Source organism: Hakea prostrata, chromosome 2 (genome assembly GCF_041222555.1).
Source record: "Hakea prostrata isolate BN-2017 chromosome 2, UWA_Hpros_2, whole genome shotgun sequence".
Classification (NCBI taxonomy): Eukaryota; Viridiplantae; Streptophyta; class Magnoliopsida; order Proteales; family Proteaceae; genus Hakea; species Hakea prostrata.
The window spans coordinates 7,898,355-8,021,236 of NC_142601.1; the positions used below are offsets into that span (position 1 = coordinate 7,898,355).

Here is a 122,882-nt window from a genome sequence, read left to right on the forward strand (position 1 = left end):
ACTTTGAGTATTACACGCAAAACCTACCGGAAAATTTGCTTAAACATGTTGGCTCAGATCTTAAATTGCTTAGGTGCTGCGCATTAAATGCAAAGTATCGCGTAGCGTACGGTTGAGATTGAAACGAGGGTCGAGATTGAAATCATGATCATTCATTTTTGCAAAAGTTGTTTTACACTAGTGGGAAACGAGCGGCCGATATCAAAACCTCAACCAACACAGGTAAAAAAATTCAATCGCTGGATCAATTAGATGCACGACGGTACAGGATTAATTACACGGCACCCAAACAATACCCCCATCATCTCCAGAATCCGGACTATCAAATGAAAAAAGTTTTCCCCTCTCTTTTGTTTTTAGTTTGACAAAAATAAAACACATGTGCAGCGCAATTCAATCTATAGAGGGTGCGACTGCTCAAGCGCGCCCGCGCAATTTGCCCGCCACTTTTCCAAGGACAGAATTGGAATTTCGCTATTACTATGTAAAGCCAAAAATCAAAGTAAATAAATTGGAATTTCATCACTTTCTCAAAAACCAAACGCAGAAATTGGCCAACATAAACGTAACGGATCGCTTGCTGTAGAGACATGCCCCTAAGATTCGTGCCACATCCGCCCTAATTTCGTTGCATGCGCTTGTCCCACAACACCGAATATCCGTACGTGTTACTACTCAAAACTAATAAAAACGCACGTGCGAGCTGCAAGTGTTGACGATGACGTAATCCTTGGTCCTTGGTTGAACAACGCCAAAAAAAAAAAAAAAAAAAAAAAGAAAAAAAGAAAAGATGACGACTTCACCAATTTTTTACCCTTAATCTCTCCCTTAAATTACATGCTCATTGCGAGTCGCGACACCAAAAAAGTCCGGTAGAAGAACTGAAGAAGTGCGTATATATACAAATAAGAAACAGCAAAACATGTTTCCCATTCTAAGGGCTATAATTTCGCAAATGCCCTGTTTCACTACTGGTGAAGCCAGTGTCAAAAGTCAACTCTTGTGCTGCCTCGGAGGGCAAAGTGGTCTTTCTCTTAACAAGACTCGTGGGAGCCTAGGGAGTCAGGAACTGGAACGCACGTTTCAACGTTCATGGCTGCCATTCTCGCGCGAGGGTAAAATTGCATTTCAGGAAACAGGTGAAGGGTATTATAGGAACATCACAAATACATCTTTTTTTTCCTCGGGTAGGGAAAAGAAAAACGTAAATAAAGGAAACGTGGAGTGGGCTCCGGGTAGTGGGGTAGAGAGGGTTAAAATTAAAGGAAAGGAAAACAGTGAATATATATATATATGTATATATAATAAATAAACAATAAACAAAAGAATAAAAGAAAAAGAAATATGGCGGACCTGAAAGTGGATTTAATTTCGATTAATTGCATCGTTAAGATGCCTTCTCTCTGCCTTTCTCTCTTTCTCTATCTTTTGAATCCAGGCTGGTTGTCTCTTATCGGCTTACGTTCGGCGCCTCCCCCAGAGACGGTGAGAGAGATTGACGGAAGGCGAAGATTGCGAAGAAACGCGGAGAATTTGTTTCCAAATCGGGGAGATCAACTATAGGTAGCAGCTCAATAATTTTTTCTTTGGATCTGTTACTGGAAACCCTAGAAAGAGAGGTTCTTCAGCTTTGGTTGTGGAAACTGCTGTGTTGTGGCTTCGAAGGTGTTGAAGGGGCGGGCAGAGGCAGCTGCGGTGTTCTGCATAATTTATTCTGGTTGCCGATGCTATTGGCGGTTTTCTCATGCCGCCGGAGCCATCTCACTGGGATCGGAAGGATCTCTTGAAGGAAAAGAAGCTTGAGAAGTCGGATACCATAAGTTCTGTTGGAAGATGGAGGGATTTTCATCACGGATCCCGCGACTTAGGTCGTTTTGGTTCCAACGACTTCCGCCGCCTACAAGGTTCGTTTTCTCCATCTCCACTCTTTTTAACAAAAACAAGCAGCTGTGTCTGTAGCAACACTTTTTCTATGAACTTATAGTTTCTCTCTGCAAGAGTAACCATCGTTGTCTCTGTCCATCGACTCAATCGATAGATGTGCTGCACAAGTTGGCAAGGCAATGGTTTTGAGCAAGACGAATGAAAAATTTCCCTCTTCCTAAAATGTTTCTCTCCTAAGTCTTTTAATTTCTCTTTTTTAACAACCTCGTCTCTTTCGAATCGTCTGCTACGTTTTTTTTCTGGTTTTGTTGGGGGAGGATCTATGTTCTCCACAACCACGGCTAAGGAATTCTCTCTTGCGACTTTGATGTCCAATTTCCTTAAAAAATTAGGATTTTTTTCCCCGGCTTCTGCGAGGTCTCGTTTGGTGCTTGATTTGATTTTGTTTGTAATTCATCCTTTTTTTTTTGTAAAATTATCTTCTGAAGGTCATGGTAAGCAGGGTGGTTACCAGCTCTCATCCGAAGATTCTGGTTATGGATGTACGATTTCACGGTCTAGTGAGAGAATGGTGGATGATGATGTTTGCCGGCCTTCTGCTTCCCTTGTAGATGTAAAGTATGGGCGGAGCAGTCGGGAAAGTAAAGGATTCTGCAGCCAGAAGGATTGGAAAGGAACGCACCTGTGGGAGGAGAGGGAGACGGATGCATCTTTTAGCTCCTTAGGCAGGCAGCATGAAATGAAATCTCAGAGGTCAGCCGATGATCTGCTAACATACTCATCTAGCCTTCCGTTAGACGTTGAAAACTCTTTAGGCGATCAAAATGATACTAGTGGTGTTACCAATGGCCTCGGTAGTGGCCACAAATATGAGAAAGATCACTTGCTTGAATCAATAACCTGGAAGCCCCTAAAGTGGACCCGATCTAGTAGCTTGTCATCACGTGGCTCTGGTTTCAGCCATTCCGGTAGCTACCGGAGCATCAAATCCGATTCCGATGTGACAAAGCCTGAGTTACAGCATGGGAAAGTGCCTCCATCCCGGATAGTGTCTTGCGATGCTTCTGCTGCTGTAGACTCAGCTGTTTCTTTTGAAGATTCATGCTCTAGAAAGAAGCAGCGACTTGGATGGGGCCAGGGGCTGGCAAAGTATGAGAAGCAGAAGGTGGAAATCCCCGATGAAACTGTTGGCAAGAGCGGATTGGTTTTGTGTTCAAACTACAGTCATAATGGTCCTCTTCCAAGCCTATCCGATAGAAGTCCTAGAATCACAGGTCTATCGGAGTGTGCCTCTCCTGCAACTCCCTCTTCTGTTGCATGGAGTTCATCACCAGGTATGGCCTAGAATTCTTGAAGTTTTCTGTTAAAAGATTCAATGTTGTACATCTACTGATGGAATTAGTGCTGTTAATTGGTGAAAGGAATTTTACCTTCTTTTAGAGTTTGGGAATGTTTTATCAGGATTGTTTGTTACAGCCAGATTTCTCTGCTCTTTCTGCATGTTGTAATTCCTTTTGGGTCCTATGGTTAGTAATATTTATGTTGTACAACTCTGCACAGGTTTTTGGACAATTTTCCTGTTCCATGTGCCTTTGAATCATCATAGGATAGACACATGCTGCTAAGTTTCCTGGTAGCAGGTCAACTTTTTCACGTTGTCATTCTGATGGTAATATACAAGATTAATCTTTTTGTTATTGAAATCCCCTCAAAATTTTTATGCCATTCGACTAATTTATTTGTCCATGCTTAGGAAATCCACTTTTTCATAATATATAGTTTAATTTCTATTATAATCCCATTTTGAGGCTAAAGTGTTTCCCTTGAAGAATCGTCTCCCCTCCCCCCCCCTCCCCCCCCGCCGGGGCGGGGGGCGGCTGGGAGAGGGTTTTGATTTTTTGAAAATAGTGAAATTATCTTGTATGGGCATTGAATCAAATCGCATTTTTTATGTCTAGGATAGGATAGGATAGTTATTATTAAGTAGTCCAAATGAAGCTCCATATGTGTGTGTGTGTGTGTTATCTATTTTTATTACAGAATTAATTATTTCCACTCAGTTTTTGATTTATTCATTATTATTATGAACTTTCTACATAGTATATCTGTTTTATACCTGTTTAAGTCATTGATGCATATCTTCTTTCATAGGGAGCATGTTGTCCTTCAAATTTTTTTTTTAAAAACGTTTATCCACTAGTTCAGTGTTGTATATTTGAGTTCTGGCATGTTTCTTGCACCTCTTGTTTTCGTGGCATCGTTCTTCTAAAAAGTTTGATTTTTTTTTCCAATTATAGGCACTAGTAAGCTATTTGTCTACAGTGGACAATTTGTTCAAATGTTCATGCTTCTGCATAAAGATCTCCTGCTTTTTATGCTTCAGAAATGGCAAATCTCTGTGCAGTTGGTTACACGATCTTCTCTAATTTCTTCCCGGTTTATTGAGATTTCTTCATATGGGCATTTCTTTTTTGCCTTTTCAGGTGTTTAAGTTATTCTTGACATTAGTTACTGATGCTTGTGACATGTTTGTATCACATGGTTCTGTCTTTCAGGTCATTTACTCATTGTACTGTTTTGTTGCTGTAGGTGCTGATGAAAAATCATATGCTAAGGGGGCAAATATTGATAATGATATGAGTAATTTAAGCGATTCACCAGCTCAAGGATTTCAGAATTGCCTTGAGGAGTTCTCTCTTAGCCTGGAGAATTTGGAGATCAATCCCAGGAATAATTTAAGCTCCCTACTTGCTGACTTGCTGCAAGCTGAGGATGCAAGCTCTGGTGACTCTTGTTTTGTGAGATCTACTGGGACAAATAAGTTGCTGTTATTAAAAAGTGATATTCTGAAGGCAGTGGAGAAGACTGAATTTGAAATTGATTTATTTGAGACGGAACTCAAATCATTGAATTCTGAACTAGAAATTGGTGGTTCTTGTTTAAGATTAAGAGGGTTGGATTCATTGCAAGTGAAACCTAAAGATTCTGATGAAGTATGTGATGCATCTAATGTGTTGCCAAATTCAGCTCCCTTGCAGGTAGCTTCTTTTGGTGATATTGTTGAGGAGAAGCCAGTGCTTCATAATGATACATTTGAAGAAGTAAGCGCTGGAGTTGGGGATGATGATGTCAACAGTCCAGGAACTGCCATGTCGAAGTGTGTGGAACCGCAGTTGATGGAAAATCCTGACACCTCAGCAGCGGTGTTCAAGCATGAAGAATCTTCTGTAGATATTGTGGCAGCTAGATCAACAACAGAGGGTGTACAATGTCTATTCCCCACGGATGAGAAGAATTCAGTGGATGCAGTGGACGCAAATCACCTTTTTGACATCGGTATCACTGCACAGATGTCCAGTGACTCGAGTTCACAGGATGGTATAACTTGTCATTTTCATGCTCCAATATTTGCTGCCAATAAAGATACTGCAAGAAAAGCGTCTGAATTATTTAGCAAACGGTTGCCCTCTGAACATCATCAAGTTGATATTTTGGGTGTTAGTGGTGCCTTGTGCCTACAGAACAGGGCACTTGTCAAAGAGAAGCTTGTGACAAGGAAACGTTTCTTAAGGTTCAAGGAGCGAGTTCTCACTCTGAAGTTTAGGGCATTTCAACACTTGTGGAAGGAAGACATGCGCTTGCTTTCAATAAGGAAGAGCCGGCCTAAGTCTCAGAAGCGGTTTGAATTGAGCTCCCGATCTTTGCATGCTGGGCACCAGAAAAGTCGATCATCTATCCGCTCTCGGTTCTCTTCTCCTGGTAAGATTCTCCATATATTCTGAATGAATTAGATTAGCATCAACTTTAAGGTATTGCTGAAACTTTTGAAGCTTTCAAAACAATATAACAATAGTTTACTTCTCTGTGCATTATCAGTTATTTAATTTTGATTTTCCTGGAATTAATTACCTTCGATGTTGAATGCTCTTCGTTTCTTGAAACGGGTTAGTATTTAGTATATCAGTATGCGTTTTCTCTCTCTTGGAGATTTTCTTTATTTCAAGTGTAGGGTATGAGTTTTTTTTGGGGGGGGGGGTTGGGGGATGGAATAGGTAAATGGTATTTATTACCTCTAGAGTATCCTCTGGTTTCTGTCGTCTTTGTCGTTGCCTTGTCATTTAGAAATTTAGCATATTTAGCATACCAAAAATTAATTGAGAGCGTTGAACAGATTTGTTGACATATCTTGTTAGATACCTAAACAGATGCTTTGTGTCTGTTTGACGTAGAACCACTACACGTCGTCTATTCCAAAAAAGTAATTATATTGCATTATTATTTCAACATGGGTGGATATCAGGAATCGAAGTATCGAACCCTTGTCTTTTCCTTGGCAAAGATAAATTTCACCATTTGACCATATCCGCAATTTTTTCGTTTCTGATACGCGCGTGTACGTCCATACATATATGTATGATATATTATATCATGTCTGGATCCTATTTGTGCAGGGTCCAGCCAGATACCACCTTCAGGACGATCCCGAACCAAATTATTCGAATTATTCTTTTTTTCTTTCTTTTAAATAAGGTTAAGGTTATGGTTGAAAGTAAGGCTAAAAGGCATGCTTGTTGGCTTGTTATGACGATTCCCATGGAACTTGCATCTGTCTCATCTCTTGATTTATGCACTCGTTTCCGTGTGCTGAATCCTTGATTAATGACTATGGATGTGCAACTGTTCAGCCATGATGAACTTCTTAAATTGGTCAGTCACTGTGCAATGTCAAAACTAGGATCATATTAGCCCAAATAAAGAATTTAGGTTCTGAGCCAATCTGACACTTAGAAGTATAATCAGAGTGGTTTATAATGAACATTGTATACTGGTTAACAACTGCTGCAAGTTTCACAATATTCAAATGGACCTTAATCACTAAACTAGAAGCTGACTGTTAGAAAAGTAGGAACAACATAAAAGTAGTATCTAAATAAGATATTTAGATCAAAATCACAAGATCTGGTCCTGGCCCCACAAATTCTTCGATTAACATTCCTCCACGGCAGAAAGAGGGCTGTGACACTGTTCACAATAACATCGTTTGGCCTTTTCTGGTCCCTTGTGCACAATCAGCTGAGCCTGATTACCTTGGTCCTCTTGGTCCAATTGAATCTTGTTTGGAGCCGCCCAGCTTCTACATCACTTATTCAGGAAAAACCAATCAGACCTGGTATCACTGATTGGTCTGCAAGCAATGGCTGCAACAATGGGATAGGGTATATCAACTTGATGACTAGATATGGGCCATATCTGGTCTCAAAATATGTTCGGACTTTCCATTTGGTGACTATCACAATTCAAGTACATTTTTAAGATATATGAAAACATACTTACATTAGCTCAAATAATTGCAGTCAATTTTGTGCAATGGAGTGGAGTGGGATGCAGTTACTGAGGTTAGATTTAAATAAGTTTACAGTGGAAGAAACGAAGACGGGAATTGATGGGACAACTTTGCCCCCTATGGAGGGGGAAATATATTCCATTTGAAATGAAGAAACAGAATCCCCTTAAAATGAGGGCCTTAAACTGAACAAATTAATGGAGAGATGAGTAAATATGTTACTTGTGAAGCAGGAGAGAGCAAAGATAAGATGAAAGTCAAGGAGAATTCTTACCTTGGAGATGAGAGAGGGAGGAATGAAAAAGAAAAGAGAAACTAGGTATAAAGAAGGCAGAGAAAGTACTTCACTAGAGAGAGGGGAGGGAGGGAGAAAAATTTAGGCCATCGCTAATGAGTGATGACAAACCAAATCAATGCATTTAATTAATCAGTACATTCTTTATTTTATAAACTTTTATAATGTATCCTGGATTGACTCATCTTACTGAAAATTTCATGATTAGACAACTAAAAGTCACTCAGCATATATGTCGGAAGCTATTCTGGAGAAGAATGATATGCCTGAATTTATGAGTTTGGTAGATACACATGGTAGCATAGTTATCAAAGTGTCACCACTAGACTCATCTTAGCATAGTTTTTAAAGCGTCACCAAGGCGGCGTTTTATGGTTACCTAGGCGATGGTCTGTATTTTGTACATGGCATGCTTTGTTCTCTAGGCGATGCCTTGTATGCTATATTAATGCCTTATGAGGTGAGTGGTCTTGTTTGACATTTTGTACTTCTTTCTTTCTTTTTTTTTTTTTTCTTTCCTCTCTCTCTCTCTCTCTGGTTTTGGTTTTTGGTTTTCTAAATAATCAAAATTTATTCCATGACATCCTATGTTGTTGGTTGTATGCTTTGTTGACATCTAATGAAACATGGGATCTTTTTAAGCTTAAAGTATTATTAAAAAAGAAATGAAAACCTAATCTGGTTGGGATTTATTAATATTCAGAGTATCAATTATTGATGCAAAACGTTTGAATGTGGTGAAGATACCGTTATCTGGAGGGTGTCAGGAGGGATTAAATCATATGAAAAGTTGTTTTTTCTGTGGGGTTTGGGAAGGTAAATCATATAAAAAGTTGTTATTCTTAGAGTAGCAGTGTCACCTGGTCCTTATAATGGTTTACTATAATTATCTTGATATTGTGTGCTCTTCCCAAAAAAATAAAGGGAAATTTTAAAGGGAATGCGTTTTTTGTTTACAAACCTTGCTCAGCTGCTCTATTTATCATTTGCTAGGATCTGAAAATGGAGATGATGAAAACATGGATGTGAGACTTGAAAATTTGGTTTTCTGATGTGTCTAATATTGAGCCTGTGGGTTTTCCCAAGCCCCCGCCTCCTTCCTATTCTTATAGGTTTATAGCTCCTTTTTTTTTAAATTAAAACTAATGAGTTTCCACGTCAATGTTGTGATTGATAGGTTTTGATATTTGTGTTAGTTCTTTTCTTCGGGACGTCAGATTGCTACTTGTTCACCTCGTTGGGGGTAATACTGAATTTGTGTTTTTTTTTGGAAAATATTCATCTTTTTACAAAATTCAACTGTTGCAAAAGAAATATGCACCTCCAACAATTTTTTAGTATTCTAGTATCATGCAAAAAATATTAAAGGGGAAGAAGAGGTCTTAGACCTGAGGTTGCCTACCTGAGACTTTCCTTTGGAGCTTTGCTTGGCGAACAGTGGAGCTGGCCATGCAGCTTTGACAGCCCCAGACCTGATTTATAATGGAGCCCAACTCCAGCCTTGCTGCTTCAACAACTCAAAAAATAATAAAAAAGTAATTTTACATGGTTTTAATCTATGATTATTTTCCTTATGGGGCCTGAAGTAATATCCATAGAATGGAGAGTCCTTTGACTGAAAATAGAATTAAAAAAATCCTCAACTAAGTATTAGATAATAGTGTGCCTAATCCTTACTAACAGCCCACCTTTTTCAAGGGATTTCATTTCAAATAATAACCACCAGCTTGTGCAATTCAGATTGTTCAACTGTGTCATTTTAACTTTAGGATACCTTTTTTTTGGGCTCATGGGTGGGTTCTATAGACTTTAGGCTTCTTATTTTTCTCTTTATTGATGTAATGGCTTTATTTTATAAGCCCATGATATGGGGCAGTGCTAGCACACAGGATTAGTAGTTGAATTCAATATGGAAGTCTGTGTCTGAATTACATTTGGTTAATGACTATATAGAATTTTATTGAGTCTTTTAGAGTGATTAGGAGTTATTTTATTAGTCAAATTAGAATATTGAAGGTTTATAGATATGTAGTGCAACCCCCACCAATTTAAGATGAATTGATATAATCTTTTGGACAAGTTTTGTGCTGTTTGGTAGTGCATATGGGATTGCTAGCCTAATTTTGATTTCTTCTCCTTCCCCAGATCTCCTGTGATAATTTAGTGCAAATCTTTCTTCTGCTTCTTCTATTTGAATTGAGTTCTTGGGAGATTGTCCTCTAAATGATCTTGTTCAATTCAGGGCTACATCTAGTGGTATTAGAGCTTGATTGGGGAAGATTCTTTCTCTTCCCCCCCCCCCCCCTCTTTTTTTAATTATGTAGCAATATCCTTTCTGGAGGTCACATCACCAATATTGATGTACATGGTTTAAGTAATTGGTTAAGACTCAAAAGGAGAATGATGCAAGGTTCAGGGAAGTGATTGAGAAGAGTGAAGCAAAATGTGATAAATTCATCATAGAGCTTGGTCACAACTTTGTTGGACTTCTTGGAATCAAGAAGAGAATCATTGCACAAACCACAATAGGGGATTCTAACTTGTTCAAATTTTGTGTGTCGAACTCCTCAAGAAATCATTGGTGTGCAAGATGCTATTTTTGAGAGATTTAGTTTGTGTTTCAACTCTTTGAATATCAGGTTACTTTCATGGAGGACTCTATGAATATGCCGCTCATTGTATGAAAACTCACAAGATATCGGCGGGATCTTGTCTGAGATCTTGTTTTTTCACCAGGATCTTGGTCGAGTTTACCCCCTTACTCCCTAGTCTTAGTCGACTCGAAATGAGATAGGAATCTCTTTTTACCTAGTCTCGTTTGAGTCAGTTTGACCAGGGATCTTGGTGCTCAGTCTCCTTTCTCAGTCATCACTTTTTTCCGGGGTTTTGGCCAGAATCTTGCTAGATTTTCACCTGCAGAACTTATAAGGAGGCCTTAGTTCACATACATTAAACATCAATCAAGGGTATTTGAAGGTGTTGTTAAAACAAGGTGAAAATTTTCCTCAAATTTGATTGTTTCTAAATACTATATTCTAGAGTAGGTGTTTGGATGTGGATTGAATACTTTGTTCTGGGGTATTTGAAGGTGTTCGGGCCTTAATTGATTTCATTTCACCTTGTTCTTATGAAGTTATGATGCTTGCACTGTATTCTTGAGATTGGTGATGTTGTATTGTTCTATTGAGTAGTGAATTACCGATATGGATGGAATTCTGAAACGTTATGTTTTCACTTGGTTTTTATTTATATCATTTAGGGGTTCTGTATTTCATATTTATAAGACCGCATGTTCATTTCTTCAGCATCGAGTTGGAACCCATACTTAGGATTGTTTTTTTTTCACAAATCTAGGGCTACCTGTGTGTTTCAAATGCCTAAAGTAGGCTAAATGACAAGTTTTATCCCAACCTGATCCTTAAAACCCCTTGGGATGGGATCTCAAGTTCACTCTAGTTGGGCCCAAAATTTACCATATCTTGGCGGAATTTTGTTTTTCTGGCACTGAGATTGGCCTCGAGACCGAGATTTCTTACCATGATACCACTCATAGTTGATACTGATCCAAAGATCAAGCACATGGAGTTGGCTATTCCACCTGAATCTTTTGAAGAAAAAGCTCGTTGCCTAGAAGATTACATTCTAAATACTTGTGAGATGCTGGAGTATTGTTTGGAGTTGAAACTGGGTGTGCATCACATCAAGCTCATATATTTTGTGAAACTCGTGGTAGAATTTTTCTCAACACTGGGAGAGTTGATGCAGTTAAGAATGTCCAAATGGGTAATTTTGGCTTTAGAATGCTTTCTTTTGCCCTGTGGGTGGGTTCTGGAGGTATTATGTTTCTTTCTTTTTTTCCTTCTTTTTCCTGGGTTTATTTTCTGTAATGGACCTACTAATTTATAAGCCTATAAAGTGAAGGCATTGGTATACATGGGGATTAGTAGTAATTTCAGTATTGAAGCCAGTGTATGAGTTTGATTACGATACCTAATAATTATATAGAATTCTAGTTTGAGTTATATTCAACTTGTGGAGTCTTTTGGAGTAATTCTTAGCCAGTGTATGAGTTTGATTAGGATACCTAATAATTATATAGAATTCTAGTTTGAGTTTATTCAACTTGTGGAGTCTTTTGGAGTAATTCTTAGTCTTTTTATGTGTCAAATTAGGAATTTTAATTGGTGTATATATATGTAGTGCATCCCCCACCTATTAGAGACGATTTTTTTAATCTTTTTATATAATTTCAGAGTTTTGGTGCTGGTTAGTAATGCATTTGGGATTGCTGTCCTAATCTGGTTTCTTCTCTTTTCATTCTCAAGATCTCCTTTTAATCTTTTGACCGACCCAAATCTTTTTTCTTCTAAACTTTTGAATGAGAATCCAGCACCAAACAAGGTTCTTTCTCTTAGAAATCATTCATAATTCATAAACTGATGCTTGGGTTGTAACTGTTATTAGTAAGCTTATCCAATATATTGTTTAAGAAAATAGGCTGCCAGGTTTTTGGAAATTTCTTTTGGTTTGGGGAGAACAAAGGAATGCTAGGACTGAGATTGACTCTTCTGGTTAAAGGATGTCTTGCATTAGATTTCTCTAGTTGTACATGTTAATGTGTCAGCTGAAATTAATTGTGATTTCCATTTCTTCTGTGGAAAATGAGCAAGGTATGAACTACACCTGCTTAGGGCATGCAGGCATGCTGTATATTTTCTGCAAAATCTTCCCCTTTCAACACTACAACTAGTATGGCAAATTTGTCAAGGTTGAAATCTGTTTAGACTTTCTGAGCTCACTTGCTTCACCTTTTTGGTAGTGTACCTACCAACAAAATTGTTTCAAAAACATTTTTCATGGGTTTGAAGTTTTCCTCATTTTTAGGATTTGTTGTTGGGAAGCTTCTTTCAAGTAAGTATTGCATTGTTTTCTTTTACTGCGAGCGAGCTTTTTCATTTTGCTATAAGCTCTGAATCTGACTAGTGTTGTCAAAATCTTACCTGTTATTTTAATAATATTTTGATTTTTTGGATTACTTATAAATGTTTCTGCTTATTTTGTTGTTGATGTATTTCTTCAAGATTTTTTTTTGGTTGTGCTTCTTATCTTTCCGCATTTGATATGCTGCAGCAGGTAATTTGACGCTGGTCCCTACGTCGGAGATCATAGATTTTGCCAGCAAGCTACTGTCAAATTCGCAAATCAAGCTTTGCAGGAATAGCCTGAAAATGCCTGCTTTAATCTTGGATGAGAAGGAGAGGAATTTTTCAAGGTTCATCTCAGCAAATGGATTAGTTGAGGATCCCTGTGCTGTTGAGAAGGAAAGGTCAATGGTCAATCCATGGACTTCTAAGGAGAAGGAAATTTTTATGGAGATGCTTGCAACATTTGGGAAGGACTTCAGAAAAATTGCATCTTTTCTTGATCACAAAACAGTTGCTGATTGCATTGTGTTCTACTACAAAAATCAGAAATCAGTTAGTTTTGAGAAAATAAAGAAGAGATTACAACTGAAGAAACAACAAAAGATATGTCCTACAAACACTTACATGGTGACATCAGGAAAGAAGTGGAATCGAGAGGCTAATGCTGCTTCCCTTGATATATTAGGAGCAGCTTCTGTGATTGCTGCGCAAGCTGATGAAAGCATGAAAACTCGTTCTGGGGAAAGTTATTTTTCAGGTGGTTTTAATGGCTTTAAAACGTCTCGTGGTGATGCTGGTTTAGAAGGGTGGAGTAGTGTTGGTATCCTTGCAAATGAGAAAGAAGCTGCAGCTGCTGATGCGTTGGCTGGAATATGTGGTGCTTTATCATCTGAAGCAATGAGCTCTTGTGTAACAAGTTCTGTTGACCCAGGGGAGGGTTTTCAGGAGTGGAAAAGTCACGAGAAAAACTACAGATCCAGCAGACCTTTGACACCTGAGGTTTCACAGCATGTTGATGATGAGGAAACTTGCTCGGATGATAGTTGTGGAGAGTTGGATTTGATGGATTGGACTGATGATGAGAAGTCCATTTTCATCCAGGCAGTGAGAATTTATGGCAAGGATTTTGTGAAAATCTCTCGTTATGTTGGGACCAGGTCAAGAGACCAATGCAGAATCTTCTTCAGTAAGTCACAAAAGTGTCTTGGCCTGTATGTGATGCCGCCTGGGCCAAACAACAGTGGAATGCCAGTGAGCGACTCCAATGGAAGGCAGGGTGATACTGAAGATGCTTGTTTTGTGGAGATGGAGTCTGCTATTTGCAGTACTCAGTCATCCTCCAAGATGGATGTGGACATGGATGCAGCTGGAAATGCAGGGGCCACTAACTTGGAGGCTGACATGGATAGATCTATTGAGGAAAAACAAAGTGGGCAATCAGAACAAGTAATTTCTGAGAAGGTGTTGGGAACTGTTGTTGCTGAGGATGATCAGGCTGTGCGTGAGAGAGGTTTTGATGGTGACATCAAGTCAATGGAACTGAAGGGTAGTGAGGTTTGTGCGGCTCAAGATGTTATATTGAGATCTGAGCAGAATCTAGATGTCCAAGAAAGTCCTGCTTTGACTGCTGAAAAGAATTGTGGTAGGCAATCCATGCAAACAAGCGTTTCTCCTGTGGATGAAGCTGTAAGTTCTGGAGGAACAAATGGTACTGAAGCATTGAAATTCAATTCTTCAGTTGATCTCCAAGCTGAGCCAGGTGCTGCTTGTGAGCATAACATGCGTTCAGAGGGATCACAATCTGCAGCTTTTGAAAATGGCCTAGTTGATACAAGCCATCCAAAAGTTAGTCCAGATACAAAGAACAGTGTCAGTACTTCATGGTGTGATCCATCAAATTCTGCCATGAGCAGTGGTTCTAGCATTGTGGAAGATGGAAGCATTCATGCTGGTTTCTGTTCGACTTCTAGTATACATAATAAGGTCCCTTTAGAGCTTTCCTCTGTTCATGAGCCTCAGATTATTTCATGCTCCCAGAAGAACTGTCCCATTTCGGCTAGATTAGAATTACATGATTCTTCTGTTCATGTTGAGAGCCATATTTGCCAGCCAATGTCATCATTACCAACTCCAAAAATTGAGGAGATGGGGAGCATGCCGTGGCAGGCATCTGAAACACATGTATACCATAAATATCTTTTGAGACATTCGAATCAGAGTGACACATCACAGGTGCTCAGAGGCTATCCTCTTCGTTTGCTGAACAAGAAAGAGGATAATTTGTTGAAGGCAAGCAGAGATCAAAATTTGCAGCAGTATTTAGTGCAGGACCTATGTCATGAGAAGTGCAATGGTTCATTGCTTCCCCATGTAGTGTCTGAGCTCCCTTTTCTGCACACAACTCAGGAACAACCAACAAGTGATCATCCTAGAACGCATTCTTTGAGTGGCTCAGATATGATAGAACGCTCATCCAGGACTGGTGATGTTAAGTTGTTTGGTCAAATTCTGAGTCATCCCTTGCCGTTGCAGAAGTCAGATACCAGCTGTCACAGGGGTGATGATAAGAGATCATCTTCTGAAACTAATGGCATGCCATTCAAGTTGCAAGCCCCTATTGATAAAGGGGTTGATCATGCGCTACATTCGTCGAAGGTTGATCGTAGCAGGTATTCCGGCTTGGATGATATCCCCTTGAGGAGGAGTTATGGTTTTTGGGATGGGAACCGGATACAAACTGGGCTTCCAACGTTGCCAGATTCTGCCATCTTGCTGGCAAAATATCCCGCTACATTTGGGGATTTTGCAACATCCTCATGCATGGTTGAGGAGCGGCCAGTGTCACCCGTTGTGAAGAAGAATGATTCTGTGTCTGTTTTCCAGAGTAAGGATGGTGGTTGTGGTGGTGGGCCACTGCCAGATATTGCAGCATACAGGAGCTTCGATGGAACAAAAGTGCAACCATTCACAGTTGATGTGAGACGCCATGATGTGCTCTTGGAGATGCAGAAACGGAATGGGTATGAGGGTATGCTGAGCTTTCAGCAGCAAGGAAGAGTTGTGGGGATGAATGTTGTAGGGGGAGGCATCCATGTTGGAGGAAATTGTGCAGGGGTTTCTGATCCAGTTGCTGCCATGCAAATGCATTATGCATCGGTTGAACGGTATGGTGGGCAGGCTGGAAGCTTGAGAGAAGAGGCTTGGAGACGTGGAGACTTGGGCAGGTAGAGTAGTAGAAAATACAGCAGCAGCAGCAGCAGCAGATGATAGCCAGATCGTCAGTTGGTGGTAGGTGGTCAACAGGGGGGCCAATTCCTATGGTCTTTAGTGGCGCTGAAGAAGATAATCCTGTTTTAGGTCAAAATTTGTACAATATTTTTGTAAAACCTCAGATTTGAATGGAACCAAAGGAAGGAACGGGTATTTCTCTGCCCATCATCCCATTATGCTCAGGAGCTTTCTTATTAAGCCCTCAATTGTATTTTTTTTTGTTGTATTCCATGGAAAGATGCAAAAAATAATCTGGAAAATTTAGGGAGATGAGCTTACCTTGGTCCCTGGCATTCTTTTGCCTTACTTTTGGGATCTCGCAGCTTTCGTGCCAGCAATTCTTGCAGCAGTAATGAGAGCCCAGGAACTTTGTATATATATTTTCATAGTCATTTATCCTTTTCAAGAGTCTATCCTAAAGTCATTTTCTATAATTTTCAATTGCTTACATGATTTGTACAAATCTATTCTGCCTACCTAATTTGTTTTCTGCTCCAACCGTTCTGTAGAAGATTGAGAATTGTTGCCCAGAGAAGCTGAGAACGCTGGCGAGTATTATCATGGAGTTGTAGAACTGGTGTTTCCAGACCCTGTGGCTTCTCTTATCACTGTCTCCTTTGTACGTTTCACGAGTTACTGTGGCTGTATCGTCGGGCATTAATTCCAGAAAAGTTGAACAAGTGATGTTAAGCACCCTTACGCATGGATAAGTTTCCTACTAAGCAGTTAGCCGTTAGATGTTTTTTATTTCAAAGTTAAAAGCAGTATATAGTTGAACCAAATTCCGAAGCAGAATTAAATCAGTTTTGTCTGGTTCACTTTCGATTTTATAGCACACACAACCATAACGATACACTGAAACATTTATAAAAAATAGGATGAAACAGAAAGACGGTGCATAACGCCAAAAGACTTCACATGTTTGTTTCCTTGTTCTGTAATTCCATGGTTCTTCAGAAATTGTTAATTCTTGTCACTCAGTTTCAAGGGTCTGATTAATGTCCCCAACTGCATTCAATGAATTTATTCACATGGATCCTCGAACAAGTGAAAAACAAGAAGTGAATTAACAAGTCTTCTCTCTAATTGATGGATCAGAATGTAAGCTTAAAACAAGTACCAAGACATCAGCTCATCTTTAACTAAAATACAAAAGATCAAGTTCATGGATATTGTAATTAAAAGTACCATGGCAGTTGCTATAATCCTTTCAATGAGATTCTTTATTGTTACCAAAAAAGGAGAGACTCTTTATTATACTAACCCTAATTTTAATAATGTGTTCTCATATGAATGATACTGATTTCTTTACATCTCTTGGAGTAATAGACAATTGCTTTATTTTTTTTTTTTGGAATCAAACACACATATGTTTTGTACCCAAGGGGTATGGCATGGCCAGTCAATTCTGCCTATTGCCTTCTCTACCTATCGAGCCAAAGATTGTGCAACAACATTGATAAACAATTATATCTATCATCTTTAAAATTTCAAGCACTTGGAGACTAACATCATCAATTTTAGAAGTTATGCATGGTGGGTGACGAATTTGGTTCGCCTCCCTTTTAAGTATTGTGTATAGTATTATTTTCAATTTTCTTCACCACATAATAAGATGGAAGTCTTGAAACTGATAAGATGACGCTCTTCTTAGACTATACCATTTGGGGAAGGTGAGAGCGATTGTCCCCCAAATTTTGTGCATAGAAATTCAAGTCTTGGACATTGGATTCATCTTTTTCATGATACACAAATTTAAGAGGACGGATCTTCAATTCGTCAGAGTTGAAGATCTTGTTCTCTCATGTCTTTTCTCCATATAATAAAGGTGTGGCCTATATGTTTTCCATTGAAGGTCTCATCTCTAATTCATTTAACAATTTTCATAGATAGATTTAACCGTTATTATATGGTAAATAAATGTGAAGATAACACTAACTTTTACCCTAAAGATAAATCCAAATTCCAAATTTAATACCCTAGTGATATGATTTCTACCCATAAGAGATGATTTTAGCTGTTAGTGCTTACATGGGCACAGCAAATCGAAGTGCAAGTAAAGAGCATGATTCATGAGGGGGATCATGGTATGGGCTAGAGAAGAAGGGGATGCGTAGGGTGCACTCTGCGTATTCTACAAGCACCAACCATTATAAAACACTAATTATTATGTGGAAAATGGAGGACTGTGTAGCTCAATTGTCAAATCCTTCTTGTAATTGCTGACGAACTCACGTGCTTTGTCCTAATCGCCCTCTATTGATTTAACATTCATTAATCCTTAAAACCCAACTCAGAGAATCTCTTCGTTCAGTGTGTTCAGTCTCTGTTTCAGTAGTTTTTTTTCTTGGTACACGTCTTTGTTTCAGTAGTTAAGGAAAGTAATGGAGAATTATTAGAAATTGAAGATTTTATATATATTATCCATCTCTTTCTTTCTTTCTCCAAATACCCAAAATTTAACCGTTGGAGATGGACACTTGTCTCCATATCACACAGCTGTCCTAGTTTTCCTTAAGATTCTCGCCCTTCAAAGCAAACGATGCACTAAATCTGTTCTCTCTCTCTCTCTCTCTCTCTCCGCTCTCCATTGAGGCGGCTGTGGTTTGTGGGTGACAGTGAATAATCTGCACAGTGCAATCCTGGAATCTCACCGTACCAGAAAATCCAATTAAAATTCTGTTCTGTAATGGGTTGCCGGCGACATTAGCTATGTTGATTTGCTTGTTTCATCTTCTGTGCCTGATTCTCTCACTTGGATTTTCCGCCATTGGAGTCGAAACAGCGAGTGAAACGACTGAATTCGACTTCAACACGTTACCTCTAAGCAATCTGAAACTACTGGGAGATGCCCATTTGAAGAATGGCACCATTCGTCTCACTCGTGATGTAGGAGTTCCTTATTCCGGCGCCGGAAAGGTCTTGTACAACAAACCCATCAGATTTCGCCAGATGGGTACTGGATTACCTGCTTCGTTCTCCACCTTCTTTACCTTATCTGTTAGCAATCTCAACCCATCTTCGATCGGTGGAGGCCTAACCTTCCTTCTCTCACCAGACGATGACACGATCGGCGAGGCCGGGGGGTTTCTGGGTTTGGGGAATAGTACGGGTTCTCTCTCTGGTTATGTTGCCGTTGAATTTGATACATTGATGGACGTAGAGTTCAATGACATTAACGGAAATCATGTGGGTTTCGATTTAAACAGTATGATTTCTACTCAGGTTGGTGATTTGGACGCCGTCGAAGTCGATCTTAAGAGCGGAGATCTCGTCAATGCTTGGATTGATTACGATGGCTCCACCCATCTCTTCAACATCTCTGTCTCTTACTCGAATATCCGACCGGCAGATCCACTTTTATCGTTCATTATCGATTTGGATCGGTTCGTCAAGGATTTCATGTTCGTGGGTTTCTCTGCTTCGACTCAGGGGAGTACAGAGATCCACAATGTGGAATGGTGGAGCTTTTCTTCTTCATTTGGTAGTTCTTCTGCGTCTTCTCCTCCTGTGTCGTCTTACTCTCCACAAACAACTCCTATTCCTTTTACTCCAATGGTTAATTCTTCCAAATTCCCACCTCCAACGCCTTCTCCTTCTGGTTCAGTTCCAAAGTCTTCGGGACCAGTAAAGACCAGTAAGTCCTCTTCATGTCATCTCTGCAAGCAACGGCCTGGGGCGGTGGCAGGGGTGGTAACTGCCGGAGCTTTTGTTCTTGCCATTTTTGCTGGTGTTTTCATCTGGGTTTTCTCTAAAAGGGTCAAATCTCCCAGAACAAGGGAGTCTTTTTTGGCACTGGATATTGTCCAAACTCCAAAACAATTCAGCTACAAAGAACTGAGATTGGCAACAAGGGGCTTCGATCCAGACAGAATTATTGGCTATGGCGCATTTGGGACTGTGTTCAAAGGTATCATACCAGACACTGGAGCTATGATCGCAGTGAAAAGATGTAGTCATGGTGGAGATCAGGGGAAGGCAGAGTTCTTATCTGAGCTTTCGATTAATTGGGAGTTTGAGGCATCGTAACCTCGTACAGCTCCAAGGCTGGTGTCAGGAAAAAGGTGAAATTCTTCTTGTCTATGATTTCATGCCCAATGGAAGCCTTGATAAGGCTTTGTTTGAATCCAATTACTTACTCCCATGGCACCACCGGCGAAAGATATTGATGGGAGTGGCTTCTGCAATTGCATACCTACACCAGGAGTGTGAGACCCAGGTGATTCACAGAGATGTCAAGGCCAGCAACATAATGCTTGATGAGGGCTTCAATGGCCGATTAGGGGATTTTGGTTTGGCAAGACAAGTTGAGCATGATAAGTCACCTGATGCCACTGTAACAGCAGGAACAATGGGTTACTTGGCCCCTGAGTACCTGCTCACAGGTAGAGCAACGGAGAAGACTGATGTGTTCAGCTTTGGAGCTGTAGTACTTGAAGTGGCCAGTGGAAGGAGACCCATTGAGAAAGAGACAACTGGGGTAGGGAAAGTTGGGATGAGCAGTAATTTGGTTGAGTGGGTTTGGAGTCTGCACAGAGAAGGAAGGCTTCTGAGTGCAGCTGATGGCAGACTTGGTGGTCAATTTGATGAAGGAGAGATGCTAAGAGTACTCATGGTGGGGTTGATTTGCTCTCACCCTGACCCATTAGCTAGACCTACAATGAGAGCTGTGGTTCAGATGTTAGTGGGTGAAACTGAAGTGCCTATGGTTCCAAGATCAAAACCAACCATGAGTTTCAACACTACTAGTCTGTTGCTGAGCTTGCAGGATAGTGTTTCTGATATTAATGGAATGCTGATAACCCTCTCCACCTCCTCTTCCTCCTCTGGCCACAGCTTCATAGGTAGAGAACTGGTCTAATTGCAATTAACCCTGGTTTTTCCTTTTCTTTTTTTTTCTTTTTTACTGCCATGATATTTATAAAACTGTAACAATTGTTTGTTTTTGTATTTATTGACACAATAACCTGTAGAGCTTGTTGAAGTATTGTAAGAATATAGTATCTATCAGATTGAAGAATTGTGAGTCAGTCATCCAGGTTCAGAGACTAATGATTTATTAGAAACAATGAAATTCATTCATTCATTCATTTTTCACTGGATCATCAGTGAGGGGAGTGGAGGAGACAATGTATGCTGTAGCATTGAAAGCTAAAGAAAAAAAGTTTAAATGTGGAAGTCAATTTCCATGTCTTCTTTTGATGGAGTGAGTTTGTTGTATGTGGGACTGTGGGGCTGTGGGAATTGGGGAAGGAGAGGTGGAGAGTGAAGGAGAGAGAGAGAGAAAAAAGGTAGTAGAAGGTTGCTTTCACAAGTTATCCTGATCTAAAAGAAATACCAATTGGGTTTGAGTATATTAGTTGGTAAGCAAGTAAAGTAAAACCAGAAAGGTTTTGGCTTTCTATATTCTTAGTTTTTTCAACATTTTTGACTATATCTTATTTCTTGAAGAATCCAGTAAAATGAAGTGAAGGGAAGGGAAAGAAAAGAGAACACTAGAAAGAAAAGGGGTTAATTTCCACTTTACCGTTGCATGTGAGTGTGATTATCTTCTTCTGTTTACTTTTCTCTCCTTTTTAGCATGAATGGCTTATCTTCTCTTTGACAACTCTCACTCTCTCTCTTCTAGATCTTTGATCTTGCTGCCTTGCTGCCTTGCTGGAACCAACTCTTGTCCAAGAAAAATGATTTCTCTCTTTCTTTTCTTTCCATACCCACTGTTTTGTGGATCATTGTGGACAGGGAAATCTCCTTTTTGGGGAAAGGAAGCATGCGTCGTCTCTGTGGAGATTCCAATCTGCTCTCACATTTGACCCCACCAAAACAAAAAAAACTGCTCTTGCTCTCACATGATAAATAGTTGCGGCTCATCATCATGTACATAGAGCCGTAAATTTTGCTTTACTGAATAAAATCTGTTTACTGTTAACTAAAACAAAAAAAACCAAAAAAAATGTCAAAAGTAATAAAGAAAACAACTTTGCTGTGCACAAGTCTTGCTATGAACAGTAGTAAATGATTGGGTGAGAAAATAAAGTAAATACAAGATTATTAAGAATTTTAAAATTTTAAAATTAACCTTTTAATCTCAACCAATCATTTGGTATAAAAATACAGTGTTGTGTACAGCAGAGAGATGTTTACAACAGATGATTTTTTTCCCCATAGACTTGATGCCTTACAGTGGTTTGAGTGTATTTTAGTATTTCTTTTTCGGATCAAATCTTATATGAAGAATCCCTACTTATTTGTGGTGGAAAGACATACGCTACTAAGCTACCTAGGCTACTATCATTTACCAATTTGAGCTTCAACCCATCCTTTCTAGTCTCCATGCTGATAGGGTTTTGCCACTTTGTCATTTTCTTCACTAAAATAGGGTTTCTTTCACTCAATTGCAGCATGGATCAAGACTGTAATATCAATAAGGCCAATGCTTGCATTGGTAGTTCATAGAGTTAATGTTTGCATAGGTCGAACTCGAAAATCTGAATATTGCATGGCAGGAGGTGCTAAATTGCTATTACTACATCCCTCTTAATTTAGCCCAAAAAAATAAAAATAAAAAATTGTAATATCAACATTCAAATTTTTATTGATATACTATTACTATTATTTTCTGGAGGGAATTTTTTTTTCATCTATTGAGGGATCATTTGGGCTTGCTTACGTGCATCTCGATTCCATCCTTATGGTAGCTTTTACGTAATTAATATAGGCGGTGCTTCACCCCTAGTCCTAAAGGAGTTCGAACTCTAACTTCCTATGGAAAGAACTCATTGTATAGATTGGTTGTCAATTCTTTGCATTCTTAGACTAATTAATTTTTTCTTTGCCTAATAGTTAAGTGTATTTATATTTGTAATCGTTTGTTCTAACACTAAAAATTAATTACATACTTTTGTAAAATAACAAAAAAAAAAAAAAAGAAAAAAGAATAATTATTGGTGTTGAATTTTGTGGGTGAGCATAGACACCCAAACATAGGAGACAAAATGACTATTTCATTGGTCCGAGAAAGAAAACTATTCTTGAAAATAAAATACAATCCAAATGGGCAACAATAAAATCTTTTATGAAAACAACCAGATTCGTATCATTGTAAAACATCTGTGAAAATATATGATATGATTCTTGAATATAATGCCCATCAAATGACCAGCCTAATTACAACCACTTATTTTCATTAAATATTAAATTTTATAATAATAATGATGAAAGAAAAAAAACCATTTTTGGGTTGTGGAATCATTCGAGTAAAAGTCTTTGAATAATGAATACTAGCCGTTAGAGGAAAGATTTACCGATGATAGTGGTGGTTCCTTTCTATAACGGAAAAGGTGATTCCAATTTTTCAGCAACGCGACAATGCACTTCTGCAATTCAAAAAGTAGCATTACAATTCAAATACACCAACTACCACACAATACAAAAACCATCATTTTTATGTTGTAACAACACCATCAAGACCTAAAAAATTTCTTTGATCTGCACAACAATGCATTGTTATCCTAAATAGAAGGATGTGATTAAATATTTAATTTTAAATTAATTTTTTTTAATATTCTTTTAATTTTTAAGTTTTATTAGCTATTTAACTACTTGTTTGACATATAAGTGCACTGTTGTGCACATTTACTGTGCACAACATATAATGTTTTTTCCATCAAAATCATTACACAAAGTATGTATCAGTGTTCCTTTCTCTGGCTTCAGTATTTCTTTTTGTATCGTCAAACCAGTCGTAGGCCTATAGCTTAGGGGTGTTTACTCGTAGACTGGATCATTAAAACTAAATTGAACCAGACTGTTATAGCACCTAAATAGAAGCTTAATTGGGGGGGGGGGGTACGGGCTGAGGGGTAAAAAATCGAAAGCGTTTAGAATGGTACTGGCCAACCTATATGTGACCCATTAGCCCAAACCAAATGCACCAAGACCCAACTATACTGAATTCTCAACCCATTATAATCCATTATAAACTCATTTAAAAAAAAAAGAGAGAAACAAAAGCTTTTATTCCTATGTATGCCATAAGGTTTATCTACTCAAACTTGTTATCCATTATCATATTTACTAAAAGGCTAATTAAAATAGTAAACATGATCAAAAGAAGTGGGTAGCAAAACATGATTGCCTATTTCCATTTCTGCAATTCACATATACTCTTTGTATTTTTAGATTGGCTACTCGACAATTTAAGGTTGTCCCCAAGTAGAGACATTCCTTACACAAGTAAGCAAACATTTAACTAAGTGAGATATGCTAGTATAACGTATATAACTATGACGGATTAGGGTTATGTTACCTACTTTTATTAATGCTAATTTTTGTTCTCATAAAAAGTCTCTGCTTGAATAGTAAAACCTAAGAGGTAATATCTTAGGTTCATATGAATTTTAATTTGAAATGGGCTATAACGGTTTGATAACATGTTGGTAACGGTCTCAAAACTGCCAAATCTGAAACTAAACCGTTAGTCAACCCGGATCCAAACCACACCAAATCGAAACTGAAACAAAATCTTTATTTTGCAAATGGTTCATGTTTAGGCTTGTCCTTTTTAGCTTGAAACTGTTAAGCATAAACTGAAACCATCCCAAACTGAACCATTTACACTACTTTATGGCCAGGGAATCGGAGGAAGGGGAGGAAAAATATATGGAGGGACAAATGTTTGAATCTAAGACCTCTTTTACTTTGAAGTCATCCAAAACATACCTTAGGAAGGATGTTGATAGTTGGATTGAGTTCCTTCGGACAGTGCGTAATGTCAATTTGGGTGTTTTAAGAAATCTCTATTACAATGTTTTCTTTTTTAATTTTTTTTATGTATGGTGAAAATTCATCAGCTTCACTAGTAAAATGTAGCACATCATATTGATCTGTAGATTATGTTAAATTTTCGTGTTATTCGGATTTGTTTATGTTTTTATTCACCATTAGGTTCTAGGAATTTGTAAGAGAACACAATTTGATTGTAAATGACAACAATGCAGCTCTAGTAAAACCCGAATGTTATCACCAAACGGGTGGCTTAGTTGGTGGTGACTATTGACTAGTAACTCATAATGAAGGGTTTAGGACTCAACTCTCCTTGGTGATATATGTAATAGCTTCCATTAGGGCACCTCAAATATATATAAAATCATTAGTTCCTAAAAAACCAGAAAAAAAATAAACAGAGATATCTCATCTTGGGCCTTGACCAACTTATCACAGTTGGGTTGGGCTTTGTAGCATAGCTTAATTGGGCCCTTTTTTGATGTAATTTATAAATGAATTTCAACCATTTAATGTGATGTTGGGACACATGTCATATATCGACAATTAGAAATGGATTAGATAAATTTTTGATGAAGTTGGGTCAAAATGAGGACCAAATCGATCAAATCATAATAAGGTAACTGAATCAAAATCAGATTAAACCGAACCCAAACTCGATCGAACCGGATATAAAAACGGTCACAACCTATTATATAAGAGAAAAAAATTAAATTCAAGCCAAGCTTCTTCTCGATCCGATTCAAACATTTTGCAGAATCAAGATACAGCTACGAAAGGTTTCTTGGAAAGACGGCTATGGCGCCCAAAATCAATCCTTCTCTCTTCGTTAATCTACTTCCGCTGTAGGTATCTTCAAACGGAGCAGAAGCCAGGACTCGACTTGAGAAGCTTTTGTCCATGGCGGATATAGCTGTTTGCTCCAGCTGATCAAGATTCGAAGAAACCCTACCTCAGGTGAGTTTCATCATGGAAGGAGGAGGACGAACGAAGAGCTCCCCACTTTCAAAAGCTCCTAAGTTCTCTGTCTATCAAAACCCAACTCTTTCAGCTGCACTAACTGCCAACAGTGTCCGCCCTGCTAAATATAGCTTTCTCTGCATCTTCCTTGTCTCTACTGTATCGGCATTCTCTCTTCTTGGCTTCATTTCCAGGTACGATCACTATATTCTGTCCTCTTTTTGTTGTTTGGGGTGCCATGTTCAACTTTCTCTGTTAGAGTTAGGGTTTAAGGAGGGTTCTAACATTTACCTGTATGTGTTATAGAGAAGATGGCTTCATCAACAATTTGGTTATGGGGCACATTTCCCGCACTAGTGCTTGTATTCTCTCTCTCTTTTTCACGGTACTGCTTGTTTATTTCACCATTACCGCTTTCTGAATTGTTCTAATTGTAATGTGATGCTGTTTACAGATTTGCTTACCAAAGCAATCCAGGTATTTGTGGGGTTGGTGTTCCTAGTAACGCTTTCTGCCCTTATCAGAGCCTTTTCGTTGTGGAGTGCGAGGAATATTGCTAATGTCTCTGTTTCTTCTCCTTCTAAAGGAGCAAAGGAGCAGAAAAATCTCACAGAGCGTCAACTAGCGCTTTTGGGAAAAAGGCCAAAACCAGGAGCTGACACTAACTCTCCCAAGAAGCCTCCCAAGTCTAAACCACAGCCATCAACCTCTCCTTTTCATTCCCTTGTCCCGCTTCATCAGTCAGTCTCAAATTCAAACAGATCACCCCTTCCTGGGGTTGAGAAGTTAAATGGTGGCAGTGGCAGTAGAATGGGTGCGTATTATACCTCAACAAAATCGCCAGTGTCGTCGCCTTCATCTCTGTATCTAGTCCCTTCAACTCCTTTGCAGGGGCCATCTGTTCAGACGTCACCAGCTCCGGATCGACAGGTCTCAAGTCCTTGGTCAAAGCAGAATACCCCAACTGCAATGAAGATTACCACTGAAGAAATGCTTGAGCAGTTTTTGGCAGATGTAGATGAGAAACTCACAGAATCAGCAGCAAAACTGGCTACTCCTCCTGCTACCATCAATAGTTTCGGCATAGCTAGCCCTAGCAATGTTGCAAATTCGACTACAACTTCAGGAACTACAAGAAGCACACCATTAAGACCTGTGAGGATGTCCCCAGGTTCTCAGAAGTTTAGTACTCCCTCAAAGAAAGGAGAAGGCGACCTTCCTGCACCTAGGTCAATGGAAGAGTCAATTGAAGCTTTTCAGAATTTGGGCATATACCCTCATATTGAGCAGTGGCGGGATCGCCTTAGACAATGGTTTTCTTCAGTTCTGCTCAATCCGTTACTTAACAAGATTGAAACCAGTCATACTCAGGTTTGATATTGTCGTTGGTTTTGATGCTTAACGTTAGGTGATCTTTTAGTTTTTATTGCTTCTTGCATAGTTATGGAGGTGAGGCCAGCCACTGGAAAGCCCAACCAAAAGGATCCACATGAGGAAATTCAATTGAAAAGGATAATGTTTTGATACTGTCTCATATTGCATCCACTCTCATATTTGCAGGTAATGCAAGCAGCTGCTAGACTTGGTATTACAATAACTGTCAATCAAATAGGAATGGATTCACCCACTACTGGAGCTTCTACCACGGTATCCCCAATTGATGGGACCAAAGAATGGCAACCGGCATTTACGCTGGATGAAGATGGGATGCTTCATCAGTTACGTGCTACTCTTGTTCAAGCCATTGATGCTTCTATGCGTAGGTTTCACTTGTGCTACTGCCATTTTTTCCAAGTCATTTGATTTGCTAGATACTTGATGCTTTTATGCCTACATTTCATTTGTGCTACTGCCATTTTTTCAAATCATTTAAATTGCTAGATGTTGCTGCATATGTATCTTTGTACATGTTCTAATTCTAGTGGGTCTTATGTTTTTTTTTGTAGCAAAGTTGCCTTTAGGAAATCTGCAACAGCCTCAGCAGCAGAATTCCTCAATCCCCGTTATGCAGGAGTGTGTCGATGCCATCACTGAACACCAACGGCTTCATGCTTTGATGAAAGGAGAATGGGTCAAGGGCTTGCTACCGCAAACCAGTGTCCGGGCAGATTACATGGTGCAAAGGATCAAAGGTACATTTCATCTTATTCTTGATTTTTTTTTTTTTGATGCAGTATGGACAATTTCTTTTAGTTGAGAGAAACTTTTTGCTGGCTGGTATAACCTAACTAATCTCATTCTGAAATATCACAGAGCTTGCTGAAGGAACCTGCCTAAAGAATTATGAATATCTGGGAAGTGGAGAAGTATATGATAAAGTGAACAAAAAATGGACTCTTGAGCTTCCAACTGATTCTCATTTGCTGTTGTATCTATTCTGTGCCTTTTTGGAACACCCTAAGTGGATGTTACACGTTGATTCAACACCAGATATGAGTACTCAGTCTAGACCATTGTTCTTGGGGCTCTTACCTCCAAAAGAAAGGTTTCCTGAGAGTGAGAAGTATTTGGCTGTCATATCCAGTGTCCCCTCTGTTCTTCATCCTGGAGCTTGTGTACTGGTTGTTGGAAAGCAAAGCCCTCCAATATTTGCCATATACTGGGAGAAGAAGCTGCAATTCTCGCTCCAGGTAATTTTTTATTTTTTACTTTATTATTATTATTTTTTGCTTCAGATGGAGTTTACTGCCTTGTAGAATTATGCTGTGCCTGGCATGCTAAATCCTTGAAGTGCTAGTGAAGCATTGGGATGTGTATCAGTAATTCAAAAGTAATACACAGACATGAATACAGTTAACTATGGCCAAATGTTGCTTTCTTATAACTGAGCACACAAAAGATTGTTCTTGTTTCATATAAAAATATATTACTATAATTTTGGTGGCTTTTAAATATTGAGTTGAAGCCCAGTTAAAACACTTGTCTTGTTGTCTTTTGTTAGCTTTAAAATTAGATATTGGCAATGAGTACTGTTAAGCTACTAATTTTTATGAAGCGGGGTTAGGCTGCTAATTTTTATGAAGCAGTGATTGAGTTAGAGAGGTTAGGCTGAGAGATAGATGTAATTTAGTTGGAACTTCTAAGTATCATGGGCTTACCTGATTGCATCATTCAACCATTAATGGGCTGTGTTTGGTGTGGTTTTGACTAAGTTTACACCCCCACATAGGAGAACCAAAGAGAAATTAGTGGACAAATGGACATTGGAAGATGCTCCTTGACTTCTTGTGTCTTGGATGGTACTTGTATTGTGCCAGGATATAGGAGAAGGAATATCCTAAATGCCAGCATTTCGGGTCAGCATTAAGAGGAGTTGTGTGGAGTTCGGTGTTGGTCTTGGTGGAAATATTAGAATGCATTTAATGGAATTTGAGGGAATATTTTTTGACAACAATAGAAAACCATATTTTTTGACCCATTTTTGTTCAGGTCCTATTTTCTTCAATTATATTTCATAATATAAATGCAAAATTAAACTTTTAGGCTTGTAGCAGTCACTCTCTGATTGTTATAACTAGTGGCTTTTGAATTATGATTAGTTTTTATTTGCTATCTTACTTAAGATAGCACCCTTAAGTTGTTGCTGGTGCCAGAGGAAGTGGTATTGTGTCACGTTATGATTTTAACATAGACGTTTATCTAGTTTCTGGTGAGCTATTCCAGGGCATGTTGTTAATCTGGCTATATGCCAATTGTCTCGACTTCAGTTTTCCCTTTATTTCTAGGGACTTTTGGTGCTGTGAAAGTGGAGCAAGCACCTATTGTCAAAGGAGTTTTGGACTCTGGGAGCTTTAGGCAGGATTTTGCATGGAAGTTAGTTAAAAGGAAATACTGTTGACAATTTATCTTCAACTTCCCATGTTGTTCATTTTTTTTTGTCATTAATCTCCCTATCTTTCCTGGTTTTGAGGCTGTACTGAGAGGTTTTGAGATAATTTCTTGTTTTGCTGCATTGGTTTCTTTGACTTCCACCTTGGTGCTTTGTCTTAGCTTTGATGTTTGGATTATTTATATAGGGATTTTGTAAGACTTTTTTCCAGATTACCTGGTGATTGTGTATCCTGTTATGCTCTCTATTTTAAATGTTGAGGTAGACTGTTTAATTGTACTAGGAGTTGCTCCTTTGTTCTATTATATAAATTGAATAGACTATAATATTCAAGAGCAAATTACATATTCTCCCCCTGTATTTTGAAACTTTTACGTTTACACTCCCTGAAATCTTTTCTATTACAAACATCCCCTATACCTAACAACGTTATTTTTTAAATAAAAAGACATATGTGCCTTTGCTGAATCATCTTATACATGAAAAAATTTGGAAAAAATACTTAAAAATCAATCATTGTTGATCTTCACCTTCCCCTCTTCTTTTTTCCTTTTTTCTTCCTTGAAAGTTTGAAATAGCTTTTAGGGTTAATGAAGGGTAATATGGGAATTTTGAAAATGCAGTAGATGTTAAGTCATCACTCAACCCCACTATTCTAACAGAAGGGGGGCGGTTGATATATAATTTGAAACATGGGGGGGGGTCAACGTAATGGGAAAAATATCAGGGATGTAAACATAATAATTTGTAAACCCAGGGGATGTATTTGTAATTTACTATATATTTAATCCGACCTGAATACTCTAGTATATTGAATCATACCTATGTGCCTAGTTTGTATATATATATATATATATGTTGCATCGATTAGGCAAGCTGAGACTGTATTATTCTCAGCCAATATCCTTTTGCTTGAATCCTATGTAATGTTTCTACCCCCAAAAAGAAAAAAAGAAAAAAAGAAAGAAAAGAAAATCTCTCTATATAATGTGTATTTATCTTATCAAATATTGAACCCAAAAAAAGAAAAATCTTATCAAGTAAGATTTATGCCCTCACTCTCCTGATGCTGGGGGTGTATGGGTTCCATGTCACATCGTGTTGCCTTCTAGATGCGGTGACAAGTAGGCAGGGATTATCACACAGTTGAGGTTCAAAAACTCGTCCCAAGGAGGTGTCTTGACCACATCGAGATTCTTGAGATCTCAGCAAAATGGTCATTTGGCTTCAAAACTACGAAAGAACTTTGTTTAGTACTTTAACTAGACTCTCAAGTACAGTAAAATGGGCACGATAATCTTCAATGTCCCTACAGTGCCATGGTTATTGGCTGTCTATTGATATGAAATATGACCAGCTAGATGAAATCCACTCAAACTCTGATGGAACCGATGTGCATTGTCTTTCACATGACATGATGATACGAATACCAAATCATGATGTTGGAGAAGAAGCAAGAGTAGTTTCATTTTGAAACAGGTTGAGATATCTTAGATTTTTGAGATTTAGCTGAAATTTCATTTGAGTTCAAGAAAACCATGCAGAATTGACGTCTTGTATGAGAATTGAGTAACTCATCTTGACCAGGTTGGGATTCTTGAGTTTTCTGAGATCTTGGCGAGTACTATGGTGTGGTGGACAAGTTTTGATGAAAGAGCTAAAGCATAGGATTAGATTAGCTTCCTAGAACATTGGCTCTTTAATGGGTTAGTCTAGAGCTGGTAAGAGTTATGAGGAGAAGGAGCATTAGTTAGCTTGTATACAAATAGATTGGTGACAAAGTTAAGGAGTTGGAATGTTGGAAAACTTTGACTTTTGATTTTTTTTTTTTTGGGGGGGGGGGGGGGGGGTTTAGTAATAGAAGTGAAGTTGGCATTAGTAGTGGATAAAGGTTTAAGCAATGGTGTGGTGGATGTTAAAAGATTTGAAGTTAGAACTATATCTATCATGGCATTAAGCTTGTTTGGTGAAAGTGGTTGTCAACATAATGTGCCCACCCCAACTTCCAAGTAGGACTCAGTGAAAGTAGCAACAATTAATTGATGGATTAATGCAAGGTGTTAGTCATGGAAAATATATCATACTTGGGGGGGGGTGATCTAAATGGATTTGTTGCAAAGATAGCACACATTGTGAAGGTGCAGATGGAGCTGGAGGTAATGCTTGTAGAAAGAAGAGTGAGGAGGCATCTTAATGATAGATTTTTCTGTGGCTTATGATTTGGCCATTGTAAACACTTATTTTGAGAAGAGGGAGGAGCATTTATTTACCTACAAAAATGGGCAACACAATTACCAGACATATTTCTTCCTAGTGAGAAAGTCTTATAAGGATAGTGAGGTTCTGCTAAGGGAGACCCTAGTCACCTAACATAGATTAGTGATCATGGATATGTGCTTCATTTTTCAGTATTACAATAAGTGGAGCTTATCTGCTGTAGGATAAGGTGGTGGAACTTAAAAGTAGATACTTTGAATTCACATATTGATAAAATGACAAAATAAGGAAAGTGAAACCTTGAGAAGACCTAATACAATGTGGAACAAGATGATGATACTTATTAAGGATGTTGCTGAAGATATCATATGGGAACTGAAAGAAAGACATCATTCTACTAGATTCTTGGTGCTGGTAGTGGAATTATGAGGTTCAAGCAGATACTAAGAATTTGAGACTAAAAAAGCTACTTTTAAGAGATGACAAAAGCTAAGGATGTAGAGAATCTAAAGAGAAAAACAAATCTGCTAGACATGAAACTAGCCAAATTATAGGGGAAGCATGTGCAAAGATATATAAGATCCCTGTAACACTTTGAGTACAAAGGAGGGAGGAAAGCTATATATAAGTTATTTAAAATTAGATAAAAGAATAGTAGAGATGTTGATCATCTTATATGTATTAAAATGAAGATGGTAGAGTATTAAAATGGGTGAGGACATTAAGGAGAGTTGAAAAGATTATTGTTGTAGCCTATTAAATGAAAGACATTTTGAGCAGTAGGAGCCCATAAGATTTCTGAATGATTGGAGCCCTGAAGATCTCAGGACAACACTTGAGATAGATATATGCATAAAATTAGGGTCTGAAACTAGAGAAACTTCAAGAAAGTTGAAAGTATCATGGAACCAAGCTCAGATGATGTTCCAGTAGAATTCAGAAGAACTCAGGAATTTGTGGTTTATTGTGGCTAATTAAATTATTTTACATGATTATGAGCACAAGAAAGTGCTAGATGAATGGAAGAAACACATTATGGTTCTTATTTATAAAATTGAAGGTGACATTTAGAGCTTCAATAATTATCTTCAGTTTTAAGAAACCAGAGCGCAAAAAGAACACCAAAAGCAGAGATGAAGGAGAGAAGATGAAGAGGAGAAGAGATGAGGAGGAAGCGTTGCATAGAATGCAGCTCTTCTCCTCATGTGGCTGCTTTATTGATAACTTAAGAAAAAACACATTTAGGGTACTTCTTAGATCTGGTTACACTCAATATATTAAAAAAAATAAACTAATCTCCCTAAGTATTGCTTGTTACATAAGCTCTAAGGAGAAGGAAACAAACAAAAATAGAAAGAATAGTGGTGTAACCCCCAAATTTAGGGTCAGATTTTCTGATCTTTTGAAATAGGTCCGGCACTAGATTAGGGTTTTGGGGGTAAACTAGGGTTTCGTCTAGGGTGTAGGATGGCTGTAGGGTTGCTGATTCTGCAGATCTGAACGTCTGTTGCTGTTAAACTAGTAGTTTAGAAGCTGTTTAGGAAGAGGACTTTGAAGATTTTAGGGTTTTATTAAAAACCAGAAAATTTTGCAACTTCTCTTGAAGAAGATGAAGTGCAGAAAATTCCAGGTTAAGGTAAAATAGGTTGGAAGGGGCTAATAACTTAGGGAATGTGTTCCTAGGTTAGGTGCGATCCTAGGAGAGCTATTTTCAGAGTCTAGAGGTGCTGGGGAGGTGGGGTTTACACAAGGATGTTGTTGCTGTTTGCGCAAAAACTGGGGAAGAGGGATGGCTTGCGGACTTGAGGGAGAGGCCTATGATGTAGGGAAAAGTGAGGGGGAGGGGTGGGGGTGAATTGCGTTGGGAGGGGAGTGATTTTAAGGTCTGAAATTGAGGGGGAGGGGTTGGGATGGCTATGGATAGAAAGGGGAGAAGGCTGGGGTTGGGGATGGGGTTAAACTTGTGAATTGAAAGAATTGCAGAAAGTTCTTTGTAGAATGCTTGAATTAGTGATTGAAGACCTTGAGGTTGAAGAAACAATGCACAAACCTAGACGTAGGGTGCCCTTAAGGATCCCATGACTTTCACAAGCCAATATTCTCAAACCTTATTTTCATTCAATGGTCAAGACTAACTATTACAAGAAAGACTCTGGCTATTTATAGCCACTCAAATCCAACTAATCTCTTTCCTAATTTAAAACAAACTCATAATAAGACTTCCAAAACGGAAATAACTCTTTCCTAATTTTAGGCACCTAAAGATAGGACTCCTTAATAGGAAATATCTTGACTCTTAAGCATATTGACACTTATCATATTTGGACTCAATTCAAACTCTTAAGATGAGGTTTCCTTGAAAGTAGGAATCTTATCCTAATTGACTAACAACTCCAACTAGTAATCAATTACCAATGAGAACTCAACCTCTAAGACTCTAAATTGGGAAATAGAACTGAATTAACTAATTAAACTGGACTTGGTCACCATTAATACTCAATCCAGGGGTAGAAAATCATCACTCTACTCCTAGGATGGATTTGGCTCTCCTTAGTTGGGCACTTGGGCCCTGGCTCACGGTGGGCTTGGGCCCTAATTAGGGTTCGCTAGGGCTGGATACATCAAATATAAATGACATGTGAGTGAAAATTGTGTGTCATAACCCGCGTGTGCACACTCGCGCTTATGTACCCTTGCTTGTTAACAATTACAGAGGCACATAACTTATAATTCATTTTATGAAATTGTGATAGAAGGTTATTGAAACCCACCTAAGATGAGATTATTGTTACAGAGATCCAATTTGATTTATTCTAGGTAGATTTGTGACATGCTATTGTTTGCTTAATGTCTAAAAATGCTACGCAAATGCACGTGTTGCAATCAAGTAATAAAGAGTAAGTAGAGTGTCAATCCCACGGAGAATATTATCCTTCAATCTCAATGTAAAAGGGACACTAATTTAGGCCGGGACGGAACCGAGATCAAACCCGGATTCACAAATGGGAGATTCCCGTTGGGTGTGAACGAGATCATGAAACGAGACAGCACAAAAACGAGATTTATGGGATGAGGTGAAATCTAGAGATTTCACCAACTATCAAAGCGTTAAACATTTGAACCATAATTCAATAAATGTTTTTTTAGGATAAATTTAGAAATTCATTCCAAAAATTCAAACTAACCAAACAGTTAATTTTACGAACCATGACTCTAGAGATTTGAAGTTTGTAGATTTGAAATCTCTAAATTTTTGAAATCTACCGACTCAAGTAACCAAACAGGCCCTTAAACAACATTGATAAAATTACTTGGAGTAACGAACTAATTAAACAAGAGATCCTAAATAAAAAGACAACATGCAATAACAAGCACTTCAATCAATGGCATAGATGTTGGGAATCAATTTCCCCTCTCCTGCATTAAACAAGAGATCCAAAATAAAAAGAAAGCACGCAATAACAAGCACTTCAATTAGTGGTATGGATGTTTGGAATCAATTTCTCCTCTCAATTTGGGCTGTAAATGCTACAGCAAAGCTGCATCAAAAGGCATATTAGAGAACCTGGAACAAAATTATACGCGGGTATCGTGCGATCTACCTTATGCATTAACATCCTAGTTTAAAACCATCATATTCCTATGGGGAATTGATTTAAGGATGCAATTTACGCCTGGGTTCCAATGGTGGTTATGTGAGGTAGGCGATTATCACTCTGTCCTACCCGCTAATTAACTAAACTCGTGTGAGGATCAAGCTAACACGCATTGTTCAACATTAGTCTAGCTCCAATAAACTTTAAAGCAAATTGAAACCACAACATTCACTCAAAGATGGCCAATTAAATAAATAAAATTAATCAAAACATATATGTTGAGCTTACTGATAATGAACTATGCTGCAACAAAGTCACAGCAGGCTAACAACAAAGTGAACAGTCTAGCTCAAATCACAGGTTGGGGTACTCTATCATCCCAACATTACAAAGAAATTAATTCATATTAAAGGTTAAAAACAGATAAATAAATACATCCATTAATGGAGTTCAACTAGAATGTAAAAAAAAAAAGGAAATATAAAACCCAATAGAGAGCTCGAAGAATGCTTTCACAATGCTCCAACTCCCTCTCTCCAGCAGTTCCTTCTCTTGGCCAAAGTCTCTTCTCTCCGTCTCTGCTCCTTGCCTCTTTTTGGTGCCTTCCCTCTTTTCTCAATTACCCTCTTTCTTTCCTTAAGTGATAGGGTAGAAATGGGTTGTAGGATTAGAACCTTTTCTTTTGAGTCCAATGGCTGAGTCCTTCATGTAATCACAAGAGGAATATCCAATCGGCTAGCCCTTTTTTTGGTGATTTCATTTGATGATGCCACGTGTGTCCTTTGATCATCCAGTCTGGAAAAATTATGCTGCAGCATTTCTGCAACAAACCAAGTAGCCTTATTCTCTGTTCCTCTTCTATGACATGCCATTTCTTCATCCATTATAACTCTTCTCCTATAATACCAAGAAAATTAGGGTTAATCAATTCCATCCATTAATTCAAGGAAAACTCATGCAAAAGTAATATAAAAGACCTCTACAAGACTTAAAACACTAAGACTCTCTAAACTACATTTAAATTATAATTCTCATTAAAACTAAGAGAAATCATTCTTAAATCAAACTATCTCAAGTATAAAAACCCTAGAATTAACTTTATTTCATAGAGTTATCTGCTATCTACCTACTTAGGACTTAGGAGGCGTATGGGAAGATTTAGAACCTGCAACAAGGATCTCTGAATGGTCTTTATTGACCTAGAAAAACTTATGACAGGGTCCCTAGAGAGTTAATTTGGCATGTTTTTGAGGGAAAAAAAAAGATTTTCTAAGTGAATATATGACATAGTTAAGAGATATGGTTATGTAGGAAATGGTCGGTGGACCATGTTTGTAGCCTGAGGTCAAGGCATTGAAACAGCCTTTTAGCAGAAATTGGTAGGGTAAGGTTGCATTGGAAAACTATCCTCCTGGACTTTGCTTGTACGGAAGCCTTCGGTACTGGGTTCCCCTTTTTATGCTGATCTGGTGACTAGTGGGAAAAATGTGGGTGGGTCAAGGTAGTGAGATCCTAATTGCAATTGGGTTACATGAAAGATCAGACTAAGTCTTATATGTTTTGCATATCATGGATGATATAACAAGGGACCATCCAAGATGAGATTTTTTCAGGTATGCTTTTCGATTATGACATTGTTTGGTGGATGAGAGATAATAGAGATTAGCGCTGAACAGCAGTTGTGTAGACTATCGTTGGAATCAAAATGTCTTCAATAGATTGAAGACAGGATATAAGTTTTGTAATTTTAGTATTGTATGAAAGTACTGAGGTGTTGATTAATGAGAGGAAGATTTCACAGTGTCATTATAGGCATCTGGGCTAACTCATAAATAAAGAAGGTGATGTTTCATAGAGTTTTAAAATAGGACAGATGGAGCAGAGAGGTGCATGTTAAGTTTACATTGATCAATATATTCCTCTAAAGCTTAAGATGACAGTCATCTGACTATGATGTCTGGTTTGGAATGTTGAATTGTTAAGAAGCTCCATATAGATAAAACTAGTATTAGGAGATGAGATTCAGATGGATGTGTTGCAAAACTAGGAAGGATACAGTAAGGAATGCTAATACTGGAGCTGATTCGGGACTAGGCTGATACATGGTAAGCTACAAGAAAGTCATCTGAGATGGCTTGATCATGTTCAACGTAAGCCTTTGGATGCTTCAGTTTGGAGGAGTAATTTGATCCAGATAAGAGGAACTGAAAGAGCAAGGGCCAAGTCTAAATGACCATAGGAGAAGTGGTGAGAAAAGACATGCATAGCTTAGGCCTTGTATCAAGTATGATCTCAAGTAAAGCTAATTATAGGGGAGGACCCATGTAGCTAGAATAAGGTAGATGATGTGGTGAAAATTAATATTAGAATTCAAATCTCTTTAATCAATTGATGTTGTGTAAAATGGTATTTTTGTTTATATGAATGTTCAAGTGTGAATGTGTGTCCTCATAAAGCTTAAAATTATGGTCAGTTTGCCAACTTGGATATGTTGTGTTTGCTTCTCATATTGTCATCACCATGGCAACTCCATCTGGTTTTGACAAGTTCAGGTTTAGTCATCCGATTTGAATACAAACATTTCTAGCTATTACTGATCTACACATTTAATATTTTTCTGAGAGATGATTACGTTCATCAAAGTTACCAGTGAACTTTGTAGCATTTGCTACTGCTATTTAGCATGCTGGTGACTTGGGTGTGGCCTATTGTGGAGGGCACTGCATCCATTTTTGCAGTCAAGTTTATGGAAATGAAACAGGGTAAAGTTGGTTCAAAGTTATGATAGAACTATAAAATAAAAAAAAATCATTAACAAATTAGAGAGCTGGAATTAATTTAATGCACACCAAGTTAACTCATCTTGGAATTCAATCTGAATATGACAGAGTTGAGGTTGATACTAGAAAAGGCTACCCAATGCATGATGTTACTGTGACTGTGGGTGGGGTCTGGGAAGGGTCATCATGTACGAAGCTTTACCCCTGCTTGTGCAAAGAAGCTGTTTCGAGAAGTTGAGGTTGATACTGCAGCTCCCTGTTTATATTGGACATTTTCGGCCACATATTTAGCAGCCTGACCGTTCCTGAGTTAAGTTGCGCAGTTTAAGTGATCTGAGACTTATCCTTAATTCCGTGTCTCGTGTTGAAATTTGATTTGCTGAGATGGGTGAGGGATCCTTTGTTAATGGATTCTCGCAACATTCCATGGTTGCCTTCATATTATTTGTTTTCGGCAATGGTGATTATATTCATATAGTTTTTTGCCGTTTCCATCTGGTTCATGTGTGTGCTTACCATCTAAAACAGACAATTGATAAACATTATGTATATGTGATAATGATATCTATATGCTGGTTGGCTTTTTCTTGGTTTACTGACTTTCTGGTTGGTCTTCTAGGGAAGAACAGCACTCTGGGATGCCATCTTACTGACCTGCCACAGAATCAAAGTAGCATATGGAGGAATCATCCGGGGCATGCATCTTGGTTCGTCAGCCTATAACATTCTTCCGATCCTTGATTTGGAGAATGAAGAATGAGGATCTCATCTATTTGACACATCCTTTCCTGGTCCCATAGGCTGTTCGATTGTCCATCCAAATGGAGGAAAAAAACATGAGAACGATTGTAGGAAGATCAATGAATGTTTCTCTCTCTCTCTCTCTCCCCCCCTTCTGTCATATTGGCAATTTTTTGGATGCCTAACTGCAAGATCCAGGTGCAAAATCTGATTCAAGGTTGGGAAGCCCAGATGGAGGTAAAACGGTTCTGAATTGCTTGTTGTAGTAGAGTAGGATTTTTTAGGAACTTATTTTTATTCTGGAGGATAGTATCTTTTACTGTATCTTATTCTGTGTATCATACAAAGACAATTAATGGTAGTAGCAGTAGTTGGCTTCAGAGCTTGTTCCGGAATTTGATTTGGAGTTGATATCAGTGTAAAAGAGTATAGTTTAGAGGTTGCTGCGAGACACACAAGAGTTTAAACATTAGTGGGATTTTTTTTATTTAGGTTTCAGAGCAGCTTGGCATTAATTATCTGTGTCAATTGTCAAATGTCTGGCTAAGTTTTAACACTGACAGTCTTACTAAAGTTAGGTTGATCTCCTTGAATAATTTTTGCTTCCTTTGCATAATTAGGTGGTAATTTACTTCTTTTCAGGTGATGTAACACCAAGATGTTTGATTGCCTAATAATTTGTATGATCTGAGAATCAAATCTCTGAGAATGGCCTCTTCTGCTCCACCAAACAAACCCAAAGAGAAGAAAACACAAAAACCAGTGAACACAGACCAAACTGTTCCAATTGAATTCTTCAATTTGTTTCCAAAACTTGCTATTTGGTAATGACCATTGCACAGTTAAAGACACTAATTGGATCAACTGTATTCCAAAATTTTGGATTAAGCTAATTTTAATGCTTACTGAAATTCAAGTATTTTCAGAAATCACATTTATTGACTTTTCAACTAGCTTTCAAAATTAGGGTTAGTTTTAGTTTGCCTGTTTATTTATTTATTTTTATTTTACCGAAAGAAAGTAAGCCTAAAAAATTTCACAAAATAGTGTGTGATCGTCAAAGAAACTTGAATTTTAAAAGTATTTTATTATTATTATTTATTTGTGGGTCCCACATAATTTGTGGGTGTAAAATAGTCAGGTTTGTGCTCTTCGTCAAGGAAAATGATCCACCTTTCGTGTAATAGTCCCTACCCCTAATATAAAGCCACTAATTCTTTAAAAATAGAAAAAATAAAAGCCGGAAGCTGAATTGAGTAATAAAGAAAGTGCGAAAAACATTGGATAATGCGCAGGATCATCAACCCGAACGATCTTGACCAAAATTTCGAATCCTACCGCCCAAAGTGAATGGCTTGATGGTCTTGCGCATTTATTGTGCATAAAGTGGGCAAAGTTAGAGCCATTATGGATGGGATCCGGTTCAGAATCGGATATCCTTCCTTTTTGGTAGTTGGCGGTTACGGGGAAAACGTAAAGTTGTCGGATTATAAAAAGACAAAGAAAGATAAATGTCCGAATTCACAGCTGGCAATTTGGAGATGCAATTTGGAGATGCAATTTGCCAAATCCGAATTTATGCTCGTAAGCCACTCTCGTGAAGCACCAGTAGAGAAGGTTGTAAGAATCGCTTTCAGGTTTCACGAGCTCTCAGAGCTCAACCTCGTTTCCGTCGGCTGCTTTCAAATTCTAAATTAAACTCGATTTCATTTTCACAGTTTTCACTTCATTTTATCAACTATAAAGATACTTCCGATCTTCGAAGGTAGTTCTGTAGTTCTGCATTGTGACGATTTCCGTGATTTAATGGTAACTTTTTTTTTTTTATTTGAAGCATAATCGATTTTCGGTTTTGATTTTGCAGTTTGATCGAAAATTTGCCAGGATAGATTGTTTGAAGAAATCAGAAATGGCTGAAGACATTGATTTTGGTGATAAAGTCCCTCCATCGTTCGATCGCATGGTATCTTTCCAACTGTCTTCTCTGTTTTCTTTACATTTTTGTTGTTGGTCTGATTCGGTCTAGGAATCTATACTCTTGTGGGATTCTTGTCTAGGAAAACTCTACTGTTGTCTTACCTGATTGTCTCTGTTTGTTGATTTCAGATTCTCTAAATATTCTTCTTCTTCTGCTGTTCATATCCTTTTTGGTTGCTGTTTTTTCTGGTTAATTTTCAATAGGTTCTATTTTATTTAGGCTATATTCAGAAGTAAGGATTTCACATTGTCTGGTTAAATTTTCTTTCCTGTTGAGTGTAAAGTATTTTCATGATGGCATTGTATTGATGCATTTTATTAATCTACATCTTCAACACTTAATAGCGTTTGTAATTATACACACAATAATGCTTCGTGATAGGCAGGATTTTGAGTTTTCACATGTTGTGGCAACTTCTTGTGGATCAAGGTGTCTAATTATCAGTTCACCTTGTTTAGCGTACATTCTTTGTTGCTTTTCTGCTTAATCTTCAGTCGTTTCTATTTTATTCACTGTATTCAAAAGTCAGGATTTTTCATTGTGTTGCGTTTGCAGAGCATCTCGTCTAAGGTTTTAGTGTGTAGGTGAGCATGTTACAAATTGTTAGTTATGCAGAAAATAATATATTATCATAACCCTTATAAAAAAATAAAATAAAAAAAAAAAAAGAAAAAAAGAAAGAAAGAAAAAGGTGTTTTTTCCCCTCTGGGCCTGAAGTATTTTCATGGTGCCATTGTGTTGGTGTATTTTATTAATGTATATCTTCAAGTGGTTGTAATCATATACACGAGAATGCTTCATGGTAGGAGGCAGGAACTCGAGTTTTCAAATATTTATTTGGAAGGCAGCAGCTTCACGTTACTATCTTTGAGTCCAACAAGGAATAGAGAAGTATCTATAGATTGAAACTCGAAATTCGCCTTTACAAAGAGCAAGTGCCAATAATTACCAAGTGGTTGCTAAAGTCAAATAATGAAGTAATGCTTTTCAAGCTTACATATTTCGTTGAATTTGTAAGACAGAAAATAAAAAATTAAGTGAAAAAATCATGATGTCTTCTTTGAAAGTCATTCAGAAAATTTAAATGGGCCAATATCATGACGTTTTTGATGTCTCTAGTTGCTTCATGTCCTGCAACATTTGATCACCCCTCCCTAACTCACCCTTCATGAGTTAGAGAATTTGTGGACTCCAATTAGAAGAAGCCATTATATTGTTAAGGATGCATCTGACTGAAACTTTGAGAGTGTTCTGTATATTAAATGAAGACACTAGTTTGTTTTCTTTCTTGCCTTCAAAGCAAATGTCTTTTTTTCAGATTATCTAATTTCCTGAAGTAGACTAAAGTTTAACCTTTACCAGTGATTTATAGAGTGCAGTTCCAAAAGTTTTTGGGTGTGCAATTTCCTTTAAAGTTGAGTTATTGTATGGCTACTGTAAACCAGCTAGGGTATGGCTTAGTCCTTGGGGACTTCCTTGGCGCAACCGCTTAATTCAATTGAGATGGTCAACGGTTGAAATGATTCGATGACTTATGTGAAGTTTTGCTTTCAGCTTTTGATGAAGGGTTTTCTAGCAATCTCTGTTACTCAGTGGCAGTATATTGTGGAATGGAGTACTTACGCAAGTTTGCAGCTGATTTCCTTTTTAAGGGGTTTAAGCTGTGCTTTCTATTGATACTGCTTCCCTATTAGAATAAGCTATGGGAAGTTAACACCAATGGTCATGACATTTATGTATCAATGACCACCTTAAATTTTGTCTAATTTTTCTACTGTGGCACCTTCCTGTGGGTCAAGGTGTCTAATTTATCAGTTGGCTTTCTTAGTTCTTTTTCTTCTCATTGTGCACATTCTTAGATGGTATGCTTCTTTCTTTGCATTTGTTGGAAGAAATTTTCACTTTTGTTGCAATTAATGCGCAGGGAAATGCATTGAGCGATGCAGAAGCAAAAGGATTCAACCCTGGTCTATTGGTTCTGCTTCTTGTTGTGGGAGTTTTGTTGGTCTTCCTTGTTGGAAATTATGTCCTTTATGTGTATGCTCAGAAGACTCTTCCACCAAGGAAAAAGAAGCCTGTCTCCAAGAAGAAGATGAAAAAGGAGAGGCTGAAGCAAGGGGTCTCAGCACCTGGAGAGTAGATAGGATTAGAGGCCCTGATTTGTTTCTGGTCTTTAAGTTAAGCTGTTACATTAAGATTCTCCTGTTCTTGATGTCAGTTACAAAGTTGAGACAAAATTTGAGTTGTTACGCCACAGGCTTGGCTCTAAAATGTGAAACACTCTTAAAACCTTTCATGGCTAATTAGGGAACAAGAATATTTAGGGTCTTTCAATGCCAGTGGTCTTCACTCCAATTTTTTATAGCCTCCAGAGGGGTTTGTTCAGGTATAGATTCATGAGCTTTGGTCAACCACCCATTTTCTTCTTTGACAGGGAAGACCATTCGTTCCAATAAGCAGAGTTTTAGTTGTGACTAGCAGATGTATCATATTCAACCAAGTTGAAAAGAAAAGCACAAGGCAAGACAAATGATGTGCAGAGGCAGAGAAGTACATGGCTAATTTAGTGGTTAACATATGAGAGGAGCAAAGAGAAACTTGGCTACATTCCTATTACATATAATTTATGCACCGCTGGTGCTAGTGCATCATCACTCCTAAAATCCAGAAAGTTCCCACCAGTAAGACATGCAAGAGCTTGCAAGTTATACAAAAAGATGTAAATCCAGGAATCGAGCCTCATCTGCACTTTGTAGTAGTCCATGAAACACATTGAAATGGGAAATTGGAGCAGTTGCTCTTCACATCAAACCAAAATCTAATTAGTCTAACAATCAGTCATCTTTCTCTATCTCTCATGATCAGCCAACTGACTTCCCTGTAAACTTCCCCAATTGTTTCAAGTCTCAGCTCTCAAACGTATCTATATGACATCTTTCTCAAACTCAGTACAGATGGCCCAGAAAAGAAAGTTCAGTAAAGACTGAGTGGGAACTGAAAAAGAAAAAAAGAGGAAAAATAAAATTCTGCAGTAGCAGCAGTAGCAGTGACAGTGAACTAAAAATCTTGTGGATGAGTTGCAAAATAGGGCAATTTACCATCCAGCGTCTGACACAAATGTGGTGCAAAACTGGGTGTATTATGGTGATAGTCCTGCAAATTGAACTCTTTCATCTCAGGTTCTCCTTGGGTATTACAAATTGGTAACTGGTTTCCTTTCCTTAGATCAACAAACCCAGCCATAAGATCATCTAACTGATTTTCTGTTCCTCGATATCAATCATCAATTTCACTAGTTGGAGGTTTAGATTCTTGAGTTGAATCAATGGAGAAGCCGTTGATACGATCGTCCCAGGTAGGATACTTTGAGGCACTTGACATTTTCGTGCTCCATATGTACCCTTCTTTCCAAACTTGTTGATGATGTTGAGTACTTCTTGGTGATTCTATGGCCAAGTCTTCGGCTCAGTTTGGTTGGGTTCTAGATTGATCAGGCATGCATTAACACCACAAAGCTTAGAGAACTCAAATGTCTTCTTCTTCAAACCTTTTATTCTTTTCTCAGTAAGTGATTTTGCGAATGCTCGTTCCTTGTCAATGAGTTCTGCCTTCCCTTTCCCCGGCCCATTTACAAGGCTCAAACAAAGTTGCGATGTTGATTAATACTAGTTCTCAAATGAAACTAGAAGAACTATTGTCTTGAAGTCCCTGGTTGTCTAGTGACATGGTTGAAAAAATTCTACGTAACCTCAACTATTCCAGAGTTTTACTTGGAGGTTTGACATCATTTGGAGCTGGACTTCATCGGGGCTCTTTAGAGTGAAATCAGCTTACAACTTGGCTTGTGCTCGAAAGAAGAGTCATAGCAATCCACAGATTTCTACATGGCGTTTATTGTGGAAATTACCACTTCGGTTCAGAGAGGTATTTTCTTGGAAGCTACGTTTGGCATCAAAAATTCGCTGTGTTGACCTATTTTGAGGCGGGATGTACTATTCCAACATCTTGTCTTTTCTGTGGGACTACGGAGACATCTCCCAATCATATCTTCATACACTGCCGGTATGCAAACAAAGTCTGGAATGATTTGCATTTGGCTCTGCTCGGAGCTCTTCCATTAAAGATGTGGTACAACAGTCTATTTCTATAGCATTGCGAAATGATGATGCAGACAAGATCATCAAATCTCTCCTCGCCTATGGCTTATTTGGAAGTCTTATATGAGCCATATTGCCACAAATACCTCAATGCAACCACCACAGCTTAGTTTCCAGATTTGGAAGGGACTACAGTTTTATCACTCTCCTAAGCCTCGAATCCTTGAGTCTCCTACTGCATATGGAGTCATCAAATGGATAGCCCCCCTTCCCCCCACCTTATAAAAATTAATGTTGATGAATCATTATTTAAGGAGCAGAGGTGTGCGGGATATGGCGGCATTGCTAGGAATAATTTGGGAGAGATGCTACTTGGATTTGGACATGGATCAACATCCCAAGATACTCTTACGCTGGAAGCACTGGCAATGAGAAAGGCTAGTTAAGGGCACATGATTTTAAATTGACAAGCATAGTTATGGAGAGTGATAACCGAACATTGATCAATATCATTCAAAAGTACCACCCAGAGGTGCCTTGGAAACTTTATCCACTCATCACAGACACTAGCATACTGGCAACCTTTGACTATTTCCTTCAACCACGTTCCAAGAGAAACAAATTTCATAGCAGATGCTTTGGCAAAAGAGGGAGCGATAACTCAGGATGCTTTTTTATATGTACACACCCCATCCCCCTATTAGGCTTCTTATGTTATTTGACGTTCTATCATTAAGTTGTATTCGTGGATTCTCCTTCTAATAAAGTGTCTTCTTACCAAAAAAAAAATAAAATTTTGCGAGCTTGTTCCTTGTCAATGAGTTCTGACTTCCTTTTACCATGACCCTTCTACAAGCTCAAAAAAAGATGATGTATTAACCAACTCAAATGAAACATGAAGAACTGGATCGTCAAGTCCCACCTTACCTAGTCTTTTTGAGTTTTACCTAATCTAAATCTCTCTTGATGAGTTGCCACTTTATCTAGACTACCTTGTATAACACATGTCTGGTCCAACACATTACCCAATTCATGATGTAACTACCAAACCCAATCTGTTTTGTTTTGACTGAATTCTTATATTCGATTTGAAAGATGGACCCGCATTGACATATTTTAGTGGATGACTTAAATGACCCGTTTGCAAAGATTTGTGGTTGAAGCGGAGGGTTTGAGATTTATTTTCACATTTTTTTCCCAAAATCCTACTTATTTAATAGAGTTTTGAAAATGAAAAGGCTGGAAAAGTTGACACATGTTAAGTTTTCTTAATTTAAACATGCTTGTTTGCCAATTTTCTCACCCTAATGAACCAAACAGGCCCATACTATGAGATTTCATGGAAAAGTTTAATTTTTCAAAATTTTCCCACCTTACTTCTGATTCAGCAAATGGAGCTTTAGGGTTTGGTAGAAAATACAGTTCATTCTTCTCTGGCTGTTTTTTTCTTTTCTTTTGAAGGGGGTTAGCTGCCTCTTGTTTTAGGGTTCATCCCTTGATTTCCCACAGTGGTCGATAGTGGTTTGCCTTCGTTTCTAGCTTTCAATAATGCGCGATATGCTACCGCGCTGTGTCTAGGTGAGACTTCTGCAGTTAGGGTGTTGGGTTGTATAACATTGTTGTGCTTGGATGATCTCTTGAGGGATCTTAGTGTAAGAGAGTATTGTGGTTGCAAATACTCTTGATATTTTGATTTAGTTGCGGATATTGCCTTGGTCCTTTGAACCCTGTGAACCAAGTAATTATTGTGTCTCTAGTTTACTTATTGTTAATTCCACTGCATACTAGGGATAAATCCCAACATGGGAAGAGATGGCTTGAAACTAAGCCTGATTTCAACTTTCAAAGGCTAGAGAAATTTATATACAAGAGAACCAAACGTTTTCATTGAACCCATTCATGAACCTTTATAAACAGTAGTCATAGGGAGATTCACAAGCCAATAATATTTAACTATGTGACCTTTCTAATGGAACTTGAAGAAATTCTGAAGGGAAGCTGAAACGGTGAATATTGGAAGGGAACTCTTCTTTTCATCAAAAATAAAATCATCAGAGGAATCTTACAGCAGAGACAATCATAAAGAATCAGTAGGAAATAACAAGAAAACTTCGAGGGAGAGAATCATAAAAACTTATTTTCTTTTTTCTGTGGCTACCAACATGCCTTGGATGGAATCATCCGTTTGAGAGAGGACTAAAAGATCTATTGAAAAATGGGCAGGAAAAACATAGATGGTAAGGCCTGCATGAGAACAGAGTTACATTACATGGTGGTTGATAGCCTTCAAACTGTTAGTTCCCCTGATTGAAAATCAGAAGTGGACTAGGTTTCTATCTTTCCTGGTCTCTCTGCATCACTCGAAGCTACCACAGCTGGGGATGGTCAACCGATGAGATAATAATATAAGAAACACATACTTGAAAAGGAATAATATATGTAAATTACAGACATGCAAATCTCCCATATTAACAAAGTTTATTTTTGTTTGACAGAGCATCCCAAGTCTTGCTCTCCTAACCGTCAACATAACACAACTGCAATTTCATAATTAGCCTCATATGATTCATATCAATGATAGAAGGTATAGACAGGCGAAGCATATAGAGTAGAACAATCATATCAGTGATAGATTGTATAGACAGGCTAAACACATCGACTAGAAAAATCTCCGGCACCTCAACGGTCCATTGTCTGTTCCATGGGAGGTATCATGACCAGCACAGGTCGGCCATTGAATCCAGGATGAGGAAGTCTGCGGCGGAGCTCTCGTCCTTCCTGACAAAGGGAACATATGTGACAGAAGTAGTGAGTTGCAAAGTCACATGCTGTCTCACACTGCTCGCGTTGCTCATCATCCTCCATGAAACTTCCACAGCACCCACATGACCTGGAATATGCCTCACAACTACCCTGTTTGCATAATCAAAACCATGAAGATCAATTTCCAACACCAAAAGCTATTACTCTTCTAATTCTAATCTTTAAAACCAATGGAAGCAAGGAATAAACTAAGAGAAATCTTAGATGTGAATGTACAGTTCAATACCGCAGTTCCGATACATATTTTATGGAAAATTAGAGGATAAATATATCTGTGTGTTCGTTGTGTGAAATATAGGTTCAATTATCCATAAAATGAGCTAATTATGGTTCAATTTGCCTCCAGCTGGTTGCTAAGTGCCACCAGCACAATTCTGAAGCTCGAATAATCATGTTCCTTGCCCAAACCATTGGCAGGTAAAAAAGCGATGAATTACACAATTATTCTTCTGTTCTTGTAAGCATGATCTTTCAGTAAGTTTATGACCAATTTACTGATAGGTTATGCAATTGCACAGACTATTTTCTCTTATTTTTGAGCCATTACATGGTTCTCTCTGTCACTTTTCAACCTGACAAATTTGGAAGGTGGAAATCCATATATTTGATTCAGATCATGTCTAAAGTTAATAGACTTCCCTATCAAATAAGATCTCAGAGGTATTGCAATTTCAAGCTGTATTTGGAAACTTACTGACAATTTGATAATACCGTGTTTGTTTCTGACAATTTCTATTTGGAGGATCTTGACTTGATCAACAATCTTATTGAGCCTACTTCTGAAAACAAGCCTTCATTTGGTTGCAGATGTGATTAGTACCTCCAATGAATAATAGATGGGCCACCAACCAGCCAATAATAGCTTGTGCAATATAAATAGGTATCAAGTTATGCAAATCATTGGTATTTTGGTTTGACACTGCTTCACACAAAAGAAGCGAGCTACATCTGAACTAAGCTTGGGGATGGAAGCCTTCTTTTGTTTCTCGATGGTCAAGACCGACCAAGCTCATGAGCTTATTATCCTAGATCGGAACGAGCTGATAGGATTCCCCTTTTATGTCCCATGTCCCTCCCGTGTGGCGACAAGGATGTTAAGGGAATGTCAACCTAGCTGCCAGCTGTATCATCTAGTCATTTATTTTCTTCTGCCACCTGTATTTCCTTGTATTGCTCGTGTCTATAAATACTATGTAATACTGCCTATATGAATTGAATGAAATACACTATGCCTATATGGTATCGGGAAGCAAATAGGAAAGAGATGGATGGTGTTTCTCTTGCTTTTGGCATAGTGATGCCCACACGATGGGGCCCGGGCTATTAGCTCAGTGATGGAGTGCACCCTAAACCCCTAAAAAAAAAGTGATGCCAATCAGAATACATTATGTCACACAAATAGACATCTAAAAAGAGGTGATCATTAGGAGATGTGTCAATCAGTTGATCATGTATAGCAACCAAAACAGCCATCAGCATCATGTTAAAAAATGAATATATGTTTAGAAAGAGCGACAAGTTCAAAAGCCCACATTCTGCAACACTTCCTCAACTCAGTAATCAATATCAAGGACAATTTTATAAACATAATAAAATGGTTAGCCATTCAGACTCACAAAGGCTTAAAATAGAAAAAAATGACAGAATGAAAAAGAAATTGCAACTAAAATCTGAACCTTTTAAGTGAAAAATTTTAGCCATGCAAATAAAAGTTCATAATAAAAATTGAATAGTTACTTGCCTCAAGATTGAATTTTCGTCGGATTGCAGTTCTGGTTGGATAGGAAAACCAAGGTGCCAGGCAATTCCATCCGAAAAGGGAATGTCCAAGGAAGTACAATGCAGTGTACGACAAGCAATGGTTCGCAAAAGCCCCTGGATCAGAGCCTAGCCTCTCAACATTGCTCCCATATAGCATACAGGGGGCAACAGTTCCAAGGAGACCTAGCAGATAATAGCTTATCAATGTATGAGCAGAAACATGTTGAACACAATAAAACGAAGATGCAAAATTTAAGATGAAACTAACAAAAAAATTCTGTCCAAAATACAGAGCATAAGCAAACCTCCCAATAATTATCATAATCAAAACTTAAGCCCCAGAAATCCTTACAACCAGAAGGATAATACTAATAGAAAGTATGTAATTTATTCAGCCCTGAGTTATAATGTTAAGTGATACAACAGTATAGACATCAAGGAGACATCAACTTAGCTGCCCATGAACTTAGCTAAAGACCAGCTTTTGCAGTCAGTGGATAGGCCCAAGTGCGGAGGAGACCATCAACCATCAACAGTATTGCTGGGGATTCTCTGCGTATGTTTGCGTGTGGGCTTACAACATTCATCTACACGCACTTGTTAATCCCTTCAGCCAACTAGTCCCAAGGTCATACAGAAACTCATCCGCAAATAAGCAACTTTAGGAGTCAACAAAACTTATGATGTTTACAGAAGCTGGAAAGTTTCGAACAAATTTGACTAGGGTCGGGATGGGGCAAATTTCCTCTTTAAGCGCAAAGTAAAGAAAGATAAAAGATATCCACTATAGCCTGATTTTGATTAATTTCACCAGGAACGCAAGGTAACATTTTTTTCAAAATGAAGCAAATTAATTCAAAATTCTACAAGAAGGAATTTTTTAAAGAAAGAAATGCCTTTTCTTTATCCTAATCACCAAGAAATGAGCCTTCTTCAGGAAGCAATTATCCAGACTCAGGTGTTAGGTTTCGTATTGGATTTACAAAAGAAAAAAACCAAGTCGACTAATTGTTAATGTAAATTTCAGCAAGCAGACAAAGGAAAATGGTCTCAGAGATCCATCAAGAACGAAAACCCTAGCGGAGAAAACGAAAACGAAAACTTACAGACTTCAAGATCACTGCTGCAGAATTCATCATTCCGGCCGAGGCAAGCAAAAAGCGACGAATCCCAACGACCACGAGCCACTGGCTCCCCAAGTACACTTCCCTGACCTAATGGTAGCCCATCTGCTGTCCATCCAACACCAATACCAATCCCGATCTCTCCCGATTCCAAAGGCACAGATTTGGATTCTGTCTCAGAGCGATTGCGTTTGTTTGCATCTCCATCGTCGCGGTTGGGAATAAGAGGGCTCGATTCTTCAGGATTAGCCATGGAAGCGAGCCCTAGAAGAAGATTCAAACAATGGAGAACAAGTAAATGGAAATGGGAGATGATGAGAAGGAGAAAAGGAAGAACCTGAAAGTCAGAGTTTTTTTATATTTCCAAAGCTTTATTGAGAGAAAATTATCATTAATAGCGATGTGAAGAGGGAGTTAGTTGTCTTTGTCTACGGGCTCACGGACCCTGTCAACCGTGTAATATTTAGACACATCAACACGCTGCATGAATAACCGACACCCATTTTCGTCTAGCTGGACCTACGTCATCAGATCTAGATCTACGCGTATTTGTTGTAAGCAATGGAGATTGGAGAATCGGTATCAGGTCAAGATTGAAGAGTCACAATCGATCCAGCACAATTATTCCAAGAACAAAAATAAAAATAAAAAGAAAACTAACATGGTTATCCCTTGTTTTCTGTGTGTCTGTGTGTTTTTTTATTTATATTTTTAAATAAAAATAGCTCAAAATGTGTATACATATTTCGGTCTATTTCTTGTTTTTTTTTCCATTTTGAAAGCATAATTTTGGTCAGAACTTTACAAAAAAGAAATGCTTTTCTTTTGTCTATTTTTTACATTAAAATATCATTCCTTTCTTATTTTGAACCCTAAAACTAAAAAATAATAATTTAATAATAATAAAATTCTCTTCATCACTTCATTTGTCTTTTTTGTTTCAAAGACATTTTTTTCCTTCTAGATCATACCTAATTTTTTTTTTGTTGATACAAATCAAAATAAGTAAAGAAAACATATATCTACAAAAGTTGTGTAGCATTCCCCTCTTCCGGTTCCTTTCCCTTCAAGTTGTTCCAAACCCTTGATTTCTGTCCTTGCAATACAGTGGCCGCCAGAATACTTGAAATTTTCACAAGTTCTTGTTCTTGATTTCAATTGGGATCCTGTTAATCTTGGTTGCTAAGAAAAGAAGATCATGGATTGCATCCATCGGCCATGCAATTTTTGGTTGTGGTAGAAAATTTCGACCTTCGCTCCAATTTGTCAAGATTAGATCGATTCGCATGTTGTTTTTTATAGCCATTCGCACTCCGGTTGCGATTTCTTTTGCCATAACCGCGTTGATTGATCTACCCGCCTGTTTATCATTCAACCAATATATAATTTTTCCTTGATGAGCTATCCCCCAGCAATATCCCACCTCCTTTGTCGATTGGTGTGTCCGTCCTGCACAAAATAATATTGTGAGATGCCCAGGCACTATGTTTTGCATTGTGGAGAATAAGTTCTCAGTATCATCTACTTGCAAGTCCACCGAATTATCAACACTTGAAAATCCAAACGGATTTAACTTTAATTCTTGGCACCAAGAATTAATAGATGTCAAAACCCGTTCCGGAATGGGTGAAATTTTTTGAAAAATCAATCCATTACGTGTTTGCCACAGACTATGGCAAGTGATGATAATAACAGAAACTATCCATTTTAGCATAGTTCTCTCCATTGATGAGTTATATAAAAGATCTAAACAGAAGGTAGTAATGCTAGAGAAGGGTAACAGTTCAGTTCTTAATCCTAGTGGCTCTGCTGTCTAGATCCCGATCCGGGTCCATTCGCAAGTGAAGAAAAGATGCCAACTTGATTCACTGCTGTTACCACAAAGCACACAACAATCTGAATTTGAATGCCATTTAGTGAGAATTGAAATAACTGGGATTCCTGCATTTAATAGACGCCAGAAAACATAATAAATTTTGGATGAATATTAAGTTTCCAAAAGAAAAGCCACCAACTTTTGTGCATATGTGAGGCAAACAAGGTATTAGAACTCAAAAGCAATTGCTAATAGGCTAATTTAGTGGTCAAATGAGAAGTAGAAGAGAAACTTAACTTCTACGAATCCTAAACATTATTGATTTGAACATTGTTTATAGCAGAAGATATAATGGGGGTTGAAAGTGAGTGAAATTTCAAAATCATTCCTACCTCTCATTCTAGCTACATCTGCAACTTTCACTCTATAATGTGCGAAATGCATATTAAAATCACCTACCACATGATCAACTTTGTTTGGTACCCATGGATCAAACCAAAAGAAAGTGCTCTCCCCATTTCCCACTGATTTGAAGATAAATTTTCTTAGACTAGGAAGCACAACTTGCAGGCTATTCCAAAAGCTTGAACCAACTTTTTTCCCCACCTTAGGGTCAAACAAAGAAGTGTGGGGAAAATATTTGGCCTTAAGACACTGTACCCAGACTGAGGATTGCTCCATGAGGAGTCTCCATCCCTGTTTAAGCAAGAGAGCCCTATTCATCAGTTCCATATTCTTGAAACCTTACCCACCATGAGATTTAGGTAAACAACATTTATCCCAGGAAATTAGAGTAAGATTTTAAGCTGCATCTGATTTTCCTAACCAGAATCTTTGGCAGATTGAGTTTATAGCCATACAAACCTTTTTAGGAAATAGAGTGTACTGCATATGATACAGATGAACCGCTTGTAACACTACTTGGATCAGTATAAATCTCCCTGCAAACGAGAGGGAATGTGCCTTCCATCCAGCCAGTTTGGACTTCACCTTATTCAAGACTGGGCAAAGACTAATAGATCTTGCTTTTCCAGAAAAAAGAGGGCTACCCAAATAAATTGAGGACACACTCATCTCTTTTATGCCTAAGTAGTGTATGATTCTTTCCTTCAAGAGAGGGGGGGTATTTTTGCTGAAGAAAGCTTCACTTTTTTCCATATTGATCACCTGTCCAGTAATATTCCCAAAGATATCTAGCACAATTTTTATTACACAAACATCTTCCAGTGAAGCATGACAAAAAATAAAAGTATCATCAGCAAAAAAGAGATGTGTGATTTTAAGAGCCAAACGTGCAATTTTGATACCCTTAAATGCATTCTTAGCTTTGAAAGTGCCAAGAATACGAGACAGGGTTTCCATGATAAGAAAAAAAAGATATGGGCTTAATGGGCAACCCTATCTCAGACCCCTGCTTCCATTGAAGAAGGAATAAGGGGAGCCATTAAGCTTAATAGAGAAAGATGCAGAAGAGATTAGACAATTCACTAGAGAGCCGAATTTAGAGTCAAAACTCAAGCAACCAAGAATCTTCAGAAGCACACTCCATTCCACCCTATCGTAAGCTTTTGACATATCCAGTTTAAGTGCAACAAAACCCTGTTTAGCCCTGGATTTTTTCATAAAGTGATAAATTTCCTTGGCCAGAAAGATGTCGTCAGTTATTTGTCTTCCTGGCACAAAAGCAGCTTGACAAGGGGAGATGATATTATGCAGGAAATGTTTAATTTGGGAAGCCAGGATTTTGGCAAGAATCTTGTAGGTCACATTGTACAGACTAATTGGCCTAAAATCAGTGACCACTTCAGCTCTATCAATTTTGGGAATAAAACATAAAAGAGTGTGATTAATTCTAGGGGGTAGTGTTAGAACCAGAAGACCAGAGGCACAATATAGACAGACCAATAACAGAATCAAGGAGAAATGAATATATAATGGATACCTTATGTCAGAATCACTTACCCAAATGTAGTAGAAGAAGTGAAAGGAAAACCAGCATGAACTTGAATAGGGTAAGTTGAGGTGTACGAACAGTATTTTTCCTTAAGGTATTTGAATGCCCCTTTTAGTGCAGACTGGGTTTGACCTTGACGTTCTCACCTCCAAGATACAACAACTCCTAGACCTGAAGGCAGCACTCCAACAGAGTCTACTTGCAAAGGAGATACGAAAGTAATACACAGCACATGAATGAAGAAAAACAAAATGGAATTTTTTCTAACTCTAGAATTCAAATTTCTGTTTTTTCACCAAAAACCGAGTGACCCTTTGTTCAGAGCTTAACCTCTATTTATAGGCTCGTATGGATACCTTCAGAGAGCTACATATGTATGTAAGGTCACCTGCAGAGAGTTGTGACTGTATGATCAGTCGTCACCTCCCTACTGCAAAACCCAAAATCGGGTTTTCTAGATCCACGACTCATCATAGACACTTAATATTATTTATATAATATTATAGTGCCCCATGGCTTGGTTAGACTAGGGTCTACGGACCACTACCGCAATCATGCTCGACTTGGTTCAGCTTGTTGCATGCGCGTGATCCACACGTAACTCTCTATCAGCATACACCCCACTTAGGAGCTATATATGTATATATAATTATATAAACATTAGCTCCATTCGATGTGGGACTAAATACATATGCATGGTAATCTAAATCACCTAATATACATCCAGAAGAGTCCTATAGAGTAAGAATAAACGAGAGTCCTAAAACAAAACTAGAGAGATAGAGTTTTAATGTTTTGAAACTTATCTAAATAGTATATTATATTATATTAATATTTTCTTTTAAAACAAAAATCCAACAGGGAGGACACCAAATTGAAAGAAATTATTAACAAACACAGTTAAATCCTGATTAAGCATTTCCCAAAAATGCTGGAAAAAAAAGCTTGGAGACCATTAAAACCTGGGGCCTTCGTAGCTCCAATGGAGAAGACAGCCTGGCAAATCTCCTCTAGAGTTGGGCAAGTGGAAAAGGACGACTCCCCTAAAATAGATTCAACAGATGGGAAGAGCATATCAAGAAAGGGAGGGATGGAGGGATTAGAAGAAGTGTACAGTCCCTACATAAAGTTAGCAAAACAATTAGCAATCTCAGCAGGAGCAAAATGTAAGGATTGATAAGGAGACATAGTCCTACTGAAACGATTGAACACTTTATCAAGATTTGGGCATTTTAGTTCACAAAGAAAGAGGATGTTAGGTTTGAATTTCAAGCACAATTTTTCTAATCTCTTGAGGGTGAAGGCACCATTGATGCCACGTACATTCCAACTAAAAAGCTTCATAGAAACTAACTTCTCTCTCCACTTTCCTTCAAAAAGACAATTAGACCACAGGCAGAGCAGGAACCACAATATATCAGAGAGAGAAAGAGAGAGAGAGAGAGAGAGAACAAAACAGAGAATGTTACTAGTACTACTAACACTAGACTAAGGAAAGATCACATGAAAGCCACCGTTGAAGACCTGAATGCACACACAACCAATCACCAATCAGGGTTAGAAAAACACAGAGAGCAATTTATGTTAGGAGAAGAGTTTAGCAAATTTACAGACTAATTGGTTTACTCTAGAACAGCAGTCAAGGAGAAAGATTGCAAATTTGTCTAAAAACCACAAGAAATGAGAGACGGGGGTCACCTGGTTGTCCATCAGTGGTTGCTCTTGTAGAGGTGCTTGATAAAAAGTGTTGGAGAAGAGGTGTATCATATTCTGATTGGCCCTATCAAAAATCCAAACCATAATGTCCTCTTTCATGGATAAGAAGAGAGTCAAGATTGATTGAGTTAGAGAGGAGGGAGTTCACGAAGGACTGGAAAGATCCATAGGGTCAAAAGGCAGGATGTTATTTGTTTGGGGCCTCTTCCTCTTGCGGTTAGGGTATCCTGGTTCATCACCCCAATTCTCATCCGTCACCGAAGGATCCCCCTCTTGCTCTCCCTTAGCCCTGCTGCCTTGGCACCCCCCTTTGGCGAATTCATTATTGCAATAAACATGGTAGATGTTCACAGTTTGGGCCCCTTCCACCAATTCTTTCTCCACAAACGCTCCACAATTTAAGGGATCACACGTTTGGGTAGACTGGTCTACACAGACAGCTTTACCCTTAAGTTTATATTTTTCTCCTTCTTTAGATTCCTCTTCAAACAGCTCTTTCAGATTATACCCTTCAAAATACACCTAGTCGTTTTTGAAAACTTTCCTTGGATCATCCGTTTTAACATCATCACATTCTATTGCCATTGGTGTTGTTTCATCCACAACCACCGAAAGCAAAGAGGATTTACGACGGCCATCCTTTAAATGTGATATTTTAATTGTTTTAAGTTCAAAGAACTTCTCCAGAGTTTTTGTGGAAAAGATTTTGGACGAACCAGAGGGAATAGGTCTAGTCTTGGCCTTCACAAATGAGTCAGAAAGAGGAGAATCAATATTATGTATCCCCTCCCTCACCTTGCAAAAGGGGCAATCACGGTCTCCATGGGAAACACGTCCACAGCGGGAGCATATCATTTTCAGCTCAAACAAACACTTTGCTTGATGCACCTCCCCCTTAATATTACGAACAGAGACTTGTTGTTCCACCGGCAGATTAAGATCGTACATTACTTTCACTCTAGCAGCGTTTGAGGGAAGTCCCAAAGCTTTTAGATTGATTTGAACATCGACTACCTTTCCAAAGATTGAGGCTGCTTCCAATATAAGCTATTCCTTGTAGCAGTCATCAGAGATGTTATGCATTTGAATCCACAAGCGCCAAGGGGGGAGCGAGGTCACCAACCACAGCATTCTCAGGAAAGGGGGTGAGGGCAAGATGGAGCAAACACGAGTCGATCCACCAAAGTGCAAAAGATAGGGCTCTATTCTGATGATCTTTCGACACGAACTCCACAGCTAGCAACTTCTCATTGTAACAGATGATGTACGTAGCTCCACCATTTTCCCACAGCCGCACCAAGCACTCCACCATCTCAGTCGCCGGCAAGGTTTGTAGCAAAGCACCTTGCCAAGGCACACCCTTTTGCTTCTCTTGTGGGGTAGGTGTCTAGTCACGGAGCCTTCAATCGGCATCACCGCATGTCCCAAAAATCTCCAGCAAGCTACCTTAACCGCCGTCTCAGCAACATCACCCGCCTATTTCTAGCCCTCCATAGGTGAGCTCCCAAGGATTCCGGATGACGATGCTCGCTAAGAATGACCTCTAGAAGAAATCGACGACCAAGACATCCCATCATTCACCCGCAACGCCACCAGAGAGAAGAGGACCCCAAACGGCGAGAATAGAAGCGAGCAGGAAAAGGAAGAAAAAAGTGACCAACAGATTTTGGTCGTCACTCAGAGGAAGTTAGTGGTAAAAGTCGAGACAGAAAAGAGAGTGAAGGAGTTAGCTTACTTAGAAAAGAAGCAAGAAGTCATTATCATGATAGAAATAGAAATTGGGAAAGAGCCATAAGAAATACACGAAAGAGGAAATTTTTATCCAATCGTGTGGGGAAAGTGAGAACCTTGACCCTTAAAAAGAGGGGACAAAAGGAAAGAGGGACAGGGATTAAGACATCCGGAAACATCTGGTTGGTGAAAAAATAAATGAAAAAAGGACCGTTGGTTTAATAGATTTGATAGTACAGACCGATACACCCCTTCTCATCCACTAGAGTCACATATTCTCTTAGATCACCTCTGATTTCCAACCAGGCAACCCACCCGGACACAGACAATGAAGTTAAGAGACTTTGAAAAACAAGCACATGGTAGAGAAGGCTCATTTAAAGAATATGAACCAAAATGCCATTTGGCTTCTTACAGAATGAAGAGAGAAGGAAGGAAGGAAGGAAGGGAGAGAGAACTCTAGATCATACCTAATTTCAACATCTAGATATAGTGAGAAACAATGAAAATGCATATAAATTCAATACCCTTGGATCATAAGTGATTTTAAACAATAAAAAGAAAATAAAGAAAAAAAAACATGGGCATCCCAAAACAAAGGCCTTTCAACACTATCACCCAAAGAGAGTCTTCTTTGGGCATCTTAAATTTAGACAACCTGAATGAATGCAATTTTAGGTGAAGCACTAGCTCTTAGAGAAGGCCTCCTACATTGTGTGGCAGAAGGTACATTTTGATTTTATAATAGTGGAATTGAATGCAAATCACTAATCAAAGCTATTAATTTGGAAGTGGAACTCCTACCAACATTGCAGCCTTGGTGGGTGACAATAACTACTTAGTTCCTTGCAGTTTTTCTATTTCAACAAGGGAGAATAACAATGTAGCTAACTCCCTATCTCAGAAGGCCCTATGTTTCCCGGATAAGTTAGATTGGCCAACTTCCAACCATGGATTATGGATCCTTGTATTGCAGACTTCCTCTTTTCTCTTTAGTTTTGAAATGATGTTTGGTTTATCAAAAAATAAAAACACTGACACCCACTCTATCTTTGAAAAGCACACGGTTTGAGTTTTGTTAGAATGGTTTAGTTGTTAGTATCATTATAACCGTCTGTATAATTTGGAAAAGTGACTTCATCTGCCATTCTCTGTTAGACTTTCTCCAACAAATCTTCATGACTTCTCACACCCCCAACTTCTTTCTTTTCCTTTGTTTTGGTCTTCAGGTATATAATTCAAATGGTAGTTTTGATATTAAAAAAGATTGATGGTTCAACAACATTTAGTAACGAATTGGTCTAATCTATCAAATAAAAGTCTAACTTTTGAGTGTCTCTGATTTTCAAAGATAAAGGATCTAGGGTATCATGTTTAAAGGCATATGTTTGGTGCCGGAGCAATTTGCAAAAAAAAAAAAGAAAAAGTCCTTAGAAGGAAACCAATGTAGTCCTGTTTAATCCATTTTCCAATTCAAATACTGATTCGGATTTGAAATTGGCCAACTTAATTCAAATTTTCTTCTTTTTTTGGGAGAGGAGGGAGACTTATACTGTAAAGTTATAGCCTGAAAAACCGTTGGCTTTGTCTTGCTTGTTGAACGAAAAGAGCAAGGTATTCAGGTAATTTTATAGGATCATAAGAAATGGCATGATCAATAGTAGATAAGCTCACCAAGTAATTAGCCCATCGATTAGTCTCCCTTACTCCATGATGTAACTCACAGCTTACAAAACTTCTCTGAAGCTCATCAATGTCTTCAAGGATGTCTATGATGGTCCATGCCAGTTGGAATACTCCAAGAATGGTGTGCATAGAGACCATATAATTAGACTGAAAATGACTTGGTAGAGCCTTTTTTGTATAGCAAACAAAAGACCTGTTTTAATTGCCAACATCTTAGCTTGTAGGATGGTGATATTATTCTTTCCTCCAGATCGAAGCAACAAAGATAACCAAACCATTGGAGGAGATCCTTCAGGTGGATTGTGATGCTGCTTCCTTGTAGTTTCTCTTTGAGTCCTTGACTCCGTTGTTTTATTATCGAAAAAAAAAAAAGATAACCAAACCATTGTGATCACAACAAATGGTGCCAAAACCTCCATAATTATCTTTGATCGAACCATCACAATTTATGAGGAACCAGCCTGGTTGAGGTGGAAACCAGTAATATGCATAATTTCTTTATCAGCAATGTATCTCATCTGAAGGTTTTCCATGACCCAAAAAAAGGGAACGGTGAACATGAGTATCAATGACTGGTTTTCGTGAATCTCTAAACTGAGATGAAGTGAAGTGATACTAGAAACCACATTGAAAATAACCTCTGGATTTTGCTCCTTGGAATTGAAAACTCACCTGTTTCTTTCATTCCATAAATGGTGGATGACTGTTATTAAGGAGAAACCCTGGATGTCATTAATGGAGTTGTTTCCCTTTAAATGAGAAGTTGGCCGGGCCAACCGATCTCAGTAGACCATGGAAGAGAGGTGTGATTTTGATAGCCATGCAAAGAGAGCAACATTTCAGATAAATAAGCACATTGAAGAAAAGGTGGTTGTGTGATTCATTTTCTGATTTGCAAAAAGTTTATGTTGGATCTATTGATTGATTCCATCTTAGAAGAGGATCCTTTGTGGGCAGTCGCTGCAAGCATATCAGCCAAGAAGTGAAAGAGAAACGCTTTTGTGCACTAAAGAACCAGATTAATTTATGCCAAGAAACTTGCAGATCAGATCATAGGTTGATTTAAGTGAGAATTTACCAGAAGACTCAAGGCAGCAGATCGGAGTGTCACATTGAATCCGACGAATCAATCTAGTGGATGTTATTTCTGGTCGTAAACTTTGAAGAAGGGGATCGGTTTCAAGGTTGACCCAACTACCATGTGATATCAAATCCTTAACACGGTCAAAATGGTTTCTATCATGATCTTCTAGTGAGAAGGTAGCAGTGGAGACGTATAGAGGCCCTTCTTTTAACCAAGGGTCGAACTAAGTGGATACTTCATTTCTATCATAAATCAAGTATTGAATATATTTGCAAGCTGTGGATCGAGTCTTGAGTATGGAAGAAACAGAAGTGGAGTAATTTGAAGTCTGTGGAAGAGACTAATGGTGTGATGCTGAAGATAACGTTGCTAAAAGTAGTTGCTCCCAATGAACAAAATCTCGGCGATATTTCCCCCCAAATTGTTATTAAAATTTAAAAGTTTAAAACAAATGTATGACAGATTTGATATATAATATAAATATATAATATGATATTATGTGATATGTCACAGCACATCTGCAAAACTCAATCAAATAGTATATCATATTTAGATAAAAAAAACTCATAACCGTCATTTTTAATATTAATTAATTGATAAAGTGGTTAAACCATGAAGTTATTCTCTCTTTGTAATAATGCTTGCTCCATTCACAAGTACCAACGCATCAGTGTTTTACTTTAAGGCTTAAGGAATGGAAAGCTTTAACTTTCACTTCGTCTTCTTCTTCTCTAAACAGCCTGCAGGCTGCAAGTATACTGAATTGAACCGATGACAATAGCATGGATCTACACAGGTGAAGCCGTAAAGATGAGACACCGTCTTGGCCTCTGCCATGTCTTCTCAATCCCAATTTCTGATCGGTCCAGAAGATTAGAGGTGAAGTGTAATCAAATCCAAGATAAGAGGTGAATTTTTTTACTTGTTTCAGAGAATCATAGGTAGTTGCAGAGGAGGAGTTGTAGAGTCTTGGAGAAAACATTCTAATTTTCCGGCGATATTGTCGAAATTTCGCCAGTTCGGCGATAAACAAGCGAGATATCGCCCCAAATCTCGTTTAACCCCCTAGTTTCGGTTTGTCGGGGGTGAAATCACCAAAATTCGGCGATATTTCGCCGAATTTCGGAGATAAATTGTTCCGTGGTTGCTCCAACAAGAATTTTTCCTTGAGCATAGTAGCCATAATTGTTTCATCAAAGAAGCTAGGTTTCAAATGTAAATGCAGCGAAGCCTTAGCCACCTTCCTCAATTGGGTGACATAAATTCTTCCATGAGACTTTGAAAGAACCTTGATCATTAGAGCCCCACCACAAAAATCTAGAAATTGCCCTTTCCTGGTGATGTATAACTGACATTGGGATAACAAAGCATTGCATCCAATAACTGATCATTCCGTAAACAACATATTTAATTAAAGTTAATCTTCTTGCATATGATAACACCTTTGCTTTCCATGTTGAGAGTCGTCCCTCTACCTTTGATATCAAAGCTGCAAAGTCAGAAGGGATGGGACGTTTGGTAGTAATAGGCACACCCAAGTATCTAATCAGAAAAAAAAGCCAATAGAAAATCCCAAAGTGTTGTTGAAGATATCCTGAATAAGACCTGGGGTGTTACATAGAAGGAGAGCTGACTTATTCTTGTTGACAAATAGTACAGACTTTTTCAGAAAATTCAAGTAGTGTATTCAAAGATTCTGCATTCTGGAGTGTTGCATTCCCAAAAATAAACAAGTCATCGGCAAAACATATGGAGGAGATGCCAGGTTTGGTGCAAAATTGATGGAGTTGAAATGCACCATTGAAGCAGCTTCTATAATGTAGTTTGTGAGAACTTGTAAAACTAAATTGAAGACAATTGGGGTGTGGGGGCAGCCTTGGCAAAGACCTTTGTTCACTAAAAACCTAGGTGATTGAGCATTATTCAAGAATATAACATATTGAGGATTCCCCACTAGTTGTTTGATCCAATTGATGAACCTTGTAGATTACCCATGTTCAAAATCAGATTTGAAAAGTACTCTAAGTAAGGGCCGGGGGAATTTTAAAATTCGGTACGATACGGTACCAAATTTAGGTACTCATACCGTCGGTATGTACCGAATTGGTACCATACCAAATTAAGGGATATAAATGTAATTGTACAATTAAAACACATTACCTTTACCTTATCCCTAATTCCCTATTTCAGTCTTTCGTTTCGTCTTCACTCCTCTTCTTAGATTTACTTGCTTTGTCTCTATTAATGTCAGATTCTATTGATTGTTTGATCGCAATTTCAATAGGATCTTAATGAATTAATAACAAAAGTGGCATGTGTTCGTTTATATCAAAATTGTACCGCACTAGATACTGTGTTTAAACTATTTTTTTGCACCAATTTAATACTGAAACCGTCGCTCTTTTTCAGAACCGCCGCATTATGCGGTTTGGATTTTCGAAACGAAAGAAATTAACAAGTTAAACTGCAAACACTACATATGAGAACCTGATTGGCTCCCCAGAGGTTGTTTCCAAACATAACTTAGTAACTCAAGAAAATCATCATGGTTCACCCAATGGTTCCAAAAGTAAAATTGGGGACCTCTACGATGTTGGTAGTCATTACCTAGAGTAACAACCATAGGGAATGGTTTGAGACAGGAGGAGGGGGTGAAAGTGTGCATGGAAACACAGGTAGGTCTCAAGCCATTGAGCATCAACCATTACTCTATCTAATTTAGATGTCTTTCTATCTTCACCAATAGAGTGATTACACCAAGTAAAGAACGCACTTGCTTTTGATAAATCAGAGAGACCTACAGTAGACATGCAGTGAACCATAGGAGTAATCATCTGCTCTGTGATAGGGGCTCCACCATGTTTCTCTGAGAGGTGCATAATGGTGTTGAAATCGCCCATCATGATCCAAGGAGAAGAGATGTTGGAACCAATATTAATGAATAAGACCATAGGTTTTCCCTACCAGAAGCTTTATTAAATCCATAAATCATAGAGATTTCAAAAGTTTGATCAGAACCTATAGGAGAAACTTTGAGGTGGATCGATTAATTGGGCTGAAGAGAAGAAGGGAGTGACTTCCAGTAGATAATTGTCCCAAAGAACCCAGATTCATCCACCATCTGATTCTTGATAGATGATGATATTCCAGCTTTGTTCAAAAGTTTTGAATGCAAAATCGAAATAACATGGTTTAACTCTTGTTTCTAAAAGACCCACAAGAGAGAGTTAGTTTTTAAATGACCACTTAGAAACAACAGTGTTTCTAGAATCATGAGACCGCGAGTGTTCTAGGCACCAATCTTCATTATCATTGACAAATATTGAGAAAGAAGATGAGAGAGGTGTAGGAATTATGTGGCCCAACATATGTTATTATTTTACTTGCACATTCACATTGGACATTTGTAAGGTTATTTTGATTATTTGTGGCATTTATTGTTTGTGATGATTTATGTAGTTATTTGGTCCATTGGATTGTTTGGACTGATTTTATGGATGATCATCTGGTTTAACCATATTGTAGTCCTTGACTTGACCGCACCCATCATAATGTATTATTGTATAAATATACATTGTTGGACTATGATGGGTTTTGAGGGGTGCAAGTTAAAATTGCTCAGACTATGGGAGATATGAGGACTAGTCTCTCTATGGTTAGTACACTTTGAATCTATGGAGTCCATCCATGTAAAGATTATGTGTACGTTGAGTATTGATCTTAGTGACTAGTGCTCCATTGCCAGTGACTTGACAATTATGAAAGTGTACGCGTACGTACCTACAGACTGCCTTTTGAAAGAATTTATTAATAAAATGATTTTGCAAATTTGTGTTTATTTATTAATAAAAACTTATCTATTTTTTTCTCTATTTTTTGCAAAACCAATTTGTTTTGTTTTATTAATGGCAGTTCTGTAATTTTGTTCCCTAATTCTTTTGGGGGCTTTCTAGTAATTGTCAAGGTAAGCCTTAAGGGCATTCTGGATATGAGCATTAGTGGGCTAGCATCTCACTTATGGTGGACTTTATGGCTAGTCATCTCCACCCTAGAGATATATAAATCTCAAGGTCACACATGCAAAGGGATAAGAATTATTTTCAGAAGCTCAAAATACCAAGTAATGGTATACCTGTCCAGCTGGGGTGAGCACCCTGATTGTTTGTGAGATCCTTAGCATTGAACGTGTTTCTTATTGTTGTGTTTACTTCAAGTCCCATCTTTCACTTTTGCTACAACGGTTTTTTTTTTTTTTTTTTTTGGATCAAAAAAGAAATATTCCATTACTAGTTAAAAACATAGTGCTCCTCGTTGTGGTTGAGGTCTACATTTGTCCTACCATCCAAAATATGTCCACTGAGAGTATCAGTAGCTAAGCTGTTTAGGGAGTTAAGCAGTGTTGGTGATTTATAGTTACAGAAATCCGCATGTCCTAATTTAGATTTAATATCTACCAAATCATATATTAAATGGATAGGCCAGTGAGTCTTTGGTGGGTTATAAAAGAGTGGGGTTGCCATCTCTTCATTTACCCAAACTTCTTGTATGTAGTCTGCATATTGCATGCCTTCCTTCATAGCCTTTATTATTGCTTCCAGAGAGTTGCTCTTTGTTAAGCATCATGTTTTTGTCCACATGATTTCGCCTTTTTCCATAATCCATGTGTTCCACCCAGCTGTGTCTAATGATCTGTTATACCCCTACACAAAGCAAAACCGTAGTATTAGTATTTAACCTTTTACAGTCCGTTGGGTGGTAAGGTATTCGTATCTTCATCCTTAAGAGGTGAGGCTTTCAAATCTAAGATCCATTTATTTATATTCTGCAGAGTTCTGTGGGGATTGGGTCTATTTTTTTTCCATTATTGCACAGTTTCTTTCCTTCCATATAAAGTAACAGGTAGTCCTTGTTGGAATTCAATTAGAAAAGCATTGCACAGATGCAATATTGATTGTTGTACTAATTGTTCAGTTCGCAAACCGAGGGGTCCTGCTGCCCAGATTCTCTTTGTCCATTCACAAGAGATGAAAATGTGCCAAGTAGTCTATGCCTTGTCTCTGCTACAGTGGTGTTAGATCTTTTTTTCCTTCTTCTTATATCATCTTTACAAGGTTGGACTTTATCTTCGAAGAGGTATGTTAATTCTATCATGAGTTTGTCAAATAATAATTTATTTTTTTGTAGATTAATTCTTCTTGATTCTCTCTTTTAGCTAGTTTTTCTAATAGGAGGTTCATACCCGACCTCAACGGCTAGTACTATGATCTCTGAGACGTGGAGTTGAGCAATTAGCGTTGTCTGATTATGTTTCTTTCTCTTGAAAATCATCGTCACCAACCAGGCTTTGGAAATGATTCCCAGTTAGGGTGGGAGTGGGAGCATCTTTCCGTGTTCTATTCATCCATTTCTCCTGGGTAAGTTTGAAATTTGAAGGAGATTGCACTGTATAGGCGGAGCTACAGATTGTGTTTTGGTGATATTGGAAACGTCAGAGAGATCCTGAAGAGCGTTGGTGACAACAAGGGTTTTACCCATGCTATTGTGTTGAGTCATGAGTGATCTGGAATTCTCATCAACTTGGTCAGGATCTCCATAAACTTGTGAATCAGATCTCAATCATCTCATAATAGAAGGTGTTAGAGAAGACAAATCCTTTTGAACTATACTAATGTGGAAGCTAGATGTTGAGAGTCCAAATTACACTCAATGTTATGAATGTAATTTATCAGTGCTCAAATAGATGGGTTGATTGACAAATATTGTCGGTGGCACCTGAATCTACTATAAATAAATTCAGAAAAGTAGAAAGGGCAAGAGTAGTTAGTACAAACTGGATTCAGATTAGCCAATTGAGAGTCCAAGATTGCAGGGGCAACAACCATGGGTGTTAAATATATAAACTCCCATCGATCAATGATTTTTTTTAATCAAAGGGACTGTTTCAAAATCAACCCTGAGATCAGGTTAAATCTTTTTCCTGCTGGGGATTGAAGTTTGATGTACTAACAGTGGTATTTTTCCTGCTTCAACTCAGTGATCAGCATCGCCATGGCTGCTTGTCCCTCACTCAGTTAATTGTGGATCATTAGGATTATGGAAGGAAACCAATTAATAATACGGTTTTCTACTCATTCGATGAACAAACCTATGGGAAGAATTTGTATATATGCATAGATCTGGTATAGCAAACACCATAGTCTATTCAGCTCAAACTCAACCCTTCACACATTCCTCGTTTACAAAAACAAGACAATAAAGAGGACACGGTGAAGAGAAGGAGAACTATATTTACTACATACCACAGAATCATAAATAGAAACATCTCTGGAACTTTGACAGAGATTAGTACTAGTAATCGTAGTAGTAGTAGTAGCAGTAACTTTAATCCAACCGAGCAGTCAAGTTTCCTTCTTTGTGGTCTTTCTCTGCAAATGAAAAACAACAATAAAGCAATTTAGTGAACCTGTATGGGGAGAAGAAAATAAAACTGAGGATCTAAATAGAAAATAAATAAGCATCATCTACTCTCACAGCATGAGCTTTTCTTTCATCATGATGAGGGATCATAGGGCAACCGCGACCGCGGTTATGATCATGACTGCATGATCTTGATCTCATTGGAGGAGGAACAGATGAATGCGTTTCAGGGCCTCGATAATCGATCTCATAAACCTCTTCTTGTAGATTTGCTGAATCAGGTAATCCTCCAACCAGGCCTAAAACATGGAAAGTTGCTTCAGTTATCGACAAAATTTACAACAGTAGTGCATATGATTTATGGAACTCATTACAGTTCTCTATATGCTTTAAAGAACAGGAACCTTGAGATGAGTTGGGAAGGGAGAGGATGAAGAAGATGATGAGAAGGGCAGTGATGATCCCAGGCTTGAGCTCCATTCTTGCTGCTGCTGTTGCTGTTGCTGCTGCTGCTTCTTTTGTTCTTGTAAGGTCATAAGGTGGTTTTAAGAGGCAAAGATGATTGATTTGAAAGGGTCACCATCAGCCCAGCAAGCAGTTGCAAGGTTAAGATATGGACGTGGTTGGGGCATTTATTGAGGGGAACCACTGTCACAGTTGGCCATGCGGTACACATACATCTGGTGTACGTGATCCTTATAATCAAGGGCACGCCCTATTACTAAGATCTAACCTACCCTTTGTACGTACTTGTACGCTTGCTCCACATTAACTCTGAAAAAGGATTTACCAAAAAAAAACTCTGGAAAGGGAAAGTAATATTGCCTCATGATTCATGAATAGCTTCTTTTCCTTTTTGACTGTGTAGGTGTTTGTATAAACCAAATAGGGTTTGCTTTAAATTCACACAAAAAAAGCTCAACAATGCACCACAAAAATGAACAGAAACATCTAACTCCTTGCTTTCTCTACTTGACTTGGGATATCTCTTAGTTTGTGAAGCATCACTCTTGCAATTGGGTTCATTGCGATTATTAGTTACATCTCTAATGGTCTAGATATAATGATAATATGTTGTAAGGATGTCAAACAATATGGTATCAGTAATGCAGTAAGATACAAAAACTCAATACCTAAGTATAAAGTTTATGTATTTTTGTACCATCATAGTACAATATGGGCATATGGTACTAAATAGGTATAGAATAGTGCAAAAAGGGTATAAACTATATTTACCATCAGTACAACACGTACACAAAATCGTTATGTACCATACCACACCACAATAACAAATGTTCTTAAAAATCGTACCTTATCACTGTTGAAATGATTGTTATTGTGGTATAGTTTCGATTTCGACACAAAATAGACACCCTTATATATCATACTTAGAATTGATGACTCACTACTTTATACATGGATGTCAAATGGTCACCATTGTCATGATATAGAATTGACATCAAAGTTAGAACTTTACTCTTTTTTAAACCCCTAAGGTATAATGCACTTATTATTTCAATTAAGGGTAGGTCATCATCTCCATGAAATCCAGTTAGAATTGTACAAGGAGCTAGAAAGAGATGAAGGTTGTGATGCTTGTGCTCTCTCCATCTCCTTTAATTAGAATTTCAGGATCAGATAGACACCAGGCTTCACATGAAATGGACTTGTACATTGATAAACACGATCCAGCTTTAATTTGTTCCCTACATCAACAGCTATGCAATGCCTGGATTCCACCCTAACCAATTAATAAATTCTCTCTTATTCATTAACTCAATGTAGATAGCAACTTCAACCTACCTACTCTGGATTTCCATGATTTTCCAGGTCTTCCAGCTAGATAATCAATCCATTTCCGTGTTCTAAGGGCCCCATCAGGTCCATGACCCATGGTGACAGAACTGTTCTCTGGGTTGGTCTGGTTCACAATTTCGAACCAGGGATTGAACCAGCCAAGTACAGAGCAGCTATTCTGAGAGCAGGTTGCATGGTAACATTTCTTTTCTGTTTCGTCCTTGTTTCTGTTCCAACTTTCATGAATGCATTTATTATTTCTAGCTGTTTTGTAGGTGCTGAAATCATGTATGGTTATATAGGAAAACAAACATTTATGTAACCAAAAAAAAAATGAATGAAACATATGAAAGAAACTTTGAATTCTTAAAGTTTCAAAATAAGAGATGTTTTGATGTCAAAAAGATAAGAATGACCCTATTGGAAGACGGTGTTTTTCCACCTTTTCAAGAGAAGCATTCCACATTTTCCACCCCCCCCCCACCTTCTTTTGTGAGAAACACTAATTTAATGTTTCTCAAAATAAGTTCAAAATTGTGCCGACGTGCTAGTTCACTTCCAAAAAAAAAAAAAAAAAACCAAAATACTCTTACATGATTTGGGCTGTTGCTATTCTGAAAATGCCAAAAAAAACATAAGAATCAAGAACATTAACATACAACCCTTAATTGTTCAAACCATGGCATGAAACCTTGTTCAAATTGCAGTAAGTAATTTATTCTTTGATTTTGTTTGTATATGAAGAAACATCAATATTTGTCTGCCAACTGTATTCCTTGGCTTGGAGGACATTTTTTGTTAGCTTTGTATCAGGGACAATTTTTTTTGGCAGTATAGCATGGTTGCCAAGCCTCGGTTCTTGTGTGTCACTCATGTACCAAAATTTTTTTCTTCTAACAATTGTAAAAGAAAACATGGGGCTTAAGTATAAATATAAATTTCTTATTTTTTCAAACTCCACCTAATATTTCTAAATTTTACAAAAAAAAATTTCCTACATGTCTGCAATCAGTGGGGGAACTTTTTTTTTTTGGTGGGGGGGGGGAGTCCCTCCAGCCCAAGGGTAGGTCCGCCTCCATCTACAATGTACTTCCACACCTAAACCCTAAACTGAAAACAATGTTGATCGAAACCTGACCAACTTTGAACAACTTTTGGGGCTTGGACTAGGGCTTGTATTGCTCTTGCTGGCATACTTGTATGGGATGGCATTTTCTTGGTCTTGGGGGATCGACTATCTAAAGGCTCTTTGCTAACTAGTACCCACTATGATAGAAACCTTTTAGAAGAAATGTTGGATTTGGGTGTCTGGTGTTCTGCAGGTCCATATAATTATAGTTGGAACAAGGTTTTGGGTCAATTATTTGTATAGATGTAAAATTATAATTATAGGGGTGTTAGGGTTTTAGTTTTCTCTATAAATAGTCTTTATGTTAACCTAGGGAATAAGACAAGCAAAGGAAATACTTTGTGAAGAATAAGAGTGATGAGGTTTTCAAGAATAGTGGAAACTCTTTCTCTCTCTAGTGAATGTAGGCAATATTGCGGAACCATGTTAAATTCATTTTTGTTGTGAGTGTATTTTGTTTGTGTTCTTCTTTATGGTTGTGCATCCACCCCCAACAAGAACTAATATCTTTTGGTACTTTGCCTTTCTCAATTTTGTCTCCTATGATGAACAAAAACTCTTTCTCTTTGTATGTATCCTTTTAGCCTTTGTTTATTTGCCCTAAATGGTAGAAGTGGGGAAACTGTGTTTTATTTTATTTGAACTGTTGCCATTGAAGACTTGAGAGATCAAATATAAATGAGTGGAAATCAATATATTGCTTGATTGTAGTGCCTATTCCTTTGAACCTATAACAAAACAATGTTAGTGAAATGGTGGGCTAGGTTGTGCCATTTAATGTTGTCCTTAAGACCGTAAATGTCTCCTATGGTGCAACCGGAATATGCAAATTGGTTTCCAAGATAAAACAGCCACTAGCTCACTCAATAGTTGTGCACTTTACAATTGGACACCTTTGAATGCTACAGGGTTGCGCTCAACCTATTATAAAAATATTTACAATAGATTATGTCAAACCTCAATATGAAGCTAAAATGACAGATAATGCAATACATGCATTCGGATAACATAAAGAATTCTTATCAAGAGAGACTTGATTAATCCCATGAACGTCTTGACTTATCAAAGGAGAGAATAGGTTGAGCCAAGAGAATGAAGGAGAGACTTCACACTTGATCCCCTTGATCCTTGATCCATAAAAGGTAAAGAGCTCTTCAATTTATAGAAGAAGAGAGACAATGAAGTGAATAAAGAGGAGAAATTAAGGAGTCAGGATCCTCTAGTCCAATGGATAGAAGATCGTGCTCCCCTCACACTTATCTAATATACATTTAGGAGAGAGACCCACCTCTAAATGTTTATGATCCATTTATGAGGCTAAACTGAAGATATTAAATGCATTAAAAGATTCATAAACATCATAATAGTGACTCAAGAAAATTGGATGACAAATGAAGAAGTAACAAATTTACTTGCATTAAAACCTATTTTGAATCTTAAGTAATGTTAAAAACTCATTTAAAACTAACAAAATGTCAGGATAGGATAGATTTGATTACATGAGTCTGGAGATTTTAAATATCTAAAGATTTCAAATCTATGGAGTTATAATTCATAAAATTAATTGTTTGGTTAACCTTAATTTGTGAAATGAAATATGTGGATTCACCCTGAAAAATTATTTGGTCGACGTGATTTTTGTGAATGCACAAATGTTTAACGCTTTTATAGTATGGGGTGAAATCTCTAAGATTTCATCTCATACCCATAAATCTACATATTCATGTTTTAGTGTAAAAAGATGTATCTCTAGATTTCATGAATCCAGGGATTTTTACAACCAAAGGATATAAATTTCGCATTCATGAATCCAAAATTTTGAAATCTTTGGATCCATGTAACCAAACAGACCTTTATATAATCATTTTTTCTTGGGTTACAAAGCCAAACGTGCACCCCTATTTCTAATTATATGTTTTGTAGACTTAGTTTTGACCACCATTTAAGATTTAGAATTTGAAGAATTTAGGATGAAAATCGAAGTGGATTTTTTTATTATGTTATATTTGAAAGGTTAGGAATGACTTTGTCAAGAATGAGGAATCTTTTATCCAGAGAAAACTGTTGGACATCATTTTACATTGGGTGAGGGAGTTTAGTTATCCCCACTTGATAGTAGGGGTAATAATTTTGGTTCCTTGATTTTTAGGGTTCTTCCCATAAAGAAATGTTTTTTGAGACTAAAGTTTTAGTTTTTTATTTTTATTTTTTATTTTATACATTTTTTTATTGGTCATCTTCAGACTAGGTATTGCACCAGGGGGAAAATGTGGAGGGACAGAGGTTCGAATTCAAGACTACTTGGATTTATTGTTTCTACCGATGAGATTGCTAGCATTGTGTTAGAAGCACATCTGCGAGAGCAAAGCTCAAAGCTATGCTGACAGTGTTTTACGTGAGATGCATTTTGCTAAAGGCAAGGGAGTTGTTTTGCAGGAAGTCAGGGCCTGCAATAGATCATTAACTAAACTTCTACCTAATCCTATAGGGCATGCTTGGTCCTCTATCAAACACCAATTTTGTTTCATATTTCTGCAGGAACTACCCCATGTAGTTTTTTGTAATATCTCTTTTTAACTCTTTATGTCTCCATATGGAACAACTTATACCTTGGGAGGAACAAGAAGAAAGTGGATTATTTGGCAATGATTCTTCGTGTTTCTCACCCAAATGAAATTAGTTTCTGGTGATTTTGTGCCCCTTTTCTCATTTCACCTAGTTGAAATCTTGTTTGGTTGAACTAGAATGGGCATGTGACACTAGCAAAATGGGCACATAATCTTGTTTGATAAGCATAAAATGTTTCTATGCCCATTTTTCATTTCTCATATTTATTTTAATAAAAACAACTAAAAAAAAATTAGACACGCATGCTTTTTTTGGTCAAAATTAGACATATTTAAACTTAAAGTTACAGTTGTCAATTATCTTGACAACCATATGCATAAAATGTCATAGAATGTCTATGTTCGTTGGTTGGAGGAGAGGATGTTACAGGCATAGTACTACTCAGCTCACAGGAGATCCACTCTTGGCACTCATCTTGGCACTAAGTTGTACTTTCCTTTTATTGTCAATGAACTTGGAAATTATACATTGAATGTTATGTGCTTAAGTAATTAAGGTTATAGTGTATTTTCTGGACAACTCTATATTGATGTTATGTACATTGAATGACATATCTACATTGATTTGTTTAGCAAAATACAGTGAATGTGTTCTTTATACTCTAATTAACTTAAATGCAAAGTCCTACCCTAAAATACTTTTTAAAATCTGTCAAAACTTGCACGAAAAAGTTTTAAGTTTCCTCAAAATTTTCCAGTTTCCCACTTTGGTTTCCCATTTTTACCAGGTCGAAACTTGAGTTTCCCTCGAATTTTTTTCTATGCATACAATGTGGTTTAAAACTACTTATTTGAACTTAAACAAATTAAATATAATGTGGTTAAACTCTAATTATTTAATTATAAGTTTAAATATAAATATTTGAGTAGGATATGATTGTCTACTGACATGAAACTTTATACATGTTCAAACAAAATATTAACATCACAAACTAAGATTTAATCTTTATCATGAATAATCCAAATTCATCATTGAATCAAAAGAATCTTGGTAGATTTGAACCACCATCTCTTGAAACATGCTCATGCTCATGCTGCAAGTGCTTTACCAATTGAGCTAAAGATCCATGAAATAAAGTTGTCATGTCAAGTAACTATGATACATCACAAGTAACATTAAAGATATAAGCATATACATCCAACGAGGAACACCATGAGGAGATTTGCATGTACCATTGTTCCATCACAAAAGTAACTGTGAATGCACAACATGTTCAAGGACAAACTATGACTACCCATGAATGTAAACTGAAGAACATTATTTCTGGAATGCAGAGAAAGCAAGGATACTCCCCAAACTCTAACTTTCCCCAGTTACCACAGCTCATTAGACCAGTTACTAATAATAGCAAAAGATTAGCCATAAGAAACACAAAAGGCCTACTGGCAAGACTGCCTCCTACTCTTCTTCCAAATGTTAAGATAAAATGAGAAGTCTGGAACATAACCAAGTCATCCAGACAAATAGACAACTTTGGAGAACACTAAAACTCATAATCAGCCAGTGCAAGCTTGCCCTTAGCTTAACACTTCACTTTTGAAGCTCAACGCTCCTACACTAGTTAAGTTCTTGACTGGTTGAAGGCTTACATCAATCTGTTGAGCAAAATTTCATAACCTCAAGTCCCAATTCCTAAGAGTTAAGGGTTCATGCGATTCTTTCCCACAAGATAGATTTATATCCAGTCATCCTATCTGTGGGTTTTATGTAAGATAAAGAGAACAGATGTACACAATTAGATCAATGCTTCACTTAAATGCAACTAGATTAATACTCTTTTTGGTATTGGATTCAAATAAAAAATGGCAATGAAGAACCTTACCTATCTCAAGAAAGAAGGTGAAATAAGAATTTCTTCGCTTTTCAAATGCTTTGAGAGGCACATAACCTGCAAGGAGGAGCAAAGATCTTGTACCCAGTCCTCCAGCCAAAGAACTTGTGCTACCCTTTTTGAAATATCTAGTTAGTTCCTAGTAGCCATGATCAGCATATGGGATCGTAAAGCAGAAATTGTGCATTTTGATGATTTGAGTTTCTGTTGGGTAATTGTATTACAAATTCCAAAAACACAATAATGGAATTGCAATACGATTGAAAGATGGAGATCCTTAGCCAATCTGAAAAGCTTGATGTTGTAATTGAATGAACTACCAACGAACGAGGTTGAGTCACACATTGAGTGTTGTTTTTAAGGTAATTGATGAACCCTACCATCAAGGGTTCTTCATTCCACCACTTTTAAGATAAAATAACCTCTAACTAGAAGATGAGTTAGTTCTTCTAGTTCCTTCAAGGAGTCAAAAGGTATAACACAACACAAAGATAAAATCAAATGAAGAGGTTTTTAAAACAATAAGTAACAAATAATGCAAGTGTGAAGAGTGTCTCTATTGCACCCACATGCAAGGAAGAGATTTGATTTATATAGGCCCAAATCATATCTTGCACTCCTTGAGATTCTCAGGGCAATGAATTGGGTTATTAAATCAAAATATCTCACCTCCTCACAATGGAGAGATCAATTCCCTACTAATGAAGAATCTATGGGTTTGTCCATTCTCCACTAATGGAAATAAACTATTTTGACCTAACCTCCTCATTAAATGGAGAATTAATTTTTATATTCACCTCTTTTGTATGAATTGGATTTAATCCATTCAATAACCTTAACTCCCACTCATGGTAATGATCATGAATTGTCAAGAAGTTGAAATAAGAATTGAAGGTCAATAGTTATAATTTGAGTAAATTTCACCCTACAAGTAAGTCCACCTCATCACCATGATTAAAACCTTTAAGACTCACGATCAATGTCATGAAGAGCCTCATAACCAAGGTCATGAAGGAACTCCTTTACTCATGGGTGCCTCATTACCACCCTTACCTCATGCGTCCCATATACTAAAAAATAATTAAAATAAAAAAAATGCAAAAACTAATTTTGAGATTTAATATAAATTTTAATAAAAATAAAAAAAACCTAACAGTTTAAGAGATTTAGAACAAATTTGAGTTTCTCTAACTGGTTTTTTTATTTGAATCTTCTTCTGATCTGCGGAGATAGTGTCGAGTCTTCTTCTGATTTGCGGTAGCTTTGACTTGTGATCAATGGTGAATAGCGAGTACTCATTATCCTTGCTCAATCGATTTGAGGGTTTTCGTTGAGGAGAGAGAGAGCAAAGGGTTGACCATGAACGAGAGACAGGCAAGGTTTAAAGTATCGGCATCGAGTATCGTATCGGTCAGATGATTTTAAGAGACGTATCGTCCTGCATTGAGTTTTGTATCACTCTAGCTAATGTATTTTAGTGTAATTCAATGGAGAGTGATGTATCCTATCGGTTGGGTCAAATATGGATACGTATCAGCCAGTATCCTATGGTATCTTGGGATACTTTAAACCTTAGAGATAGGAACGACTCAATTTAAGGGCATTTGTATTTAAAAGGTACATTTACATTAATACCCTCATCTAGCATTTTGGCTAGCCTTTTGGCCCATGTGTGGCTCGCATTTTTGCCCCAAAGTGTGCCATGCCGAAAATTTGGAGCTTCTTGAGCACTATCCAAAATGTGCCAAAACACCCAATTCATGCCCAGCTCTGTTCATTTTGGTGAACCAACACACTAGAAAAAAAAAAATCAATTGATTTGGATCAGATCAGCCATGATCCATGTGGTTGATTCTGATTTTGGAGCAACCCAACCCTATATGTTATATTCGATTTTTAATCGATTCTAGCCGATTCCAAGCCATTTGGCCAACTGACCGATTTGATTTCCAATTCAGTGGTTCTCCATCAATAATAAATCAAATAAAAAAGGAAAAAAAGAAAAGGGAAGTGAGAATTAGTATACGCAAACGCAGGAGGGGTCGAGCAATTTCACTGTCAGAGACGTATGCTTTGGAACTGAGAGATTCATCTCTTTTTCAGCTCTTTTCTGGGTCCAAGTAGAGAACACTGAGAAGAGCTTAAATCTTCTAGAATAAGGGTCTGCTACCTAGTACCTAGAAACCAAAAGAAGAAAACATGAGTGGTATTGGTATCGACAGGAGATTCGAACCCAGAAAATCTAACAATGGTGAGCGATTCGCAACCGGTGGCGAAGAAGAAGAAGAAGACGATGATGGCGGAAATGGGAAAGGTATGGAAGCCTGGGAGAGAGCTTACGCTGATGATAGATCATGGGAGTCTCTTCAAGAGGACGAATCCGGCCTTCTTCGACCTATAGATGATAATATTCTTAATAATGCTCAGTATCGCCGCCGCCTCCGCTCTCTGTCTGCACTTACCTCAACCTCCAGAATCCAGAAGGGTCTCATTCGTTATCTTTACATTGTCATCGATCTTTCCAGGGTACCCTCTCTTTTTTTTTTTTCGTTCGGATCATAGTTATTGTATCTGTCTTGTTGCAAGTTTGGTTCTTTCGGTAGTTAGATTTGAATTGGGTACTGATGGAGCTATGCTGAGCTGGTAGTTATAGAGACATAGTTAGTTTGATTCATAAAGTGAGGAAAATGCTAGCTTTTAAGGTATTGAAACCCAGAAGCAAATTGGTTTTTGGGTGCTTCTTTAATAAAGTATATGATTTGAACTCTTTAGATGTAATTTATCTTTGAGAAAAATCTTAACAGGTCTAGAGGGATATTTGATGATGGAATGATAAATGACTAATCTTTGCTGGAATATATGTTCTTAGGGAAAATAAATCCTAATCTGACCTGGAACCATTGGCTTGTGAAGCAATTTTTATGCCCTTCCCATACATGAAAATTGAACCAAATGTGCTTAGGTTTTACGCATAAACACATAGAGGGATTAGTTAACGTACTCAATTACTCAGTAGAGGAGATGATAGCTTTTCCAGTTCATTTTTTTTCTTTCATGTTACTCTTCCACATTTTGGTACTTAAGTAGAAAAACCCTTCTCTGTGGGATGGCATTGGTTGTCTAGTTGAATTCAGGTAGCTCCATACTCCCCAAATCTCCTCCTCTCCAAATGAAGTAGGTTCAGAATGTTGCAAAAGTGGTTTATGCATCTGCATCTTTAAGGCAGTTTGATTGGAGAGTTTTGCATTTTTCTTTCCTTGTCCCCACAACCACAAGGAAAAAAGTAACAAAGTGAAGAAAAGAAAAAAAAAATCTAGTCTAAGCTTATGCTAATGTTGGATTGGATCTTCTGGAAAACATGTGCAGGCAGCTGCGGAAATGGATTTTCGACCAAGTAGAATGGCTGTGGTTGCAAAACACGTAGAGGCCTTTATTAGAGAGTTCTTTGATCAGAATCCACTTAGTCATATTGGACTGGTAACTATAAAAGATGGGGTTGCTCAGTGCTTAACAGAATTAGGTGGCAGTCCTGAATCCCATGTAAGGGCATTAATGGGTAAACTGGGGTGCTCAGGTGATTCCTCTCTACAAAATGCGTTAGATCTTGTTCAAGGCTATCTGAACCAAATCCCATCCTATGGTCATCGTGAAGTCTTAATCTTATATTCTGCTCTCAGTACCTGTGATCCAGGGGATGTAATGGAGACTATCCAGAAATGCAAGAAATCCAAAATCAGATGTTCGGTTGTTGGCCTTTCTGCAGAAATTTATATATGTAAACATCTCTGTCAAGAAACTGGAGGATCATATTCAGTGGCACTAGATGAGGTAAGAACTACTACAATAGTTTAAATCACCTCATTTTTGGCGTATTTGGTAAAACTCTCACATTCTCTCTATTATGCAGTCCCATTTTAAAGAGTTGTTGCTGGAGCATGCCCCTCCACCTCCTGCGATAGCAGAATTTGCTGTCTCTAATTTGATCAAGATGGGATTCCCACAAAGAGCAGCAGAGGGTGTTGTTTCAATATGTGCCTGCCACAAAGAAGCTAAGGTTGGTGGGGGCTATACATGTCCAAGATGCAAAGCACGTGTTTGTGAACTCCCTACTGAATGTCGGATTTGTGGGTTGACGCTTGTTTCATCTCCCCATTTGGCTAGGTCATATCATCATCTCTTTCCCATAACACCATTTGAAGAGGTGCCTCCTTCACGTTTGAATAATCCACAGCACCATCTACCAAGAAATTGTTTTGGTTGCCAGTCGTCACTCCTCAATCCTGGTAAGTGCTTATGTAAGAACAAATGTAGTGATTTTTGTTTCCATTGAGCTATGATTTTATTATATAAGTTACAACTGCCTGCTTTTTCATTGAAAGTTCCATATATTATGGATGTTAGTATCAAAATGTAATTTCTATTTGTAATGCCAAAGCTTCTATATTGTTCTAGAATAGCATGTGCGTGTCAGCCTTCATCACCGCTGCTTTGGTGGCCTGACTGAACGAATGAATGCGGTAATGCGCTATGGGTGTAAGCCCCAATAGCCTTTAGTGCTTTGGTAGGGCGAGCACCCCTTAAACCAAAAAAAGGCTGATTGACAGCCTTAATTATCATTATTCCTCTGGCCATATAATGAAAGTAATATCTCAAATGTTATGCTGAAGTTCACAGTGCCTTATCATGAATATGGTATGGTTTTGGCATTTTGACTTCATCTTTTCAGAATTTTAGATAGGTTGCATTCTTACTTTTACCTCTCTTTTTTATTTCCCTGATGATTCTGTGATGTTCTGGCCCAGAATCAGATAAATCTGGTTCTGATTCTGTGATATTCTGGCTCAGCTTCAGATAAGTCTGGCTATTCATGATCATATTTCTTGCAACAACTAGGTATGATCATTCATCAGGGGGAAAAAAAACTAGATATGTATCATCATGTTACCTGTGCTAGTGCCATTTCTAAGTGAAATTTTTTTGGGTACAACTTGGGATCCTTTTAGAGTGAGAGAATGGCACAATTCTCAAATGTACCCAGGGAAGTAACTTGGCCAATGCCATGTGACTTGCTTTGGCATCTCAGCAGCCAAAAGAACTTGATAATTTCTCCCAGCCAGCCTCCTGTCATCCAGTTTGTTAAAATCTAATCTTGAGAGAACTTATGGTGTCTTTATTCCTTGAAATGTATGGACTGGAACAGACCTATCTGACTGAGTCATGCACTGATTTGAAAATAATCCAGCTTAATCAAATATAGTTTGACATGTTCCCTACCTGAAAATTTTACTTTTATTGTCTTTTTCCTTAATCCGTTGCCTGCCTTCAAATGCAGGAAACAAATCTAGCTTTCGTGTTGCTTGCCCAAAGTGCAACCGACACTTTTGCCTTGATTGTGATATATATATCCATGAGAGCTTGCACAATTGCCCGGGTTGTGAGAGCCTCCGTCGTTCAAAGACAATGAATTCAACTGAAGAATGACTGCTGCAGACATCTGATTATTTATAACATTTGTTCGGCCACACATGTAATTCATGGACCATATTTAAGATCTCCTCAGTGAACATTTAGAGTGTTAAGAGTTTTCCCTTCATCACCTTGGAGTTACAATGTGTAGCATGCTCACTTGGATACCATGAGAAGATTGATGTACCCATTATCATCACCATTTTTGAAGAGTAGTTCAATGAGATAAATATTATATTTGTGAGCCATCTGCATTGCTAGCTTTGGTTTCAGATGTGCTTTTATGGATGACCCATAAATTTCAGAAGAAAAATTTGTTAATTAGCTTTATGCAAATGTTTTTACCTTTTTCTGTATCTATATATCTACCTGCTGTTAAAGAAGTGCAACATCTTTCTTAACGTTCTCTAGCTTGCTGTGTAACCTTATTGCTTTATCAGTAAGGCAGTGTATGCTGGCACCTTATGTATCTTGTCTCTGTATTCCTTCTTTTGAGCAATAAGAAGTCATTTCCAAGGGGGAAATGAGGGATAAGTACATAGGGTGCTACCATACCAATCCATCTGCCTTGCTTTATTACATTGTAGAAGATATGACACCTCTCTCTCTTTCATTTTTTTTAATGTGCTTACCCCTTTCTGCCAGGAATGACAAGTGGACTCTATATCGTGCACTGTGTTTCTATACCTGTCAATCCATGCAGATTACGTAGCTCCAGAAACATATCCCTCCCCCATCCCCCCCCCCCCAAAAAAAAAAAAGTAAAATAAAAAAGAGAAGAAAAGAGGAAGCTCCTGGGCAGTTCATACTCCTATATTGCTCAGTTTGTTGTCTGAATTATATCTTTTCTCCTTGCAGGTACCTTAGCCATGTCTTTCAAATCTGACACATTTAAAATATCTTTTAAGTCTGATTTATTTAATTTATGCAACTGAAGTGAATCTTCGATTATATGTGGGTTTGATTGACCAAAACATTTATGTAAATTATCTTATGAGCAGGTTATTACATATGTTAATTGAAGTCTTACACTTGGAGAAGATTTTGGTTCATACAATGAAGAAGTTTTGCTTCTATAGCATCTTTCAGGACTGAGAATCAGCTAGAATTTGTTCCTTTTTTATTCTTCATATTCATGTTAGTTGCTGTGTGGTTTCTCATTGACACTGTCGATTAGCTTTCTCTATTTCAATGGATATCTCCTGGGATATTGTATTGAAAAGCTGAATATGATATCTGCTTTGGTTGTGTGTGAACTGAGCTGAGTCATTTCGTCTCTTTCCCACCCGTCCTCTCTTATAAACTCATTGAGTCCTTTTCATAAAGGTTTTGATGTTTGGGGATCAGCTATCCATGTGTTAGGTTTCTCGAATGTCTTAGTAGCAGATTAAATTATCGGGAAAGGTTTTCTCTGAGCAGGTGACAGATGAGAGTATATCAATGAGAATGCCAAAACAGTTTTGCAATTTCCTTTTTTGTTGGGACCTTTTTTTTTTTTTTTTTTTTTTTTTTTTTTTTTTTTTGTGTGGGGGGGGGGGGGATGAAGAGGGTGTGTTGTTATTATAGAGATTTCATTTCATGAGAAAGGACTCCTTACTTCCTGTATCAGTTCTGGCTTAATGAATTTAGTTGCCAATACAGTTTATGTTTTAAGGGGTTTCTGGTATTACTGTTGTTTTAGTTGAGTGGTAGACAAATGTTTTATGTCTACTTTGCCTTTACCTAATTGTTTTAGTTGAGTGGAAGACAAATGTGCCCTATTATGTGTATAGGACTAAACATCAAGTAAGAAGCTAAGCTCGAACACGATGGAACTGCTGTTGTGTCCTATTGGATTCATCATCTTTTAGTCTTATTTATCTTCTTATTTGTGAAAACTACTAATAGTTTTTTCTGTTGCTACATGCTATCATATCCAGTTTACTCAATTTTCTCAATTCTGTTTGATGGTCCTTTTAGTTGCAGAATCTATGGTGCCATGCATAATGTATGGGGCCTTAGTTGTTGATTATATGATGATGAACTAAGGTCTCCTTGCATCTACTATTATACATATACTGGTGTCAAAGCTTTCGCCATATAATGTTGGTGGTACTCTTTCTTGGTAGACTTGAGATTTTTAATTCCTCTTCATATTGAACCAGCCGATGTATCTTAGTTTCTGGGGCATTGATCCCCTTTATGGCAATGACACTTGGTCCTTGATGTACTCTAATTCAGGCTAATAATGCTTTTCTCCAGAGATTATGGCTACACTTTTCCTTGGTTTGGCATATATCTGACACCTTGTTCTTTTGATTTGATTTCTGAGATCACCCCAAATTCTGGTCACTAGTTTCACATACTTATTTTGTTGCTGTTGCATGGTAATTCATCACATTTCCCTAGTATATACCATGTTTCTCTAGTTTTGGAGACCTCCCTGAAGAGGTCTCACTATGTTTTGGATTACACACGATCAGAATGTGCCCGTCAATACCTGCTGTTGCAGAGCTTTCTCTACACTACAGGAGCGCATTTTCAGGCAAGTGAAGGAGCCTGCTCTGGATTATGGTTAGGGGAGTGGGGCGTTTATGCCATATCACAAGTGGCTATCGATGTGATATTTCATACTACAGCTGAAGGTGCATGAAATGACCCGGGAAGAAAGCTTCGTCGTTGAAGATACAAACACTACCATTCTATATGACCTAACATTAAAGGTTCCCTTTCATCCAGATTGCAGATGCGTTAGTGCCTATTATAGCTGTTTGAAAGGCACATCGGCCGACTTTTATATGCATTGATCCCTTTCGACTGATACAGGTTTTGTTAAATCTGAACATGACAAGTTAGACATCGAACTTTCTTCTGGTGAAAGACAATGTGGTCCGGAAAGAAGGTGCCATCAGGCTAAATTATTTGTCAAAATCCAACTTATCTTCTCTATGATTGAGCCATTGTTGCCAAGAGGCATGACAATGTCATTGGTTTCTCCAGAAGGCATCAGTAAACAGTTGCTCCTGGTAGGCATCAGTGTGTGCTTAACATTATGAGATAAATCATTGTAAATTATCTTGGCTGTGTTGAGGAAACATTCTAAATAGTAAACCTGCATGGATTCAAGAATTTTGGTCTGCTGCTATTGCGACTACTGGTAAATTTACTCAGCAACATTCTGACAGTTGGGTCATCCATTACATGATGAACCAAATCAACAGATCAAATGTATTTAGCAGACTGAGATGTCTACTTCTACTTTCCCTGCCGTGATGCTATTCAAATAACTGGAATCCTTATTACACAATTATACTGGCAATTTTGGTTACGGTAGGCTTTCTTATTTTAGTCCTGCCGTATTTCACGTCCGTTCCAACCAGAAAGCTGATGACAATGAACAAATTACCAAAAGAGAAATAGTAATCAAATGATGAACTAAATAATTTCACTATGATTAAATCTTTCAACGCAAAAATGTTGAAATTCCCTAAACAATTCAGCAATGCAAGTTACAAAAAAATTCTTTCAGGATTCTGCTGCAGAAGAACCCATTTTGACTTGATCAGGGATATCACCAGCATTATTACTTCCGACTGACACCTGCTTTCTCTCTGCCTGTAATGAACGGCACAAGGATTCAAGCTTTTCCTTCTGATTCTTCATTTTCTCCAGCTGCTTCTTCATATGCTCACGCTGTAACAATAATCAGAAACAGTTTCACTACAATGGTGACTAGAGACATGGACGGCAACATGTATATGACGAAATCTAGAGGCTGCAACATATATAATAAGCTCAATTACCTAGAAACAGCAGGATCAGAAGAGGGAAGAACACCTTTTTTGCATGAAAATAACAAGGGGGTAGTTCCTTAGAAGTATCATCGTTACACATGGAAAAAACTACAAAAGGTAATGCCTTGATTGGCAGGGGAAGCATATGTTCATGAATTCATTAATTGTCGATACACGTTTATTTCTGGTTCATGTCATACTATTAAATCCACCATTTTTTTTTATAGAGGATAATTTAAAGCAGACAATAATTTAATCCACAAGAAACATGTCTCAAATTGATTGCCAAATGGATTGGGGGCGGTTTGAATTTTGTGTAAGGGAGCGTGGAGAGAAGGAGAACAGGGTCAGATAACTCATCCAAGCTGATTTCATGTATAAGAGCAGGTTGGGTGGACCCCACCAATACAAAGGCTGCATGAAACATTATGCACCAAGGGTGGGTTGGAACAGTTTATGCCAAGCCTAAATTCAGTATTACTCTTGTTGAACCACTTTATACCATGCCTACAGTCAATATTACTCTTGACTTTTGGCTGTGGTTTTAGATAATTTTGTCCTCTGGTCAAAATAAGCATAAGCAAGATTTTAAAAGAAAACAGTCCTTCGATTTAAAACTTGTAACTCTCTGAAAATTGAAAATTTTCTGGACGGTTGTGAGGTCAATAGTAGGTATCAATCATAGTAGGCCTAACTAATATTAATGTCCAAATTACAAATTGTCCGTTTTTGAGCATGTTTTTTACTCTAAAGCTGTCGCTATTGTTGGGATTACTTGTTGGCTATATAAGACTGTTTATAACCATCTCAGAAGGCGCATATATATGTGGACATATCCGAATCAGTGTGGATTACTTGTATGTTAGGACTACTTTTTTTGTACAGGCTTTTACTGTTTGGACTACTTTTAAGGTGGATTCACTATTGATATCAAACAACTCGATTGCCTCTAATAATTTTGGAGTGGTGTTTCAAGGACACTTCTTATGTAGCTTTTGCATTTCACGCAGAATTCAATAATTTGAATCAAGATATAGTTAATCATGTTGCCAAGAGAATCACTCCCTTCAGTAAGAATCAAGGTAAGGGAAGTCATTCTTATGACATATCTCATCCCAGATGATTTGTGATTTTAAGTTTGAGAAAGGGTTAGCCGAACCAAAAACACACTCATACGAGTAAAAGAATACAAGATCATGATATTTCTGGTAAGTTTGGGTGAACCTATCAAATTCACTCATATTACAGATTTTTAACTTAAGATACATCTCATATCATTTCATCCATCCTTAGATTTTTAACTACGATTATTCCTTTAACATCTCCATAAATTCTTGAAGAATCATTTCAAAAGAATTCACAATACCTAAAAAGTTTGCCTCGGGCAAGGTAGCTTAAGAAATTAAGTGACCCATTGATGTAAACCCAATTTTAGGGTTAGGATTTTTAGGACAGTTTCCCTAAAATTAAAGGTTTCCCAGAATCTTCCAGCAAATAACTTAACAATTTCATGGGATGCCTATGGGTTGCTCTGATCTAAGTGAGAGTTGGAGGGAAACACAAGGAAACAATTTATGGGTTCTATGGGATGATAGAGAAAAGCTTAGAGTGTCAATAAATTCCCATGGGATCATGGAACAAAATTTGACCGAAATTAACAAAATTTCAGTTGAAATGCCTGCATATTTTGAAATCGAAACCAAATACAAGGACAGGCACTAAAAGTGTCCTGTATCATATCGTAATCGGTCAATACGACAATATATTTCGGCCCGACATTGTATCAATCCAAAACGATACATTGATAGAGTATAAAATGTCCATTTTCGACCCATTTGTCGACCTACTTCTGTTTCGAGCAGTTTTGAGCCCTATCGCCAGCGACATTTCGACCCTCTTTTCAAAAATATTTTAATCTCTTGATTTCATCCCTCTTTTCACCTAATTTCTACAACTCCATTTCATTCAAACACTAGATTTGCTCCTCCATTTGTGCATTTTCTCAAATCTTGCAAGGTGAGTAACCAACTTCTTCATTTTTTTATTTTTGTTTTGTTTGTGCCTTAAATCTTCTTGGATTGCTTCCAAATTTAAGTATGTTTACTTTAGAGTATTGATCTATGAATTTGTGGTGTCAAAATTAAATTTTGATTCTTCCTACTATTTTTTTAGTTTTCTGTTATTAAAAATTATTTAGTAAATTATGTATATTGCTAAAAATGTATATGTATAGTAGATGTATGAGCTTCAAATTAATGTATGTGAGAGTTGAGACACCACATTGCTGTGATGCTATTGAATAATTTTTTTTCTGTTAATTATGTAATTTTACTGCACTTAATATATATTTAGATAGTTAAAAAATAATTAATTTATGTTATAAATTTAAAAATAGGAGAGTATTAGTGGAAGCATGTATGCAATTTTTGGAGCATGTTGTGGAGCTTTTTAAGATAGTTAGTGCGTATTTTATATATTTTAAAGAGTAAATTGCACAGGCACCCCAAAATGGAGGCTTTAAAACATTGACACCCCACTTTATGTTTGAAAAACACAGACACCCAATTCATTAAACATGGTAGTCCATTCTGTTATTGGAACCATTAGTCCACTGTTTATTTTTCTTAAATTCAAAAAATGCACTTGTGGAGAAAAAAATGGCCAAATCTATTCTCTCTTCATTTGGCTCTCCACCTTTGGCTCCGGCAGCAACGCCGCCACCATCATTACCGCCTCCGACACAGGTAAATAAATCCACAACGCAACAAGTCCAAGTCCAAGTCCAGGCTCAAGTAGCCGTCTCTAAGCCGAAGATGGAGAACACAAAGAGTAATAATAAACCACAAGTAGTGGAGGTAAAACAGAGGAGTCGGATGATTTAGCTTGCAACTGATCTAGAACTTCTTCTGGGCTTTCGTTTCTTCTAGATGTTGGTGATAGGAGTTGGGTTTGGGAGCTTGAAGGCCATGATTGCTTGAGATCTTCCTCTTGTCTTCTGCAACTACAGGAACTTGCAGTGCTAGAAAATGGCGATTTCACTTCTTCAACATGTTTTACTAGTAGCCCTTCTCCTCGATTCGATTTTCGCTGTGGACTTCATCTTCAACGGATTCGATTCTGCAGATCTTTTGATCTACAGCAACGCAACTTTAGAATCGCGAATCTTGGCCCTTACTAGAGATTCAAATCTCTCGCTTGGTAGAGCTCTTTACCCAACCAAGATCCCCACCAGAAGATACCCTAACTCCTCTCTTCTTCTACCCTTTTTCACATCTTCATATTCTCTATGGCTCCTACGCTCAATTTCCAACCTGGTCATGGGTTTGTCTTCATCTTTGCACCTCGTACCGGTATCGATGGTGCCAGGTCTTCCCAACACCTTGGTCTCTTCAACCGCACTGTTAGAAGAGAGAGAATAGATTTGGCCATTTTTTTCTCCATAAGGGCATTTTTGGAATTTAAGAAAAATAAACAGTGGACTAATGGTTTCAATAACAGAATGGACTACCATGTTTAATGAATTGGGTGTCTGTGTTTTTCAAACATAAAGTGGGGTGTAAGTGCTTTAAAGCCTCCATTTTGAGGTGTTAGTGCAATTTGCTATATTTTAATTATATATATAAATAGGAGGTTATTATTAGAAGCATGTATCTAATTTTTGGAGCATATTGTGGAGCTTTTCAAGATACTTAGTATGTATTTCTTGTATCAAACACTCTCTTTCAAAGATGTCAGACATAGCTTGGCAACACGGGAGGCCACTGACAGCTGATAGGAGGAAGAGCAAGTGTAATTACTACAAGAAACAAATAGGAGGAGGTGGGGCCACTAGACTGAAGATGCATTTAGCTGGTGGAAATAGGGATGTAGTAGGGTGCCAAAAGGTGCCCGTGGAGGTTAAGAAGGCAATAGCCTCATATATTAGTGGGGAAAGCAAAAGAGGAAAGAGAACAGAACACGGAGAGAGGAGTTCAAAGATGCATGCTTAGATGACCTTCCAAATCCCGAGGATTATGGTTTAGATGAGCCAGGAGAGTATGGATGTGACCTTGCACCAGAGGCCAAACAGATCAGGAGGGTGATGATGATGAGTAGGGAGCAATAGAGGGTTGATGACATGAGGAGGAAACAGAGGTCTCTAGGTTGTGGGTCCTCTAGAGCATCAGTAGGTATTGGAGGCACAAACAACTCCCAAGTCCCTATGAGGAGTCAAAGTGTGAGGCATGAGGTTCCTATCCCACGGGCCCCTACAAGGGGTCGAGTTTTGTCAGCACATCCTACAGATCCGGATCTGGAGATTCTTCGCACTAATCTGGCCCTATTTATGAGGCCTGAGCATAAGCAGAGAAAGTTGAAGCACTTCTGGGGGAGTGTGAAGGAAAAAGTGGGGATGGCTTTCTCCAAATGGGCTTATTACCATTGACATGGTTCAAGAACTTGAACTCGAGGCCTGACATGCTATCCCAGAAATTAGGCAAGATCAACAAGACCTCGGTGAGTTAGTATTGTTTTTGGCCAACTCGAATGGCCATCTTCTAGTGGTTTCGATTGGGGGATGGATATGAAACATGCCCTTTTGAATATGGCACAATTAGATTTAAAATTAAAAAAATATAAAAAAAAAAAAAAAAAAAAAAAAAAAAGAAGAAGAAAAAGAAAAAGAAAGTCAAATTTGAGTTTGATATCGGACAATAGATTGTAATAGCTACGATGAACTAAAAGTCTTAGATACCTTATTTTACACATAATCTAGTTATAAAAAAAGTAATAAAATCAAATATTTTAATGAAAACAACTTCAATAAACTTTAGAGATGTGCAAATCACAATATCTTGGATGTGCTTCAAAGTTGGCTAGATTGGTTGTAGATGTAGTAGCAATCATCAAGGAAACAAGATTTTGCACTTTTTCTTTTTCTTTTTTAGATATATATATTTCTCCTAGGATCTTGTCTTGCGTCTCTTGCCTATTGGAAAAGAGATATCTTGCAAGTTCTGATCTATGGGATATTGAAATGGTGGAGAAAATTTTCTCACAAATGAAGCAACAGATCAGGTAAGCAAAAACATGTCACATTTCTTAGGCTTCTGACTTGAACAAAAGGAGTGTCCATGGAAATCACGCAGCTCACAGAAAATTGAAAATTCTATTACCAAGGAGACTATTATTCATCCCCAATGAACGATGACAACACCAGTGGCATTTTCCAATTTAATTTCAATGCTAGTGGAAGATCAGAACAGGATTAGTCATGATATAATATCTCAGGAATAACAGTTATTTGAGTATGGGAATATATAACTCCATTGGTTAGGAAATGGAAATAGTAATTCAACAGAAATCACATTGTGAACAGGAAAAACATGCATAAAATATACTTGACTATTTGAAAGATTGAGGAAGAAAAACCGAATGTGAAGTTTACCTCGTCTACGAGTTCTATTAATGTAAAATCAGACTTCTCACATTTGCTCTTCAAGAAAATATTTTCCTTCTTAAGCTCCTTTATTGATTTTGCCATCTGAATTGTAAACATATGAAGAAGTTAAAAGACTGAAGCTAGTTGACAATTAAGATACAAAAGCAAAAAAAATATGGATAAATCAAGCACCTTCTCAATCTCCTGCTTAAATGTTTCAAAGACCTCATTACTCTTTGACAATGCATCCTGCATTGGTGTAGGCAGATTTGAGTTCATCCATACATAGCATAGACATATACATGACAAATTTCCATAGACACATTTAACAATGACATGTACATAGCTAAGGAGGTCAAGTCAACAAGAAAGCACAAAATTGACTTCAATAAAAGCAGGACTTGATACAAAGGACCATGTAGAGGACCTCCACCAGCATTAGGATAAGATAGAGAATTGCATGATCTAATTAGAATGCAATGTAAAAAAGATTTCCCTTTAGTCCAACTACACCTTTCTTGGTAGCTTTAGATATGTCATTTCTCACTTCACGTGTTGGTCAAGCTCAAATGATGAGAAGTGTACATCCCACTTGGTTAATTCTATTAGCTTGAACAGCTTACAATGTAGGAACTCCGACTTCCACATGTAGAAAGGCTTACAGTTAGACCACAACTTGTGTTATGAAATCTGGATGGTCCAAATAAGCATTTCTTGCAAGCTCATGATGTATAGTGTGCACTCTTTTTTCTGTTCTTTTCTCTTTTTTCTAATTCTTAAAGAAGTAATAGAATACAAGATTAAATTTGGTAGTGGGAAAGTTAATTATAAGACAAGAAAGCCCAAAAAAGAATATAGTACAAAGAACAGAAATCCGAAGAACACTAGATCAAACATCAAAAGAAGTGCCCATGATTTGATAGAAGAACAGAAAGCCCTAAAAGCCTAGACATTGGACAATCTGTTGGTAGCATCTGTGGACAATTAATGTGGCTCCATCTATTAGCAGATGTGAACTTCCAAATGAACAATTGGTTCAATCTGGAGGCCAAGAATCTGGCATACTTAATAGCATCAGTGGAACCATGTAGAGCTTGCACAGTGGCTTCATCTAAAGTATAACAGCATCTGAATTCCTTAGTTGCTGTATTCCTTCTGAATTCCTTAACCCAAAGATTGGTGAAGTCCCTTCTCAAAGCATACTCCAAACACAGGATTTTCCAAAAAGAAAAAAGGGACAGGTGGCGGGAGTCCATTTGGGAGCAGCCACAACCATGCACACCAGAGACTTGGCAGGAGAAAGTGGTCCAAGGGAGAGTAATTAGTTAGGAACGTGGCAAGCATATGAGGTGCGGTATGGCAAAGGGGAGATAAGGGAGAACAGATTAAAGGAAAGGGCAAGCTGACATTGTAGGTGAGAGGAGGGCTCTCAAGTAGGGAGACTAGCAGTTTGTATTCAGGTTAGAGGAGTAATATGTAATACAGTTTCGCTGAGCTGATTGTGTTTTGCTTACTCGAAGTTGATAAACCAATAAAACAGTCCATTACAGCTTCTATTAATCTTGTTACTGTGCTATTCCTCTATGGGGGGGTGTGGTGGGATATGAACGAGTTGCCAGCAGTGGTGTGGGGCCTACGGATACAGACATGGCAGTGGGGGAGGCCGATGATGAGGAGATATAAGGGCTATTGTGTAAGTTCCAAAACCTACTAGATGAACTGACAGGATTACTACCACGGAGAAGCCATGACCATTTTGACAGCTTGTGGGCAGCAATCCTGCAAACACCAAGACTTATCCTTATCCTCATGCTCAAAAGAATGAAGTTGAAAGACTAGTGATGTGAACACAAAGATCCCTGGTGTAAGTCCAATTCTAGGGTTAGGGTTTCTAAGAAAGCTTCCCTAGAATTTAGGATTTGCCCAGAATTTTCTAGCAAGTATTCCTATAATCTTAAAGGATACTATGGGCAGATGAAAATTGGAGGGAAAGATAAGGAAACAAACTTGTGGTCTTATGGGTTGTCAGGGTTTTAACAAAAATCCATATGGGTAAGGTAATTGGGAGGAAAGGTAAAATTAGATTATTTCAATCTTCATGGGAGCCGGAGGTAACAAAAATAATGAGGAAAGGATAACCAAGATAAAGATCAAATATGGGTTGGATCTTGAATGATTCTTTTCTTTCTCCTTCTTGTTCTTTCCTCTTCTTTCTTTCCTTTCTTCTTCTCTTCTCTTTTTCTTCTTCTTCTATTTTATTTTTTTCCCCCTTCCTTGAACTTGTTTGCAATGTTCTGGATTGTAGGGGCTGGTCAGTAGTTGAAGCAGGTTCAGATTTCAGAAGTTCAACAATAATTTGCAGAAAAATCAGAGGATGAAGATGATGTGCAGGAATTGTTTAGAACTAGGGAAACTAGGTCCAGTTCGAGATTTAATAGTAGAACTAAGGTCTGGGGAAGGTGCGATCCTAGGGTGAGAAGAAGGAAGGCTAGAGCAGCTGGGGAAAAGGAAGAGGTTGGGAGAAGAGGGGATAGGGGAGTTGTGGGGCTATGGAAGAGGTTGGGGGAGGGGTAGCGGCTGTCATAGGAAGTAGCGGAGGGGAATAAGGGTGCTGCAGGGGGTGGGTTGAGGCTGAACGGCCTGCAATGGAGGGGGGAGCTCCTAGGCCTTGCACAAAACAGGGAAAGGGTGGGGGAGGGCTGAGGGAGTGATAGGAGGCAGGCAATGGGGGTGGGGAAATAAAAAACACTAAAGGCTGCAGCTGGAGTGACTAAAGGCTGCTTGTTGAATGCTTGAAATTGCTGGAATGAAGAAGAAGAGGCTGAAATTGATGGTAGATTGCAGATGCTTGACCAAACTTTTACTCAACCATGGCCCCCTCAACTAGGAAACCATGATCCTCAAACTCAATCAATTTTATTCAATAATAAAAATGCTGAAACCTAAACCTCCTTAGGCCCCATAACCCCACCAAATCCTTTACCACCTCTTCGGCCTAGAACTTCCTTAGGCCCCATAACCCTAAACCTCCCTAGCCCCCCTTGGTCTGGTTCAAAGGCTTCATTCCCTACCAATCCCTCACCCTATGGAGAGCCCTCAACCAAGCTCTCCCCACCCAAGCATTCCTCTCTCACCGCCACATCCCTGTTAACCCCAACTGCATCCTTTGCTAGTCCGCTTTGGAAAACCTTAAGCACCTCTTCTTTTCCTGCTATTTTTCCAGATCTATTTGAGAAAAAGCCCTCTCCTCCATTTGGCCCCATTTGAGGCGTTCCTTTGGATTTGGTCGAGATAGGTTCTGGATTTTGAGAAACTTTCCGGGTTCTTCCATTTGCGATCAGATTGGTAAGCTTGTGTTCTGTGCCCATCACCTTTGGTGGGAGCGCAATCTCCGAAGATGGACTTCCAAATCTCGCTCTATAGATCAGATTTAGAATGCCATCTATTTTGATGTTTCCTCTAGATTTGTGGCTATTCCCCACCCCCTGTTGATGATACTCCAAGGAACAGGCTTATTGTTGTCTATTGGGGTCTTGGTTCTTCTTTCCGGTCTTCTGCTTAAAGACCTTGTATTCCTTCTTTCTCTTTAATATAATTGTTTATTCATAAATAAAAAAAAATGCTGAAAAATTACAAAGAATACTAAGCTATTTATAGCCTTCAAAAGACTCTAGGACTAAGTGGGATTCTGTAATAGACAAGGATCCCACCACATAATATATACTCTTGATTTGGAATCTAAACAATTAAAGACATGTTCTGAAAATAAAAAACTAAATAACTCAAGACTCTAAGGAATTCCACTTGAAAAAGGATTCCTTAGGACACTCAACCACCAACTACTAAAAGACAATTTATAATTAAAAGTAAACTCTCAGAAGATAAGAACCCCCCCCCCCTAAAAGGTAGGAACCCTCTTTATAAAAGAGTCTTACCTTATCCACAACTTAACCAACCTAAACACAACTCAAATTAAGAAGATTAAAATGGTCTGGGACTCTACTAATGAAGCTAGAATTTTGGGATTTAGGTTCCAGCAGTAAAATAAGGCCTAAGTTGCTCAAAATACCCCAGTATAGGGTTCAGCCAACTTAAGTGAGTGGACCTTGGGGCCCCACTTTAGGGTTCTGCTAGAGGGGGGGGGGTATGAGAACCCAAAGACCTCACTGGACAAAACCCTAAGTGGAGCCCCTTGGATGGCTACAAGAAGCCCCCTTGATCTGGCCAATCCTCCCAGTAAGGGTATTTAGGTATTTGAGCCCTCTTTTTAGTGCTAAAGTTACTTCAAGCTCTAATTCTAGAGTTTGACTTTGTTTTTACTTCTTAAATGTTTTGAGTCCTTAAGACATTAGTCTAGCACATGTCAATTAGAATTCTATTTTACATAGAATTTATCATGTTTTAATTAGATATCTAAATCACTTAAAAGTTTTATATCAGCATGTGTTTTTAGTAGATCTTATGTTTCGGAAGGCTGAGATTAATTCATGTGGTGGGAACCTAATCTATAACGAAATCCCGCCTAGAGTTAAGGTCATTAATTAATTAGATTCCAACACAAAGGTCTAGGTCAAGTGGCGAGATCCTTGACTATTAAGGACAAGGTACTACATTTGGCGAAACTCGATAAAATATCGTCATTTCGCCAAGTACCAAAATGAAACCTTGATCAAAATCGAGAAATTCAATTTCTCAACGAAATATCACCCAACGTCGACGAAATTTTGACTATTGGGCGACATGTCATGAGATGGTTAGAATCTCGCAGTATACCATAGAGATTTTGCCTTCTATAAGCCCAACAAGACTCGAATTGCCAATTTTGTGCAAAACTTTGATTTGGCTTCTAAAGCTTCTCTCTCCTAATCTTGCTTGGCTTTTCCAGTTTTTGGGTCGATCTTCAGCATTTGGCATAGTTCTTGGGTGATTCCTAAAGGCAAATGCGTGCATCGCGTCGATCAAATAGTATTTCACTCAAATCTTGGAGATTTTCATCTCAAAGGTTATCCCACTTCTCCAAACTTGATTTTTACAAAATGCATGATAGAATTTTGTTGGATGGTATGGATTTAATATATGTTGAACACCATGGGCCGATCTATGAACTCATGGTGTTGAAGTTTTTGGCAAAGCAATTTATTTTCGAGCTTCAAAAAATCTATTTTCCTACACTAAAAATGCAAAAGATATACATGAGGTATGCCTTGTATAGGTATGGATTTAATATATGTTGAACTCCATGGATCTATCTACGGTCTCACAGAGTTGAAATATTTTCCCCCTAGGAAATACTTATTTTATTTTTAAAAAATTTATAAAAATATAAATAATTACGGAAAAATAGGGGGAAATGTTTTGAAAATTATAGAAAAATATGTAATGACTCTCTATGTGTTTTTGAAGTGTTGTCCATGTGGTTTCATCGCTGGTTTAATATAGGTAGCCTATTTTCTTGCCAAAAGAATTAATTTTATATATATAAAAAAAAATACATGCGCAAGGGAAAAATTACTAATTAGGTACATGATTGTTTCTTTGTCTGGAAAAAATAAATTTTGGCGTGCAATGACTTGTGCAATCATTTTGTATACAACAATGATCATATTGTAGGGGGCACGTAGTTCACAGACAAAACCTCTCTCACAAGGCAAGCAGAGACATAAAGAAGATAGATCGCCACTGCATACCATGTAAAAGCACAAAACATGTGGTCAATGGCCACCATCCTTATGGCAATGACTTCTGGGCCAAAATAGAACTGATCCATTAGTTTTTGTTATCAAGAATGTTTCAAATATGGAAAAGTTTAAACTCTCCAACATTACTAATATAACATGTTAGTAACCTAAAGAAGTTCAACGTAAGGAAAAAAAGAAAATGTACAAAAAATACCTGGAATTGCTGAAACTTTTCCCCATCAGCTGCCAACTGTAACCTCAGATTCTTTTCAGTTGCCAGAAGTTGTGAAACCTGTTCAGCATATAGTTTCATCTGAGATTGTTCCTGCATCAATTTCTCCTCATGTTGCTGAAGTTTAAGATCAGCAATCTGAAGTTCCAGGGCTTTCTGCTTCAACTACACATTCAAGTTTAAATCACAAAGAAGTCATATCAAGGAGTCAAGTTTGAAAGCCTCCAGAAGAACAAAGTGTTGTGCATTGTGGTACCATCAATCCGTACCTTCTGATTAAATTGTTGTTCAGTGATGGCATATTGATCTGAAAGAAGCTTCAACTTATTTCTTAGCCTGGAAATGAATGATATGCATGCTATTCAATGTACTCAAAGATACCAAAAATAATAATTTTACAATTAAAGAAAACAATAAATTGGTCACTTGATATCCAGAATAAGATAAAACAGAAGAATGAATAAACTAGAAATTGATTATTGGGAAGGTTAATGAGATTTTAGAATAGAACTAATCCAGACAATTTGCTTGATGTGTATTCATGCTTCTACGACAGATGAATTGCTTTCAAATAACAGAGAACACGAGTAGTTTGGAAATCAAGACCAGTATGGATCCAGTGAGTTGCAGCTCAAGCACTGAGCTGGGTACCCACAAACACTTTCCCAATCCAATTAATCTTGAGCTGGCTACTAGCAATCACCTTTCCAGTTCAAACATGAACTCTTGAGTCCATACTTCAGAGCTTAGCTCCTTGCCTTCAAAATCCATTAACTATTCCCTTCAGAACTACAACTTCCTTGGACAAGAAGTGCAACAAGTATTTACAAACATTGCTGTGAAATACTGTAGGATTTAGAGTTTTGAAAGAAAGAAAGCAAGGTTAAGGATGACGTAGCCACAAGCTTACATATAGAAAGTATTTTCATCACTCAGGATTCAATGCCATCTACATAACATAGAAAAAAACGAAGCATCCCAAGACTTTCAAATTTCTTACGTCTCATTCTCCTTGAGTTGAGAGAGACATTCATCCTTCTGCTCTTCAAGCTTACTGCTTACATCCTAGAACAGAATGAAAAGAAGAATTAATTAAATAATATTTTTCAACAGAAGAAAGAGAACACACTCATTGAAAACAAACAGATAGGTCAGGGAAGCAGCGCCAGACAAAAAAAGAACAAATAATAAGTTAACAACCAGTGTCTAGTGTCGGTCAACTAATTAATCTCTAGACTACATGATTAACAAATGGAAACAGATAGACAGGCGCAGACTGACTTTAGTTGGGTCAGGTCCATTTCAGGTATGTTTAAGCCCAGCCCAGTAAACAAGGTCAGTTACGGAAATACATATGTAATTGTACATATGTTCTTGGAAGGAGCAATGAATGGGCTTTCAGCAAAACTCGAACCTTCCCCCTCTCCCTCCATCCATTCCACTTTCCGCTACCTCTGGCCCCAGATCCTGGTTGTCCCTGTTTAACCCCACAGCATCCCCTTCCCCTCTACAATCTCTGACCTAAGCCTCTACATAATTCCCCCTCACTCTGATGGCCTCTCCACCCAAGCCTTTTGTCCTACCTCTGCCACCAAGCCAGGTATATCTTACTGTGAGTCCATGACTAGACCAAACATATTTTTGCTGTTGGCATTTTAATCTAGTTCATGCCTTCTTCGAAGAAAATACATTGGGAGGTAGTTCTTCCATTTTGAGATACTGAGGGAGCACCCAAAAAGGAACTTATCTGCAACCATCATCACCATATTGATATTACTGGTTTTTCTGATGTTGATTGCGCAGGGGCCATTGGTGAAAGATGGTCCACTACCTTGGTATTGCACCTTTGTAGGTGGAAATCTATCACTTGGCCAACCAAGAAGCAGTGCATTATTGCAAGATCAAGTGTTAAAGCTAGATTCAGAACCATGGATCAAACTGTTGGAACTAATGTGCCCAGTCGTTTCTTCCTGAGCTAGGATTGTCAGTCACTCAACACATGAAGTTGTTTTGTGACAACCAAACTGCCATCTATGTTTCTAGAGACGTTGTTCTTTAAAAAAAGAAATTGTCACTCAGTTTGTACCTGCAGGCAGATGTCACCTTGTTTGGACCTGCCGTCAAAGGATGGGTGTTGCAAGCTGGACATGGGTGATTTATATGCTCAGCTTGAGGGGGGATTTTAGAAGCCATGCTACATCACGGGCTTATTGTATTTACTTTTACTAGCCTGCCCCTTTCCCCTTTGCTTGGTTAACACGCAGCATCACATTTAGGATAGTTTCCTTCTAGAAAGTTTCCCTCTTACAGACAACACTCACTTCCTATTCTCTTTAATCCAGTATAGGAAAGATATCCTAAACTGATCTTTGACCAATATACCATAAAGAGGGAGAGGGGGGGAGTCTTGCCTGCACAAGATCTTGCTTTCCTTCTCTTCTCATTCTTCTCCTCTTTTCTCAGTTTCTGGGTTTCTAAACTGCTGCAGAGTTACAATGTCTATCTTTCCTAGAGAATTAAGATGGTTTTTCCACTACTCATGGAAATGTCGAAAAACAGTCTTCTAGTGCAGCAATACAAACCTTAATTGCATCATGGAACTTTGTAGAAAGATCCTGTCTTATGTTTTGCCCTTCTGTAGAGACTCTTTTGCACTCATCCTGCAAAACAAATAGCAAAATAAGTCATCAATACCTCTAAACAGACAATTGAGGTTCAAATCAGAGACCAAAGTAATAGATCATACTTTGCAGGTACAGGTTATGTATTACTTACAAAAAGAAAAAGAAACAAAAATCACTGTTTACAAGTATTTGAAAGTTTATCAAATAGAATAGAAGGATCACGTATTCTAAATGTAGCCAACTAATTCACTGTTTTAGAATCTATCAACCATGGTAAGACACCATTTGAGTAATTGTTCCCATATGCAAATTGATTAAAACAAATATAGGCTTAAAACTAATCCTTGATGGTTCAGTGACAAGTGTAAGAACAGTGGGGGAACAAGGTAATGAATTCCCAATTATAGCTGGGCTACATCAAAGATCAACCTTAATGGATGATTTAACCAAAGGCATTCAAGATGAGGTTCCTTGATGTATGCTTTTTTCTAATGATATTGTTTTGGTATATGAGACACAAATAGGGAATACCAAGTTAGAATCATGGAGAGCAACTTGGCATCAAAGGTTTTAAACTAAGTAGAACAAAGATGGAATATCTAGTGTGTAACTTTGGTCTTGATCGGACAGATAATGTGGTGAGACTTGATGAAAGGAGGTTCCACAAAATGAATATTCTACAAACCTTAAGGTCCTTAACTCAATGATAAATAAAAAAGGTGATACAAAGGATGACGTTTCCCAAAATTTTAAAATAGGATAGATGAAGTGCAGAGTTGTGATCAGCATATTCCTTTAAAGCACAAAGTAAAATTCTATAAGACCGTCATACAACCAGCTCTAATGTATGGGGCAAAGTGTTTGGCTGTTAAGAAACATCATATAAATAAACTCCGTGTAGTAGAAATGGGCATGCAAAGATGGATTGAGTGGCAAAACAAGGTACGGTAAGGTAAAGAATGATCATATTAGAGCAGGACCTAGAGTAGCTCCAATAAATGATAAGCTAAGAGAACATTGATTGAGGTGGCACGGCCACGTTCAGCAAAGCCTTTAAATGTTCCTGTGGAGAAGCAATTTAATCCAGATTGAAGGAATTAACAGCACTAGTGGTAGACCTAGGATAGCCTTAAGAGCAATGGTGAGAAAGGGATATAAAGAGCTTAGGCCTTGTATCTAGTATGGCCTGATTGGAAGGCAAGGATCTATGTAGCCAACCCCATTTAGTTGGTAAAAGGGCTTGTTATTCTTATTGTTCTATTCTCATAGTCTATTTGGACTAAATTGTGGTGATAAGAAATGATGTTAAACGAATCTCTCGACTAAACAGCTAAGTAGGATGTAACTTTGAATTAAAAATGTAGGAATGTAAAGGTAATTTGAGTTCAAGTCAAGACGCATTTTCTCTATCAAGAGAAGTGATGAAATTCTATTTTTTATTAGCAGCAATAAATTTTTAAGGTTTTTAAGACAAATAATATGTGAATGGATACAATTCCATACCTATTCAAGTTCCTTATACAACAGTCAGTTGTTTGTATGGTACACCTAGCCTCAATTGAGTTTCCTCAAGCTTAAGAAACTCAGTATAGTACTGCAAACAGCATGAAGCTCCCCAAACTCACAGTCGGGGGAAGACTCATGGAATCAGTTTTTCTTTTTCTTTTTCTTTTTTATAATTATTATTTTTTGGATTTTCTCTCAACATTCTCTCCTAAAAGAGGGCTAAAAGTACCATTAGAATCTTATTTTGTCGTTGTAACTCCCTGCATAGTGATTCCAGCTTATTCCGCACTGCAATGGCTGGAGAAAACACATGCAAAAAAGGAACAGTTAGTGATACAGACAATTCCAAAGAAAATATGAATGCGTCAAAGATCAACCAAGCAGCATACAAGTTCTCTTAAATAATTTTTTACAAGGGAAAATAAATGTAAACAAAATATTAAGTAGAGGGAAAAAAACATCACAACTAAGAGACTACAAGTTAAAATACTTAAATATATACAAGAACCATGAAACATTTAAATCATTAGATATCGGCTTTTTAGTACCATATAACGGGCAGTTATGCTCTATACACTATATGAATAGGGTTCATAAAGCGAGCTGTCAAGCCTGGGGCATGGCAAGCAATTTTAGGAGAGTGAATTCAAAAGATGCTTTGTCCAGACAATAATTCCAAAACTCTTTTAACTTAGCATCTAAAAAGTGAAGAAGCCTACGTCAATTAATAGGATTTAAAGAGGTTGAGTCCCATTGCAGACAAGAGGCTTCCATGGTGCTAGGCTGGTGCTTTATACAACTTAAATAATTAAAATTTATAAGAGGGAAGAAGAAAGGTACCATCTTCCAACAAATGTATCAAATGAACTAAAAGAAAGGACTCTTTTCAAACATCAGCATACAAAGCTTTCACTTTTGAAATTTTTGGAATGATATTAGAATTTCAGTGCATGTAATCGGCCTATGGACTAAAAGGAAATTTAGAAAGAAGAAGATAAAGAAGAAGAAAGAGAAGAAGCAGAGGAGAGGGAGAGAGCTTTTCCATAAATCTTTTGGCTCTCCCCTGGTACTTATATTTAATAATGTAAAATCAAGCCTTACTTTAGTCTGAGTTACTGTAGACCAAGTAGGTAGGTAGGAGACTGTGTAGGTTACTACAGACTAAGTAGGTAGGTAAAAGACAATATCGGTTACTACAGACTAAGTAGGGGATAAAAGGCAACCAAATAGTTAGGTGGTGTTGTAGAATTCCATCTTAGGATAAAAGATCTTCACCAATAATCATGGTGGGAGATCTTGCAAGTTATCTGGTTTTTTTGGTTAACTAAGACGAGATAGGAGTCGAGTTTTGCGAAATGGGATATCTTGCTGGAGATCTCGCTATATCTCCCCATATCTCGCTATATCTCACCATGTCTTGACCCAATCCTCGCCATATTACACTGGAACTCTCAATTTTTGCCATATTTTTTTGCGAATTTCAGCTAATTTTTCACTTGCAACTACTCTTAGCACATCAACCCCACCAAAGTAAGATCAATCATTCTCATATTGTCTTGTGAACTTATGAGTTAATGACTTATATAGAACTTCTAATGGTTATATCATTTTATTGTTCTATTCTTGAGAGTTGAGAATGTGATACTCATATTTTTTATGACCTTTAAGTTATTTGAATATTCAATACACTTGCTTTTCATTTATATGCCTTAAAGGTTCTATATTATATGTTGTATAACCTTGCATTCCCCCAATCCTACAGCATTTCAATTTCACACTATGGGTAGAGGTAGACTTAGAAATCATACTTATGGTTGTTTTCTCGCAAATCCAATGCCACTAATGTGTTCAAAAGGCCTTAAATAGGCTAAATACCAAATTTCAGCCCAACCGGGACCCTAAAACCCATCGAGATGGGCCACCGAGTTGACATAAAAAAAATCACACAACTCAACCAAGGTCGAGATCTCGGTTTTTCAGGGTAGCGAGATCTCGCTTTCTACCATGCCAATAATACTCAACAAATCATGAGTAGATATAGAAAGAGCCTCCAATCTCTCTCTCCCCCCCCCCCCACGTGTAGCATTACACGTGAACAAATAATCATGACCAATCGTTGGCATCTCAAAGTATGAGCACAAAAGAAATCCAAGAAGGAAAAGTAGCAGCACAGAGCAGTGTATTATTCACCAATAAAGCTCATCAAGCAGTAGTAAATCGTTTCAAATCAGATACTAGATGAAAAGGCTTGACAAACCTTGTTAAGATTTGTGTAAGATATGGTTACAGCTGCAGTTAGATTGGAGATCTGAATCTTCTGTAGTTACTAATTTGGTGCTTCAGCTTCTATGCTTTTGTAGTTTCCTTTTTTTTCTTTATTTCTTTCTATATTTATGTGAACAGAACATTGAACTGAATATTGATTATTGCATTTGTTTCTATTGTTAAATTGAGTATTCTGTAATATTTATTTCTACTTTTAGTCGGCAGAATATTCTGTCCTAGAAGATTGTAAATGCTGATTGCAGCCCATAAATAAAGTGGCCTACGAGTTTGGGAGATCCATCCAGAATAGCTAGGGGTGTCAATTTATAGCCCGAACTATTAAAACCGAACCGCACCGGCCCGTTATAGCCCGAACCGGCCCGAAACCGAACTGCAACCCGTTATAACCCGTTTTGTAATTTTACATTAAATAGTATTTGAATCATTATGTTACCATTAGGTAGTTGGTATAGACAATTAAAAAAATTAAGCATGAATTCAAAGATCAAATAGTCATTTTACTACTTAATATCTAGGTTCTTGATTTCTATAGAATGGGTGGGTTTTTTTAATGGAAATTGACCAATAGCAACTTTGTTTTCCATATAATTTTTGCTTTTGTTGTAGGATGCTCAATTGTTTCTTCTTGTTCTTTTTCTTACACACCATAAACCGTTAGTCAACCCGAATCTAAACCGTGAGTTAGCCCGAACCCAAACCGCACCAAACCGAAACCAACCCGAAACCGTTATTTTGCTAATGGGCCGTGTTTGGGCTAGGTGTTTTTCAGCTCGAAACCACACCGTTTACACCCCTAAGAATAGTAGGGAATCATTCAATCTCTAATGGCTCTTCTTCTTTGTCTTCCTCCTTTTCTCCATTCATTCTAGAATCTAGTTTGATTTTTAGAGTCTGATTTCTGACAACCCTTAATATTGGAACATGGGAAAGGAAAACAAAGGGTTAAAGGATCGAGTTCTCATACTTTATTAATATTTGCCACAATTCTTATACCCAAAGTTTAACACCATTAAGTTTGTATATGTTTTGTAACGTAATTGTGACAAAATTGAATACAGTCAGGGTCTTATTATCAGTAGCTATGAATCAAGATTGGGATTTACATTAATTAGATGTAAAGAATGGAGGTCTACATGGAAATCCACATGAATTCTCTGATAGCAAAACAAAAGGGAAGGTTTGTTGGTTGAAGCGATCGATTTATGGGTTGAAGCAATCTCCCCACTATTGGTTTGGACGCCTCCAAAAAGCCGTGACATCGAGGCTACAAGCAAAGTAATACTAACCATGGTTATCAAAGCGTCCGCCTAGGCGGCAAAGTTGTTTTTGAACCGCTAAATTGCTGCCGCTTAACTAACAGACTGATTTCTTGCCATTTTGCCGCCTTTTGTGCCATATTGCCACCTATATGCTAAAGCAGCTTTTTTTTTACATTTTGTAATTTGTGCATATTAATTTTTTTTTAAATCATAATTTATTCTACAATACCGTATATAAATTTAAATATGTGAGCCATTTTGGAATCGAGGCCCAATTTGCAAATGAACTCCAAGGCCCAAAGTGCCTGTCGGCAATAAAATGTGAAGCATGAGCCACATTCAACATTGATAATCAATGAATCATTAAATAAACAATGACTTGGAAATCAGAATAATGAGATCTATTAATTTATCATGTCGGCACTGTTTGGTTAAAAAAATGGAAAAATGGATACATCAATTCTGGTTACTGATCTATGCACCAGAGTACAAGACAATTATTTGGCGTCACACTATCATAGAGGTAAGTAAGAATGTAAAATTACTACTTTCATTTTCATTTTTCACATTGATTACTAATATAGTAGATACTACCTAATTATTGTTATGAATCTTATGATGCTTGATGAGATGAAGTTATGTTTTTATTCTTTTTTTGGATAATTTTTCATAATTGTGATTCTTGAATGTTTTTTTATTTTTATTTTTATGAATGTGATTGTTGAATGTTTGTTTAGTACTTTAATTTATTATAAAAAGTATTTGTATTAAAAAGTAATTTAAAAGTAGTTATATTAAAAATATTGACTAAACCGCTTTGGTCGCTTTATTGCCGCTTACGCCGCTTAATCGCCTAATCGCCAAGACGGAGCCCCAATTGCTTTGGTCGCTTTGCCGCTTTACTAACCATGATGCCGACCATACTCTCTTTGTGAAAAAATTAGGAACTCACATCACACTTCTTATAGTCTATGTAGATGACATTGTCATCACTGGGAATGATGGGGCAAAAATTCAAAAGCTGAAGAGCTTCCTCGACAAGGAATTTGAGGTTAAAGATCTAGGTAAACTCAAGTATTTCCTGGGAATTGTGGTCGCTAGGTCAGAAAAAGGCCTCTATATTATCCTAGACTTACTTTTGGAAGTGGGAATGTTGGGATGTAAACCCATGGATACCCCAATTAATTGAAGCAGGTATTAAGCTTAAAGAGAAAGGAAGGAGTACCAGTAGATAAAGGTAGATATCAAAGGTTAGTTGGAATTTGGGAAACTAATTTATTTGTCTCACACCAGACCTGACATTGCTTTTTCAGTAAGCCTAGTAAGCCTGCATGACCCATATTCGACTGATATGAATATTGTTACTAGAATACTTCAGTATTTGAAATCCACACCAAGAAAGGGATACTTTTGTCAACCTCTAATAATTTGAAAGTGGAAGCTTATACAGATGTTGATTGGGCTAGTTCACCTAACAGAAAATCAATATTAGGATACTGTACATTTATTGGGGGCAATCTAGTAACCTGGAGAAGTAAGAAGCAAAATGTGGTGTCATTGTCTAGTACAGAGGCTGAGTACAGATCCCTGGTTCAAGGAGTATGTGAACTTTTATGGCTAAAGGGTCCATTAGAAGATATTGGGTTTCCTGTTACAAGTCCCATGGTGTTATATTGTGACAACAAGGCTACCATCAGTATAGCCAATAATCCAGTGCACCATGATCGTACAAAACATATTTAGATAGATAGATTTTTTGTCGAAGGAAAGTTGGAACAAGGGCTAATATGCATGCCTTTTGTGAGATCTGGAAATCAAGTAGCTAACATCTTTACTAAAGGACTAAAGGAAAGAGACTTATACACTATTTTGAGCGAGTTGGGCATGATTAACATCTATGCCTCAACTTGAGGGCGAGTGTTGGTTGGTTCGGTTTATTTGTGGGTTGGTTTAATTATAACTTGTGGTTCAAGTTATTATTATTCAGTTGTTTAGTGAGGGTAAATATGTAAATTCGTATGTTTCACATTATTATAAATAAGAAGATTAGTGGTCACGACTCACATTGATCAACTAAAGGATTCAATTATTTCCACACCAAAAATTATAGGGAAGGCGATAAGGGCAATGGAAACCTAGACTTGGGTAGTTGGGTGTAGGGGAACTTTTAGGGTTTTAGAAAACCCAAATTGGATAATGATGTAATGGGTATGGGATGTATCTTGAAAGGTAAGGATCCCTTCTATCTCTTCCTTGCTTTTACTCTTCTTTTCTTTCTCTCTTTCTTTTTTCTTTCTTATTCTTCTTTTCTTTTCTTCTTTTCTGATTTTTTCTGTTCCTATGTTTTCTGCCAGAAACAGGGAACCAAGAGAGGGAGGTGTAGGGGGGACTCGCAGGGGCTGGGAAGGTCTGGGGAAGCACCTAGGGGAGGCGCAGGAGGGTGGCCAGGGTGTCAAGAGGTCTGAAACAGCAACAGGATGGGGCTGGGGAGGGTGATTCTGAAGTGCACACACCAGGGGAGGGGCGGGAGGTTAGGGGAAGATTCTGTACTTACTTGGGGCTGTTGTGAGTGATTAATGACTGCTTGTTGAATGCTTCTAGACTGCTGGAATGAAGAAGAAGAAAGGCTGTAAATCGACAGCAGGCTGCTTGATCTTGAACAAAAACCCTTACTCAACCATGGCCACCTCAACTGTGAAACCATGATCACTTAATAACTTTATCCAATCAAGACTGAAGATTTGGCTATTTATAGCCTTTAAAAGACTTTGACACTATGCGGGAATCCTTAATAGACAAGGATCCACCACTTGACTTAAACCCATGATTTGGAATCTAAATAATTAAAGACCTTAACTCTAGGTGGGATTCCTTTATAGATCAAGATCCCAGCACATGAATTAATCTCAACCGACCAAAATATAAGATCTAAGGGACACTAAAGACACATGCTGAACTAAAAAATCAAGTGACTAAAAATTCTAAAAAGCCCATGCTAATTCTATTTAATTAGACTCTAATTAACATGTGCTAGTCTAAGGACTCAAGGACTATTATCTTATCCACAACTGACTCAAATAAGACTCTTTCACAAAACTGGACTCTAGAAATCAAACTGGAATTAAATTTCAGTAGTAAAATAGGGCCGAAATGACCAAAATACCCTAATGGGGTTCGGCCAGCATGTCTAGGTGAGTCTCGGGGCCCACTTTGGGATTCGGCCGGGGGGGCTTTCCATGTTCACATAAGTTAGTTTCTAATTTTGAGTCAGAGTTCAACTTAGAGTCCAAGTCAGATTAGGGTGGTAGCATATCATGTATAAATAGAACCTATACCAGATGGGAAGGGATCATATTTGAATATTGAACAAGCAAGGTTTTCTTTGAGTAACTCCACGACCAATCGCACTTCAATAACTGAAGAGAGACCTTGGGCACAAAGAATTAGACAAAGGATCTCCCCGTCGAATTCCACTTGTGGAAAAATATTCAGATCCATTCAAAAATACTATATGAGACTGATCTGATACAGCTTGAATTGGATCAAAATTTGAAGTTTGAGTGTAGCATAAACAGACTTCTTTCACGTTCAAAGTATTGATTACTTTGAATCAGTCTATCATTGTTTGACGCTCAAAGTATTGATTACTTTGCATAAGTATATCATTCGTAGAATAGAGCATTTAATCCTTTTACGTCACCATAGCACTTCCAACTTTTGGTCTAGAATGGAACTCTCATCTACCCTTGTTTTTTCCATATATCATTGTTTAACATTCAAAGTATTGATTACTTAGTTTGTATGCATATATCATATGTAGAAGAGGGCATTTTATCCTTTTATGTCACCATAGCAGTTCCAACTTGTGGTCTAAAATGGAACCATCTACAATTGTTTTTCCCATATATCTAAGGCCATTAGTATGTTCAATGACCACCAAGGTTCCTTCAGAGGGAGCTGGTGTCAGGTATTTACTTACATTTATTGATGATTATTCTAGTAAGATCTGGGTCAACTTCTTGAAGCACAAAAATGAAGTATTTGTTACTTTCAAGCAATGGAAGATTTTGATTGAGAAGCAGACTAAGAAGCAAATTAAACGATTGAGAATAGACAATGTCCTAGAATTCTGTGAAGGAGATTTCAATGAGATCTGCAAGAATGAGGAATTGCAAGACACCATACAGTTATAAGACACCTTAACAGAATGGAGTTGCAAAGCGTATAAACAAAACCTTGTTAGAAAAGACAAGGTGCATGTTGTCAAATGCAAGATTAGCCAAGGAGTTTTGGGCAGAAGCAGTAAACACAGCAGCATGGTTATAGAATAAGTCTCCCTGCACTGCTATTAAGTGCAAAACTCCAAAAAAGGTATGGTTAAGTAAACCTGTTGATTACAATAATTTAAAAAGTTTTTTGATGTTCTACTTATGCACATGTGAATGATGGGAAGTTGGAACCTAGGGCTAAGAAGTGTATTTTTCTTGGATATAGATCTGGAGTTAAGGGATTTAAGTTATGGTGTCCTAATCCACATAATCCTAAATTTATTATTAGCAAAGATGTAACTTTTGATGAGTCTGCTATGTTGAATCCTAGAAAAGAAACTCATATTCACAGTGATGAAAGTCAGAAAAATTCTAAGGAAAAGGTGGAGTTTGAAGTGGATGATCCATCTTCAAAGAAAGCACAATCAACTTCAAATTGTTTGCCCACTCTTATTGAAGAAGAAGGTGCTCTAGGGAATCAAAAAGAAGAGGAATACAACATTGCCAAAAATAGGCCAAAGAGAAATATTAGGTCACCACAAAAATATGGGTATGCTGAAATTTTTGCTTATACATTGTCTGTTGCAAATGCAATTGACAACTGTGAACCTGCAACATATTCAGAACCTATTTCTTCAGTTGATTCTTCAAAGTGGTTGTTGGCCATGAATGAGGAGGTTAAGTCTCTTCATAAAAATCAGACATAAGAGCTTGTCAGGCTGCCTAGAGGGAAGAAGATTGTTAGTTGCAAATAGATCTACAAGAAGAAAGAATCCACCACAAGTGATGGAGATGCTAAATACAAGGCACGATTGGTTGCAAAATGTTACAGTCAAGTACAAGGTGTTGACTTTAATGATGTATTTTCACCTGTTGTTAAGCATAGCTCCATTCGTGTTTTGCTTGCCTTTGTTGTTATGCATAATTTAGAGTTAGAGCAACTTGATGAGAAAACTACATTCTTACATGGCGAACAAGAAGAATAGATTTATACGCACCAACCTGAGGGTTTTATTACAGAAGGAAAGGAGGACCACATTTACTTGTTGAAAAATTCTTATAATGTTTGAAACAGTCTCCTATATAATGGTATAAGAGGTTTGACTCTGTCATGGCTACATTGGGTTACAGTAGGTGCAAGTATGACTGTTATGTATATTTTAAAAGATTTTTTGATGGTTCATTCATATATTAGCTATTATATTTTGATGTTATGTTGGTTATTGTTAAAGATATGGATGAGATCATCAGATTGAAGCAATAGCTAAGCACTGAATTTGAGATGAAAGACTTGGGGGTACCAAGAAAGATTATTGGTATGGAAATATAGAGGGATAAAAAGGCAAGGAAGCTATGGCTATCTCAACAAAAATACATGGAGAAGGTGATGAAGCGTTGGGCATGAAAGATGCAAAACTTGTTGGCACTCCAATTGCATCTCATTTAGGCTTTCAACTACTTTATCACCTCAGACAAATGAAGAGGTGAGTTATATGTCACGTGTTCCATACTTTAGTGCAATTGGTTCCATTATGTATGCTATGGTGTGCACTCAACCTGATATTTCCCAAGCAGTTAGTTTGGTGAGTGGATACTAATCATATCCAGGTAAAACTCAATGGGAAGCAGTGAAATGGATACTTAGATATTTAAAGGGGACCTCTAGTGTGTGTTTGGATATTGGGAGGAATGGTGACAAGTTGACAAGTTATGTTGACTCAAATTATGCAGGTGATCTTGAAAAAAGGTCACTCACAGGGTATGTGTTTACTTTGGGAGGTTGTGCGATCAGTTGGAAGGCTACCTTACAAGCTACAGTTGCATTATCTACTACAGAAGCAAAGTATATGGCAGTGACAGAAGCAATTAAAGAAGTTATTTGGCTTAGAGGCTTGTTTGGAGAACTCAGCATGGTACCAGAGGTGATTGTTGTCCATTGTGATAGTCAAAGTGTTATTCACTTAACTAGAGATCAGATGAATCATGAGAGGACGAAGCACGTTGATCTTCGGTATCACTATGTCAGAGAGGTAGTTGTTGAAGGCAATATCCAAGTATTGAAGATTGGTACTAAAGACAATTCAGCCAATACGTTGACAAAGCCATTATGTACTAGCAAGTTTAAGCATTGCTTGGACTTGATTGGAGTCTGTCACATTAGAGCTTAGCCCATGAAGGGGCTTTTAAAGAATATGAAGGTTATTCAACTTTGTGGGAGAATTTAGGTCAAAGTGGAAATTTGTTATGTTTTTATCTGAATTCTTGTATTCGATTTGGAAGATGAACCCACACCAACATATTTTGGTGGGCGACCCGAATGACCCATTTGCGGAGATCTATGGAGGGTGTGTAGGGGGGAGCCCTCGCAGTACGGTATGACCCGACCCAATGGGTCATTATCTTATGTTCGCCTACCACATTATTGAGAGATTTGGGATTTTCGATTAGGGTTTTGGGTGAGCGTTCTTATAATGCCATCCTAGGCGATTGTTGTGAGATCTCCTTCTATTCTTCTTCTACATAGTGAAAAAACTCTTATTCTTCGCCCATGGACGTGGCATACCACATCAGAGTATGAACCACGTCAAATCTCTGTGTGTTTTCATTTTTGTTTCTATTTCGATTCGTTATTTCATGGTGTTTGTTTTAACAATTACTAACAAAACCATAGAGCTAGGTTCACCAACAATGTATTGTGAACTTTATTGAATTCTAGAGAGTTCATCTATAGAAGCATATGTAAAAACCCTTCACATGTTGATATTACTTTACCTGCATCTCGTTCTGCAAGAACATGTTGATACTTCAGAGTGAACTCCAAGAACTCCTTCTCAGACTTTAAGCTACGTTTTCCGCTTTTGCGTTTCCCTTCCGCAGTTTCCTGTGACTCAAAATAAACAAACCCGTAAAACTAAGAACTGGTTCACTTACTTGGATAATTAGCAGAAATTTAAGCATATAACAAATGACAAGAGGACTAAAGCTAAGACTGAATGTTGATATCATTAGACCGTGGGAGAGGCAAATCAAGCTTGAGAGAAAGTGTTCATAGCAAATGCATGCCCCGAAGCTGTAGATAAAACAGTGGGTCAAGCACCTAAGCGTCTACAGTATAATGCCCAGGATATTTAACTATTTCTCAACTTTTGTTTGTCTATATTTGAAATTATAGGATGCAAACAACACATCCTCTTCCCCACCACCCCCCCCCAAAAAAATACAACAACAAAAACAAAAAACAAAAACAAAAATACTTTTTCATTTTCATTGCACAGGGTTAGTAATGTTTGAACAATACATGCATTTCAATATACAGTGGCACACAAATAATCTCTCGCATGTAAGACCTCGGCTCAGGTTGGATGGCTACCGAAGGCCCAACATAATCACAATTCACAAGGGATGTCATAATGTAATACTGATTTGAAGGATGAAAATAGTACCAAATAAAACTGAAAACAGACAACAAAATTCCAGCAACAAGAGGAGAATCATACAATAAAATCTAAAAGACAGATGGACCAGAAGTTCAGGTCGAATTCTCTTCATAGAGAGTAAGACCTTTGCTGAAAGGTTCAGCAGGAGACAATAGATCTGTGTATGTGTACAATTCCCACTGCAATTAAGAGCAAAACTAGAAAACTGAAATTCTGATGTAACAATCAGATTATAGAATATTAAACTCTAGCTCCAAACTGACAACAATGTTATTAAACTCAGAAGAATCTTTAACAGAAACAGATGCCAATTTCAACAGTTGGAAGTACAGAAGAACCATTACTACTTATAGTAGGATTTCCAGTCAGCAGTCCACAGATTTGAAAATTGAGAAACAAACTAGAACATTAACAATGTCACACAACAGTTCTGAAGTCAGAATAAAAACCAGCAATATAGAATTCCTAAAATCAAGCAATCCTAGTAAGAAGAGGGCTCCTCTATTTAGTCAACAGATTCTATAAGCAGGGAGTGACAATTGCAGAGAACAGCGGTTGAATATAGTAAGAATCTCTGGATGTCCTTAGATCCTGGTCTTCAAGGCATGGAGTAAATGGGAATGGAACCTCTGGATGATGGCTCTAGCTGATGGTCATTTGATGCTAATGGCCAGAAAAAGCTGGCAGAGATTTCGATGATCATGGTGGCTGTCAAGTGTAGTGATCCAAGTCCACACACTGGCGGATATAAAATGTGGATGCGAAAATTTTTTGTGCAACTGTAAATAGCATTTTGTATATAAACCATTTGTTGTGACAAAATAACATGAAGCCTTTAATCTTCCACCAAAAGAAAATCACTTCAGATTCAATTCACTAGAAGTCAGAGATATTATACTTCTACTTCAGTGAATGGTTCTCAAACTTAAACAAATTTATTCAAAATAACCAAAACAGATTACTAGTTCCAACAGTGCCTGAAACCAAAAGTAACATCTCTTGAAACCTATCAATAGCAGATTTTGGCAATTCATAAAAATCATCTAAAAGTTACTGCAGTTTTAAACAAGTATGTTGGTTTCAGTTGAAACTGAAATAACGCAACCTTGTTCAACTGCAGAAACACCCATCATGGCATTCATTAAGTAAGAAGAAATGAAAAGAACTGTTCCTTCTTATTGGCTATCAAAAAGCTAAGAATTTCCATAAAATTATCATCTCACAATGACATATTTCATCAACATTCAAGGAAAAACTAATTGCATTAAAGTAATGAAATACTACTGACCGGTTTTCGGTTTCTCTGAGATTCAGTGTTTTCTACTGCAGATCTTTCCTTAAGATTGGTAGCTTGCAACTCTGAGCAGCCTTCAGTTGCTGTGAAGCAAAAGGCATGAATTCCAAAGACAACAGTGTCAAAACTCAAAGCAGCTTAGCTAAATATTAATTATGCAATGTATCATATATAAGCTATGTTCTAGCACATTGCATAAGGTTTCTGTTCCCCAGATTATTGGCCACAAAAGCTTCTCTCTCCATGCATGTGAAGATTTTTATAACTTTACAGACAAAATCAAATCATTATATTTTTATAAATCATTAAGAAGCAGCCATAAGCCAGCAGAATATTACTCATAGGAGAATAATATTACAGTACCAAAATTGTGTGATGGACCTAATCCATCATCCTTAACCAGGCCAACCCAATGCTGTACATGCAGTCTGTCATCCATTTCATCAGCTCAGAACCCCTTGGATGGGGGCAGGAAGAAGAAAGTAAAATCAAATTGGCATCTTCAATCATTCTATTGATAGAACTCCAAAAATCAAATTTAATTTAATCATGATCTATCCGTTTTTCCCCCCAAATTCTAAGCCCTACAGATCTAAGTCAGGTAAACTGTTGTCAGGGGCAACATAGGGCCTAGGGTTAAAATACCACTTGTTCAACTAGGGCCTAGGGTTACTTTCCCAAACCCTACAGCCCCTAATTGAACCAGGGGAAATTTTGATCATTATGACAATTTTCGTGGAATCCAAGGTCAAAGTGTCATTGGGTTATTAGGACCTATATCTACTTTTATTTTCTTATTTGAGTCATTATTTTGTGATTTATTGAAGAGTCCTTGTTAGGGTATGATTCCTTGGTTGTGCAGGGATCCCCTAGTTTTAGTCTGCTTCTTGTTGGGATTCCATATCTACTCTTAGATTCCAAATTGGATCCTTTTAGAGTGAGATATGACAGAATCCTTGGTTGCATTAGAGTCTTTAGTTAAGTAAGAGTCATACTCAGAATTAGAGTGTCAATTTCAAACCAAGTTGGCTTCCTGAATTGAGTCCTAGTTTGTTTTCTTTTTAGCAGGCTATAAATAAAGCCTCCAACCTCTGTATGTGCAAGTTGATTTGATTAATAAAATTGAGAAATGAGTTTCAAAGCAAGAATGGAAGTCGTGGGCTCCTAGAGGGGGCTTGTGGTACTGGGATCAAAATCTTCAGATTTTTTCAAGTACAGAAACAGTTCATCAACTACAGCAGCTCCAATCCTATTCCAAGTACAGCCTACCCCAACCCCCTTTCCCTTCTTCCCTACCTCCCTCTAAACCCTCGTCCTACTTGTAGTTCCATCATTAGACATTCCTCCATTAGGTTTTAAAATTCCTGCACTTCATCTTCGGCCTCCCAAAACCCTAGACCCTAGTTTTACCAAAAAACCAAATAACTCCAAAAACCCTCAACCAAACTTCAACCCTTTTAGGATTATCATCTCTCACACCTTCTCTACTTCCCCCTTTCAAGTCCAACCCCTAGTTGACTCCCCTAAGGGTCCCACACCAAGTAGGAAACCTCAAAATAAACCCAAACCCATTAGGACTAACCTGAAATTACGAAAACAACAGCAGCAGTCCCAATCATAACCTAACCTCAGGTCCTAGGTTATAAATCTTAATCTGAAAATACAAAACAGCAGCAGCTGAACCCCCAATACCCTCCAACTCAGCCCTAAAACTCAATAAACATAACCCTAATCTTAAATTCCAGATCTGAAACCTCAGTTCCACCAAAGTTCAAGCTTTAAAACCCTAAGTTAATTCAACCGTAAGCCTGGCTGAATCCTTCTAGGCCTATACGTAACCCTTGTGAATCCTAAAATCATCCAAACACCTTCCACCTATTGTATTTTCGGCCCTAGAAGACTGCTGGATCCCAAGAGAGAGGATCCTGGAGTGAGCTTAATTCTGAGCATAATTCCAACATCTAAACCCAAGAATTTGGTTCACATCAGTAAGTTAGAAATACATCATCATGTAGGAAGTGTTGATATAAGATTGTCTCATGCTGCCTCCTGAAATTGACAGTCGTCTAAAAGAAAACACATTTTAAGTCGAGTTTTCCACAGCATCAAACCCACTCCTACACTCGTTTCACCCTACGATACAACCAAGCCTAGATTAACAAGATGAACAGACATACTAAGAAGGAAACAATGTGCTGAAGAAAACAGTCTTTTTTGGGGCAGGTAAAAAAGATTTACTTTTGGGATACAGGAAGAAAATGAGTGGCATTACAAGTCCTATTATTATCACTATTATTTTCATACTTCATAGTGATTTGTGGGCATTATAGTATTTTCTCTGCATTTTTATATTTTCAACAAATTTTACAATCTGTAACTCACTTTTAGGTAGATGTATGCCACACCTTGCATTTTGAGCCCCAAGCACAATTAGACCATAGGGATTTCATGTGCACCTCTCACTCTAATAATCCTACTCAGCTGGAATAAGAACAAACAGAATAATTTCAAACAAAATTACATTTTTTGGCTTCCTCTTGAGTTTTCCTTTCTTTCTTTCTTTTTCTTTCTTCCCTCCCCCCCCCCCCTCTCACCGGGCTCTTTTTTGGGATGAATCTTCTTGAGTTTGTTAGACACGGATTATACAAGAATAAAGAACCAACCTGGGTGCAATGGCAACGTCACAGACACCAACTTTCACGTAAAAAGGTTGGATACTCCAAAATAAAAATAAAAAAATTATCTAGTCTTGGCTCGTAGCTATTTGGGTCAAGTAAGTTAGTCCCGGGGATGTTCTACAGTAGTTTCTTAAAGCTACCTAGAATGAGAGTAGTTGACTCAAAGCTCATCACATAGCCCATGTTCTTAAGACATCAGGGCATTGCATAGTACAAGGGGAGAAAGAAGAAAAGAAGAACTATAAAGTATACAAAGTAATGTGTGAAACTGTGGAAATGGCTTGTATCACATGTGAGCTTCATGATTTAGCTTAAGATGGACAAGTTTTGATTGTATTAAAACAAGTTAACTAGATCGCAAGAGTATGCCGTTTACTTTTTGTTGCTTGTCATTAGTACATTTAGATCATTGCTAACACTACTGGATAGTAATCTTGTTTGCCTGAAAATGGTCATATTCAGCCAATGCTTATACTTAAAGAGTATCCTTATTATTTCACCACAGGAAGAGACAAAGTGCAAGTTAAGAAGTGCGAATGGGCCATAATTATTGATAAATTTCAAATTAATTATAATTTTAATTGAATAATCGTGCCCAAGTTAGAGTTGGAATGCCACTAGAAATCTATTTTAAATTAAGATTCTTTTTGGATAATTAGCTTTGATAGTGCAAGTTATTTTTTCTTTAAAAAATTTTTTTTTTGGGTAGTTATTATTTGTTGTGTCGCAAAGGGGATCCTAGTCTATTAAGGATTCCCTCATTGAGTCAAGTTAGGTTTCCTTATCTGAGTCCAAGTCATTTCCCTTCAATTGTAAGCCTATATATAGCCCACCCTACCTCATTGTAAAGTGAGTTGAATTGATAAATAAAATTTATGTCTTGGAAGCAAGTAAGGTAGTGGTCTTCTTGGGAGGACCAGGCCAACTTAGAAAGAGTTTTTCTTCAATTCAGCGAGAGATCTTTAATTCCAATAGCAGTCTAGCATTTGTAGAACCTTCTTCCAATCAAAAAAGTACAACAGCCCCAAACCCCTTCCCTACCTTGTGTCCATGGTACAAGCTTCCACAAAATTTTGCAAATTTCAATAGTTTTGGTTCTCCGAAACGAAATGGAGATTGAAATTCAAAACTACAAACTTCCACTGAAGTTTCATTGAAACTTTGACAATTTTGTAATTTTTGGTTACTTTGGAGAAATTTCGAAAATTTTGCTGAAATCTCAAAATTTTCAATCAAACTTTGAAATTCCAAGGGGTTGTACAGTATAGGGCTTAAAACTATGGATATGGTGGAGCATATGGTGGTTCATCTACTGATTCCAATCTAAACCAAACCAGCCATTAGAGAGCTTCAATATTTGGATTAAACACAACCCACTCTGCTCGAGGAAAACTTGATCCAAATCCCTGCTCCAGATTCCTATATAAACCCTAGATTTACCTGAGATCCCCTTTTCACTAACCTGAAAACCATACCCTAATATTATTTCTTCAAACTCAAATTCAGCAATAATCCATCAAAAAAGAAACACCAAACATTCACTAATAGATTGACTCTCCAGATCAACAAACTAACCCCGTTCACTAATAGATAGACTCTCTAGATCAATAAACTAACCCTACCATCAAACCCAAGCTTCTACTGAAACCCTAACCCCAATTGCAACCTAAAACCTTTCTTGTTCAACCCAAGCTTATCATTCATCCCAGTTCATAGACATTGGCTCCCAGCTGGTCTTCTACCAATCTAGGACTAAATCAATTCATTGAATTGTAGTCTAACTCTTTGAAGTGCTAGATTTCCTAAACGTATAACTATTAACTCCCAGTAATTTCAGAATTTCAAATATTTGGTGCTAAGAATATAAAATGACATAGGGACAGAAGTAGAGAAAAGGGTGAGAAAACAGAAGTCCACTAGTACACGACAAAAACTTAAACATGGAAAATTCAGACACTTCCACCTGACCATAAATATCAGACCAGATGGGTTTTTTCAAACATGGAAATTTCAGACAAATTTTTTCTGTTATTCCTAGCGTTTTTTTAACGCTTGTTCTTGCCACCTCCTATCAGTTGTTGTCTTCGTCTTATTGGAACGAAAAAAATGAAGAATAAGTATATGCCGTTTCTAAATAAACTAAAAGGTGAACTGATGAAGACACCAATGGTATTTTTCCTCCTGGAGGATAAAACAGTTCTCCATAACTCCTGTTTTTCACTTAAGAATTCAAATGGCAATGAGCATTCAAGTTAAGGTAGTTACATCTATCGGAGATTTGGCAGTCCCCTTCGATATGTGATGGATCCGTGGTGAGCTCATGGTATGATGAGGATACCTTCTCTGGAGACTCCGCAGCAGAGTTGGCCATTTCATGCATGACTGATCCATCTACACAGTCGCCGACAGAAACCTTCTCCGACGATTCCAATGAATCGCTACAAGCGTCCAGGCTATCTTTCTCAGACAATGTTACAGGGAACGTCCTAGTCTTCTCCGTCATTTCGGCTCTGCAGTCGGCCAATCGAACCCCTTCCACCGCAGCAGCAGAGGAGTCGGCGGAAGCCGAAACCAGCTCATGTCTCGAATCACTGGAAAGATCGAGTTCCGACAATGTATCTTTGTAATCAGCATCTTTGAAATCAGCGTCGTTTTTCTCTTCCGCTGAAATCTCCACAAAACCGTCCGGCAACGAATCCACTTCAGGAAGTTGATTTGCAGGAGAGTTCTCCATTAGACCTGCAACGTCAACTCTCCAGTGTTCATATTCAATTCTGAAAAGTACAAGAAAAAAAAGCGACATATTGGAAACGAAGAAACCAGAAACCCTAGCTACTTCTCCTGAGTTTCTAATGTTCGATTTCGGTTTAAAAGAATCTACAGAAGTAGCAACACCGATCGTTCTGAATTTCCGTGAAGAAGAATGTGGTCATTGCCGAATAGAGTACAGTGGAGTTCTTAGTTCGATCATGCAATTTACAACACCAGAACGGAAAAGCTGTAAACTCAGTTTCTTACCAGTGACAAAATTTTAAATCAAACGATAAGACTATAAATCAGTCTCTGAGAATGAAACTGATGAAATTACAAGCGATGAAACGAGCAGGCGACAGATTCGGAGGAGAGCAAATGATGATTTAGGTGATCAGATCAGATCAGTCTGCTGGATCGTCGTACTGATGTTTTTCAGCAAGACTATTTATTCAAGCGGAAAAAATTATGTGTATTTCGAACTAAAAGCAATAAAAGCGAAATCGGCAATCCGAAATATATAAAGGAATATTTTAAAAAATAAAAGAAAGAAAGAAACCAAGGCATCAGCAGCCGTTCTTGACGTGAACCAACTACGAATTACCAAATCACGAGAAACCCAAACCAGAAGCAAATTTTCCCCGCCTTGGCCCGGATTTTTATGAAAGAAAAAAAAAATACTTTGGGTCTCCCCCTTACTTGATCAAACGACGAGTGTCCTCTATTCTAGGGATAATAATAATAAAATAAAATAAAAAGGAGAAGAAGAGATAATGGAGGTGCAAATGTGCAACTGAGGTTGTCTAATGTGACCTCGTTCTAGTGGGGTCTACCAAAATAAAATTTAATTTTAAGGGTAAAAATGTCAAGGGAATTCTAATGTTGATAGCTAATTATGTAATTTTCCTTAAATTTATTACATGTTTTTTTTTTTAAAGAAGATATGTTAGTTTTTATATTATGAGTAAGCATGGTTTAGAAACATACATATGTTTCTACCCAACAAATAAGTTTTAACGATCCCACGCTTGAGCATTGGCTCACTAACTTAGCACTTCAGGAGGTGTGGTAGTACTATTATCATGTAATATGCAATTGTCAAACTTAATGAATATATTTCTTTTTTTAATAAAAAAACAAGACATTAGTCAGAGCGATACAATACTCAATATAGGACGATACGTTTCTTAAAATCACATGACTGATATGATACTTGATACTGATACTTTAAACCTTGCTCATGCCCCCATTGCTTATCTTTGGTGGCTAATTATGAGGGGCCATATGAACTATAATCTAAATTGTACTCCAACCCAAAATTGGGCCCCTAGTTCGATACATGCCAGACTCGATACGAGCATCTAAGTTTAAACCCCATTCCAAGCCTAAGCCCCTAACCTAGCAAATTTTGGCATTAACACTTACAAGCCCTCTGATAGTGTATTATAGAGTTCAAAATGTTATAAATCATTCTTCCCCCCAAAATTTGTTTCTAGGAGTGCACCTAAACTTACCCGGACTTACCCTGTATGCAATAACTCAAATAGAATTAGGGCCAAAGATTGCAAGACTCATGTTGAGGCCTGAAACTCTTACCTTAGCTCAAGGTCAAGGTTTGCTTAGGATAGACTCACCCACCACAGCCAAGTGTGCAACTCGAGTCGAACACCGGATTAGTCAAGGCAAAGCCTTGAAAATCGGGGTTGACAAAAAAAAAAAAAATAACTAATGTTTAATAATTTATCCCAACCATTAGAAGACATGGCTCTAAATTTTGAAATATTTAGATTGAACTTTCCTTCATGGATTCCTCCACACACTCAAAACAAACAAAGGAAATAAGTTTAACCCAAAATTTTTGAAAAGGATATTCGGGTGGTGAAGGATATTCGGTATATTCTCTCTTCTGAACCAAATTGGGTAGTTACACATTTCTAGAACGGCGACAAGCCCATGGCGGGGCCCGAGGTCGTGTTTGGGCGCCCCTCTATACTACCCAAAAAAACCCAAAATTTTTGAAAAGAGTGAAGGGGGTTGAGACTTGAGAGCCCTACCTATCACATAGAAAAAATATCATCAATTGTATATTTGATACACAAAAATCTTAGGATGATTTAAAAAGACTATTCTATCTTCATACATGCCTCTTGACTGCTAAACTGCACCACCTAATTTCTACTAAAAAAAAAAAAGACTTCGCCATTAACCAGCATTCCTGAATCTTTAATTAATAAACAAAATAGTACTACACCTTGAGTTCATGCGAGCTCAGCAAGAACTCAGGTGTGGACTCATTCTGTCCCTCTGACCATTATTAATCTATAAAAACACAGACCCACACAGCGGAAGGGAGAAAATAATTCAAATAGTTTGATTCCCGAGTCAACTGTCGCACCAGCAATGAAGTCATCTGGATGGACACATGCCTTTAAACAACTTGAATAATATAACCTGGTAAACTAGCTACCATTACCAAAGCTTAAAAACACAAATAATATATGTCACTATTTGTTCAAAGATTCTCTCTTACAGGCACCCAAGTTTTCAAAAAAATTTGTTAAAAATAAGAAAATAACACAGAGAAATAAATAAGAAGATAACACAGGTTGAGTGGGAGACAGAGAGTGTGTGAGAGACAGTGAAAAGAGTTCTGTCTCTGAAGATTACATGACTTTCAAGTAACCAAAACAGAGAGATATGAAAAAAAGATAAAATTAAAAGAAGTCAATCATAAACATGTGGTGGACATCTCTCACCCAAACGCAACCTTCTTTTCTTCCAGAATGAAACCTCTGTCTCTGGATCGAACCTTCTTGTTGTTATTCTCGCCGCCGGCTCAGATTTACTTCTGGTTAGTACCAGTGGCCGGGGATATTCTCCTTCCATTAATTGAGGTTGTAAGATGCTGATTCCGGTGGTTTTAGTACTTGGGTCACTGCTTGAGCTTTGAAATTCATCGGAAAATCCCAACTTTTCCTCTGTTTCTGGACACTTTCTTGATTCTGCAGCCGAATCTCTGCAAATGACCTCTATTCCCGATGTGGGTCTTTCTTCTTTTTCTTCTCTGTCTTGGGTTTCCTGCACTTTATTCTCATTCGCAGCATCTTCAATCCGAGAAGGTGAACCCCAGAAGCGATTAGCCAGAGAAGAAGCTCGGTATGGAGCTGATCTGCTTCTCATGAGCAGTAAAGCGTTTTTGGGCGGAGAAGAAATAGAGACCTTAGCTCTGTCTTCCTCCACTTCTTCGTCCTCGTCTACTCTGTCAGAATCCCCGTTAATTTCTTCTTCTATTTTAGATTCTCCAACCGTGGTATCTTTAGCTGAATCGACATTTCTCCGATAACCCACTTGGAAAAATAGAAACCATCTCCGCCAAATAGGACGGGAACAAGAACAAGACGACTTGGGTTTGATTTTTCTGGTGGAGTAGTTGCAGACAAAAGCCTTACGGATCCACCGGAACCGCCGTTTAGGGGCGGTGGTTCTGCTACGACTGGGCTTAACCCCAGCTTGTTTGGATCTTCGAACTCGAACTTGCCCAATACAGGTGACCTTAGGAGAAGAGGGTTCCTGGGTTTCGACACCTGCAGAAGCATTCTTCTTTCGCACAAACATAGGGCTTGAACGAGACCTTCCCCTGCTTCTACTCCCAACATTGCTTCTCAGAAACCTTGTTAATGGAGGCGGAAACTTGTCTGCCCGACCTGGGCTCGAGATGGGTTTCGAAGAAAGCCGCATTTAATGCCCAAACCAGAAAACCCAGATGAAAAAAACTGAAGAAGCAAAAAACTAGAACTTGCAATCGAATTGGAAGTGATTCGCTTCTTGGGTCGCTATCTTCCCTTCTTGCAGCTTTTCTCTTTTCGAATCCGAATCGACACCGACAAGCTCTGCAGCTCCGGGCATGTCCAACTATCTTTCTCTACCGTTCTCTCTGCATCGTCGCTTCAGTTGCTCTAGCCTTAACTAGCGAGTTGTAACGCTAAGAAAGGCTAAATTGTGCATCTTCACCTGATACTTGTATATAACTCTCAATTTGTTTTTATAAGAGGTCGCACGGATGGGTGAATCGGATCTGGAATTTTCTATATCGAGTTTAACAGGTCCTGTTTCACTTTCTGAGGTCCTCTTCACTTTTTTAAGGCATCATTGTTTATTTCTTAGCTTAACTGTTAACTCTGCAAAGACTTACATCACAGCTGCAGAGATTTTGGACTCTGGGTTTCTCTTGATGGAGAGATTTAATGTCCCTTTGCATTTTGCTTCTTTGCAAATGTAACCGTTGGATGCTTCGGAATATGGACGTTTTCTTCTTAACCCAATCCGTTTTTTTCTTTTTCTCCATGTAGCATAAATTTTAGTGTTCTTATCTAACAAGATCGAAGATTCCAAACCAACGGTTCTTACTCAAACCCTAATAATCCAATGAGATATTTCAAAGTATAGTTTCTTTCATGATACCGTTGATTTATCTTCTCTTATAGAGATAGTAAAAACGGTGATAGGATCATTAAAAGTTGATAAATTCAGTGTCCTTTAAAATGTATGAGTAAATTAAAAGTGAATGTGTTTTTAGCAAAATGGATGTTGTCTTCCATATGGAGATGAGATAGTAAGTTTAAGGAGACTGTAAATTCAAATCTCCGTTCCTCCGCACATTCTCCCTTCCCCCTCCTATTCCCTAGGCTAATGGGCTCTCGGCCCTTATAACTGGTTTGGTTATGCGAGAAAATAAATCCAATTAAAAGTTTATTTGGTGGCCTTTACAAAAGAAGAGAGGAGAATTTAAGGTGATGTGAAAGGAGCTTGGATCCTCTATACGTGAGGATAATGTGGTATGTGCTCCCTTTACATTTTTTCACCACATATTAGGAGAGAGAAATGTGTATGGGGACTATTGAGGATCGTATCTTTAATTCATTTTGTCAACACTCAGAGGTAGGTGATTGGCAGAGAGTTGTTCTCATTTTAGATCTCTTGTCCTAATATAATAGGTTTGTGCTTGTTTTACACATTTCCTCCCAATATGATGGGTAGAGGTCTGTGCTTATTTTACACCTCTCCACAATATTTTATGAGGAGAACCTACATGTAAAGGGCCGCTAGGGATCGTGCCTCTAGTTCATTTTATCAACACTTCGAGGTAGATCTTTTTCTAATGTACGATAAAAAAGTGTGCAAAGAACACAAACATCCAAGCTAAGGGATGGCGTATAGAACTTTGCAATGAACTAAAAGCATGATTTACTTTTCTATATTTCTATCCTCACAAACAAACATGTCCTAACACCACTCTCTCATCTTAGAACTAAGGGTTTGTGTGGTTGCAGGAATCCAGAAATTTGAAATAAAATGAGATTTCAAATCTAAGAATTCATGGTTCAAAAACTTAATTGTTTGGTTAGTCTTAAATCTATCAAAGTTCTTAGAGTTCCATTAGATTACTTCAGTGAATTCGTAAATTTTATCAATTTTATACTTAATTGTAGAATCCATGAATTTCACCCAAACCCAGACTTAATTTGCGTTTCTAAGTAAAATTCATAAATTTCATGAATCCATCGATGTTTTACCTTTTTTTTTTTCGATAATAAAACAACGGAGTCAAGGACTCAAAAGAGAAACTAATAGGAAGCAGCATCGCAATCCGCCTGAAGGATCTCCTCTAACCCGTGGGGAACATCCTGAAAAAACATCTAAGAACATTCAAAATTGAGTGGAAATTTAGACATCCAATTAGCGCGTACTTACCATCTCATGCAGCAAAACACCAATTTGCTCAACTAAACGACCAAACCTCCCACGATCTACACAATATGGATCCAAAAGCTCTTTTACTTTTACACCAACTAAAATAAGTATAAATCTCCAAATTTACCAAAAAAAAAAAAGAAAAACTAAAATTTTGTTTTTCTATTATCTCAAGCAAGGCGTTATCAACACACCACTCCATCCAAAGCAGGTGGTTGTGGCAGTGGACCTTGTGGTTGGGGGTGTGGGAGCAAGTTCCCAAA

The 122,882-nt window shown here is 37.8% G+C and overlaps 7 protein-coding genes and 1 pseudogene across 13 annotated transcripts; 5 read left to right on the top strand and 3 right to left on the bottom strand.

Moving 5' to 3' along the window:
• The first annotated feature begins 1,412 nt into the window (after positions 1 to 1,412).
• Positions 1,413 to 16,524, top strand: LOC149023576 (uncharacterized). Of its 3 annotated transcripts, none has more exons than XM_089144121.1 (4): positions 1,413 to 1,904; positions 2,373 to 3,218; positions 4,474 to 5,643; positions 12,657 to 16,524. In XM_089144121.1, the coding sequence occupies exons 1-4, from the start codon at positions 1,745 to 1,747 to the stop codon at positions 15,674 to 15,676; spliced, it is 5,196 nt and encodes a 1,731-aa protein (XP_089000247.1). In that variant the 5' UTR covers positions 1,413 to 1,744; the 3' UTR covers positions 15,677 to 16,524. The 3 variants fall into 3 exon arrangements, with proteins under 3 accessions (XP_089000247.1, XP_089000246.1, XP_089000248.1); XM_089144120.1 differs by having other exon boundaries at positions 12,654 to 16,523; XM_089144122.1 differs by having other exon boundaries at positions 1,816 to 1,904; positions 2,387 to 3,218; positions 12,654 to 16,523.
• Positions 16,525 to 18,060: 1,536 nt separating this feature from the next.
• On the top strand, positions 18,061 to 20,904 carry LOC149023577 (L-type lectin-domain containing receptor kinase VIII.1 pseudogene; annotated as a pseudogene).
• A 4,339-nt stretch (positions 20,905 to 25,243) lies between these two features.
• On the top strand, positions 25,244 to 39,422 carry LOC149023578 (cytochrome B561, amino-terminal protein). The gene is made up of 7 exons (XM_089144124.1): positions 25,244 to 25,656; positions 25,769 to 25,824; positions 25,917 to 26,833; positions 27,023 to 27,221; positions 27,409 to 27,594; positions 27,716 to 28,092; positions 38,504 to 39,422. Exons 1-7 carry the CDS (start codon positions 25,472 to 25,474, stop codon positions 38,642 to 38,644), a joined length of 2,061 nt encoding a protein of 686 aa, XP_089000250.1. The 5' UTR covers positions 25,244 to 25,471; the 3' UTR covers positions 38,645 to 39,422.
• Positions 39,423 to 40,177: 755 nt separating this feature from the next.
• On the top strand, positions 40,178 to 43,692 carry LOC149023579 (DNA-binding protein S1FA-like). Of its 2 annotated transcripts, none has more exons than XM_089144126.1 (3): positions 40,178 to 40,390; positions 40,510 to 40,588; positions 42,528 to 43,692. In XM_089144126.1, exons 2-3 carry the CDS (start codon positions 40,535 to 40,537, stop codon positions 42,741 to 42,743), a joined length of 270 nt encoding a protein of 89 aa, XP_089000252.1. In that variant the 5' UTR covers positions 40,178 to 40,390; positions 40,510 to 40,534; the 3' UTR covers positions 42,744 to 43,692. The 2 variants fall into 2 exon arrangements, with proteins under 2 accessions (XP_089000252.1, XP_089000251.1); XM_089144125.1 differs by having other exon boundaries at positions 40,490 to 40,588; positions 42,528 to 43,689.
• A 3,126-nt stretch (positions 43,693 to 46,818) lies between these two features.
• LOC149023580 (PLAC8 family protein) lies at positions 46,819 to 50,779 on the bottom strand. The gene is made up of 3 exons (XM_089144127.1): positions 50,391 to 50,779; positions 49,265 to 49,467; positions 46,819 to 47,613 (listed from the first exon to the last, which is right to left on the bottom strand). The coding sequence occupies exons 1-3, from the start codon at positions 50,659 to 50,661 to the stop codon at positions 47,380 to 47,382; spliced, it is 708 nt and encodes a 235-aa protein (XP_089000253.1). The 5' UTR covers positions 50,662 to 50,779; the 3' UTR covers positions 46,819 to 47,379.
• A 15,741-nt stretch (positions 50,780 to 66,520) lies between these two features.
• On the bottom strand, positions 66,521 to 67,343 carry LOC149023581 (uncharacterized). The gene is made up of 3 exons (XM_089142816.1): positions 67,217 to 67,343; positions 66,927 to 67,111; positions 66,521 to 66,820 (listed from the first exon to the last, which is right to left on the bottom strand). The coding sequence occupies exons 1-3, from the start codon at positions 67,290 to 67,292 to the stop codon at positions 66,794 to 66,796; spliced, it is 288 nt and encodes a 95-aa protein (XP_088998942.1). The 5' UTR covers positions 67,293 to 67,343; the 3' UTR covers positions 66,521 to 66,793.
• An 8,874-nt stretch (positions 67,344 to 76,217) lies between these two features.
• Positions 76,218 to 80,368, top strand: GTF2H2 (general transcription factor II H2). Its single transcript, XM_089144128.1, has 4 exons — positions 76,218 to 76,723; positions 77,564 to 78,025; positions 78,105 to 78,480; positions 79,530 to 80,368. The coding sequence occupies exons 1-4, from the start codon at positions 76,397 to 76,399 to the stop codon at positions 79,676 to 79,678; spliced, it is 1,314 nt and encodes a 437-aa protein (XP_089000254.1). The 5' UTR covers positions 76,218 to 76,396; the 3' UTR covers positions 79,679 to 80,368.
• Positions 80,369 to 82,853: 2,485 nt separating this feature from the next.
• LOC149023583 (uncharacterized) lies at positions 82,854 to 121,059 on the bottom strand. Of its 4 annotated transcripts, none has more exons than XM_089144129.1 (12): positions 119,625 to 121,059; positions 116,383 to 116,856; positions 111,434 to 111,522; positions 109,481 to 109,589; positions 99,125 to 99,192; positions 97,348 to 97,425; positions 95,766 to 95,830; positions 95,035 to 95,101; positions 94,748 to 94,930; positions 89,048 to 89,104; positions 88,862 to 88,957; positions 82,854 to 83,335 (listed from the first exon to the last, which is right to left on the bottom strand). In XM_089144129.1, exons 1-12 carry the CDS (start codon positions 120,604 to 120,606, stop codon positions 83,168 to 83,170), a joined length of 2,436 nt encoding a protein of 811 aa, XP_089000255.1. In that variant the 5' UTR covers positions 120,607 to 121,059; the 3' UTR covers positions 82,854 to 83,167. The 4 variants fall into 4 exon arrangements, with proteins under 4 accessions (XP_089000255.1, XP_089000258.1, XP_089000257.1 ...); XM_089144132.1 differs by lacking the exon at positions 119,625 to 121,059 and adding an exon at positions 117,473 to 117,557; XM_089144131.1 differs by lacking the exon at positions 119,625 to 121,059 and adding an exon at positions 117,428 to 117,528.
• Between the last annotated feature and the right edge of the window lie 1,823 nt (positions 121,060 to 122,882).

Coding starts and splice junctions, on each gene's coding strand:
- LOC149023580 (XM_089144127.1), bottom strand. CDS start 50,661: ATGGCTAATCCTGAAGAATCGAGCCCTCTTATTCCCAACCGCGACGAT. Junction 49,468..50,390: donor CAGCAGTGATCTTGAAGTCT/GTAAGTTTTCGT, acceptor ATTATCTGCTAG/GTCTCCTTGGAACTGTTGCC. Junction 47,614..49,264: donor GACGAAAATTCAATCTTGAG/GCAAGTAACTAT, acceptor TTATGCAAACAG/GGTAGTTGTGAGGCATATTC.
- GTF2H2 (XM_089144128.1), top strand. CDS start 76,397: ATGAGTGGTATTGGTATCGACAGGAGATTCGAACCCAGAAAATCTAAC. Junction 78,026..78,104: donor ATTCAGTGGCACTAGATGAG/GTAAGAACTACT, acceptor TCTATTATGCAG/TCCCATTTTAAAGAGTTGTT. Junction 78,481..79,529: donor GTCGTCACTCCTCAATCCTG/GTAAGTGCTTAT, acceptor CTTCAAATGCAG/GAAACAAATCTAGCTTTCGT.
- LOC149023576 (XM_089144120.1), top strand. CDS start 1,745: ATGCCGCCGGAGCCATCTCACTGGGATCGGAAGGATCTCTTGAAGGAA. Junction 3,219..4,473: donor TGCATGGAGTTCATCACCAG/GTATGGCCTAGA, acceptor TTGTTGCTGTAG/GTGCTGATGAAAAATCATAT. Junction 5,644..12,653: donor CTCTCGGTTCTCTTCTCCTG/GTAAGATTCTCC, acceptor GATATGCTGCAG/CAGGTAATTTGACGCTGGTC.
- LOC149023583 (XM_089144129.1), bottom strand. CDS start 120,606: ATGCGGCTTTCTTCGAAACCCATCTCGAGCCCAGGTCGGGCAGACAAG. Junction 116,857..119,624: donor GAAAAGAAGGTTGCGTTTGG/GTGAGAGATGTC, acceptor TTGACGTTGCAG/GTCTAATGGAGAACTCTCCT. Junction 95,831..97,347: donor AGTTCCATGATGCAATTAAG/GTTTGTATTGCT, acceptor ATTCTGTTCTAG/GATGTAAGCAGTAAGCTTGA.
- LOC149023578 (XM_089144124.1), top strand. CDS start 25,472: ATGGAAGGAGGAGGACGAACGAAGAGCTCCCCACTTTCAAAAGCTCCT. Junction 27,222..27,408: donor AGCCATTGATGCTTCTATGC/GTAGGTTTCACT, acceptor TTTTTTTTGTAG/CAAAGTTGCCTTTAGGAAAT. Junction 27,595..27,715: donor CATGGTGCAAAGGATCAAAG/GTACATTTCATC, acceptor GAAATATCACAG/AGCTTGCTGAAGGAACCTGC.
- LOC149023579 (XM_089144126.1), top strand. CDS start 40,535: ATGGCTGAAGACATTGATTTTGGTGATAAAGTCCCTCCATCGTTCGAT. Junction 40,589..42,527: donor CTCCATCGTTCGATCGCATG/GTATCTTTCCAA, acceptor ATTAATGCGCAG/GGAAATGCATTGAGCGATGC.
- LOC149023581 (XM_089142816.1), bottom strand. CDS start 67,292: ATGGAGCTCAAGCCTGGGATCATCACTGCCCTTCTCATCATCTTCTTC. Junction 67,112..67,216: donor CCTTCCCAACTCATCTCAAG/GTTCCTGTTCTT, acceptor TCCATGTTTTAG/GCCTGGTTGGAGGATTACCT. Junction 66,821..66,926: donor ATGAAAGAAAAGCTCATGCT/GTGAGAGTAGAT, acceptor TTTCATTTGCAG/AGAAAGACCACAAAGAAGGA.